Source organism: Bactrocera tryoni, chromosome 1 (genome assembly GCF_016617805.1).
Source record: "Bactrocera tryoni isolate S06 chromosome 1, CSIRO_BtryS06_freeze2, whole genome shotgun sequence".
NCBI lineage: Eukaryota > Metazoa > Arthropoda > Insecta > Diptera > Tephritidae > Bactrocera > Bactrocera tryoni.
Window position 1 is genome coordinate 31,543,912 of NC_052499.1, and position 144,179 is coordinate 31,688,090.

The window sequence follows — 144,179 nt, forward strand, 5'->3', positions numbered from 1 at the left end:
TCAAAGTTATGACTGTCAACAGTGACGTGAGAGCCAAGTCGCGAGTGCGACGACTGTTTGTTTGATGACAGGAGATATTTCGTTTTGCCCTCGTTCACTACCAGACCCATTTTCTGTGCTTCCTTGTCCAGCCTGGAGAAAGCAGAACTAACGGCGCGGGTGTTGAGGCCGATGATATCAATATCGTCGGCATACGCCAGCAGCTGTTCACTCTTATAGAAGATGGTACCTTCTCTGTTTAGTGCTGCAGCTCGTACTATTTTCTCCAGAAGCAGGTTGAAGAAGTCGCACGATAGGGAGTCGCCTTGTCTGAAACCTCGTTTGGTATCGAACGGCTCGGAGAGGTCCTTCCCGATCCTGACGGAGCTTTTGGTGTTGCTCAACGTCAGTTTACACAGCCGTATTAGTTTTGCGGGGATACCAAATTCAGACATCGCGGCATAAAGGCAGCTCCTTTTCGTGCTGTCGAAAGCAGCTTTGAAATCGACGAAGAGGTGGTGTGTGTCGATACTCCTTCCACGGGTCTTTTCCAAGATTTGGCGCATGGTGAATATCTGGTCCGTTGTTGATTTTCCAGGTCTGAAGCCACACTGATAAGGTCCAATCAGTTTGTTGACGGTGGGCTTTAATCTTTCACACAATACGTTCGATAGAACCTTATATGCGATGTTGAGGAGGCTAATCCCACGGTAGTTGGCGCAGATTGTGGGGTCTCCTTTTTATCCGTCGGCCCCTGCCGCTTTGTTGTTCTTCAGGCGGGCAATTGCTATTCGAACTTCTTCATGGTCGGGTAATGGTACGTCTGCTCCATCGTCATCGATTGGGGAATCGGGTTCTCCTTCTCCTGGTGTTGTGCGTTCACTGCCATTCAGCAGGCTGGAGAAGTGTTCCCTCCATAATTTAAGTATACTCTGGGCATCAGTGACTAGATCACCTTTGGGGGTTCTACAAGAGTATGCTCCGGTCTTGAAACCTTCTGTAAGCCGCCGCATTTTTTCGTAGAATTTTTGAGCATTACCCCTGTCGGCCAGCTTATCAAGCTCTTCATACTCACGCGTTTCGGCCTCTTTCTTTTTCTGTCTGCAGATGCGTCTCGCTTCCTTCTTCAATTCTCGGTATCTATCCCATCCCGCACGTGTTGTGGTCGATCGTAACGTTGTTTTCTCTCCGCTGCGGCGCGGCACTCCTCGTCGTACCAGGTGTTCTTTTGCACTTTCCGAAAACCAAGGGTTTCGGATGCAGCTGTACGTAAGGTACGAATGTTGAAATGCCGTCCCACAGTTCCTTATACCGAATTGTTGACGAGTGCTCTCAGAGAGCAGGAGTGCAAGCCGAGTAGAAAATCGTTCGGCTGTCTGTTGTGATTGCAGCTTTCGACGTCGAACCTTCCGTGTGTTTGCTGACGTGCGTTTTTTGCTGCACAGAGGCGGGTGCGAATCTTGGCTGCAACAAGATAGTGGTCCGAGTCGATGTTAGGACCTCGGAGCGTACGCACGTCTAGAACACTGGAGACGTGTCTTCCGTCTATCACAACATGATCGATCTGGTTGATGGCTTTTCGATCCGGAAACAGACAGGTAGCTTGATGTATCTTCTTGTGCTGGAATCTAGTACCACAGATAACCATATTTCGAGCCCCGGCGAAGTCGATCAGCCTCAACCCATTTGGGGATGTTTCGTCGTGGAGGCTGAATTTACCGACCGTAGTGCCAAAGATACCTTCTTTGCCCACCCTGGCGTTGAAGTCGCCAAGCACGATTTTGACATCGTGGCGGGGGCATCTCTCATAAGAGCGTTCCAAGCACTCATAAAAGGCATCTTTGGTCACATCGTCCTTCTCATCCGTCGGAGCGTGGGCGCAGATCAGCGATATGTTGAAGAACCTCGCTTTGATGCGGATTGTGGCTAGACGTTCATTCACCGGAGTGAATGATAGTACTCGGCGACGGAGTCTCTCTCCCACCACGAATCCCACACCAAACTTGCGCTCCTTTATATGGCCACTGTAGTAAATGTCACAAGGACCTACTCGTCTCTGTCCTTGTCCCGTCCATCGCATTTCTTGGACGGCGGTGATGTCAGCCTTTGTTTTAACGAGGACATCAACCAGCTGGGCAGCGGCACCTTCCCAATTAAGGGACCGGACATTCCAGGTGCATGCCCTTAATTCGTAGTCCTTCTTTCGTTTGCCATGGTCGTCATCAAAAGGGGGGTCTCTCATCCGAGGCTGCTGTTTTTTTCATTGGGGTGAGATTTTTTACGTGGCGGGTCCCAAACCCAGCGCACAACCCTATGCAGGGGTGTTTCGCCTTCTCACTTTAGCTCACCTTCGAACGGATGTTCTTAGGCTACCCAGAGGATACTTGGTCAAAGACCGGAAGTCGTGAGCTGCTTGAGTCATATGTAAAAGAATCGTTTCTGGCCACTCCCAAGTGAATGGCGATCAGAGAACTTTCCTCACTTGCGTGAACTTCTACACATGACCCCATCCTCCTGGGCGGCCTTACTCGACAAAAATTGTAACAAACATAAGAAACCCTCACAGAATCTTTGGGAGTCACTCAGGCAGCCATATCAAATCGTTTAAATGCTGTTTGAACGCAATAGAAATAACTTAGTTTTGCGTGTTTGTGACTGGTGATGAAGAATGGATCCACTATGGCAACCATAAACGCAAACATCATAGATGAAACTTGACCAATCAGCCAAAGCTGAATTTCTATGATTTATTTAAATTACTCAATACTAATAGTTCTAAATTAATTAAAAAAAAGATTGTTAAATTAGCTTACAAGTTATGCGTAATTACTGAAAATGGGAGACTTAAGCAGTGCTTAAGTAAAAGCTGATTTTTGTTTTTAATTGTTTTGAATTTTTAGTTGTTTGTGAAAAGAAGTATAATAAGAAATAAGAAATTATATTTTGTAAAAAAAATATGGAATCGGATTGGGATTGCGATTTTGATTCATGCACATCATCATGCACTATCGCCAGAACAAATGTTTTTGCTTACATTGCACTTTTATGCTACGGGAAGTATGTTGAGGACAGTAGGAGATTTATTTGGAGTATCAAAAAGTGCGGTATCAAGAGTTAAACAGTAGTTTCACACCACATAGCCCAATTGAAAGACCATCACATTTATATACCAAAAACGAAAAGAGACCTGAAAATGTCCCAGAGAGACTTTTTTAAATTAGCTAAATTTCCTCGAGTGTTCGCAGTAATTGATTGCACTCATGTAAAAACAATTTCTCCAGGTAAAGAAAGTCCAAAAAAATACTTCTCTCAAAACCTTTTTATATACAGGTGGGGAAGATGCAGAGCTATTTCGTAATAGAAAATGTATATGTATTTTCCATCAACGTCCAGACGTTATGTGATAATAATCTCCGGATGATAGACATCGTTGCACGGTGGCCTGGATCAACTCATGATGCTAATATTTTCCGTAACTCTGGGATTCGTTGTCGATTAGAATCCGGAGAGTTTGGTTCTGGAATAGTTGTTGCAGACAGTGGTTTTGAAATTAACCACTTCGTGAAAACGCCACTAATGCATGTCTCTGCCGACTGCCGAAAATCTTTTTACCGAGTCTCATATAAGAACTCGGAATTGTGTCGAGCGTGGGTATCCGGTATTATCACTGGGCTTGCGCTTGCACCTAGAAAAAACTCAAAGCATTATTGTTGCAGCAGCGGTATTACACAACATCTTCCGCAATAATCGCGATATAAAAATGCCGCCACTATATAAATGAAATTGAAGATGTTGTAAATAAAATGATTAATATACCCAATAATCGCACTGCTGAAAGTCATACAATAAATAATGTTACCAGAAAATAACGAAATTAAATTAATAAAGAAATTAATAGATAATTACTTCAGTTTATTGTAGTTTAATAAATACGTTTATAATTTTACATATATTTATTTTTTATTTCACCCGTCCAGCTCCTTTTTCTTTCGTTCTAAATCTACTGCTAAAATTTTAATTTCAAAATCATGTTTTTCATTCAGCTACTTCATTGATAAGTTGTTACTTTCTTCAAATAACTTCATGCTTTGTTCGTGCTCCGCATACATTATTTTTGTTTCCGCTTTATATTTTCTTCCTGTTCATTTTGCTTTCATATCTGCTAACTTTGCCCAAGCATTTTTCGCAGATCTTTGTGGTTTTTCTTAAAATTTTAGTTTTGAATTTTTTGCTGTTTTCAACTTGCTGGGATCATATTCGTTTCAAAGCTGGTTTGATTCAACGTTTAATGTAACGTTGTCGGATTCTAAAATAAATTTCTTTGTAATGTTTCTGGTAATTTTTTACTTTAACATTCTTTATTATTTTCCACTTCAGTACTGTTTTCGAAATCCACTATGCTTCTAATGTATCTTCCTCCAATATCACGGATTCTATTTTAGAGAAATGATAAAATCAAACATTGGAAATATCATGGAAATAAAATCAAGTGTATAAACTCGCTATCAATATGTACGACAATTACATCATTGTCATACACACTTGCTTCTCATGCAACACATTCAAAAGCTTTTCATCAAATTCAGTTAACAATTTCTTTGATGGTGGTCCTCGTTCAGTTAAATAAAGAGATTTTTTATCCTTTGCAGTTCGCTTTGGGTCGGCTTTAGTATACCGTCCCAGGATTTCGGAAATAAAATGGGTATGGTCGGATAGAGGAGACCCTCCAGATCACGAATATGTATGGTTACAGCCGCAGGAAGCGTATAGTTTTCGAGATATTCGCGTTTAAATTTGAAAATTTACAATATTTTAATTACATATTTTCTATATATAAAATTAATTTTGCACTTATACTTTTCACTTTTATATCCACTAACACTTCACTAATTCATTTGTACACATTTATTTTATATAATATAGTGCAAAAATAGCTTTTAATATACATTTAAATTATTGTTGAATTATGATTATTTAAGAATAACAAATGAATTACAAACAAAAATATAAGTGCAAAATTAATTTTATACATCGAAAATATGTAATTAAAATATTGCAAATTTTCAACCTTAAACGCGAAAATCTCGAAAACTATAAGCTTCTTGCGGCTATAACTATATATGTATATCCTGGATCAGGATAATCTCCTATATCCGACCATATCCTTTTTATCCTTGAAATCCTGGGACGGTATACTAAATTCTTCCCCAAATTCTCCGAGTCTCAAGAGATCAATTTACGTTGCTATTGTCCTTGATCAAAGACAGTACACAGTTTAACAACGCTCAATCCATTAGGCAATTTTCAGTAGAACTACAGAAAGCTATGACCTTATATCGTTTAGGTTCATCGGGTGAAAGTGCAGCGGTTTTCAAAAAACCGAATCTATTCCTTAAAGCCACAAGTTGTATGCGATTAACAGTTAAGGATTCGGCATGTAGTAGCGGGACACTTTGGTAGAGTACACGATGCTCGCATGTTTCGTACTAGTGCTCTATCTCCTCAGGAAGGCTCACTTTTTTCTTCTTCTCAATGGCTAGCAGGAGATTCTGCTTATCCACTGCTGACCACTCTTATCAAGCCATTTCGAACAAATTCACAACAAATGGACTATTCAAAGCGTAATGCTTTCAACATGCGTCATAGCAGATATCACGTGAGGATTGAACATTGCTTTGGGATTTTAAAAGAACGCTTTGGCAGCCTCAAAGAATTAAGAATACGTATTCAGGACGAAAAAAATCATATTCTATGTTCCAACTGGTTTATTGTTTGCTGTATATTGCATAACATCTACCGAGCTACTTCTAACAATATTGAATACGTAGACAATATAGTTGTCGATAGCGACGAAGAATCAGATGAATTTTCTCCACATGAAAATGGCCGACGAATAACTAAGGCAAAAGCCGAGCGCAAATCTTTGTACACAATAATGTTTGGTGATCAATAAAACGTAAATTAGTAATATATGTACTATGTTATACATAGTGGTATTAGGTATACCAACTCTATTTTTGATATAACTATTTATATAAGTTCATACTTACGAAACCTAAAGAAATAATAATAATAATAATAAACTGCCATAAGTAATCAGAAATAAATACAAATGTAATTTAGTATATTTAATTGTTTTTATTTTCATTTTTTTTTCAATTTCGTACATAGCCACTGTTTCTTTCATTTCTAATTCTAACATCTTGCATTTTTCATCAGTTTCAATTCTTTTCAATTCTATGTCTAATTTTTTTGACTCAATATCTAACTTTTTTTCCTGAATTTTCTTTTCCTCCTCGAATTTATACTTATCAAATTCCAGCTTCCTCGCTTCCATAGCATTTTTTTCTGCTTGGATAGCCGCCAATTGTCCAACGGATGATTTCGGAGGCCGAATTGACCGTTGGTATGTTGATACCGGTGTGGAGATTGGTGCGATCGAAGGTTCGGCATTTGATGGCGCAGCAGGTACATATTCTTCTTCCAAGAATTCTACTTCGAATTCTGGCGCAGGACTAACTGGACATAACTGAGGCGAAGGAAGGTTACTTTCAACCAGTAATGGGTGCATGGCCGGCAACCGCTTTCTAAATATTTCCCTCAGCTGGTCGTATTTTGGACACATTTTAGCAATTTTTGCTGAAATCAGTAAAAAATGTTTTATTTACAATAAATTTAAAATATCTGTATAATACTAACCTTCGATGGTTCTGCCGTCAGCTTCATCTTGTAGTGCACCTCACTCTCCTTCCACTTCTTGTTTGGCTGCTGCCTTTTCCTCTTAACTGGGAGCGCATCTTCGGTATTCTTTCTTATGGAAAACTGTAAAAATTCTTTAGAATTTAAATAGAAATTATAAAATATATTTAAAACTAACCTTCCTCAACAATTTAACGACGTAATGTCTTTATGTAAAATGACAGCTAAAACAGGGTTGCAATTATATTTTTGCGTGACATTGCACGCAAATGAACATGGGTTTTGGTCTGACATACTTTACAGCCATTGCAAATAATTTTCTGCGTGTGTTTGTTGTTGTGCCGGTGCACCAAGAGGAAATATATGCAATTCTTGCACCGTGCAAGGGTTTTGCAAGAGCAAGAGGATACCCCTAGTATGTTACGGGTAACAAATTCTTTTGTTAGCGCATAGCTTACCTATGTATGTGTTATGGATAACAAAAAGTATTTGTTACCCGAATATGTGTTAGTGTTATTATTTTCGTTATTATTCGCTTGCTCTTGCAAGATTGCAGATTGCAACAAGAAAAAACGTTAACTTCGGTTGCACCGAAGCTAAATACCCTTCACAGGTGCATTTCTGTTAGTAACTATGTGTTCAGTTTGGATGGAAGCTATATGCTATAGTAATCCCTTCTGAACAATTTTTTTGGAGATTTTATTGTTATCTTAAGCAGTAATCCATGCCAAATTTCGTGAAGATACCACGTCAAATGCGAAAGTTTTCCATACAAGCAATTGATTCCGATCGTTTGATTTGTATGGCAGATTTATGCTATAGTTAACCGATCTGAACAATTTCTTCGGATATTACATTGCTGCCTTAGAAAATAATCTGTACCAAATTTTGTGAATATATCTTGTCAAATGTGAAAGTTTTCCATACAAGAACTTGTTAAATGTTACAGTGGTCCGATATCGGCAGTTCCGACAAATGAGCAGCTTCTTGAAGAGAAAATGACGTTTGCAAAGTTTCAAAACGATATCTTAAAAACTGAGGGACTAGTTCGTATGTATACAGGCAGACGGACATGGCTAAATCGACTCAGTTCGACATACTGATCATTTATATACATTATATGGTCTCCGACCCTTCCTTCTGGGTGTTGCAAACTTCGCACAAACTTAATATACCCTGTTCAGGGTATAAAAATACTATTCCGAAATATACAAGGGCACGAGAGCAATTTATTGTGAATGACAACTATGCATGGCTATTGTGAATTGGCGCACCTTCTTCATACATTTTTAAGAAAAAAAACTCTAACAAATCTTTATAATTTAAATAGAAATTATAAAATCTATTTAAAACTTACCTTCCTCAACAATTTAACGGCGTAATATGTCTTTATGTAAAATGACACTAAAACAGGGTTGCAATAATATTTTTGCATATATTGCACGCAAATATACATGAGTTTTGGTCTGACATATTTTACAGCCATTGCAAATAATTTTCTGCGTGTGTTTGTTGTTGTGCCGATGCACCAATAGGAAATATCTGCAATTCTTGCACCGTGCAAGGGTTTTGCAAGAGCAAGAGAATACGCCTAATAAGTTACGACCCTAAAAATTGCGATTCTTATCACACACAAGAAATGAACACCGGGGTAGCGAACCGCTTCACCGCAATCGACCAAACGATAAAAGATCAGATAAAGTATTCTTTAATAAATTTAATTCAAAAATGTCTATGGCCTTAACCTTGCAAATAATTTTATTTTTATTGTCAACTAAAATACAAAAATTTTGTTCATATAAATAATTTTTTGTTTAATTTTTAATGAGATATTCCATTCATTGGTTTCTTGTTTATGTTCTTTATTATTTAAAATTATAAAACACTTAAAATTTAAAAAAAAATTTGCTCACATTTCCATAAATTTGTTTATTACGATTGGTAGTTCGCGTTCGAACGACGATTCGAACGAACGGATACGTTTATATACTCATTCATATCAGATTATGATAGAAGCGTTACGATCACATGTGATAATACGAAATACATGCTTTTACGTGACGAGTGATACGTTCACAGATGTAACGATTCGACCTCAGAATCTTGTGCATCTGAGTTTGCAAAATTGTGCAATTGCAAATATTTACCATCAACAAGGAACGTCTTTTTTGTGGTTTCTGTGCAACCCTTGCAAAGACCATTAATTCACAGCTGATCGGTGAAGAAAAACATTGTTTGTAAACAAAATTTTCGCACAAATTGGAAAATATGCCGAAAAAAAGTTTTGGGGAAAAATTAACTGACCCTTTACTTGATGAAGCTGCTGAAGAAACTATGGACATTGGAGGTAAGAAATATTTTTATGCGACACATAGCACAAATTTCACTTTTACTTCTGGAGCTTCCTTCAAGAAATCCAGTATACTCTGGATTTCTTTTCACCCCACTTTTTATTCGGCTTTTCGTGTTTTAGCCTTATTTTATGCAAACCGGTTTGCTCCATTTCTTCTCTTTGTTTACAATGTTTTTATTTTTGACAGCAGCTGATAATTTGCAAACTACTGTTGCAAATAATACAATGGCGTTTTAGTGTTGCTTATAGCCCTGGCAGACGAGCAAAATTAATACGCATTAAGCAACGTTAATGCTGTTAGGGCTATTATTTGCAAGGGTGTAGCAGGTACATGGCTATACATTTTGTTAGTGTAAAAGCAAAAATATGCTCCCTAATTTGCAATTGCAAAGATGCATGACCATTTGCATCAGATTCTGAATTGCCCTAATCAGAAGCCATTTAACAGTCAATAAAACTTTAGCTACCTTGGTGTTAAAAATGTTCAATCGACAATCTCGAACGCTTTTTTAATATATGGAGCACATCAGTTTCTACACCCAACAAAACTAATATCATTTGCATTTTAATAAATATGCACATAACGGAATTAAATTGTTTTGAATTTTCCTTTATAATTTTTCAGCTATTTAATTATATTTCAATTCTTCAGTTTCTATGCTGGCAAGCTGAAAAGACTGAAAAGAGAGTTTGTTATATCAAACAAGGAGGCATCTAAACTATAATACCCTTCACATGTTCAGGTTTTCTTATAAGAACTTGATTTTTATCAGTTCGTATGACAATATATGCTATACTAATCCATACCGTCAAAGGAATTTCGTCGAAGATTGTACTTTTGCTTTGAACAATAATCTATGTGAAATTTTTTTAACATACCTTGTTCCAACATTGGTAGTATAAAATTAAGTCGGCATGTATCAATGGCAGCATTTGTTTTATGAGCAAGTCATCAATTTATTTCAGCTTTATGGGCAAAGTCATGTATACTTTTAACTGCATTTAACCAGTTATTAAATAAAAAACTAAAGAAAGAATTAAAAATTTAATTCATTGATATGGGCGCACAAAATATACTGCACATCTGAAGAAGCCCTTGGAGTAGTTTTGTCACGTTCACCTTAAAATCTAATTTCATTTCCATTACGTGTGCGAATTATATATTACATATTAAAATATTATAAAACTATTTCTATAAAATATTCGAATGGCTAATCCATCCCGTCAACAATTTTACACATAATGCGATCCAACTGATCACTACGATTATTGGCATTACTATCTTGTGTATCTATTTCCATTTTAACCTTGTCGGTGTTATCAAATTCGTCGTCACGTATTTCGGGTAATACCGCAAAAGCTGTGTTAACTATATCTCTAACTCGTTCCAAATGCTTTTTAAACCTTGTTGTAGTCTCTACACGCTGTCGCTTCTGCATCTCCATCATTACTCGCAAGGTTTCACGTGCCTGATGTGGTCGAAATTCATTCAGCAAATGGTGCATGTGAACAAACAGGAGGCTCAAGTCATCGATCTGTTGTATAAAGTAGAAATTATAACTGTTTTCACCACTAATACAGCAATCTTGCCTTTTCGGTTCTTCGTGGACTATCGGGGTATTGAATCAAAAGATCAATAAGATCTAAAAAATTTACAAATAATGAATGATTGAGTTTTTTCAATTCCTTCCGACGGTCGAAATGAATAGGTATGAGACGTTTTATATTTTGAGATTCCAACGATCGAATCATTTCTTCATTATTGTACTGTATTCCAAACATGCTATAAGTATCCTGCATTGGAGGTGGAGGTCGAGGTGTACGATTTCTCCTTATGTTTTCCTCAGAAAAAAGATTGATGTACTGCGTCGGCGGCAGTGGTAAACTCATAACCTGTGATTCTTGGGTGGCCATTTTTAATACTTTTCTTTTGACTCAATTTCTTTTTTTGATTTTTATTTATTAACCACGAAACGACACTTAATATTAACTGTGTTTGACTAATTTACTATGTTTGAAAAATATCAGGGATAAAAAAATATCGAACTGAAGTTGTCAAAAAATTGACATCTCACAACTTTGTATGACTGGGTTTACACATGAAAGCTTGTTTCGCTGGTGTGAAGAAAATTTTTAGGTATTGCCCAATGCGTTTAAACGGGTGACAATAGAGGTATTCTCTTACTCTTGCAAAACCCTTGTACGGTGCAAGAATTGCATATATTTTCTTTTGGTGCACCAGCACAACAACAAACAACGCAGAAAATTATTTGCAATGGCTGTAAAATATGTCAGACCAAAACCCATGTATATTTGCGTGCAATGTCACGCAAAAATATAATTGCAACCCTGTTTTAGCTTTCATTTTACATAAAGACATACTACGTCGTTAAATTGTTGAGGAAGGTAAGTTTTACATAGATTTTATAATTTCTATATAAATTATAAAGATTTGTTAAAGTTTTTTTTTTTGTTAAAAATGTATGCATAAGGTGCGCCAATTCACAATAGCCATGAATAATAGTCATTAACAATAAATTGACCGAATCAGCCGTTCATATATCACTAGATTCTGCAATGGGTGCTCTCGTGCCCTTGTATATTTCGGTATAGTACTTTTGCAATCTGCAATCATGCAAGAGCAAGCGAATACCCCTAATAAATCACTAAGACGAATCCCTGCAAGACGGAGGTAACAGATTGCACAAACACATTGAAACACTTTCAGCTGTTCACTAACACTGTTACATTTTCTGGAATTTTCAATTGAATGGGAGATTACGCAAGTAAGATAGAGACAAACTATCGACATTCTAAACATATTAGGGGTATTCTCTTGCTCTTGCAAAACCCTTGCACGGTGCAGGAATTGCATATATTTCCTCTTGGTGTACCGGCACAACAACAAACACACGCAGAAAATTATTTGCAATGGCTGTAAAATATGTCAGACCAAAACCTATGTATATTTGCGTGCAAAAATATATTTGCAACCCTGTTTCAGTAATCATTTTACATAAAGACATATTACGTCGTTAAATTTGAGGAAGATAAGTTTTAAATGGATTTTATAATTTCTAATTAAATTATAAAGATTTGTTACAGTTTTTTTTGTTAAAAATGTATGCAAAAGGTGCGTCAATTCACAATAGCCATGCATAATAGTCATTAACAATAAATTGACCGAATCAGCCGTTCATTTATCACTAGATTCTGCAATGGGTGCTCTCGTGCTCTTGTATATTTCGGTATAGTATTTTTGCAATCTGCAATCTTGCAAGAGCAAGAGAATACCCCTATTGTAATGTGAACTTGCTAGAATAGGAAAGACGAATAACCAATTTTTCAAGAAGAAGAAAACGAAAAGCGCAGTTTATTTTGGATTTTAAAGAGGTAAGTTTGTTATTTGATATTTTATAATTAATTTCTTATATGTATATTATTAATTTCTTTTACATATTATAGAGAAAAGGAAAAAGCTTAAGAAGGAGAAAGGCAGTGTGACCGGCGTACTGCGTGGTATGCTTTCTGACGATGTAATGTACCACTACAATTTAGAGGGGCGCAAGGAGAAGGGATCCCTACTAAAGCTAAAGGTCGTAGGGTTAGTTTTTGGTACGTTTTTTTACGGATATATATTTTAATGCCTTAAATTATACCGTTTCATTTTAAGGTTGGTACGCAGCTCTCAAGTAATTGCTCAAGAAAAAAAATACATTATTTCTCAAGTAATTTTGACAGCTGGTTACGCATTGTGAATGATCTACATTAGAAGAGCAAGAGAGAATAAACAAAGAAAACAAACTTTGTGCGTAATATGTATGTGTGTATGTGTATGGTAACATAAATATTTTCATTGAGATTTAAGAAATGTTGTTGATGATTGGTAGGTTTTATACAACATTTCAAAATGGAATATACTTCATAATAATGATTTCAACTAATTTAGGATGAATTTGACGATCACATCGAATTTCCTTTAAGAAATAATTGTTGATTTGATGTTTCTTCTCAAAACCAGGTTTGCCATATTCACATTTTACTGAAAAAAAGTATTAAAAATTAGTACTAGATTTCTTGAGAGCTGCGTACTAGCACAAGTAAATTTATCGCAGGAAAGCTTCTTGACCGTTTCTTAAGCGTTTTTTTATATGAAGTTTTTACGTTTCTTGAGAGCTGCGTACTAAGCTATAAATAGGAATTTTTAGAAATACAATTTTTATACTGAAATAAACTTAATTTGTTTTATTTTTCTGTCGAATGTAATAATAATAGGCAAATTATTAATTTAAGTAAATATTTGATTATTTTGATTTTATTATTAAATAAAGCGAAATAATAAAAAAAACGGAATTTTATTTAAAAAAGTTGAATTTGCTAGAAGTAACAAATGGGTAACAGATAATCTTGTTACTGCTTGTTCTTGCTAACATGTTTATATGTTATAGGTAACAAACTGATAACGAAAATAATAACACCAACATATATTCGGGTAACAAATACTTTTTGTTATCCATTACACATAGGTAAGCTATGCGCTAACAAAAGAATTTGTTACCCGTAACATACTAGGGGTATTTTCTTGCTCTTGCAAAACCCTTGCACGGTGCAAGAATTGCATATATTTCCTCTTGGTGCACCGGCACAACAACAAACACACGCAGAAAATTATTTGCAATGGCTGTAAAATATGTCAGACCAAAACTTATGTATATTTGCGTGCAATGTCACGCAAAAATGTAATTGCAACCCTGTTTTAGCTGTCATTATACATAAAGACATTACGTCGTTAAATTGTTGAGGAAGGTAAGTTTTAAATATATTTTATAATTTCTATTTAAATTATAAAGATTTATTAGTTTTTTTTTGTTAAAAATGTATGCAGAAGTTGCGCCAATTCACAATAGCTATCCATAATAGTTATTCACAATAAATTGACCGAATCAGCCGTTCATATATCACTAGATTCTGCAATGGGTGCTCCCGTGCTCTTGTATATTTCGGTATAGTATTTTTGCAATCTGCAATCTTGCAAGAGCAAGAGAATACTCTGTGCAGAGATTTGCTAACAAATGCATGTATTCTGTTAGAACAAGGCAGCATGCGATATTTGCCATTGGTTAGAGCGAGATAACCATTGAACATCAAATAGCTATGTGTTATTTTTTTCCCACTCTCTGAACAAAAGTAACAAATATTTTAACGAATGCAAAAGTGAACAATAACAAGTCGCTTACACGCTCGCTAACAGCTACCCGTCTTGCAGGGATCTTGCAATTGTTTGCATTTCATATTAGGGGGATGCTCTTGCTCTTGCAAAACCCTTCCATGGTGCACGTATTGCATATTTTCCTATATTATATTTGCAATGGCTGTAAAATATATCAGGTCATGTTTATTTTTGTGCAATGGCAAGTAAAAAATAATTGCAACCCTGTACCGTATTGAATAACAGAAGCTAGGAAATCCGTCATAGTTTGGTTAAATTTGGCGTTTCAACAAATAAGTTCTTACTTGATAAATATTTTAATTACGAATTATTATTTTAAATATACCTATATAAAGAAATCAGGGCGATCTTTTTTTTAACTGAAACTTTCTTTTTGCAAATTAACAAGCCGAAAAAAAAATTATTGAAGTAAGTTTACAAAAACTACTGGACATTGCTGGCCATGATATCACAGGATATGTGTTTAAGGTTAGTGACACTTAGTAAATACATTAATATAATAATAAAGTTAGACAAAATAAGCTTAATAAAATTATGAAATTACTTTTGTACAGTTGGTGGTTATACGTTTAATCAAACCACTGCCTTTGAAACTGCAAGATGAAAGAGAAACTTTATTATATCACATATAACATCGAAATTGGAACAGTCACCAATAGCTTTCAACTAACGAGTTTTACTAATATGATATTTTTTCTTCTACAGTTAACCGATGGTTGTGGGATAAAGGTCTTGCGGCGTTATTCGAACCGCATTTAACAAACGTTTAAAGACATGGCATCGCTGGGTCAGTGTTTAACACCATACAAACAGACAATTGTACAAGCATATCGTGCGCATGAAGTAAGTTATTGCAAATGAAAAATGTAACAAAGTAAAAATTCATCTTGAAGATCCGCTATAACGAAGAGATATGGTTGTTGTTGTTTTAACGGAGTATCAATCCCCGTTAGGATGGTAAGGGTTATCCAGGTTGTCGTCGACGTCATCTAGCGATAGGCTCAGGAAACGTGCTGTTTCGACGGCATGCAAAGAGGTGGCCAGTGTAATGCGGAGACTCATTGCATGCAGGACATATATTGGATGTATCTGGGTCTATTCTGGATAAGTAGGAGCTTAACCTGAAACAGTATCCAGAACGAAGCTGCGCTAGGGTCACTCGCGGCAACTCGAGCTCTTCGTCTGCGATAGGTGGTGATTTGACTCCAAGAACGTCATTCAATGGAAGAGAGTCGGTAAAGCTGTTCATAGCTTCACTATGAATGGCGGTCAGTGCCTGTCGAAAGTCAGTTGCGTCCGAAGTTCGGTCGGCGTACTGTTCGATGTCGTCGACGTAGTTAAGGAAAGACCTCTTAATGTTCCTAGGAAGCGGTTCTGCTCCAAGCAGGTGGCTGCAAGGGTGTTTCTACGAAAACATCCTAGCAAGAACTGCTTGGAGAGGAGTTCATTATGCTCCCTAACTGGAAGCATAAGCATCTCACTATGTAGATGTTCCATGGGAGACATCAAGAAGCATCCTGTCATGGTCCGGAGTGCAGTGTTCTGACAAGTCTGAAGTTTCCTCATCTGCGTTCCACTGCATCTAGGCGACCATATTGGTGCAGCGTAAATGAGGACCGGCGGCCGATTGCCTTGTATGTTGTCAACAACGTTCCTTTTTCTTTTCCCCATGTGCCGGCTAGCGACTTGAGGAATTTGTTAGGTTCCTTGAAGTGAGGAAACGAGAAAGGTCGGAGACGTAGTTGTTTACTTTTGAACACATGCCATCGATTCCATTGCCCGACGCCAATATCGTACAATCATCTCCGTTCGAGGCTATGGAAACCCCCTCTGGTGGCTGTGGGAGTTTCGAAATGTAAAAGTTAAACAGTAGCGGGTGCGGAACCCCCTGTTTAATTCTTCTCAGTTTAGATGTTTCAACTCGAAAAAGTACGGATGATTGTCGTCCTGGAGGAAGCGTAGTTTTCTCGATGTCCTAGCGTTGTGTGGTTGACTGTGTCAAAAGCTTTTGGCGTTTCAATTAAAAACACAGCTAAGTGCTGTGGTGGTGCGGAATCCATGCTGGTGGCTGGCTAGGCCCAGGTGGTGAGTGAAGGTCGGGTGTAGCGAGGGCTCGAGTGTCTTTCCTACTGGGGAGAGGAGAGCTATCGGACGATAGGACTCCCCTTTGTTGGCGTGTTTCCCAGGTTTCATTAGTGGGACCCCTCTTCCGACTTTCCACACATCGAGTATTTGAAGAGTGGTCAGCGACAGGTTGAGGACCTTGGTAAGATAGCTTACTCCCTTGATGCTTTAGAATAAGCATGTTGATTCCATCAGGGCCAATGGATTTGGAATATAAGATTTACGACCTGAGCAGGTCTTAAGATGGTTCCATCCATTGCATGTATTACACCTGACCGAGGTGGAGTTTGGATGGAGCCTTTTAGCGCAAACGCAACAGAAAAATTCCTCCGGGTCCGGGTTGGACTCAATGCCAGCACGAGTCAGGAGGATGCGGAGCAACCCTGCTGCAAGGCATTCCTCTAATGATGACAAAAAAAGATTAACACTTACCGATCCAAACTTTGTTAGATCGCCGAAAAAACAGCCCTTGGCCGGATAAAATCCGGGTCAGTTCCGATGCGTAGAACCGGCTGTCGTGGGAATTGGTCTTTATCGGCGGGGTTAAGAATATATGATTTTACAAATAAAGCAAAATAATATAAAAAATACTGTATTTTATTTAACGGAATTTAATTTATTAAACGTAACAATTGGGTAAAACATATTGAGGTAATGCTTGTCACAGTTAACATGTTTACATGTTAAAGGTAACAAACTGCTAACGAAAATAATAACAATAACAGAAATTTGGGTAACTAATACTTTTTGTTATGCATAACACATAGGTAAGCTATGCGTATCTGGGTAACTACCCTGCAAGACGAGTATCTCTTAGGAAACGTGTAACCGACTTGTTATTGTTCACTTTTGCATACGTTACGCTCTGAACACATAGAAAGCGACACGACAGTGAACTGTAAATGGCGTCGTGAATCCTACTACATGAATATTTGTAAGAAGGCAGCGACATAATAATGGCGTAAACCTAAAACATAACAGTTGTCCACTTTGTATGTATACAATTTCATTGTTGCCATACTAATACCTTTCACTTCAATGAAATTGTTATATTTCGGTAAAAGTGATATTTTTTATGCAAAAAATAACTAAATAGGTAAATATTTTTCTTTTAGATTATCAATTGTTATAACAAATGATATATCAGAGATATTTTATGCTTTTATTGGTAAAGTAACGTCAGGTTTGTTAGAGTTTTGAATAATTTTACATTTAACAAATTAGTGGCATCACTCCTCTCTACTGTTAACTCTACTGTCCTCTGTACTGTCGTCGGCAAATTTAAAAATATTTTCAAGTTACCGAGAGCGACAACTGAGAGCTTTGCAGTCGTGTAGTCGTGCAGCTGTCTAAAAACCCGGGTGTCCATTAGAACGTGTGTATTTAAATATTTGAGAGAGGTCGCTTGAAGTCTGTCGCGCCCTATGTGTTCAGCACACTTAACTATTTGTTATTTTTGTTCAGAGAGTCCGAAACAAGTGACACATCGCCATTTGATGTTCAATGATTTTCTCGCTCTAACCAATGCAAATATGGCATGCGTATGTAGCAAATTTCTTTACAGTTTGCTAAAGGCCGAATTCACAGTGATTAGTTAACTAATACCAAGGCTTAATCAACTACTTTTTATTAACAATCCATAGTTAACTATTAGTTAAACCCCCAACATCTGTTGGTTAACTAATAGTCAAATAACAACTGATGTTGTGAAAGTATCATTGACAATTTCTTTCATTGATAATTTTTTGAAATGTCTAGCGAATATCCCTACAAGATAGGTAATAGTTAAGTAACTGGTCATCAATAGGCTATCAGTAATTAATGCTTTCCTTATCCATTAGTTATTTTTGTTCTGGTCTCGGGAAAAATGTCACCATTTCTCCTTGGTAACCATTTCACGTCAATGTGATTAGCTTACTCGCTCTTCCTCATTGACTTTGCGCATCTGTTTGATTAGCCATTAGTTTTACTGAAAATAGTTTGTTTGGTTATTGTCATGGTCACCCATATGTTACAGAAAACTGGTCGATAAGTCATTTGTTTCGTTATACATTGGTCACAGAAAACTGGTGCAACGGTCATCGCGACACTTGTTTTGGGTCATTTGTTTGGTTATTCATTGGTCACCACTGCCTATCGTATCAGCCATCCAAAATAATTGAAATTTTTATTTAATGTTTTTTAAGTTTACATGTTTTTAGGTAACAGTTATATATATCCTTTCTATTTTTACAAATTTTCAGAAATTATTTAGGATCAGCTTTTAAATATTTACATTTATATATACATATTCTACAGTGAAATTGAAAGGTGAATTTTTAATGTATACTTTGCATGTTTTTCGAATCGGTACAGTTTTTTTCTGTAAGTTGGTTGACTGTTAGTGACATCTATGCTAAATTTTTTTATTTGAGATACGCGTTGTTTTGCAAGGCTCTAAAAGAATATTCTTCGATTTTTACTGTCTGAATTTATTGAACAAAGAAGTGCGATAATGCACCATCTCATACTGCATTGGTTATTCGTAATCATTTCGCCACATTTTCAATTAATATCGTTCCGCAACCACCGCATTCGCTTGATTTACCTTCGTTTAACTTCTGGCTATTCAGCAAATTCACATGACCACTCCGAGGACAGCACACTTACTGAGGATATAAAAGCTGAAGATTCTCATGGCCATCACGACGGAGGATTTTTCCAAGTGCTCTGATGACTGGAAAATTCGTTGACATATGTAAGTGTATTGCAGCGGGAGGGGATTACTTTGAAGGAGATGAAATTGACAAAATTCACCTTTCAATTTGATCATGTATATAAATATATACATATATATAAACCCATGTTTTTTTTTTTACAATAAATTTTTTGGCAACATTTATGTATGGTATTTACTATATTAACAATATTTTTTTGGTAAAAAGCTTTTATATGGTTTATATTGTTATACTTTGTAGAATTTATAATACTAAATATATTAATTTACTAATTCTTAATATTTACCCAATTTGTACATAACAAAAATATTTTAAATTACTTAATTTAGAACTATTAATATTGACTGATTTCAACGTAATAATAATCATGATTGGGTCCGATTTGAGATTTTTTCTCCGAAATTTGTAAGAATCTAAAATGAATAGAAAGAATTAAAATATTTTTTGTTTGTATTTTTTAAGGTATCTAATTATATTTTAAAATTAAATACTATACATAATTACTAATGACACTCACCTATATGCAAATTTCTTCACCAACTTGTGTAGGTGCTACTGCTTTCAACACAACATTGTCGTTTGAATAAGGAAATGTCGAATGAGCGTTTGGTACACAACTGTGGTTAACCTTGCTTTGAAGCAGGTAAAGTCCAGCAACCTCAGTGTTGAGAAATTCGCCCGAGACTTTAATGATTACATACATATGTATACGTGTGAAATAATAATACGAAATTTAAATATAAACTAATTGTTGTTAACTTACATTCTCCCACTTTATTGTAAATATCATCAATAGGGTATCCTCTTGCTCTTGCAAAACCCTTGCACGATGCAAGAATTGCATTTATTTCCTCTTGGTGCACCGGCACAATAACAAACAACGCAGAAAATTATTTGCAATGGCTGTAAAATATGTCAGACCAAAACCCATGTATATTTGCGTGCAATGTCACGCAAAAATATAATTGCTGTTTTAGCTGTCATTTTACATAAAGACATATTACGTCGTTAAATTGTTGAGGAAGATAGATATAGATAAATAGATTTTATAATTTCTATTTAAATTATGAAGATTTGTTACAGTTTTTTTTTTGTTAAAAATGTATGCAGAAGGTGCGTCAATTCACAATACCCATGCATAATAGTCATTCAAAATAAATTGACCGAATCAGCCGTTCATATACATATCACTAGATTCTGCAATGGGTGTAGTATTTTTGCAATCTGCAAACTTGCAAGAGCAAGCGAATACCCCTAATATACTGTCAAGCTTTGCCTTATCACCTTTAGGCTTTGGAAAATCGCTCACTTTTTTCAACCATTCCGCCAAAGGACTCATCGAAATGCCCTGACTACACCAGCTAATTGCTCGTCTGCAAATGCTGTACAAAAACCAACCAACATTTGTGATTAGCATAATTGTTGCAACCCTGGCGTTGTTGAATCGTATTCTGGCAAAGGCACTACCAATGCAGTGTAATTGCCGGAGTGATGCACATTTTATACAATTGCACATATCAGAATTTCTATCTGCAATCATCAACAATTCAATAAATTTTTAAGAACAACATACATATAATCAAGTTGTTACATATACACACAATGTTACATTATTTGACACCAGCAAATTGGAAAGGATGAGTGTCATCTAAAAGCACATAAAACACACTAGGTAAATAAATATGTAGTATATGTAGTTAATTTAGCTGCGTAAGCTATACATAACTGTGTAGCAGGTTCACCCAAACACTGCGCGACCTTTTCGCCAAGGTTCCGAATGCCTGCTGTAAACGCGTATCACCAATCAACCATTTGATTGCGCTGTATTTCACACTAAGGTCATTTGTAATTGAAAATTTATTCTACTATGCATCAAATTGCAAAACGTTTCATGGAATATATTTCAATTTCGCATTTTCTTTGATTTTCATTGTTTTACATTTTTTATTAGCGATCTTCACATATATTTTTGGTATAATTTCAATCTGGCCGTTACAGTCATTCCAATTGTAAAACGTCAAAACCTATCTAGCATAGCAGACTTTCCTTTTTGGAAAGCTCATTTCACGCGCTAACAAGTGTTTGATTGATTGTCGTTTCTTTTAAGTCGTTCGTGAGTTATAGCGTCGCAAACATATAAAGAGAAAATACGGCATATTCTACAGTACTACTACGATAAAGGCAAAAATGCATCTCAAGCCGCCAATAAAATTTGTGCAGTTTATGGACCCGATACAGTTTCCATTTCCACCGCACAACGATGGTTTCAACGTTTTCGTTCTGGTGTAGAGGTGGTCGAAGATGCGCCACGCTCCGGAAGGCCTGTCGTCGAAAATTGCGATAAAATCGCTGAATTGGTCGAAAAAGACCGGCATAGTAGCAGCCGTAGCATCGGTCAAGAGCTGGGCATGAGTCATCAAAAATTCATTTCAATTTCAATAAAAAAAAAAAAATTCAATAAAAATACCGCAAGACTTTTTTGACAACCCATTATATAAAAATGAATCGCAAAATATGTTGCTAAGCGCGTAACTCAACAACGCCTGAGCCAATTTGGCCAATTTTTTTTTCTAAATGTTCGTTTAGGTTCAAAGATGGTTTTTACGGCGAGAAAAAATCTAATAATTGCCGGAAAACCCCTAAAAACAGCACTTTTCTTCTTCCCATACAAGCGAATGAATGTTTGTTTGTTAGTAACGCTAATGCTCGAGGACGGCTGAACCAATCTTGAAGAAATTATCAGAGGTTGATCGCTGTGGATCGGGGAAGGCTTAGAAAAAAAAACCGTATGCTTTTCGTGAGGAAAAGTCGAAAATTGGACAATTCCACAAAGTAACTTTCCATACAAAAGTTTTTTTTCATTTTTTTGTTTTGTTTTTCAATTATTTGATTCGTTCAAATTTGTCGTTTGCTTTCTTTATTCCGGCTATTCAAAAAAAATTATTGAAAATTATTCGGTGAAAACGTTATGTGTGGTTCACACAAAGTAATCAATTACAGATAGAAATTTGTTACGATACCAGGAAGAGGTCGCGCTAATATCCGTCGGCGTTCTTTTTGCCCTCAACGTTTGGCAGCCCAAGACACATGAACGAGTACTCCCAGGATGCGATGACATATGTACGGAATTATGGATCGCGGTCAATCAGCAAGCGATCGTCACAATGTCACAGCACGACTTTTCAAACAACAGCTACGATATTTGATGGACTTTATCTTGAAGCAACGTATGGTATATATGGTGCTGTTAGATGCTGGATGTACTCTGTTGAGTTGCAAAAAAGAGGTTTGCCGCACGCACAAATTCTTCTTTAGATGGATCGTACTATATTCGCCACTATTGTCTAATTCACATTCAAAACTCATAACAATGTTGAGTATTGCAGTTTGGTGAAATCGATAAAATACTTTTGTAAATACGTCACCAAAGGAAGCAACATGGCGGTTATTGGTCTCGACATTTTACATCGTATTCGCTAAGAATTGGAAATGGGTCAATTCCGATTGATACTTCCGGTGGTTTGATATCAATACCATCTCCCGTTTATTAACTCACGAAAGATGAACTCATCACGAATGTTCGGACATTGGCCAAATTACCGTAACTGCGATTCCTTAAGTACACGCGCAATGTTAGTTGCCAAAAATACCGATGTTGTTGACTTAAACTGGAAGATTCAAAGTCAAATTCCAGGAAACTTGCGCTCATACAAATCGATCGATCGTCTTGGCAATGAAGACGACGCACAGTGGTCGGTGTTGTATGAAATCAGCGGCCAAAAATACTTCCACTGCATATATAAAAGTGAAACTTTTGCCAAAGCTTTTTGAAATCCCCCTCTCCCGTTTCCCACTCTGCCACCCCCCGAAGGTAACAAATTTTAATTAATTATATTAAATTAAAAAATTTGATAAACGAAAAAAGGATTTTTTTTGAATATTATTCAACTAAATCAAATACTGATTTTAAAAAAATTGATTTATTTTTGCATGATAGTTTCTTTGACTGGTGATGAAAGGATCTATGCTCAAAAGCAATCGGTTTAGCAAGTCCTGATTTGTAGCGATCCGTTAGTTCTTTCATGTATAATGGAGTCGATACATCTTAAAGTCCTCATTGTTTGACTCAGCAGATTCTTATGAGAGGTCTACAATTGAAACTGGTGCATAGTGAATAACATCAGGAGCGTGAATTAAAATTTTACGAACTGACGAAGGAAGATAATACCAGAAATATTTTGAAGCTAATTCCTTTGTAGGATCTAGCGCAAATCTAGTGCATTGAGGGTTTATTAAACTAATTCCTTTTGAAATTGAATTCAAACAGGACGGCAATAGCGGGCGGACGAAGGTCTGTTTGCAGTTTTCACATATTCCTATTGATAATAGGTAATTAGAGGACTCATTCCGTTCATTAATTACATTTCTGACGCAATGTGGTCCAATAATTTTTTTTATCTCAACTTCAACATCAGATTCTAAGACCTTTATTGGCTCAGGATAACTGTTTTTCCTTTGAAACCTTTTTAAAAGTTAATACGTAGGTTGCTATATATGTTTCTGGCCTAATAATGTAAATAGGCATATTTATCAACAAAAATGTTTTTTTTTTTTAATTTTTTTTATTTATTTTTTTTTTGTCGATTGCTGTTTTGTTTCGAGCTCATACGCATAGATCCATGATTCGTCACCTGTGACGATCTTATAAACGTCTTTTGAAGCACCGCGATCGTATTTTTTCAGCATTTCTTCACACCAATCCACACGAGCCTTTTTTTGAGCGATTGTCAAATTGTGCGGGATCCAACGAGAACAAACCTTTTTTACGGCCAGGTGTTCATGCAATATCGAATGTATGCTGGTGGGAGAAATGCATAGGCATGCCTCTATCTGAAGGTATGTTACATGACGGTCTTGCATTATCAGTCCACGTACGGCATCGATGTTTTCTGACACAACGGCTGTTTTTGGACGACCTTCACGGAATTGGTCTTTGAGCGAGCGTCGGCCACGATTGAATTCGTTGTACCAGTTTTTCACAGTGCTATAGGATGGTGCTTCATAGCCATACAAAGATTTTAGTTCATCGATGCACTCTTGTCGTGATAGTCCACGTCGAAAGTTGTGAAAAATGATAGCACGAAAATGTTCACGAGTTAATTCCATTTTTTGGCCGAGATGAAATTTTTAATTCCCTGTAAATAAAACAATTCACGATTAAATGACAAAACGTTCTGAGTGATGTCATGCTAAAAAATGTCAAACTTTCCAATGGAAATGTCAGATTGCACCTGGCAACACTTAATGTTGCCCTAGGCCAGAATATATATAACAGCCCTCGTATCAAGTTTTTTGTTAACGAAGCTTCTAATAAGGAAATAATGAAGCTTTATTAAATATGCTTCGGTGATATTTCTTCCCACATTTTCTAAGCACCAAAATTCAAAAATATATAGCCATGAAAGTTTACACCGATATGATGTGCCTAAATAAAAGTACGTACAAAACAAACATTTGATAAAAGTGAGAAAATGATAAAATGCAAACCAATGCTCAAATATAATGAAAAAAAAACATAAGAAACAATAAAATATGCACGAATATACGTACACGTAAAAATCGACCAGTGTGCGACGTCGTGAATTATTCAGTGGAATTTCTAAATTCTTTGGAGACGCTTGGTATGCAACCGCATCATTTGCGTCTCAAAGTTGGATCTGTCGTTATTATGTTTCGCAATCTTCATGCGCCGAAACTGTGTAATGGAACCCGACTGATTGTGACGCACCTAACGAATACAAAGGGGCAGAATGCTTGATTCTACGAATTCCTTTGAGTCCTAACGATTTCCCATTTCAGTTCAAACGTACAGTGAAAATTGCATTTGAGATGGCAATCAACAGGACACAAGGATAGTCGCATAGTGTGTGGCATAAATTTGGAAATGCTATGTTTTTCACACGGCCAGATATACACGTCACGAGTTGGAAAACTATCTTTTCTGTACACCGGAACAGAAACCAAAAAATGTTGTTTATCAAGCTGCGTTACATTGAAAACAAAAAAATGAAATGATAAATTAAATTTTTTTTTATTTCAGAAGGCATAATTTCACGCAGGACAACGACTGCGGGGTCAGCTAGTATACAAATAAAAATAAAATTTTAAATTGAAACACAAAAGCGCAGAAGAGTCGCGTTCTTAAAGATACTTGCTTACATTCATGTAATATACATATAGTACTTATTTAAATAATGCAAATGATTATGAGGATTCGAACTCATTTCCAGGGCAGATTATAGAGGATGATGCAATAGTTACGAAAATTTCATTTGGTTTACGTAAAAAGAACATTTAGGAATTTAGTTACAAAGTAGCTTCTTTAGTAGGTTTTATATAAAAATGATAATAATGAATATACGATGTGAAATGACTTCAAAGGAACTAGCCTTATTACTGCTGATTAGATTCCCCAAGTGTATTCCAGTATACGACACAAAAGAATTCGCTGGCCCATGGCATATTTTCACAACATAATTGAAATGTGTGGAGTTACAGCTTTAGTTGTTTAGAATTCTTTGTATCCTGAGTGCGACCAGAGAACGTAAATCATAGAGAAGGTCCAACCAGAGAATTTAGATTTATGTATGTGGAAGCGGACAGTTGCAGACTAGCGTGTGAATAGTCAAAATCTAACAACGATGAGTGGATTTTAACACTGCTAGCTCTGAAGGAAAAATTTTTGTAGTGGAGCGGGAACAGAGCTTCTTCTTCTTCTTTATTGGCGTAGAAACTGCTTACGCGGTTATAGCCGAGTTAACAACAGCGCGCCAGTCGTTTCTTCTTTTCGCAAGGTGGCGCCAATTGGAGATTCCAAGCGAAGCCAGGTCTTTCTCCACCTGGTCCTTCCAACGAAGTAGAGATCTTCCTTTTTCCTTTGCTTCCCCCGGCTGCGTCGAATACTTTTAGTGCTGAAGACTTTTTGTCCATACATCCGACATGACATAGCTAGTGCAGGCCGTGAATAGAGAATCGACACACACCACCTCCTCGTCGATTTCAAAGCTGCTGTCGACAGCACGAAAAGGAGTTGCCTTTATGCCGCGTTGTCGGAATTTGGTATCCCCGCAAAACTAATACGACTGTGTAAACTGATATTGAGCAAGACCAAAAACTCCGTCAGGATCGGGAAAGATCTCTCCGAGCCGTTCGAGGTTTCAGACAAGGCGACTCTCTTTCGTTTGACTTCTTCAACCTTCTTCTGGAGAAAATAATTCAAGCTGCAGAACTAAACCGAGAAGGTACAATCTTCTATAAGAGTGTAAAGCGCTGGCGTATGCTGATGATATTGACATTATTGGCCTTAACAACCGCGCTTAGTTAGTTAGTTCTGCTTTCTCCAGAATGGATAAGGCAGCGAAGCAAATGGGTCTGGTGGTGAACGAGGGCAGGATGAAATATCTCCTGTCATCAAACAAACAGAATTTTCGAGGGAAAAGTTCTGCGAAAGATTTATAGTCCTTTCCGTGTTGGCCACGGCGAATATCGCATTCGATGGAACGATGAGCTGTATGAGATATACGACGACATTGACATAGTTCAGCGAATTAAAAGACATCGGCTACGCTGGCTAGGTCATGTCGTTCAGCTCTGAAAGTATTCGAGGAAGAGGAAGACCTTCACTCCGTTGGAAGGACCAAGGTGGAGAAGAACCTGGCTTCGCTTGGAATCTCCAATTGGCGCCACCTTGCAAAAAGAAGAAACGACTGGCGCGCTGTTGTTAACTCGGCTTTAGCCGCGTAAGCGATTTCTACGCCAGTAAAGAAGATATTTTTAACCAATTAAATACGCGTATGTTGTAAGCAATATACTTTTTTCAATAGCTTTTTCTTGACAGATCACGCGTGAGCTGTGTCATGCTGTCATGTTATTTTTGTTCAGTATGGTTTGGTATTTCATCGTGGAAAAAACAACGTTTACAAATCGTTCAACTTTGTTACGAAAATTCACATTCTGTAGAGAATGTGTTTCGTGCACATCGCTCAATTTGTTATCAATATAATTGGCCTGCTGAGCCTACTATTCGCCACACCATGCCCCATCTTAAGAACCAGCATTTTTTATTGGATAATATTCGATGGAATAGACCAGGTCCAGCACGCAGTAGCTGAGACCGTGGATTCGGAGCTGTTCGCAGCAACTCGGACTGACGTACGGAACGACTCGGCACATTTTACGTCGACATCTTAAATTGACTGTGGAGAGTTATCCCCCAAGAACTAAATTTTATAGTTTCCCCCCTCAAAACACTACTCTGGATCCGCGCCTGTACTTGACGAAACTTGGTATGCAGGTTCTTTAATAATCGAACCGCTGCCACGCCCACAAAACGCCATTAACCCAAAACTTATAAAGTGCCATAGCTAAGCCCCGCTCTGTAATAAGTTAAATGTACATATCTCTTAAACCACTAAAGCTATAACCCCATTTGCATAGTACAAATATTATAATAACTCCTACAGGCAGCGTGAAAATTAATGAAATCGGAAGATAACCCCGCTCGCTCTCCATATAACGGTAGTTCAAAACTACTAAAAACGCAATAAATCAACAACTAATTACGCCAGAGACATTAAATTTTACCTCCCGGAAGGTCTGCGATTGCTTTATTCGGCACAGAAATCAAAAAGTAACTAATATAACGGAATAATTTTTGCATTAATAATTTTAATAATATTGATTAATAATTTAAAATATGTCACTTTATGACCAAAAATTGTTCAAATTCAACCAAAACTAAGAGTATAAAATGGTCGGTTGCAGTTCTTTCTTACTTGTTTCATGTATAGCGGGATTCTGTAACCAGTCTCTAGTCTTTATTTGAGACATTTTGAGGTAAAATCTCAATTTGTGACTAGTTATTATTCACTAAACAGTCTCTAGCGTTAGTCTCAAAATATTCACTCAAACTTGGTACCTGGTAATTAGCAGGTCACAAATCCAAAAAGAACTCTTGTCTGCCATTTTGAATATACTGAATAGAAAAGGTTAAAAATAAATCAATTTTACATAAATTTCGTAAATATTATGAAACAAAGTCAACATATATTTTTACTTTTATTGATAATTATGTTTTTTGACTATGTTATAGAAAATTTAATATTTGTTATCGACATATTTATTTTCATTCAAGTTTAAAAACATCTCTGAATAATGAATTGTAATAGATTTTGTGACTGTCACTTACAGAATAGCAAAATCGTCTCAAGTCTTAAAAATTGTATCTTACTCAAAATCTAAAATTTAGAGGCTTGAGACAGTATCACAGTACAGAGTCGCACTTACCCGTGCGATAAATAAATAATTTTTTAAAATGTGTATGTCTGGTAAAACGGCTGAGATTTAATTTGTGATCAGTAGCGAGCACACTGGATAATCGATGATTTTCGATAGACATCTACACGAAAGCGCCAGATATGCATATTAGTGTATTAAAATTTGATAAAATTACTTCGTAAAATTTATTTATAAAATTTTAACGTTTCCAGTATTATGTTTCTTAAATTAACAAAACGATTTGAGAGGAATTGTTTTTTTGTACGTGATATTTGTATACTTAAGGAACGTATGCAAATGTCTCATACTACCACAATCAGAAAGTACTTTTAATTAACACGACATCCCTGTAATTGTAGTAAATTAATACATGTGGGAAAAAAAGGAATTTTGTGAAAGAGAAGACCAAAATAAGATTGGAGATAAGAACCAAAATAAGTGTATATCATGGAAGTTTGTAAAATATTAATATATTATAATAAATGAAAATCAAACTGGAAACAAAATGATTGGATTAGGTAGGAAGTGGTATTCCCTACTAAAAACATTAGTGCATTAGCTTTAATATATTAGTGATATAAGTATGTGGTTGTGTTTGGGAAGTTGTGCATCATAACAATATGTATCTATTAAGAAAACGTAAATATAACTTTCTGTGCATTTCATATGAGATAAATTGTTTTTAGGTTTAGACCACAACAAGGCTCTTGATCATATTTTGCAAGCAGCTAACAAACATCCTAACTCACGTGTTTCGAAACTTATACATAGTGTGGAGGAGGAACGTTCTCAAAAAAATATTGTTCTTCTGCTAATTGAGTTAGCTGAACACGCAGAGTATGCCACTGATTTCAGCATATCTCTCAAATATGTGAGTTAAAAATTTCTGAAGCAAAATTGCTAGCTTATACCCGTGCTCTCGTACATACTCATTAACAATATTTATTTATTTTTTTATGTCTCGACAACAGTATCTAGATTTATTTGAGAAGTTGGGTATAGAACGTGAAATTGTTTTGAACGAAGCAGGCTTATTGCTTTTGAATTCTTCAAAAGTTTATGCGCGGCGAGTGGATTTTGTACAAGAGTTGGTGGAGCGACAAATACTGACCTTATCCAATGCTGATAAGCAAATTGTTGAAAACGGGTAAGTGTCAACAAAATAACATACCGGTTAAAATGCGTTTTGATTTAACTATGATTTTAATTGATTTATAATACTGTTGTGGTTTTATTTTTTTGAAACACTAAACACTTCCAGTTTGTTTCAAATTAAGCTGAAGCTCACTCATTCGCGTATGAGTATGCAAAAGCCTACTTAGTTGAGTAAAATTAGAGCAGTTCGATAGGATGCAAATGGATAACAAACAAAGAAAAAATAGGAATTGTTGCACCCAGAATATGGTATATCAAGTTTGCCACGGAGTTTGCAACACTCAGAAAAATACTTCGGAGACCCTATAAAATCTATATACTTATATATAATAGATCAGCATGACAAGCGGAGTCAATTTAGGAATGTCCCTGGGTCTGTTTGTACATACGCGAACTAGTCCTCAGTTTTATCTTTTTTAACTTCTTTATTTGACAAGATATCTTCGTTAAATTTAGCATGGGTTATGGGCGGTTGTAACGGTTAACCAGTCTCTGCTTGTGTTTTTTTCCCCACGACAGCCGGTTCTACGCACCGGAATTTTATCCGGCCAAGGGCAGTTTTTTCGGCGATCTAAATAAAAAAAAAACGGCGTGTATTATTGGATATAATGGAATTATTGGTGTGGTAAAAACTCGTATGCTTTTCTAGTAAATTCTTGTTGTACCATATATAAAATTACACGTCGCTTCGAATCGATCTTTTCGGAAATTGACGTTTTGTTTTAAGTGCGTTTTTGTATCATATTAAACTAAATAGTGAAAATAATAACAATATAACAGTAATGAACAAAAGATACTTTTATTATGGAAAAAGTTGCCCGATATGCGAAAAATATGGGTGAAAGCACCCAAGATTTTTGTTTTTTTAATTTTAAGTATATTTATGTAGTGTGTTTTTTTATTGTTGACATTGACGACAATTGACACAAACAATATGTGCTTATGCAAGCCAACTCATGAAAGTAGTGAAATTACAACTACTATGCATATTCGAATTCAAGTCCAAATTTCTCAGCTTGTAAGCAACATGCTTAATCTCCAAGTGAAATAAGTATTTCACTTAGCCTTATTTGACAATAAAATAGTAAAAAATTCTAAGATTTATTTGAGTTTTGATTTTGAACAATATAAAGCCACTTGTTAAATGAGTTATCATACATACACATGATATCAGAAACATAATAGAAATAGCATACAGCATAGCATGTATAGCTTCCGACCACTTGTTATATTCTCGTAAACAAGTTTGACTGGAGGCTTAATCTATGGTAAAAATGTAACATTTCTATATATAAGAAATTGAGAGCTTCTTTTTTGTTTTCTTCAAGAGTGGGAAGTAAATTTAATAAAGCTTCTTCTTTTAAGGGGAGATTCCTTTTTTACTTCACCTGAAAATGTAGGTCACATATTCTCCATCATAAACAGATTTGCACATTTGGAGCACAAAACATTTGTAAGTTGCTTCCGTGATTTGTTTTTTTTTTTTTAATTAATTAATTAAAAAAGTATTATATGTCTATTTATATTTTAATTTTTGTAATGTAAATGAATGAAAATAAGCGTAAAGAAAAATTAAATGTCATATAGTTATTTCACTTTGTTGAACACACTTTGCGCACACATATACGCAAGTTATGTAGCTTCAGCATTAGTTTTCATATTAATTCCCTATCTACATCAATCAGAAAATTTCTAAACAATAAATTCGATCAAATTATTAAACAATTTTAGTGGTGGAGAACAACCCAAGATCTCGGAGGAAAAGCCTAAACGTACTCGCAAACGACTGGTCGCAACTGTTGAAGACCCCTTTGAAGTGGAATTAGTTCCGAGAAAATTTCGAAAACTAACGGAAGAAAAGCGGTTTGTTAGTGGCCGGAGCGAGGAAAAACAGAAGATGGTTGCATCAAGATTCTATAAAATAGATTCCGAACAATATATACATCCAGCTGCATGGATGCATGCTTGTATTGTAGATCTGGAAAATGAAGAAGATATTGATTCGAAACGAAATTACAAGCTCTTTACATATCACGTGGAGCACCGTTATAATACATTGGTCACAGACATTAATTTTAGAATGCACTTCAAAGTAAAAGATTATATAGATGAGGAGGAAGAACGGCTGGAAAGAAATGATGATTCTTGCAATAGTTCTGCAAACATTCTTAAAGATTGGCCCCCTCTTTCTGAAGAATATGTTAAAAAATATTTAGATTTAGAGAATAAAGCCTTAGCGGTCGGAGAAGTTAAAGATACATGTAAAAAGCTAAGAATAGATCGAGAGGACGATAATATAGTGATTATTCCTGAATCAGTACAAAATCACAAAGTATGTAATGAATCTAACATAGAATGCAATCAATCAGCACAAAACACAGCAGAGTATAACTCTAGTTCCATTCAGTGTGAATCAGGTGTTGGTAATAGGATTAACGAGTCAAACGTTGATCTCAGTACAAAATCGAATGAAACTACTGTTAATGAACAAAGTGAAGTTACCATAAACAGTGATATTGATTTAAGTGTTCAAAACATAATAGACGAAAACTCATGTTTAAATCAAGCCCACAATTTGAATTCGACCGAAAAATCAATTTTAGAATTAAGTGTCGAATGTGAAAATACATTTGAAGCTTCAGGAATTAGTCCACAAAATCAACTGGACTATTTTAATTCAGAAAAAAATACCTTAGCAGAGAGAACCGAAAATGACACTGGTTTAGGTGAAAGTCGGATTGGGAATGATTTTAAAATTCTAAATAAGAACACCAACATCTTATCTTCAGAAAATGCTGAATCTAATTCAAACAATGTTGAGTACATGACTGAAAATAAAGTTGGCAACAGTAAGATATTTTCATATTTCAATTTGTAAACAGATCACTATTTTAAACATTTCTTAGACGAAAACGAAATCAACTTGAATAAAATACGTGTTTACCTTCCACACCTAGACGATGAGGGCGTTTACTTTTCGGATTTGGATGACCAGGAGCATCGCATGTTATCGCCCAGAGTAGTTACTACTGATGTATTCCCCTGTATACCAAATAAAAAAAGAATAACTATTATAATTGATGATGAAATAAGGAGCATTTTAAATGTAGCAGACGAAGAACCACCTCCTACTTACACAATGCCTATTCAAGTACGACCTTCCACACCTCCTATAAATCTAAATATATTTAAATTTCATGAAAAACTACTTAGACGCCGAATATTATTTAAGCTTGGTCCCGAAATGGAACTTTTTCTACAATCGGTAAGTACTTGTAGTAATCTTCCAACTTTTTTTCTAATGCATTCTTTTAGAATTCCATGAAAAAATCGACTTGCATGGATGTAAATGAACAAAGACAATACCGACCAATGAAACTGTTCAATGAATCTCAAGAAGTCAATGTTGATAAACCGACTATCGAAACTGGTATACCATTACTACTTTTATATTGGTCGACTTTAATATTATGAAAACTGTTATATATTTTAGATAATGACATACTTAGTGATGGTGAAGATGTGGAGGATTTCCTGGGATTTACTGAGGAGGAACAGCTAAATAAAAATTTTCATAGATTGAGCAGAGATTCAGGTGTTGACGCAGACGTGTCATTAACAACAAACGCGTGTGAAGTAGACAACCTAAATAATATATCACAAGATGCGAAAGAGATACCTTATAGTCAGAATGGTTTAATCAAAGATATTACATGTCAAGCTGAAATATCAACTTCAGAAAGTCAAAATTCGACCAATGAATTAACTTCCGATATTCATATTTCCGCGAACAATCCTATCCAATATGAGAATGAAGCCTCCTCGCCTTTGTTGTTTGAGGACGTTATTTTATGCACAGACAACGTTCAAGAACTTGAAAATAGCAAGACAAAGGTATATTGATAAAATAAAATAAAGTATATTAAGCTCATTTAACTTTTCGTTACAAGATACAAAAATGGCATGAGTATTTGCAACCTATTTTATCAAAAGCACGAGATCGTCATCATTTCGATATTTTTCAATTAGGGACGGAAATTATGAACGAATTGCAGAAGCCTGAATTTTCCAAAGACCATATAAAGGCCTCGTCTATAACATTCCAAGATATGATGGCCAATAAGGCTGAAAGTTATGTATCGCGTTACTTTCTATCGACTTTGTTACTGGTAAGTAGATTTTTTCTTATTTCTCAATGACTCAGTAATTGGTTAGTGCCTGATCTTCAGCTATATAAAAGTTAACGGGATATAAATTATTTTAAATACTACAAATATTTCTTACATTTTATTAAAAATTATATATACGCCAACAATTACTAAAAATAATGATCAATTAACCCTGAAGTTTTCTATTATCAGAATTTATTTCTTAATATTACATATTTTAAAACGAATTTGTGTCAAAAGAACACATCTACTTGAGATCTGTACATTATATGAGGCAAGAATTTCAAACATGATCATTGAGTAGGCGGTTTGATTTATTTGGCGTTATGAGTTTGGCTGAACTTCGCGAGATTATTTTATAAATTTGTATATGTAGCTTTCAATAGTTTTATTTAAATAGTTTATTAGACAATATCGTTCAATGAAAAAATAATAAAATAATTTTATCAAACTATTTAATAATACGAAACTGAAATTTTGATCGCAAACTAACAATTAAGATTTTTTTTCAATATTTCTTTATTTATTGGATCTGCTTGGTAAAACCTAGCAATAAGTATTCAAATCTTAAATCTATTTAAAACTAAAGAAGCTCAGGAATGTTGTTGAGTTTTTTTTGTAGAACGTTGCTCCCTAGTAGGCTGATAGATCACTTCTTTTTAAACTAGTTTGATTGCAGGAATTTACCGAGGCTCATATCTCATTCTGTTGTCCTTATTTCCTTCTTTACCATAGTAATATCAAGATCTTTATGAATGTTTTCATTACGCATGTACATTTTGCTACTCTTAACTTCATGCAAGTTATTTTACTCACCATATGTTTTCGCCACGTGAGCCTTCGATCCAGGTGAATCCCAAGATAAGTTACTTCATTCGATTCTGGTCTTAGCGAGAATGTGACATGCTTGCATTTTTGCTTATTAATATTTATACGCCAATTGGCTAGCCATTCTTCGACAAAAGTTAAGTGCTGCTGTAATACTCTTGATGCTCTGATGGGGCAGTTGTTACGGCAGAGAACGTATAATATAGAGAAGGTTCAACTACGGACAAGCGAGTGAACTGTCAAGAGCCATGAATTTTCTATTAGTGGATTTCACCCCTTTTGGCTCGGCAGGAGAAATTTTAACAGAAATGATTGAACAGAGCTGAGCATTGAATGAAAATTATGCTCAGAAATATACATTGCTTTTACAGACTCATGTTGGCCTTTTGGCTTATATTTTTATACGTTTACATGCTATCATATCAATTGATATAAATATAATTTTGCGAATTTTTGTGAATTCATGCAAAATTGATAACATTATTATTAAATCATGCTATTTTCATGGTAATATTTGTAGTTAATGGGCAAATGAGCCACTTTTTAAACATTCCTTATCTTTGATAATATTATATAATTTCGTATGCATGTATATATGCTATATACATACATATATGAAATATTATCGTAATATTCTAAAAACATAATATGTATATTACCATAATAATATATGAAATCATACCTCTTATCATTTAAAACTTTCATACGCATCCATCCTGGAGATATGTATGCAAGTATAAATCAATTTCAAATCAAGATATTATTTTTCAGTAATATAAAAAGCGAGCGCTTCTCTATATTTACGTACACACATATGTATGTATGTATGTGCGCAGACATTCTCACACAAATAATATATGTATGCGTACGCATGTAAATCAAAAAATACAAACATTCTTCTGGAAAAACAGTAATAGTGTCAAAAATCATCATACATACTTACAATATGAGTACACATGTAAATATGTGCGTATGACATTCCCACACAAACAATGCATACACAACATACATACTCACATGCGTTCACATGTGGAAATGTCACCCGCAAAAATTACAAATATTGTTTTACAAAACCAACAATCGTTTGAAAAAGCATCAGAAACCAATATGGCAGCCAAATTGCCAACGTCAAAATTTATAGTAAATTACCCAACAACAAAATTTTCATTCATGAACGCGAACGTACTTTCAAAAAGCATATTCGATTCATTCATAAAAGCAGACGCCATTTCATCTCCCCTAGCATGCCTTGCCTACAAGCGTCTTTTCGCGACGATTTCTAAAGCTAAAATTCATAAATTGAATATATTTCTGAAATGTATGAGGAGGAAAATGTGACAACCCCGCAAATATAAGTATTAAAAAATATTAAAATAAAATAGACAACATAGTTTATTTGTCGAATTTCAAGTCTATAAATTTTTCAATGAAAATATTCAATATTCCACTGATTTATGTGTACAGTGATTCCCGGTTAAGTAGTACTCCGATTAATTGAAAATCATCCCTCTCAACTGCCTATATCTTGCTGCATCTCACGGTTTGTTTTTTGAAATACATAAAAGTTATTGTTTTAAGTACCACTTGCTTAAGTATCCGCACTCGCTTATGTGCCATATTACATTTTTATTTTTAACAAACCACAAAATTCTGTATCTTTGATTGTGGTACTTACTTAGGGATTGACTGTATTTGTCAAGGAATGTAAAAAATATTTTGTAATGCTGAAATATTTTTACGCAGCTGCGTCGATATGTATGCAAGCTCACACACAAACATACATATTTACGCTGGTTTGTGGGCGAAGCTGTACAGGCTGTGACAATCGTTTGATTTTTTTTGGTACAGCTCGGATTTTCTACCAACAACACATTTACTTTTTGACAAAACGTAAAGTTCGGCCATTGGTTGTCCGTGACAACGGAGTTTTTGTATGGAACAATGGGTGTATATATTTACACATAAAGTTGTGTGTAGACAAATTTACAAACATTATGCGCATGGTTTTTTCAAATCTGTTTACATGCACACATAATTATATGCATATGACTTAAGATTTTGTCAAAACCTCAAATGTCAAAAGTAAATAAATACATATGTATGTATATAAATATATAACTTAAAAAACATATCTTCTTCTTCTTAATTGGCGTAGAAACCGCTTAAGCGATTATAGCCGAGTTAACAACAGCGCGCCAGTCGTTTCTTCTTCTCGCTACGTGGCGCCAATTGGATATTCCAAGCGAAGCCAGGTCCTTCTCCACTTGGTCCTTCCAACGGAGTGGAGGTCTTCCTCTTCCTCTGCTTCCCCCGGCGGCTACTGCGTCGAATATTTTCAGAGCTGGAGTGTTTTCGTCCATCCGGACAACATGACCTAGCCAGCGTAGCCGCTGTCTTTTAATTCGCTGAACTATGTCGATGTCGTCGTATATCTCGTACAGCTCATCGTTCCATCGAATGCGGTATTCACCGTGGCTAACGCGCAAAGGACCATAAATCTTTCGCAGAACTTTTCTCTCGAAAACTCGCAACGTCGACTCATCCGTTGTTGACATCGTCCAAGACTCTGCACCATATAGCAGGACGGGAATTATGAGTGACTTATAGAGTTTGGTTTTTGTTTGTCGAGAGAGGACTTTGCTTCTCAATTGCCTACTCAGTCCGAAGTAGCACCTGTTGGCAAGAGTTATCCTGCGTTGGATTTCTAGGCTGACATTGTTGGTGGTGTTTACGCTGGTTCCAAGATAGACGAAATTATCTACGACTTCAAAGTTATTACTGTCAACAGTGACGTGAGTGCCAAGTCGCGAATGCGACGACTGTTTGTTTGATGACAGGAGATATTTCGTCTTGCCCTCGTTCACTGCCAGACCCATTTTCTGTGCTTCCTTGTCCAGCCTGGAGAAAGCAGAACTAACGGCGCGGGTGTTGAGGCCGATGATATCAATATCATCGGCATACGCCAACAGCTGTACACTCTTATAGAAGATGGTACCTTCTCTATTTAGTTCTGCGGCTCGAACTATTTTCTCCAAAAGCAGGTTGAAAAAGTCGCACGATAGGGAATCGCCTTGTCTGAAATCTCGTTTGGTATCGAACGGCTCGGAGAGGTCCTTCCCGATCCTGACGGAGCTTTTGGTGTTACTCAACGTCAGTTTACACAGCCGTATTAGTTTTGCGGGGATACCAAATTCAGACATCGCGGCATAAAGGCAGCTCCTTTTCGTGCTGTCGAAAGCAGCTTGAAATCGACGAAGAGGTGGTGTGTGTCGATTCTCCTTTCACGGGTCTTTTCCAAGATTTGGCGCATGGTGAATATCTGGTCGGTTGTTGATTTGCCAGGTCTGAAGCCACACTGATAAGGTCCAATCAGTTTGTTGACGGTGGGCTTTAATCTTTCACACAATACGCTCGATAGAACCTTATATGCGATGTTGAGGAGGCTAATCCCACGGTAGTTGGCGCAGATTGTGGGGTCTCCTTTTTTATGGATTGGGCATAGCACACTTAGAATTCCAATCGTTGGGCATGCTTTCGTCCGACCATATTTTACAAAGAAGCTGATGCATGCACCTTATCAGTTCTTCGCCGCCGTGTTTGGAATAGCTCGGCCGGCAATCCGTCGGCCCCTGCCGCTTTGTTGTTCTTCAGGCGGGCAATTGCTATTCGAACTTCTTCATGGTCGGGTAATGGAACGTCTGCTCCATCGTCATCGATTGGGGAATCGGGTTCTCCTTCTCCTGGTGTTGTGCGTTCACTGTTATTCAGCAGGCTGGAGAAGTGTTCCCTCCATAATTTAAGTATGCTCTGGGCATCAGTGACTAGATCACCTTTTGGGGTTCTACAGGAATACGCTCCGGTCTTGAAACCTTCCGTAAGCCGCCGCATTTTTTCGTAGAATTTTCGAGCATTACCCCTGTCGGCCAGCTTATCAAGCTCTTCGTACTCACGCATTTCAGCCTCTTTCTTCTTCTGTTCTACAAATGCGTCTCGCTTCCCTCTTCAACTCTCGGTATCTATCCCATCCCGCACGTGTAGTGGTCGATCACCACCGCGCGTGTAACGTTGCGAGGTAGGCAGCCTGTTTTTCTCCGCTGCGACACGGCACTCCTCGTCGTACCAGCTGTTCTTTTGCATTTTCCGAAAACCAATGGTTTCGGTTGCAGCTGTACGTAAGGAGTTTGAAATGCCGTCCCACAGTTCCCTTTATACCGAGTTGTTGACGAGTGCTCTCAGAGAGCAGGAGTGCAAGCCGAGTAGAAAATCGTTCGGCTGTCTGTTGTGATTGCAGCTCGACGTCGAACCTTCCTTGTGTTTGGTGGCGCGCGTTTTTTGCTGCACACAGGCGGGTGCGAATCTTAGCTGCAACAAGATAGTGGTCCGAGTCGATGTTAGGACCTCGGAGCGCACGCCCATCTAAAACACTGGAGACGTGTCTTCCGTCTATCACAACATGATCGATCTGGTTGGTGTTTTTCGATCCGGAGACAGCCAGGTAGCTTGATGAATCTTCTTATGCTGGAATCTAGTACTACAGATAACCATATTTCGGGCCCCGGCGAAGTCAATCAGCCTCAACCCATTTGGGGATGTTTCGTCGTGGAGGCTGAATTTACCGACCGTAAGTGCCAAATATACCTTCTTTGCCCACCTTGGCGTTAAAGTCGCCAAGCACGATTTTGACATCGTGGAGGGGGCAGCTCTCATAAGCGCGCTCCAAGCGCTCATAGAAGGCATCTTTGGTCACCTCGTCCTTCTCTTCCGTCGGGGCGTGGGAGCAAATCAGCGATATGTTGAAGAACCATGCTTTGATGCGGATTGTGGCTAGACTTTCATTCACCGCAGTGAATGATAGTACTCGGCGACGGAGTCTCTCTCCCACCACGAATCCCACACCAAACTTGCGCTCCTTTATATGGCCACTGTAGTAAATGTCACAAGGACCTACTCGTCTCTGTCCTTGTCCCGTCCATCGCATTTCTTGGACGGCGGTGATGTCAGCCTTTGTCTTTACGAGGACATCAACCAGCTGGGCAGCGGCACCTTCCCAATTAAGGGACCGGGCATTCCAGGTGCATGCCCTCAATTCGTAGTCCTTATTTCGTTTGCCATGGTCGTCATCAAAAGGGGGGTCTCTCATCCGAGGCTGGTTGTAGCTCTTCACTGGGGGTGTTTTTTACGTGGCGGGTCCCAAAACCCAGCGCACAACCCTTGTAGGGAATGTTTCGCCTTCTCACTTTAGCCTCGCCTTCGAACGGATGTTCTTAGGCTACCCAGAGGATACTTGGTCAAAGACCGGAAGTAGTGAGCTGCTTGAGCCATGTGTAAAAGAATCGTTTCTGGCCACTCCCAAGTGAATGGCGATCAGAGAACTTTCCTCACTTGCGTGAACTTCTACACATGACTCCATCCTCCTAACCTTAAAAAACATATATTAATTATAATTATATTAATTAAATATTTAAGTAATATTACAAATTTACTTAATTATACATTTCAACAGTTAAATCTGGAATTCATCATTAAATGGGTCAAATTGCACTTACATACATATGTATGTATGTACATACATATATACATTTGAGCTTTGTTATCAAATATGTATATGGAGAATATCCATAAATTATATCCATAGTCGCTTGCGCATTGTAAATATGCGAATCTGTAAGCGTACATTTCTAAACATTGAAATTGGCATTATTTTTCTCATTTAACACTGAAAATGCTCAATTCTGCTATTTTCGACCCCTTCATGTTAAATATTGGTGAAATCCGCTAATAATATTTTTGTGGTGAAATCCACTAATAGAAAACTCAACCCCTCCAAAAAGAGGAACGTGATGACAATCGGCACGCCATGAACCTTCTCTATATTATACGTTCTCTGGTTACGGTTTACTAGAGCTGTGTCATCCGCGAAAGTGGATGCCAATACGTTAATAGCTGTTGGAATGTCTGCTGTATTTATTATGTGCATCGTAAAGTTAAACTCGACCCATTTTTGAAGCGGATGGTGACTGGCGACGAAAAATGGATCATATCTGACATTATCAAGCTAAACGGCCAGGAAGGTTTTGCTGTGTGTTTGGTGGGATTGGAAGGGAATCATCCACCATGAGCTGCTCCCATATGGCCAGACGCTTAATTCTACCATCTACTGCGAACAACTGGACCGCTTGAAGCAGGCTATCGACCAGAAGCGGTCAACAGAAAGGGTGTAGTGTTCCACCACGACAACGCCAGACCACACACTTCTCGTTGATGACTCGTTTTACTAAATCCGATCACTTTAACACTTTTTATAAAGCATTGAATAAAGAGCAAAAAAGCGGAAGGGAGATATTACCCCAGGAATGCTAATTGAGTTACCAATTATTACCGTAGAGATGCTCTCTTTGCTCTTCAATTCTTAGTTTCGGATCAAATTTCATGAAAAAAGTCGCAGATTATTTTGATAGATAATACTCGTGACAGACATGTAGTAACAATACCATATATGGTACAAATACCATTTGTGTGTCACCAAATACTAGCATTGTAGTATTTTGCTGGTAACAATACTATGATGTTTCATTGTGGTATTTGTATAAACACAGCTAAAAAAAAGGTAACAAACTTTGCTAAAAGCTTTTACACAAAATCTCTTCGAAATATTCTGTCAAAATGACTTAAAAAATTAATTTATGAAATGGAAATCAAAACGTTTTTCACAATTTTTTCCCGGGAAAGCAGGAAATGCCTCATTTTACGTGAGGATTTTAGAGAGACTTTAACCAAATCGCTTTTTTGCGACGGAAATAGATTAACTTTACAGTATTTGAAATAATTGTATTTATTTTCTTCCCAACACTCAACCACATATTTATTGTTTAAAATTTTTTTGAAATATTTAATGCCTATGAAACAAAGCTAGTATTTGAGTTTACTACATTGCCATGTTTGTCATCAACGTAGTAAACAGAATCAATCAATCAATGATACCTTTACTATGATATCGTTACTAAATGTCTGTCACTGGTATAAAACATCTCTTCTTCTACCCTGTCTTTCTAATATATTTGAAAAAGTGTTACTATCAAAGATGTCTCCTTTCCTCCACGAAAATAATACAATACCAACGCATCAATTCCGAGGCTTGTTGTTCCTTTGCATTGGGGATGCTGTTTACGTGACGGGTCCCAAACCCAGCGCACAACCCTATGTTCGCCTTCGAACGGCTATCCAGAGGATACTTGGTCAAAGACCAGAAGTTGTGAGCTGCTTGAGCCATGTGTAAAAGAATCGTTTCTGGCCACTCCCAAGTGAATGGCGATCAGAGAACTTTCCTCACTTGCGTGAACTTCTACACATGACTCCATCCTCAGTCTGGAAATCCAACGCAGGATTGCTCTTACCAACAGGTGCTACTTCGGACTGAGTAGGCAATTGAAAAGTAAAGTCCTCTCTCGACGAACAAAAGCCAAACTCTATAAGTCGCTCATAATTCCCGTCCTGCTATATGGTGCAGAAGCTTGGACAATGACAGCAACCGATGAGTCGACGTTACGAGTTTTCGAGAGAAAGGTTCTGCGAAAGATGGACCATAAATCTTGGCGCGTTGGCCACAGCGAATATCGCATTCGATGGAACGATGAGCTGTACGAGATATACGACGACATTGACATAGTTCAGCGAATTAACCCTCATCGAGACCCTCGGGTCTGGCCAGGCATATTTTGTTTTTAAATGTTATTTAAATATATTTAGAGTGTAGCAAACGACTTGCGCTTCCAGGTAGCTTCCTAGAACTTTATTGTCTATAGAATTCAGAAAAAAAATTCAAGGATATCGTATCGAAAAGGACGAAAAAAGGATATTATAATATTACACCTTAGTGCACCAATGGTGCTTGGCTAGAAAATATATGAACTTTGGTATGTTTCTATCACTTCGCACGGTTGATTTATCTGTTTTCATGTTCGTTACATGTCCAAATTGGTTTGTGTGTTTATCTAGGTCAAATACTTTAGCCGCTAGAGCGTTTTGAAGGTTAAGAAAAATGTAATTTTTCTCAAATTGGGACATGGTGAAAACCCATTTTTATTGCCACGCCCCCGGTGGGGGCGAATTATACATTTCCTGAAAGCTCTTTAAATTACCTAACCGGTGCAATTTATTTGACCCACCTAGGTTAAATACTTTAGCCATAGAGCGTTTTAAAAGGTTAAGAAAAAATGTAATTTTTCTCAAAATGTTACATTTTTTGTGAACGCTATTGCCACGCCAAGCGTGAACAAGGCAGTCAATTTAATTTCCACCAAATCGAGAGGTAAGAAATTTCCAAAATGTATCTATGTATATTGTAGATATATGAGCGTAAATACAACACGTATTTCCATACAAATGTATGTAAACACCACTTGGCCTAGCCAAGCACCATTGGTCTCGACTAAGTGTATCAGACCGTTGGTCTCGACCAGGGTTAAAAGACAGCGGCTACGCTGGCTAGGTCATGTTGTCCGGATGGACGAAAACACAGAGGAAGAGGAAGATCTCCACTCCGTTGGAAGGACCAAGTGGAGAAGGACCTGGCTTCGCTTGGAATATCCAATTGGCGCCACCTTGCAAAAAGAAGAAAAGACTGGCGCGCTGTTGTTAACTCGGCTATAATCGCGTAAGCGGTGTCTACGCTAATTAAGAAGAATAAGAACGCATCAATTCGGATTTCGTGCGAAACATGGCACAATAGAGCAAGTAAATATAATTACAGTAGACGCTCGGAAATTAGAACCACTTTGTTTTTGGGGTAGTTCTAATTTCCGAAATGTTCTAATTTCTGGACGGTTTTTTTTTAACGTGAATAATAAAACTAAGAGTTAAGCCACTTCCAAAAACTATATAAAAACATTTTTTTTATTTCTTTTCTTATTTTTTTTTTAAACATAACAATTCAGTTCATTACATAACAATTATTAAAAAAAAAACAACTAAAAATTTCAGAAATTAATTAAAAACTCAGGATAAGGGCTCAGTTCAAAATTAATTTTTGTTTGACATATAATCAGTAATATTTGTTTGTTTTTTTGGTTTCTTTAAATCCGATATAACAATATCGTTACGGAGGGCCAAAAGATTGGTCATGTGCTTACTGGAAGACAATTCACTCTTGTTGCACCAATTTTTTAAATTGTTAACGCTTTCAATAGCTATAACATTTGAAATAACTGGTGTGTCATCAACAACATCGTCTTCACTGCTATCAGAAAACTCATCATCGCTACTTAGGTCATCACCAGTTCGGTCTTCAAACTCATCTTCATTCCATTTCTCGTTGCAACAATACACATGAAACTGTTTGGATCAATTTCTGCTAAAAGATTGATTTACTTGGAGAGATTCATTGCAGTCCTCATTTTTGTTAAGCAACTCTGCTAGTGGCACATCATCATCGCTGTCGTATTGGTCAGAGTCCCAATTTAGCAACTTTGACCAAGAATTCCTCATCACTTTTGGAGTTATCTCATCCCAAGCTTGTTTCAGAAATATTATTGCCTTTCGGATGGAATGGGATTTCAACAGACTATTCAGTGCACCACCTTCAGCTATTATTTCAGCAAGTAACTTACTTCTGTAAACAAGTTTTGTTAACTTTATGGGATTTTGATCCATTGGTTGCACAGCTGCTGTCACATTTGGCGGCAAGAAATATGCAACTAAGTTGCCATCTTTGCTTTGAAGATGCTAAATTGGTGCAGGCGCGGAGCAGTTATCGATAAGCAAAAAGAGCCTTCGGAGGCAAGTTATTTTTGAGAAAACTGGATGACCTGTAAACAAAAAAATATTTTAAAATTAAAGAAATTAAAAGCAAAATTATTTCCTCTTACTTCATTAATAAATATCTTGTGAAACCAATCGTGAAAGATCCGAGACGTCATCCAAGCATTTTTGGAAAAGTTGTAATGAAGTGGATTTTTAAAACCTTTGAAGCTCCTGGGATTTTTAGCTTTTCCAATAACTAAGGGCACTAATTTGTGAGACCCATCAGCATTTGAACCAAGTAAAATTGAAATTCGTTCTTTTTGAATTTTGTATCCAGGCGCACTTTTTCACAAGCAGAGACATATGTTTTATCTGGTAGGCAACGATAAAATAATCCGGTTTCGTCCACATTATATAATTGCGACTCTATTAACCCCATCTCAGTGACTTTTGCACGGAATCTGTGAATAAATGGAGTGATGGAGGCAATATCACTAGAAAGAATCTCGCCACCAATTTTTAAAAAACGAATGCCGTGTCGCTTTTTAAATTTAGTAAACCATCCATCGCTTGCTCGGAATGCTTTTATATTTTTATGGGGGTATTCTTCACCAAAAATTTGTTTAGCTTTTTCTTTTAATATTGTTGCTGTCAATGTACACTTCCTTTCGCGTTGTTTTAAAAACCACTCATAAAGACGACTTTCCATTTTCGGATATTCGGCACTATGCACAGTTTTATTTGATGCTTCCTGATAAGTGTTGGAAACAGCATTTAATATAGATGACCTATTTGACTTGATATAGCTGATGGCAGATTTGCTCACGTTGAAATCTAGCGCTAGACGATTCCTTGAACACCTTTGTCCAGCTTTTCTAATATCTTTACTTTGGTTTCCAAAGATAAAGTGTTTTTACGTTTATTTGACATTTTTGGTAAGTTATTTTTAGTTTTCGGTAGAGTCTCGCAAAATATGTCCACGCGTATCAAATTTCACATACGAATGACAAAAACACCAAAAATATGGCAAAACAAAAACTAAAATATAACTTGGGGATTCCCCTTTCTATTTTACATTTGTTCAGTAATATAAAAACCAAGAATGGGAATTCTCCTGTGTTAAAAATGAAAAAAAATTCTCAGAAATTAGGAAAATAAGGCAAAACAAAAACTAAAATATAACTTGGGGATTCCCCTTTCTATTTTACATTTGTTCAGTAAAATAAAAATCAAGAATGGGAATTCCCTTGTGTTAAAAATGAAAAAAAAGCTCTCAGAAATTAGAACTTCAAGAACCTCAAGTTCTAATTTCAGAGCGGTCAATGCAAACAAAAAATGGTTGTGTTTAAAATAAAAAAAAAAAAAAATGCTCAGAAATTAGAACTTCAAGTTCTAATTTCAGAGCGTCCAATGCATTAAAAACTCTGGTTCTAATTTCTGGATGTTCTAATTTCTGAGAGTTCTAATTTGTGAGCGTCTACTGTACTAACGAAATAAGGAAAGCATTTGAGCACAAGGAGTACTGTTCAGCAATATTTCTAGATGTAGCTCAGGCGTTTGATAAGGTGTGGTATGAGGGCTTTTATATAAGATTAAAAAAAATTCGACCTTTAGAATTATATAAAACATTGGAGTCTTATTTAAATAATAGACAATTTAGGGTGAAAGTAGGAGATTTCATATCTGATGAACGACAGATAAGGGTTGGTGTATCACAGGGCACTGTTTTAGGCCCAACTCTATACATCATAATGGGTTGTCAAAAAAGTCTTGAGGTACTTTTATTGAATTTTTTTTTTTTATTGAAATTGAAATGAATTTTTGATGACTCATGCCCAGCTCATGACCGATGCTACGGCTGCTACTATGCCGGTCTCTTTCGACCAATTCTGGGATTTTATCGCAATTTTCGACGACAGGCCTTCCGGAGCGTGGCGCATCTTGGACCACCTCTACACCAGAACGAAAACGTTGAAACCAAAGTTGTGCGGTGGAAATGGAAACTGTATCGGGTCCATAAACTGCACAAATTTTATTGGCGGCTTGAGATGCATTTTTGCCTTTATCGTAGTAGTACTGTAAAATATGCCGTATTTTCTCTTTGTTTTGCTCCATGTTTGCGACGCTATAACTCACGAACGACTTAAAAGAAACGACAATCAATCAAACACGTGTTAGCGCGTGAAATGAGCTTTCCAAAAAGGTATAGCATGACCCGATGCGACGAATAAAAATAGAACTACGCGCTTTCAGCGCCAACTAGCGAAAATACCGCAATACTTTTTTGACAACCCATTATAGCAGATCTTCCAACAGCGAACAATGTATTAACTTCAACTTTTGCGGACGACACAGCTATAGTGAGCCGTAACAATGACCACATTTTAGCATCGAGAATATTAGGGGAGCATTTAAGTTCTCTCGAAGAATGGCTGGCGAACTGACATATAAATGTGAATGAACAGAAGTGTAAGCATGTTACATTTTCGCTTACACCAAAAATGTGCCCGGCAGTAAAAATAAACAACATTTTAGTACCCCAAGCGAACGAAGTAACATATCTTGGTATTCACCTAGATAAAAGGCTCACATGGAGAAAACACTTCTCTAGCAAAATAACATGTATGAAGATTAAATAAAAACTCTAAACTTAGCCTACAACAAAGTGATTTTATATACTTGTAATGCGGTAATAAAGACGATTTGGATGTATGGCATTTAACTGTGGGGTACGACCTGTGCAACTAATATTGATATAATACAAAGGTTCCAATCGAAAATGCTTAGAACAATCACGTGTTCACCATGGTATATGCGTAATGAGAATATCCATAAAGACCTTGGTATTCCTATGGTAAAGAAAGAAGTAGATAGTAGAAGAAGATAGCAGAATTAAATAAATATCTAAACTGCGAGATTACCCAAACCCTTTGGCTAATACTACTTTGGTACATTCCTGCGATCAAACTCGCCTAAAAAGAAGAAATATGCCTGCGTACTAAAGGGCAACGTATTACCAAAACAGCTCAATCACTTGCTTGAGCTTGTCTAGTTTTTTTTTTTGAATAGATTTAAGATTTTATAACTTATTGTTAGGCTTTAAAAAAAGCAGATCCAATAAATAAAATAATATTGAAAAAAAAACATCCATAAAACTTTTTTCAGTGTATAGTATGTTTGAATTTTTGTTTCATCAATGTTACCTTTTTTCAAAAACACAATATGAAAATTGTTTGTGCATATTAAATTGCTTATTTTAGAGACAAGCGCATTTGAGCTACACTCACGCAAATAGATTGGATGGGGTTAGGCTTAGGAAATGTAAAATAGTTGAAGATATGTAGAAATATAATAAATAAGTAAGAAAGAGCGAAATAAAAAGTTCAGATGTAAAAAACACTTTTTACTTTCGCAATTTACAAATATGAAAGCCTGAATTTCAGGTGTTGCAAAATTTTGAATTAAAAAATATTGCGTAGGAACTCAGCATTCATTATTGGACGAATTCGTGAATAAATTAGTCACAAATTTAGTTTCTTATTAACTAATAATCGTTGTTGCAGCGAAAAAAAAAACATTCCCAAAGTAATTTCGAAAAAATGTGCCTAGTTGACCGTCTTTGTCCGGATAACAATCCGGGTCCTTTCCGGTTATTTAGACCCGATTGTCGTGGGAACGGACTTATATAGGTCGTAGAGTCACTTAGTTTTATTACTACATTTTCATTCTTGCCTGAAATATTTTTTTTAAAGAATCCTAATTATCAAAAATGAGATATATGTGTAGGCTCAACTAAATGCGCTAAATTTAATGTATTGGATACATGAGGAAAAGTGAACCAAATAATCGGAAGTAATTTTGTCAGGGATATGAGGTTTAGACCAAGGTTAAGACCATTGGAATCATATTTAAAACATCTTGTGCTACTTTTAGGTATATAAAGTAAAAGGTGCTCCTTGACTTTTGTCAAGGTCATTGGCAGCATCTGGGTCTTGAAAAGCTATGGTATGATTTCGACTATTGTGAAATCGCGCGCATTAAATGGAAGAAACTTTGTGTGCGTTATTTTATTTCGATAACATCATTCTTCTTCGTCTTTCCTGGCGTAGACACCGCTTACGCGGTTATAGCCGAGTTAACAACATAGCGCCAGTCGGTTCTTCTTTTTGCAAGGTGGCGCCAATTAGAGATCCCAAGCGAAGCCAGGTCCTTCTCCATCTGGCCCGGCGGGTACTTTCCGCCGAATACTTTCAGAACTGGAGTGTTTTCGTCCGTTCGGACAACGTGACCTAGCCAGCGTAGTCGTATACCTCATCGTTCCACCGAATGCGGTATTCGCCATGACCAATACAAAGGACCTTAAATCTTCCGCAGAACCTTTCTCTCCAAAACTCGGTGCGTCGACTCATCAGATGTTGTCATCGTCCGTGTCTCTGTACCATATAGCAGGACGGAAATAATGAGTGACTTATAGAATTTAGTTTTCGTTCGTCGAGAGAGGACTTTATTTCTCAATTGCCTACTCAGTCCGAGGTAGCACCTGTTGGCAAGAGTTATTCTGCGTTAGATTTCGATGCAGACATTGTTGTTGGTGTTGATGCTGGTTCCAAGATAGATGAAATTGTCTACGACTTCAAAGTTATGACGGTCTCAACTGACGTGAGAGCCAAGTCGCGAGTGCGAAACAGTCGTCGTCTGATGAAAAAAATATGTCGTTGCCCTCGTTCACTACCAGACCCATCTGCTTCGCTTTCTTATCCAGTCTGGAGAAATCAGAACTAACGGCGCGGAAGTTGAGGCCAATGATATCAATATCAGCCTACAGCAGTACATTCTTATAAAATATTGTACCTGCTCGATTGAATTCTGCTGCTCGATTTATTTATATATTATTCAGACATCGCGGCATAAAGGTAGCTCCTTTTTGTGCTGTCGACAGCAGTTTTGAAATCGACGAAAAGATGGTGTGTGTCGATTCTCTTTTCACAGATCTTTTCCAAGATTTGGCGCATGGTGAATATCTGGTCAGTTGTAGATTTTCCAGTCCTAAAGCCACACTGATAAGGTCCAATTAGTTTGTTGACGGTGTCACACAATACGTTCGATAGAACCTTGTATACGATGTTGAGGAGACTTATCCAAGGTAATTGACCCAGATTGTGGGGTCTACCTTTTTGTGGATTGGCCGAAGCACACTTCAAATTCAATCGCTGAGCATGCTTTCGATTCTCCAAAGAAGCTGATGCATGCTCCTTATCCGTTCTTCACGGCGAGTTTGAATAGCTCGGCCGGCAATCCATCGGTACCCGCCGCTTTGTTGTTCTTCAGACGGGTAATTGCTTTCTTCATGGTCGGTTATGGAACGTCTGCTCCATCGTCATCGATTTGGGAATCGGGTTCGCCGTCTATTGGTGTTATACTTTCACTGCCATTCAGTAGGCTGGAGAAGTTTTCCTTTATAATTTTAGTATGCTCTGGGCATCAGTCACTAGATCACCTCCCATTCCCAAGTGAATGGCAATCAGAGAACTTTCCTCACTTTCGTGAACTTCTACACGTCACTCCATCCGTCATAGCTCCCAATTATAAAATCTAAATTGAAAGTATCATATGGTATAAAAATAGTGATATGTACATATATGGAAAGTAAGCGTGACATATGGATACAAATATAATATATGCACAAAATTTTCTTGAATTTGTTGAGTAGTTCCAGTGGTATGGGATTTCACACAAATGTGGGCGGGGTCACGCCCTTTGTCCAATCTTTAGGCCGAATCTTATGAAATAGTGGTTTGTCAAATATGTCTTGTTCCAAATAACAGTTTTGTATCTTACAATGTGACTAAGTTATAGACCATTATAAATTTTCGATTAATGGCGGCTTACGGATGTGGCAATGTGAAATAGGACAATGCCCATCTACAATACTTTCTCAGGATATAATATAAATTAAACAAATTAAATTGGCATCACTCCCTTTTAATGATCTCCTAGTTCCCAAATGCCTAATATAGTATATTATATTTCGAACTTCGGGTGACGTTTGCCGTTTTTCGGCCGACATTTAATCACGAGATTTAGACTTGATTTATCAAGTATTCTCCATTTAAAAATGGCATTTGTTAATCTCGTTACCGAGAAGACTTAAAGCTAATCCACGCAAAATCTCCTGTGCGACTCTGATTTTGCGACATCTGTTCTCCAATGAGGGAAAAGTTTTCACATTTTCACAGCTTTATATTGCAACTAGTGAATTCCGTTCCGCCCTTCCGTAGGTACAACGTAGTTGTTGTTGTTCTCTCTTGATCACATTTGAGCAATGTTGCCAATGCTCAATTTGTATACACGATTTTGCACGGTTTTCAGTTATTGTCACTACGGAAGAGCGGAATGGAATTCAAAACACACAAAGATGTAAACAAACATACTTATATGTAACAAGTAAGAAATGGCGTGTTCTATTCTTAAAGTGTTGTCTTCTACATAGGCAAAATTTGAACATTTTCTACCCCAGGGTAATGGATATTGTCATATAATGAGGCAACATTTTGTCGAGATAAGAATGCGCTATAAGTAATTTAAATATACATACAGTGAATCAATAAAGTTTATATAACACATGTATCTGAACATTTGAACAAAATAATTTAAATTTTAAATGTGTTTAAATCGGCTGTTAATAGCAGCAATATCAATTTCCAATAGGATAACGACCCAAAATACACATCGTATCTTGTACGTGAAGGGTTTTTATGGAATTGAAAATAACTCCATATGCCCCGCAATCAAAACGCATTAATCCTTTTCAACATATCTGGAAATCTATCTTATTGGAAAACCGTATTCGAAAACATAGAATTTTATCAAAAGAGTGCTTACTTAGTGGGTCAAAATATCCGGAAACGATACCAGAAATTGAGTGGGGAACATGCGTCGACATCTGAGGGCAATAATTGCATCAAAATGAAGGCAAAAAAAAATTAGTAAATGCACTTAAAACTATTGTAATTACTTTTGATTTATATAAATAAATAACACTAGTTTACAGTATTGAACTTTTTGTCTGTTGCCGCGAATTCTGCGATTGATATTGTTCACTTATTACTTGGTTTTGTCAAATCTACCCTCAAAAATTTTTGAGCAGCTCGAGTTACTTTGTTTTTGTTTTTATCATATTAGCATATGTGACCTGGTCTACGAAAATGGAGCTAACGTGCGAAAACTAGTTTTCTGGGAAACAGCTGTTACAAATAAACAACTCGAGCCATAACCGCCGAAAAAATGTATCCCACAAACTCGAAATTTTACAGGGGAAGGTTTTTTTTTAAATTAAATCAGTTTGAATAAAGCCATTATTTTAAAATTTATAATGTAAATATTTTTTTGTGTAATATATTTAATTTTAATAATTTTAAATAGATATTTGCATCATAACGGTTGTTTTTGTGGGATACATTTTTTTGCTTTCCTTCTGGCAACCTATTGTTAAAAAAGTGTGTGGGTTACACAAAAAAATTATTTTAAGGAAGTGACTTCCCGTTTTTTTTTATTTAATTTTTTTACTTAGTCCTTAAAATTAAATTACATTTGATTTAAAAAAAAAAATGCATACATTTCTTAGTATATTCGATAAAACAAAAATATAGTAATGCAAATCATATATTTAAAGTTTTCTGTTAACAAAGTAATGTTATTCATATTAAAATCTTGTAAACTTGAATAACGATAGATAAAAATATATAAAGAACGCTAAATACTATCTTCCTGGTCGGTTTCAGGTAGCAAATCTTTAACAGATCCATCCCATTTTAAATTTAAATACTCGTGTTGGAATTTTACGGGTATAGTTTTTCTATCGCAAAGCGTTTTCAAATCCTTATAGTTAGCAGAAGAAATGTTTAATATATGATCATATAATTGAGTAGGTCTCTCACAAACTATTTGGGAGTTTCGTCTGGATCGTGGAATTGAATCTAGATCATAATTTATGGTTTCAGATTCATCAAAGTAGCCATATTTAAGAGTAATATTTGAAATTTTTTTTTCCAATGTAACAGAGCATAATTTTGTAAATTTAATTTTCACTGAATTTGGAAGTAACGCCTATGAAAATGTCTTCCAGTCTTTAAAATCACTGTTAGTTAATTCAATACAATTATATTTTCTTGGGTTAGTTCTTGCATTTGATATTATGGTGCACCACTCACTTGGAGCTCAAATAGTCCTATTCCGAATAAACGATTCAATTGTACTATGTATCGAATCAATAGGCATCATGGTGTGTCCAGGCAATAAGTATGTGATTTTTATATTAGTCACAAAATTAGAATTTTCAACAAAATAGGTTAATGTCGCAAGCATAGCTATGTTTTTGTTCTGTCCTGCGCAGCTATCACAATAAAGATGGACTATCGACTGGGGGTTTCTTTCTTCGACTAATTTAAGGTATTGGAAAACAGTTGTGCAAATTTCATTACACCTCGTGTACCATCCTTTTCTCCCCATAAAAAACCAAACCCATCTCTTGTACCACTCTCATAAAAACATTCATTGTAGAATGAATATTTTCTAGAATAGAACAAAATAACACTTTTTCCATAGGCAGTATTTAAGACCTTTTGCAAGTCGAAACTTGTACATAAATAAGCCGGATTCTCTTTGCATAGCTTTTGGTCCTCAAAAAATATTTGCTTACATTTCTCTGTCCTTTAGATGAATTTGATACTCTTCTGATGAATGCAATTGCTTTTTGGATTTTGTGTCTCAATTAATGTAATTCTCGCATAAGATACATTTATCTTTTTTAGGTAAATGAAAGCCTAAATTGAAACTGTTTTTAAAAATATTACGGAATACTCTTAACGATAACTGACTACTTACTTTATTAATAGTTTTCAAATGTTCTACATAATGCTGATATACAGTTTTTATGTTTCGAAATTCTTGAGGTAGACATAATTTTGTACTTTTATTCCTGCAATAATGTGAAGGAACCGCTGGTAATTCTTCTATAAAGGATTTTACTAGCGATATGCTTGCTTCCTCAGATTTGTTGTGTGCAGTTGGCTTTTTCATATTTTCAAGGCAAGTTTTATACGAACTTCTATTTTTTATTACGGATATTAAAATCGTTTGTGAAATGTTCAACGTTTTCAATAAAAATTTTTGACAAGCTTTAAAACTGCTATTATTGATATTGATAAAATAATTAAAGCTGAACTTTTTTCAGTCACTTTCTCCATATCGCCTTTTAATATCGACTTGTTTAACACAAGAACACATCTTTCTGTCTAATTTTGTTGCCGATTCCCCAAAAATGTTCATTTATTCTCACTCTTTCATCTTCAGAAATTTTATCATGACACGAATTTGGACATTTTTTCTTTAACCCTAGAAGGTCATCGCTATTTTTATAACGTAGAGGTCATCCCTCGTCGATTCGACGACGGCATTACTCAAAGTCCTTAATATGTTATCCTACCTATCAAAACCTACTAAAATCAATATATTCACATTACCTGGTTTATATATCTTCTAAATAAAACAATATTAAACAGTTTTTCTTAAATCTTTTATTAAATAAATAAAATTTTCACAGCTCTGATTCATTCGGCTTTTGTACAAAATACAAACTAAGAAACTTAAAAAAACTGAACAATTTAATAACATATTTTCACTGAATGGTATTTTTTCATAAAGATAATACTATTAACTGAAAACATAAAATACTTTACGGAATGAAAGTTCTCATTTTGTACAAGAGGCACAAAGTTCTATTTTATGCTCCCCACAAATACTTTTTTTACATTTTGCACAAAATGATTTCGTCATCCGTCTCTTAGCAGGCGGACAAATTGCGCAAATCTTTCTCTTTTTTGTTAATTTTTTTGGGCGGTTAGTATCTGTGGCATTTTCATCAAAAGAAACAAAACTTTCAATATTTGATCGCAACGACGTAGACAATGCTGGTACTTCAAGTCTGTTTGTCAAATTACTTTGAATAAGGGCAGAATGCAATTTTTTCATAAAAGCAGGACGACTGAGAGGTATTTTATTTGTTTGAAATACGTTGTGTGAATAAATAATGTAGCTGTTAATCAAAGCCATGTTTAATATACCAAAAAATTGACACATTGGCCATCGGTTGGTTTTGCGTGAACAGCTCATGACACTACACATTTGGTCAAAGGTATCAACGCCTCCTTTCGTTTTGTTGTAAAATTCGATCATGTAGGGTTTATTTGATTTGGGGTTTACTGCTCCTTCCTCATTACAGGATGATAATAAATATATTACCTTACTCGGCTTCGGCTTATATGATAGAAGCGTCAGCTCATTATCATAGCAAAACATTGACGTATTAGACTTACGACCTTTCACATTTTTCATTTCACTCGGAATTTCTCGCTTATTAGAACGTAGAGTTCCAACCATTGTCAGCTTATATGGTTCGCATAACAGTGATTTAGCAAGAGGAATCGAACTAAACCAGTTGTCCATTGAACAATTTCTTCCACGATCTCTGGTGTAATGAACATTTGGAAGCATTTCAGTGGGTCTGTTATATTTTTGCAGTGGCGTGTTGGTCCTCGAGCTTTATGTACAAAATTTAGACCATAACGATAAGATTTTCCCTTTTTTGTTGACCACTTATGTTTATTTTTCCCCCGTAAAATAGATGTATTAAAATTAATTATATTTGACTTGGCTCTCAATAAATGTAAAGGTATGTTATCTTCATCTGGGTCAGTTGATTCTTCTGAAGAACTTGCATCCCCTAAGCTTTCGTTTTCTGCATCAGATTCTAGTTCGCTGTTGTCTAACTCATCGTCAGTTCTTTCTTCTGAAGAACTTGCATGCCCTAACTCATCGTCTAATCCATTCTCGTCGTCACTCATTGCAAGAAATTTTTCAAGTTCTTCGTCAGTATAAATTTTGCTGCCACTCATCTTGTATTACAACTGTACAAACCAAACAGATAAATAAACAAGAAAAATAACTTCGGAACGAAAAACTCACACAAAGTTCATCGTTCGTCTTTTCGACTACGCCTGTTTACAAAATAGATACTTACACAGATCGAACGAAGCCAACCAACTGCAAACATGAACAGCTCAACAGCGACTAACGCTGTAAAAAAAGAGGCACTGTACAAACAATGGAACAGTGCCATAACGGTTGGCAAAACCCTCGAATTTTTTTTCTTAACTTTTTGCAGCCTTTTAGGTATTCTCTTTTGCTTTCTGTAGCCCCTTTTCCCAACACACGTTTCCTCCTCGACTTCTTTTAAACTTTCCTAACCATTTAAATCAACGAAAGATTCATCTGAATCGCTATACGGTACCAGGGAGAGCTGTAAAAATATACAATAATTGAAAACAAAAACATATTTTGCAAAAAAAAAAAAACAAATTTATACCTTCGACATATTGTTCTAAAGCTTTATCTTTAATTAAAGTCTCAAAAAATTGTGTTTTTTTCCCCTTGTGTTTCATTTATTTTAAAAGAGAATTTAATTGTATCCCACACAAGCGTTCAAAGAAAATGTAAACAAGTCACCATATGCATTTACATTAAAATTGTTTTTGTTATAAAATCATAACGGTTTAATCTACAGCCATGAAATTTTGAAAGATGATACAAATGATATTGAACTATCGATTTCGATAACAAACCAAAAATCGATTATGGTGTGGGATACATTATTTTGGCGGTAATGGCTCGAACTCATCTTCCATCCGAATCAACTAAAAAGTGAAAATGACACCTAAGCCCCCTTTCCGTAGGCCAGGTCACATATATATTAAACGAAAACAGGCGTATTTTACTGTGTTAAGATTAGTTTCTCAAGTTTTTGCGTCATGAGTAGTTCAAGAAGACGTTGTTTAATTAAACCAGATAATTTTTGCTACATATGCGGAGAATATGTGTTTAAAAATTTTAGAAAAGTTATATCACAGTTGGTGAAAAATACCTATTTTGAGTATTTTGGGGTGCTCTTGGATAAAAATAAGAGTTTTTGGACTTCCAATTGTGTTTGTAAATCTTGTGTAGAATATTTAAGATTATGAAAAGTGGTAAAAGAAGTGCCTTTAAATTTGGAACACCGACTATTTGGCGAGAACCACGAAATCATCTCGTAGACTGTTATTTTTGTAGTGTGAACATAAACGGTTTAAACACTAAAAATCGAGCTAAATGGCAGTACCCAAGTACTAGTTGTGTTCAACGTCCAGTGCAGCGTTCACCTAACTCTTCAGAGCCTAAAAATATATCTGAACCATTAGAGCAAGACATTGAAGGACCAAGCTCATCACAAAATGATGCTGATTTTGAAGGTATGTCTAATGAGCCAAAACGCTTTACCCAAAATGAGTTGAATGATCTTGAAAGAGATTTAAATCTTTCTAAACAAGCTTCAGAATTGTTAGCATCAAGACTAAAAGAAAAAAAAACTTGCTAACCTCGGATACTAAAATAAGTTTTTATAGTGAAAGAGATGCAGAATTACGGCGTTATTTTTCCGAAGAAAACGGCATTACCTTTTGTTCAGATATCAAAAACTTGTTGATAGAAATGGGCTTGAAGCGATACGAACCAAACGACTGGCGTTTATTCATTGACAGCTCAAAACGTAGCCTTAAATGTATTCTATTACATAATGGAAATAAATACGCTAAGGTACCTATTGCCCACAGTACAAAGTTAAATGAGGAATATTGTAAAATACAAAGACCATGATTGGCAAATTTGTGTCAATTTAAAAATGGTCAACATTCTTCTCGGTCAACAAAGTGGTTATACCAAGTGTCCCTGTTTTATATGTCTTTGGGACAGTAGAGCTAAACAAGAGCATTGAGTGAGAAAAAACTGGCCTTTGAGAGAAAAAATGGAGCCTGGAAAGCACAATATAGTCCACAATTCATTAGTAGCTCGTAACAAAATTATCCTTCCACCATTACATATAAAACTGGGCATCATGAAACAGTTTGTAAAATCACAAGATAAAGATAGGAACTGCTTTTCTTACATTTGCCAAAAATTTTTTCAGCTCACTGTGGAAAAGATTAAAGCCGGAATCTTTGATGGCCCCCAAATTAGGCAACTTACGAAAGATACTCAATTTAGAAATTCTATGACTGAGTCAGAACTAAAGGCTTGGACAGCATTCGTATCTGTGATGCACAATTTTCTCGGAAATAAAAAATCTGAAAATTATATTGAACTTGTAGAAGACCTTGTGCTACAATTAAAAAATATGGGATGAAATATGAGTATAAAACTCCACTTCCTCCTCCATAGTCACCTAGAGAGGTTTCCGGAAGATTTAGCAGATATGAGCGAAGAGCAGGGAGAGCGTATGCATCAAGACTTACGCGTCATGGAAGAGCGCTATCAGGGTTTCTAGGATACAAATACGATGTCTGACTATTGTTGGTCTCTAATACGTCCTTTTCCAAAGTCTACACATCGGAGAAGAGATTTAAAACGAAGTTTTTTAGAACTTAATGATTAATTATTTTTCTTAATAAATACATGTTTTTTTCTGTGTAATATCTACATAGCTAAAACTCTGAAACTAGAGCTGATAAAAATATTTAAATTATATTTTTGGAAATAGCATATTATATGTAGTCAGCAACAGCTAAAATTTCTTCAGTAACAAATGTACTGTAAGCTAGTGTAATCATTAGTGTATGTAAACTTTTTTGATATAAAACGTATTCACTTCACAGTCCACTTAAGTGAATCCAATTACTGTGGCACAGCCACTTTTAAATAAACAAACACAGGATTAAACTGCGCATCGCTTTCCAAGGTCCAGCAGCTCAAGCTTAATTATAAATCAAAAGTAACAATAAGCGATTTTGGGCGATCCCATTTAGGCGATCTCGCTCACTTAACATAATCAAATAACGAATAGCCAGTATAGTTAAGATTCTATTGTCAATCAAAAAGTAGCCTTAAGCCGAATCCACAAAAATAAAGACGTGCACTCGCATTTCAGTGTTTGTGTTAAATTTATTCGGGATTTGTGCATTGTCCTTAGTCAATACGACGGGACATTTATTCGACTCATTTTACTATATATGTAACTTATACACTGACCAACAAATTCGGCATAAAATTTGTTAGAAAAACGAAAATCATTATACGTAGTATATGGGAGTTGGGGTAGTGTCGACTCGATTTTATCTATTAACTTATATCATGCCACAAACTAAAAAAATGTTCCCTTGGTTTCATTAAGGTACATCTCATACAATCACCAAACATATGGAGCAAAGTTAGCCGGATGTTCGAAAATTCGAGTAATAGTTATATGAGGCTGTATCTATTTTAAGCACAAAGGTGCACTGCTCATAGCAAAACATGTTCTGTAATTTTCATTGAGATAACACACATTTTGACCGATCGAAAATCTTTATATTAGGTATATGTGGGCTCAGGAAATTATTAATCCGATTTAACCCATTTTTGATACACAGAATAACTATTGTCATGAAAGGATTCTCTTGAATTTATATTGTATATGTGACACATTGAACGATATTGGGTTGACCAATTTTTGACCATAAGGTGGCATTCTTTAAATGAATTATTAGTGCAAAATTGTATTCCGTTATATTAATTATTTCTTGGTTTATGTACTGGAAAGTGAAAGAATCAAATGGAATTTAATATGTTATATGGGAACTTGCAAAATCGGTCGGTCGGGTCCCGAGATATGTGACTTTACCAAAAACCATAAAGCCCTCTTATGCCATATCGGAGATAAAGTTTAATGTCTCTGGCGTAATTAGTTATTCATTTACTGCGCTTTTAGTAGATTTGAACAGTACCGATATATGGGGAGTAAGCTGGGTTATCTTCCGATTCCATCCATTTTTATACTGTCGCTAGAGGTTCTTATAATATTTGCGCCGAACAAATTTGGGTTGTTGTATCTTTAGTATTTTAGGTTTCAGTAAACTTATTAGAGGTTGGCGCGACTTTTCAAAATTTTTTGCCCACAGGTTCCCCTTGCTACTGCGATCCCCTGTGCCAAATTACGGTTCTATATCTGAATTTGGTGCTTAGTTATGTCACTTTATAGGTTTTCGCTTAATGGCGTTTTGTGGGCGTGGCAGTGGTCCAATTACGCCCATCTACAAACTCCAGCTTGCACGGCCGGATAGACAGACAGTCACCCAGATTTCAACATTTCTCGTCATCCTGATCATTTATATACATATGTATATATAACCCTATATCTATTTCGCTTAGTTTTAGGTGATATATACAACCCTTAGATGAACAAAACTATTATACTCTGAAGCAAGATTATAAAAAGCAATGCATCTGAATTCACCTGTCCAAATAAAATAAAAATGTATATTAAGAATTATTAAGCATGTTTTTTTGAGTTTTTAACAATAAGTATTTTACACCCACACCAGAGATATTTCAACAAACAAGACAGTTTTTTATGCTATATTTATTCAACATAATTTAAAATTGCTAAATTTGTATATCTCCTAATATCTATTTTTAATTTTTTTAATATTGTTCTTTCTCTATATTATATTACAGGCAAATCAAAATAACATAAAAATCGATGTGTTCGAAAAATGTTCTGAAAAGCCTTCAGCATGGAGCGATATAAATTTGAATTTGTTAAACACAAAGCGTCATACTGTAGCCATTGAAGATAATATTGGAATAATTTACTCAAAAAAATCGAGTAAGAGTAACATATCGAGCCATAATTTAAAACAACCATTTGTTGTTATATCTGGAGGCCAATGTAATGCAAGGATGAATGAAAATGGCACAGTTAGCAATGATATGGTGGAAGTTGACTTAAATGTTGTCCGACCCTTGAAACAAATTGAGAAACAGCCAAATATTAATGATGATTATGATTCCGGTATCTTCTCAGCAGAAGAGTGTTCTTCATGACACCTGAATAAGTCTGATTCACCTTTACTGGCTACTGTGTAGCGCTAGTGTTACTGTTCCATTGATTAATTCGAATATCCTAAAGTATTTGGTTCTTAAAAACGCAATAACAAAATATTTTCTTTTCAACAAAAATAGTTCTTACTTTAGTTATAAACAATTGTACTCTACATTCTGTAGTACAAATGTGCAATAAATTTGAGTTTAACATATAGTATATTGTATATAAGTGTAACAAATAAGTATGACATTTAAAATGTTAAAAACATATTTTTCTGTATGAAAGGTATATTTTTACTAATGCAAATTATCTGAACTTGCAGCAACCTTACTTTTTTTATATAATTTGTTTCAAAAAATAATCTTCAAACCCTTTTTTTGTTTTCATATTTCACTCAATTATTTTGTATTATATATTTTTGGCAATATATTAAATTCGATAAATGCAATTAAAAACATTGTACCTGAATCCTCAAATAAAATTGAGGGAGGTAGGGTTAGTAATAAGGCAGGATATTTTTATAAAAGCTGACCAACTAAATATTGATTATATTATATGTATTAAAAAAAATTGCACTTCAATCTAATAACTGTATAATTTTAATAACAGATGGGCTCTAGAATAAAATCTTACAAATATTGTTTAGCATACTTGTGAAATCATATATGTATATATATGGTATACACTTTGTAGATATACATATATACATATAATACGTAGAAACTACAATAAGTTTTTGATATACACAAACAGTTATAAAGTAGTGCTATTGAGTTAATTAAAACATGATGCAAGATAAAGTAGAAAATAGTCTCTGACAAAAAGAAGCGTTTTATTTTATGTTGTCTCAACATTATCCGTTAAGGATTCTTGGACGCATTCAGTCTATCCATTAATGTTCTAAAAAGGGGAAATTAAATTCGTTACGCTACCATGAGCACTGTACATTTCTTCCTTTTTATTATGGTATAAAATTTCTTCACTTATAACGTTATATACTTAGATGAGATTGTTTATTTAGAGAGAAATAAATATAAATAATTATTCCACTTATACATACATATATATGTATGTAAAGCACTGGCTGATAAGGCCTTTGGCTTAATTAATTTTTATATATTAAATTATTACTAGATTAGTTTAAAATTCAAATTTTTGTTGACAACATATATAAAATTGTCCTTCAAATAGTTTTGAGGAGTGCCGTCTATTCGCTCCGGTTACGTAACCTCAATATACACAATATAGGTCTGGAAACGCCAGCGAGGGTGTTGATATTGGTGACCGCAGGAGCATACTTTCACCCGAGTCTGTTGTGCCTAAATAAGTTACAAGAATATTACAGTTGTATGGTCCTACCTAAGCTTTGCTTGTTGTTGACTCGGGTTCGTAATAAACTCAACTGGGTTGTACCGAGTCGATCTGCCGACCTGGTCATAATGAGATCATACCATCTAAGTAATTTCTCCCCATAACAAAATTGAAATAAATATTATATTTCCGATATACATGTTTAATTTCTTTGCGGTTATTGCTGTGTTGTGCGACAAGAAACGTTCTCTGAATTCATAATTTTGAGAAACTCTGTTGAGCTGTGCTTGGTCGATTAAAAATCCGAGTCCCACCGTGTACGTAGACTCTACTCTTAGGTGAACGGCTTTTTACGATTTATCCCTCATTTAACAAAGTTTTCACTATATACGTCGAATTTCCACTTAGCTTTTCTGCATTTCAGTTAAAGGAGTAAAATGCACGCTATGGAGCTGTAAATTAACATTCACATTAATAAATTCAAATCGTTCATGGCGCACATTTCGCCGTTATTCTTATCAAATTTGATATATTGTTATCAAATTAACACAACACAATTGATAGTGATGTTTACATATATGGAAAATCTCTTTTTATTAAAAAATATCAATTAAATTTTTTGACTTTAAAATAATATATTTTTATCTACTCCGAATCACTGTCAGTTGGAGACTTTTCATCATCCTTTTTATCTTCAGTCTTATAGTGGCGGTATTCTTTCTTCAATTCCCACATATTTTTATGTGGGTTTTTCATATTGTAATCACACACCTCTTTAAGGATTTCTTTAAGGTAACCGATAGGCTGTTTTGTAATCTTTACCAAATCTTTAATATTATAGTATTGATGTTTTTCAAAAGCATTAAAAAGCATATCCATGACTGAATTTTTATCATCGCGAGCTTTTTTACCTTCCGCCTTCTTTCTCTCACGATACTCGATCTGTAATATAAGATATATATTTTTAACTTATATACTCATTATAATTTTGCTTAATATATCTATCATCAGATTGCGTACATTATGAGCATGGTCTTTAACTGGTTTGAAGTTCTGCACTATTTTATCTATTGGCTGAACCTTGCGCTGAGGTACCGATGCTTTCCGTATAGATTCAAGTTTTAATTGCATATAACAATTATCTGCAATTGGGCGGCATTCCAACTTCTGCACAATACGCCCTTCCATGTACAGTTTTTCCGATTCAGTAGCAGATTGCGCCTCTTTATCCTTTCCATTATTTACATTATTTGATTCAGGTGGCATAACATGGGAAAATACCCCTAAAGTTTGTTTGGTTACAACCGAAACATCTAATATATGTTCTGTAGGAATTTTTTCCTCTGGATCCAGATTTACAACTGCTTGTGTTAATGATAAAGACACTTGAGCCTTTTGTCCTGGGGTTTTAGTAATTCGTAATTTCCCAACATCCATATTTGATGGAGCTTTTGACCACTTCTGTGCTATGTATTTCGGTACTTTAACCAACCATACACCACGACCTGCATTTGACAAATCCAATTCCCTGTCGTCTTTGGACATTTTATTGAAATTTACTTATGTGCTATATTATTTAAAATCACTATTTTGATGCAATAAATTTCTATTAAACTAATATAGATATAATTATTTTTCTATAAGTTAATAACTTTACTTTGGTATCGCTTAATGTGATTTATAAGTGAAACAAAAATTGTGTACGAAACTAAATATATCAGCTGGTTTTTGCAGGTTTGCATACACAAACATTTAAAATGGTCCTATTTTCTTATGCCCCGGTTAGACAGCATACAAAATGTTGCAATAGATTCGAGGTTAGTTTGTTCAATCTTTTGAATAATTTATAATTCATGGAAACCTTATATAACCAAGTATTGGATACAAATATTGTTTGCAGAATATTTCATATTGTTTTTTAAATATAATTGCATTCTAACCTAACTACTTACCAAGTTTTATTTATGTAATTTTTTTATACTGACTGAACAACTTAACTGGTAACACAATTGTTTAGAATTTCTTTACTTTGAACAAAACATATTGAAGAGAGAATAACATCTATTTACTCCTTATGAATATATTATAAAATACTATTAAGAATTCAATAATGAACACTATAGCTGTACGAGTACTACCCCTTCTTCTTTCGGACAGAAAAACAGATATGTTAGTTTATTAAAAATACACCCTGTTATTTTGTCAGATGAATTTTATATCGTATTAACTAGTCATGGCCCCACCGGCTGCACGGCTGCGATATAACGCAAATAAATCCGATAATGGAGTTGTTCTTACAAAAAAGCCACCTAAAAAACTTCACAACAACCAGAGAAAAGAAACTAAAAAAAGGTATATCAGTTTTTGAAAACAGATAGCTTTATATATATGACTTACTTACAGTGCCAATGGGTTTAAAATAGGAACTCCTGTGATTGCAGATGCAAAGACTTCTATGATACCGAGCGTTGAAACAGCTTTTAAGACGTTAATTAGCGCAAGATTATGCAGTGCTATTTGGGCATATATAGCTGATTGCGATGAGACGTTTAATTATTGGGAACCACTACATTACATCATTAAGGGACATGGATTGCAAACATGGGAATATAGTCCTGAGTTTGCTTTACGTTCTTATACGTATCTACTAGTACAAGGAGTACCAGGCTGGATATATCACAAATTATTTAATCCAAGTCCCATACTTATCTTTTATATGATACGATGTATGTTAGGATTTGGGTGCGCTGTTATGGAACGTTTCATGTACAAGTAAGATTAATTTGTTTTTACGCAGAAATGTAACCGTTGAAAATTGTAAAACTTCAATGAATTTAGGTCTATTTGTCAAGAATTCGGTATACATATAGGACGATTATGGCTGATATTTCAACTTTTTAGTGTGGGTATGTTTGTATCTAGCACCGCATTGCTCCCATCTTCCTTCTCAATGTACTTTGGTTGTGCAGCTCTTGCCGCTTGGTGGCAACTGAACTATAGCCTTGCAATATTTTTCATTGCCATTTCTACACTTCTTGGTTGGCCTTTTGGAGGTTTGATAGGACTACCTATAGCTGCGGATATACTTTGGAGGAAACAATTGTGGAAAACATTTTTAACATGGACGGTCATTAGTGCAATTACCATCGGTATACCGATGGTTATTATTGACAGCACCTATTACAGGAAATTAGTTATAGCTCCTATAAATCTTGTGATTTATAACGTTTTCACCAGCCATGGACCGAACATTTTTGGCACTGAACCATTAAAATATTATTTAATTAACGGATTTTTGAACTTTAACATCGTCTGGGTAAGTGGTGTGAAAAGCTAACTCCAAGTATATTATGTAATATAAAATAACTATTTCAGCTTTTTTGCCTTGTTACTCCGATAGCACTGGTAATTGATCACTTTGTGGTGCCAGCAAAGCACAAATCAACACTTAATTTCCCACGATATTTGTCATTGGCACCACTTTATCTATGGCTCTTGGTGTTTTTTCCACAACCCCACAAAGAAGAACGTTTCCTTTTTCCAATTTATCCCATGATCACATTATGCGGCGCAATTACTGTGGATGTGTTTCAACGTCTTTTTTATCGGATAAAATATTTAATATTAAACAGTAAAATAGCGGTGGGTTCCCATTATTTGGATCACACTATGTTTATAGCTATTTCTGTAATGCTTTTAAGTACGATATTGGGTTTGTCGAGAGTTTTTTCTTTATATAGAAACTATCATGCACCGATGGACATCTTTATGGAATTAAATCAGTTTGCGACTTCACAGGAATATCGAAGTGATAAAATATATAATGTTTGCATTGGAAAAGACTGGCATCGTTATCCCGGAAGTTTCTTTCTGCCACCGAATAATTTCCGTTTACGCTTTTTAAAATCAGAGTTTCGAGGCATGCTACCATTTTACTATGCTGATGGTGAAAATGCTACACATGTATTACATCCATATTTTAATGACAAGAATAAGGAAGACGAAAGATCTTATTTTAATTACAATAATTGCGACTTTCTAGTCTATTTTGATGAAGGAAAATATACAGACCTGGAACCTAATTACTCTAAACTTTTCAAAGAGTGGACGACATACAAAACTCTACCTTTTCTTATACAAGAAAGTTCTCATAAACTCTTCAGAGCATTTTATATACCATTCCTTACAGATAGCTATACGACTTATGGCGATTTTAATTTATTAAAGCGTAAAAGACTAACGTAATTAATTGTTTACTTATTTTCACATCTATAAAAATTTACATAAGTTAATAAAGTCTATAACATATATACATACATTTATAAAAGTTGATCGAATGTCATGGACAGCTATTTAAAGCGATATTTTAAATCAAAATAATTTCGAATACTGCTTGCGATTACACCCTAGGAACTGAGCTTTGAGAGAGAGGAAGCGTAAAAATTAAAAAATTTATATTCTTCAACAAAAGGCATGCACGTTTCCTAAGGAAGGACATCAAGATACATCATGATATTGAATAGAGGATACCGTTCCCACGACGATCGGGTCTACGTAACCGGAACGAACCTGGATTTTTATGCGGCCAAGGACTATCAACATTGCAGAATTCTTGAAATACAACAACAACATCCTGTAAGATAGCGGCTTATATTAGCCTCGCATCAGATCATCTGCCATAACTATCTCCAGACCTACAGACTTTATTTCTATAGAAAACTGCACCTTTGTTAACATTAACAAAGCTGACTGTTGGCTTGACAGAATTTGCCGAGAACACCTTCTAATTCTGCTGTTACCATTTGCTTTATCTTGGCTGGAAGAATCACTAGCCTCCGTCCCAATTTTTCAGCCGAAGCAGTAGTTTTAGAAATTATCATCGCTCAAGGAATCTCAATTCGTAGAATCACCAATTGTTAATCAGCATAAGCGGAATGAGAAGAACTTGTAACCTCCTCACCGGTGTGAGTAAACTCTGGATTTCTCTCAAAGTATTGTTCAATCCGAACAGACAGTAGCCGGCAGTTTACACTGCAACCGATTAGGCTAGAAGCCGTGTTACTCGGCGGCTCGGTAAAATTCCGAAAGACTGCGCGATACTTACTTTCAACGATTAGGAGGTCCACAGTGTCATCAGTAAGGTGTAATTTAGATGGAAGTAAAATATCTAACCAAGATCCTAAACCTGTCTTTAACCATACCATCAACATAGTTCGTCGCCTACTTCAAAAAACACCCTATGAGAGGACGATCCTAGAAATGTTGGACTTGTCTAAAGTGTTTGACAACGACACAACTCTACTTGAAGACATCGAACTATCTGCGTTCCTTCCTGGTCTGAAGATCATAAACTAACTAACAACTCTAAGATTTTAAATGTTAAAACACGACTGTACTCTTTCAATCTGCAGACGACCGCGATTATTTCGAAAGTACATAGACACAATAAAATCCTATAGTCGATAGCAGGCAGCACCTGAAGAAAAGAGAAAGAAACGTTGGCGACTTAGAAGACAATCGACCAGTCGGTCATAAACTACATGGCAACGATATGGTCACCTGGATGTGTTGAAACGCATACCTACTAGAAAAATGCACTCGTATACCTCCAGATGTAATCCGTCAATCAACTGCGTAGTTAGGTCTGCATATTTTGGGTTAAGGGACATAATACGCTCCTCACCAAGCAGTTTCTGTGATATGTTTTCACAGAAATTATCCCTGCAGTCGTCTGCATTAAGAGGAGCCGTCTCATCTTACACCCTTCTCCTTACGGGCCATTTCCGTGAAAACAGCACGATTTCTGATCCTTTCGTTATATAACTTCGATGACAGCCAACATAAAGACCAAAATTTTTACATTGTGCACTTTCGGAATTTTAACTTCATCAAAAAAAGTGTTGAGGTCTATACTATATTCCTTCTTCTCGTTGGTGAATAAATTCGCTAAGAATTTAGTAGGGGTGAGTTTTAGACAACTTGCCCATGGCATCGATTCCAGTGCCCGACGTCAATGTCGTAAAATCATCAAATCATTAGCGTACGAAGTAACGGAAATCCACCCTATGATGTAGAAGGAAGTTTCGTTATATAGAAATTAAACAGTAGCGGAGAGAGGGCATCACCCTACGGAATCTCTCCTTAATTCTTCTTCCCTTAGCATTTTGAAGTCAAAATAGTACGGATGATTTACAATCGCTCAGGTATTTCATATTTCTTCTTTTCAACCCTGAAGGAATTTTTTCAGGATTTTGGCCTTTTCATTACTTCCTAGTAGCGTTATGTGATTGACAGTGTCAAAAGCTTTTGACAAGGTCAACTATGAAGTAGCCTACTAATAGTGCCCATACACGAGCACACAAGTGCGTTCGATCGGTATGAATTCGTTTGCCCATACACGACACACAAATCCATTTTGCGTTCGTTTTTCACAGAGTTAACATGTGCGACAGGCAAGCGGAACATTTCTTGGAATTTATTTCTAATGTAGCATTTTTATCTATTTCATTGTATTTCGTTAATAAGTTATTCCAACTTTTTTTTTCTTACACTATGTACATATATGTATGAGCGCTTAGGCAAAAAGCGAAAACTTTGAAGAGTGATTTCTCGGTTTTTCATTTTTACGATTATTCTTAATTGGCGGGCAGGATAGAAAAAAAACTAAACGTCGTATGGAATTAGGGCAAAGTTTACTAGAAGATAAATTCATAAAAAATATGATTCTCTTTGAATTTTTTGTTTCCAATAGAAATTGCGACCTGCATCCTGCCCGCCTGCTAAAAATGCACATGCGAGATGCATCGGGCAATTGCTTCCCAAAGGCAGAATATCAAAGATTTCGTATCCAAAAAATTTGTGAAAGATGTTCAAATATATAACTATAAAGCCTAGAAATTTCGCTTGAATCAATTATTTCTTTCCCTCCCAAAAAAATCCTCAAAAAAATCGATTTTTTGAAGCCTCGAAAGCAGGTTCTCCCCTTAACACTTGCCATTTTCCGCGATCTTCACTGTTCGGCGACATGAGAGAAATGAGATTTTGTGCGCCGACAACGCCATACACGATAAACATGTTCGCGACCCGATCGTAAAAAATCAAACAATTTCGCGAAAATGGATCGGTACGCGAACAAGCCCATACACGATAAACCGCAAGCGCACACATACCGATCGAACGCACTTGTGTGCTCGTGTATGGGCGCTTTAAGGCTACTATGTCGGTCCTCTCTCCGCACTTTAATTAAGGTCATGAGTTATCTAAGCCTTTATGATGCTTTTGATGACACGATGAACCCCCTCCTCGGTGAGAGCAAGTGGTGCACAATTGTTTGGCGTTTCGTGTAGCCGTCAGGAAAGTAACACGTATTTCTCAATTCTCGTCGAAGGGCGCAATATGAATTGTCGGCTAAAGTAGCTCGTGCGCGGAGACGCGACCATTGAATTGGATTTTTTTTTGGTTTGGGCAGGAATTTAACAGTAAGTAGTCTATCACTGTTGCTGTATGTTACACGGAATAGACAAGCGTTTTAAGGCCTGACAGATCTTAAGATGACTACATCCAATGCATGTAATGCACGTAACAGAGGTGCAATTTGGATGGAGACTTTTAATCCATATGCAGTAGAAAAACTCCTCCAAGCCCGGTATGGACTAAATGCCAGCACGGACCAGGACGATATAGAGCAGCTCGGCTGCTAGAAGTTACTCTAGCGGTAAAAAAAAAAACAATTTTTCATTTACCGATATAAACAGGGTTAGATCTTCGAAGTATCCCTTGGACGAATCCGTGTCCAAGACCTTTACAGCTATTTGCAATTAATGATTTTAATTTCTTTACACAATTTATTCGCGATTTGTACCTTTCTAATAGAAATCGATACTTTTTGCTGTCTAACTCGTGAGTGGGAATGTTTTACGAAATATTTCACAGAATTTTTATTTGAAAATGGAAATACTAATATGAATGGAAAACCAGTTTTTGCCCTTCGTACAGACAGCTACTCGATCAACGATAGGCGCGATTAATGATCAGTTGTTATACACCCAACTCTATTTTTACACGGTTTCTTCTTACACGAATTTGAAGTTACACGTTAGAAAAAAAAATTGTAAAAAATGTTTGATTTAGTACGGTTTCAAAATCACTATTTTGTAATTATGTTTGATTTTACCACACTTGGCACCATTGCTGAAATGAACATATGTAAATAGTAGTAACTGGGTAATCCCCTTATTCGATAACTCTTACCTACACATTCTGTTCGCATGGTATTTACATTGCTCAAATTAATACTTCCAGTGATGATACCGACTTTAGTCCAGTTCATCACAAACAATTGCGCTTGTTATCAATTAGCGACGAATAATTATATAGCTATGTAATAAAGGGTTGCAAGAATTAATTCACGCTATGAATGCAACAGAGAATTTATGAATTCATCTCATAACTCGGGTTGATCGCCGACGCTGAGTTGGAATTATGTGAATGCAGATACAGAGAAGACATTGTGAGTTGTTGTTTATCGCTAGCAGGTAGACTCAGCTCATTCCTCTCATAAACAAACCCAACTCACACTCATATCATCAACCAGCAGTGAATGCAAGGCGTTAGCGTTCGCTTAAAGAGCCCATACAAGAGCACACAAGTGCGTTCGATCGGTATGTGTGCGCTTGCGGTTTATCGTGTATGGCGGTGTCTGCGCACAAAATCTCATTTCTCTCGTGTCGCCGGACAGTGAAGATCGCGGACAATGGCAAGTGTTAAGGGGAGAACCTGCTTTCGAGGCTTCAAAAAATCGATTTTTTCGAGGATTATTTTGAGAGGGAAAGAAATAATTGATTCAAGCCAAACTTCTAGGTTTTATAGGTTTTATAGTTATATATTTGAACATCTTTCACAAATTTTTTGGATACGAAATCTTTGATATTCTGCCTTTGGGAAGCAATTGCCCGATGCATCTCGCATGTGCATTTTTAGGACGGCGGGCAGGATGCAGGTCGCAATTTCTATTGGAAACAAAAAATTCAAAGAGAATCATATTTTTTATGAATTTATCTTCTAGTAAACTTTGCCCTAATTCCATACGACGTTTAGTTTTTTTTTCTATCCTGCCCGCCAATTAAGAATAATCGTAAAAATGAGAAACCGAGAAATCACGCTTCAAAGTTTTCGTTTCTTGCCCAAGCGCTCATACATATATCTACTAGACGCTCGGCCACTTCCCTTCTAGCTTCGATAATATTTCGAACTCCCATCTATAACTTTGGGACATATTCTTAAATAATTTTTAAGAAAATTTAAGCAAAAAAAAAAAAAATCGATTGTTCGAAGCTTCTAAAGCAGGCTCCCCCCTTAATAAAGATTTCGTATCAGAATTTATTGATCTTATAAAAAATGAATTGGCAATTTGGCAAATGAAAAGTGATAAATATGAAAATAAAATTGAGAAAAATAAAAGTTGGAATAACTTATTAACGAAATACAAAGAAATAGATAAAAGTGCTACATTAGAAATAAATTCGAAGAAATGTTCCGCTTCCCTGTCGCACATGTTAACTCTGTGAAGAACGAACGCAAAATGGATTTGTGTGTCGTGTATGGGCAAACGAATTCATACCGATCGAACGCACTTGTGTGCTCGTGTATGGGCACTTTTAGTAGTGGAATAGTGTGTGATCGTCACGAAATCATTGTTTCTCTCATTCTTTTAACAGAACAGGGTGCACCCATAGCCGTAGACGCTTAACCGAGACAGTTTATTAAATATTTAAATTCGTCATTTGTTTTGTGCATACGAAGATAAAAGGGGGTAAAATAGTTTTGGCATGGCATAATGGATGTAAGTAATTGAAATTCAGTGCAATTGTTTGCTAATATTTGCCATGTTGTAATACAATTTACACCTGTGTCTCTGTTTTACAAAAATATTTAACATTAGATGAATCTGCATCGTCAACCCAGTCGACGCCTGTACTAAGGCAGCAGATTAATGAAATTAAGGATAATATAGTGAAAGGCAAATATATGTACAGTGGTTATTGAAGCTAGAAAAGCAAGGTTTGGGAAATTTTTGGCAAGGTTGAAAATAGTGGCAGTTTGGTAAGAGATTTTGTTGCATGCAAAAATTGTAACAGCGTTTTGAAATTTATGAATAGCACGTCTAACCTTGTGAAACATAAATGCTATAAAAATTTAAAAAACCGTTCGGATAACCCAAAGATATTAGTGGACAACGACACAAAAAAAATGTTGCTGATACGTTCACTGAATGGGTCACTAAAAATTACAGACCATTCAAGATGATCGAAGATGCAGGACTGAAAAAATATACGGATCTCTAATACCTTCAATTGGAGCTAAGTATGAGTCGATGTAGATACTGATCAACTATTACCTCATCCAACAACGATATCCCGAAACAGAGACAATCTATACAATATAACCCACGATTCCTTAAAATTAGAACTAAGTGAACTTAGTACCTTTGGACTTAACTCAGATTTATGGACCGATAATTATTTAAAACAATCGTTTTTGTCTATGACTATTCACTATATAAAAAGCGGAAAAATTGGAATGAAGCTTATTGCTTTTCGATCAATGGATTTTGAATCTTGTAGCAGTAAGTATTTGTTGAAACGGTATATACTTATTTGCAGATATGTATGTATGTGCACGTACTATATGTGGTGTCAAGTACAACAATTTGTTGTAATTTCAAGAAATGTTTACCACAATTGCACACTAATATTTCAGTGCTCGCAGCTGTACATACGTATTTTCAAATCAAACTTGATATTTCGTAGGTTGATGCATTCGAGCTTTCAGGCAACAACAAAATACATGGGATTTTCACATGAGGCTACCTGTTCAATATGCCTTGATACCATGTATATATTTTTTTTAATTTTTAGTTTTTCATTATACTTGCGAAAGTTTCATATTTAAAAACGAAGTGTGACTTTATTTAATATAGGGGAAAAAATTATACAAAAAGTAAAGGCGGCAATGAAGGAGTTTGATTATAGTCTTGATTGCAATCTTTTCAAAGCAATTGGATCGATATTATAAACATTTTACAGATAAAAAGTCAAACCCATAGAATAAGTAACATCAGCTTAAATACTTTAACAGATATAATAAATATTTTGAAAAAGTTCGAAGAAACATCAAAAGAATTAGAAGGAGATAACTACCCTACTTTAAATTTAGTTATTGTGCATGTTTACTTTTTAAAACGAATATGTGAAACAAATAGCGATGATGATTCAGAATGCTAAAAATCGTTAAAAATTAAACTCAGCACATTGATAAATGATGTCGTAATTAAAAACTTAACAATTTTTCACAAAATTGCTTTGTTTTTGTTTCCACCGACTAATAAATTGTTACAGTTTACAAATGAAGAAAAAAATTATATAAAACTACATTGCAAAAACATGCTAGAAGCATTGGTTTTTGAGCAAGATCAAAACAATAACGAAAGTAGTCAATTAAATTCTCTCTCAAATAATAAGGAACAACTTTTCTCAGGATTTCTTCAGCCTTCAAATCCAACAAATAATCTTGATCGAGTTCAAAATGAATTACTATTATACGAAAATGTTAACGAAGTTATGCACGACAATTTTGACGTTTTATAATGGTAGGAATCAAATAAACTTAAATTTCCGTTACTTTTTAAATTAGTAGTGCCTCGTCTGAGAGAATATTCTCAAATGCCAAAAATTTACTTTCTGAAAAGCGTTGTGCTTTTGGGTCTAACCCTGTTACTGTAGGAAAAATCATGTTTTTACATACGAATATGTAAATTAATTAATTATTTCTAGAGTTTAAACTAATAAGAAACACATGTGCAACATTGAAAACGAATTTGATAATTATCTTTTCTAAATTTCTGAAGTCATTAATTCTTTAAATAAATTATTTTTAAGTTCAAAAAGACTGGTGAATGTTTTACACATTTTTTTTTAAATAAATGAATTATGCATATATTGTATATTTTTGTTAGATAAATGAATTGCTTCTTTTTTGTTTAAGTTTTTAATAGCGCAATTTTTTTAAGTTATATGAGACATTTTTATATTTTATTTTTTAGTACAAGAATTATGTGTATATTTTTTGTTGCACGAGTATACATAAGTGAATTTCTTTTTTATTTTATAGTTTAGAATACATAAAAATAAAAAATACATATGTATCCATGTATGGTATTTGATGCTTTTCATTACAATTTCATTTCATGATATATATAAGTTTCTCGTTAGTCGATATAAAGAGACTCGTACGTCGCACATACGTATGTTTTTTGGTTTTCCCTAATGTTTTTTTTTACGATTTATCGACAGTTTATTAGCATAATACATACATAGGTATATTTACACATGAGTTAATTGGACTGGAAATGAACGCGAATGTAACTAATAAAAATGTGATACTTTGGAACTAAAAGTTGCATGTATTTTGGGATTTAAAAACAGTTTTTTTTTTTCAATTGTTCCAAAGGACAGGTTTTAGTTCTAAAATATTTTTATTTTTTATAATATTTTGTTAAATCTATTAATCCCTAAATAAACTTCATGAAAAATTGCAATAAAATTTAATATTGGAAACATTTTTTTTATCCACATTCGTATGTAATTATCTATACGTATTTACATACTTGTTTCTAGTCGTGCAACTAGAATAACTCGAGTTAACAGTTGTTAATTCACACGAACATCATTCACTCAGCCAACATCCTTCTTGCACAGAATTAATTCACACCAACACAATGAATTGCTTTGGTAGACCAATTCTGCAGAGAGTGGATCGTTACTTGCGAGAGTGCTATGAGTTGAGCGAACTCGTTGTTGTTCTCACTAATGAGACTCGGTCCTTATTTTACCCCAAGCCTGTCCAACATACGGCCCCCGGGCCACCATCCGGCCCGCATAGGCCCTTCATCCGGCCCGCCATCTCTTATAGTCTTTGGGCATCCCAGTTGTATAGGCCTGAAACACGTGATGGATAAACTAGTGCAGACAGTTAATTTTATACGCGCAAGAGGGCTTAACCGCAGACAGTTCCAGGCTTTTCTGGCTGATGTCGGTTCAGATCACGAAGACATTGTATACTTTACTCGCGTTCACTGGCTCAGCAGAGCAGCCACACTAAAGCGATTCTATTCCCTGCTGGACGACTTAAAGATTTTTCTTGGCAACAAAGACCAAGAAATTACTTTCCTTACTGATGAGGAGTGGTTGGCTGATCCGGCTTTCCTGGTTGATATAACTAAATATCTTTCTGATCTTAACTTAAAACTACAAGGGAAACTATGCACACAGTTATACGAACACGTTCTAGCTTTCACAAAAAAGCTTTTATTGTTGGAAAAGCAGCTGGAACAAAAGCAGTTGATTCATTGGGAGACCTTATCTACAAAAAAGCAAGATACCCTGGATTTTGACAAGTACGTGTTGATGTTATAAAGATTAAGGAACGAGTTTGACGACAGATTCGCAGACATTAAATCACAAACTCCCTGCATGAAAGTATTTCAAAATCCATTTGATGTTGAAATTGAAGGCGCTGCGCAGAGTTTACAGCTGGAGTTAATAGAATTGCAAAGCAGCTCTCATCTAAAAACAGCATATAATAATTGTCTTCTAACCTTAATTGAATTTTACAAAAAGTATATTACACCCAGACAATACCCAAACCTTACTAACCTGGCTATTCAACATATTCCTTTATTTGGTAGTACATATGTTTGCGAGCAGCTGTTTTCTCGCATGAAATTTAACAAATCAAAAACCAGATCATCTTTATTAGATAGCCATCTTAAAGGCATTTTGCGCATAGCCACTTCTAAAACTCCAGCTCACATAGATGCGCTGTGCAAACAGAAAAATTTTCAGACATCTCATTAATTAGATTTTAAGAATAAGAATATCTTTATATGCTAAGGCCATAGTTACATTAATAGTAATATATTAAGATTTATGTGATGTTGCTTATTATAAATAAATAAATATACCAAAACTGAAGGTCATTTTATTTTTTTTTTGGCCCGCTAGGGTTATGAAAATGCTAAACCTGGCCCTTCACAAAATTATGTTGGACGGGCCTGTTTTACCCAAACATTAGAATTAATTTTTACGTTGTGTGAGTGAGTGCAAGTTGAAATTTTTGGACAGTGACTCAAAGGTTGTTTTTTGCGTATTCATGCAGCCCTTTACTATGTAAATATTTTTTCTTCATTTCTATTCTAATTTTGGCTGGGATTTAGAATAGCATTCCCGGATTTCGGGAATAAAATGGGTATCACTGGAAAGGTGACGTTCTCCAGATCTCGAAAATATATACATTTAGTTGCCGCTGACTTATAGTTTTAAAGATATTTGCATTTAAAGTTGAAAAATTTATAACTTTTACATTGGTAATTTGTATATTGTGAACAACTTTTTCACTTATATTATGCACTTTTCACTTACTAACACTTCACTATAACGTTTCTGTATATTAATTTTTTTAATAATTTTGCTCGGCGCTCCAAAAAAAAAATAACCATGGCAACCCTTTTCTTATTGTGCAAATGCAGAGAATTGTAACTAAAATAAAATAATTAAAATAAAGCTTTATTCACAACAAATATTAAAAAAATTATAATACAGAAACGTTATAGTGAAGTGTTAGTAAGGGAAAAGTGCATAATATAAGTGAAAAAGTTGTTCACAATATACAAATTACCAATGTAAAAGTTATAAATTTTTCAACTTTAAATGCAAATATCTTTAAAACTATAAGTCAGCGGCAACTAAATGTATATATTTTCGTGATCTGGAGAATGCCACCTTTCCAGTGACACCCATTTTATCCCCGAAATCCGGGGATGCTATTCTAAATTTTACCCCTAATTTTTCTGGATTAACAGATTTCTTTTGGTTTTGCTTGCCCTACTAATTTTTCACTTGTATGAAATTTTAAGTTTAATGCTCAAAATGCCATATGAACATAAAATTTGTAGGCATATCTGAAATTTTATAGTTTTCAACTTTTTTTTATCTTACACGGTTTTCAGATGAAATGGAACGTATCCCCCATTTTACTATAGGAAACGCCTCGGTTTCTTTTTACACGGATTTCTGAGGAACGTTTCTACGGTGTAAGAAAAGAGTTGGGTGTACTTCCTTGTGTATTTTTTCTGATGATTAAAATTCATCATCTGATTGATTGCTATTTTATCAATGCACACAACCAAATTTACAACAAATTGGACAACAACCGGCAGAGTTAAACATAGCCAAATTTACAGTTCCAACTCAAGAATGATGAAACAAGATTGCGCAATGGCGAGTTCAAATTTTGTTCGTTCTGCGCATCTAAGTCACGGTTGACCAACGTACAATCAGTTGATTTTCAGTTTGTTTTTCTTTGCAATAAGAAGCAATTTTGTATTGCAGGCATACAAAAACATGAATATAATTAAAAGTTAACATCAATATAAGTGAATATTAATAAAAGATATCAATATAAGTGAATATTTTATAGTGAACATTTACCTACATATTCATTTAATTGTATTTTCATTGTATTATTTAATTTTGTCTCTTTGCTGTGTTTGTTTCAACCATATACATTTATGCAAATAAAAACATTGAATATTTTGTGACCAAGTATCAATTTATTGTCTTATTTAATTTTCTTTTTTTGCTATACATATGTATGTTCAATTAAGCTTTTATTTAAGGAACGAATCCTAAAATACATTCTAGCTATGAAAAACAATTATTTTACTTTCGAGCTACCATTTACAAAATTACTTAAATCTAAGTGCTTCTGGGCGTAATTTGTACATACATAGTACATATATGCAAATCAGTACCATTTACATCGTCAAATACTGCTTGCAAGGCTCTCATATGCTCCATTAACATATCTGCTGGTTTTGAGAGTCCTCCTTCAGAAAGGTGATCCACCCTAGTATAAGACGAACAATTTTCTGAATTGCCAACAATTTCGAGGTTGTCTTTACCGAGTTTGTGGCAGATATATCCTGCCAAATTCTCAAGTCCGTCGTTGTTGAGAATCTCCAAGTCATCATTTTTTTCAATTGGGTCAGTGGAATTTAGATCAACTGACACACGTTGAAAAATATTACCTGTAAAAATATAATAAACATACATACATGCGTATAAATAAATGAAATAAATTGTTAGTTAAGATTATTATTGTAATTAGGATAAGAAACAGTGCAAAAACTTAGTTTGTATGTTAGTACATATTTGCATTTGTTAACATCAATACATTTTTATATAAGAATGTTTTCTGCAGTTTTAGGTTTATAATATAATTTAAAATGCAGCTAAGTTTTTGCTCCAAATTATTTCTGTGGAATTCCGAGGTTTTAATGGAAATCCTAAGGCGTTTAATTTCTGCTGACTGCTCGTTTTTGCACTTATTCAAAGTTCTAACAACACTATTCAGCCTTTGTCTAAAAAGAATAAGAAATACACATACTTATGTAAGAAAAAGATACTTCATCAATATCAATTAGGACTAACATTTCTGTTTCCAAATGCAGTATTTTCTCGGCTTTCTCATCGATGACCTCCTCTCCTGCAGTTTGAGGTGCCTCTCCAACCTCGTTTTCTTGAATTACTTCAACAGGGGCGGTATTCTTCAACATTGTTGTTAACATCTCTTTTTTGGAATGAGACTCCATCCTTTTCTGCCGTTCATTAGCCTCTGCAGGAGCAGTGGTTAACGTGGGAAAAGCGCTAGGCAGTAACTTAGTTGGATTCCGCGAACTTAAACCTGCAAGAGTGTTTGTTATAAAAGTAAAATTATTGTAATCAAAATGCTATAATTACCCATTTCAAACTGCAAGTTGCATTAATTTTGTCCGTACGACGACAAAAATTATCCATTGTTTTACCACTGTTTTATCTTTAGGGAAATGGAAAAAACTCCATTTCGTAGCACAATTTTTACCATTATTATTATTGCACCCAACACTGTGCAACTCATTTTAAAAAATATAAAATTTAACAATTAATACAACACTTGAAAACACAATTCGAATTCACTTTAAAAAGCGCGGGCGAATAATAAGTCAACCGTGACGTCAGCTGACTGAAAGCAAACATGCGCATTGCGCAATCCTGTTTTTATCATTCTTGGTTCCAACTCGATTTCAGTTCGGTTAAGAATTAATGTAGTAAAACAAGAATTTTATTTGGTATGTGAAATCGATCTAAATTAGCGCTTTAATTGAGCGAAGACCTGTTAATTGATCAATTAACTCCTCTGCGAAAAAGCTATAACACCGAATATTGTGGGGTTTGTCGTCATTGATTTTGGTATTAAATTCCGAATTAAAACTCATTTGTCCAGTTGGTTTAGGCATTTCGGAGAGTACAGTGTTAGGTTTCTTACAGTAACGAGAGGAGATCATTAGTTTCAATGGTTGGTAAACTGTATGTATGATAAGTTTATACTATGTCAAGAGCTAAAGAAATATTTTTTCCAATGATGGATTGTGGTTAATTTCGCTATCTGAAGTAAGTATAGATGATATACATACATGATAAGAGGATATAGATGATATACATAAGAGGGTATGTAACCCTATACATAGTATATCTGCTAGATGCTCGGTCACTATTTCCCTTCTAGCTTCGATAATATTTCGAATTCCCATCTATAACTTTGGGACATATTCTTAGATAATTTTTAAAGAGATTTAAGCAAAAAAAATCGTTTGTTTAAAGCAGTGGTTCCCAAACATATTTTGTCTACCGCCCACTTAGAGAATAAATATTTTTTTAGCGCCCCCATTTTTTCACCTATTTAAAAACCACTATAACTTCAAATTAATTATTGTGGCCTATATAAGTATGTATATTAACGGAGAATTCTAAACGAAACTTTTACTATAACCAGCAACTTGAAACCTAAGCGCAGTAGGTAACATACAACGGCGCTTAGGTCTCAAGTTAACTCTTACGGGCTCCACCTGGCAATAAGAATGATTATTGAAGCACAACTTTATAGTATTAAAACAGAGAATACTTTATTAAAAATAAAACTAAAATAATCGATACATATATAAAAACTAATGTGAAGGATGAATCTGATGCTGTTTAATAATTTTGTTAATATCAGGTTCCAATTTACTCAAGAACAGTCGCAAGTCGCCATGTTCGGTAACAAGCAAACGATTTCTATTTTTAGTAAGCAGTGTTGTCACAGCACTAAATCCACGTTCACACAAATATGACGATGGGAATGCTATCAAGAATCGTTGAACGATTGACCACAGTCCAGGGTACAATTGCGAGATCGGTTTTTGTAGCCAAAATTCTTGGTAACCATTTTTGAACTTGATTTTTATTTCCTCGTTTGTTGTCAATTCTATAAGTTCTTCTTCCAGCTGAGGTGACACCCAGTCTGGTATTTCCAAGTTCAAAATGTCCTGGTATCGTTCGGTGAAGTCAATGTGGAGGTTTTCCAAATGTTGGCAGTAGGCAAACAATTCGTCGTTACTGCATGATACTGATAAATTCGGAAAATTGTGAAACTCACGTCTGCTCAGATTCTTTTTGTGTAGAAGCAGTTTGGCTGCGAAAGCAGCAACGACGTTTTTTATTTTAATTAAATTTAGTTCACCGCCTTGCAGTTGGAGATTCATGTCGTTAAACAATTTATACAGATCTGTCATGTAAGCTATATCAGTCTTGGATGTTATGAGCTTGTCTTGAAATTCTGTATCTTTAGTTTCCAAAAACTCTATAACAGAGTCAAACAGGTTGTAGAACCGAGTCAGACAATTGCCTCTTGATAGCCAACGAACTTCGGTATGAAACAACAAACGATTGAAATCCTCGTCATTAGAAACACAAAGCTGATGAAATAATCTATCGTTCAAAGAGCTGTTGCGGATTTTATTGACTGCTTTGATGACATATTGCAGTGATTGAAATAGTTTTTCACTTAAGTTTCTAGCAACTTAATGTTGTCTATGAATAACGCAATGTACACCGAGGACATCTGGAATTTTATTTTTTAAGTACGCTATGAAGCCTTTATGGCACCCTGTGATTGCCGGAGCGCCATCCGTAGCAACTGAAATAATATTTTTCAAAGGAATTTCTTTCTCATCGCAAAACTTTTCCAATATATTGAATATGATTTTGCCTTTTGTATCGGTCTCCAAATTTCTATCAAATAATAGTTCTTCACATATTTTCTCATCTTTAATAAAGCTCACGTAAGACAACAACAATGCTTCATTAGTTGGTAAAGTGGACTCATCCAGCTGAATTGAAAATTGACTTGACCTCAGGTGATCGTACAATGATTCTTCAATGTTTTCAGCCATTTCATCAATTCGTTTTTGCACAGAATTATTACCCAAAGGAATTTTTCGGAAAATATCTGCGCCCGGTTTATGAAGCACGGTAGTTATTACTTCATTTATTGCTGGCTTCTCCGATGTTATGTGGTTTGCCTTTTTGAGCAATTAACAAAGAGATATTGTACGAAGCTCGAAGTCCGTCATCATCTTGCTTAGTAGCCGCCGAAAATAGTTTTGCTACACTTGGTTGAGTATTATGCTTCTTCTCTAGGTCTTGAAAATATGCTACATTCTTGTCTCTCTCATCTGGATGCATTTTATTCAAATGATCTTGCAGTCTTGAAGGCTTCATTGCTTCATTCGAAAATGTTTTTAGACATAGAAGACACAAAGGCGAGTAAATAAGTTGCTGCTCAACGTTTCAGAAGGAATTACCGACCACTTTCACAATCGTTAAATAAAAAAAAAATGTTTTATTTAAAATGTACAATAATTTTATTTTAGGTATTAAATACAAAGTTACGTATGTTGGAAATTCAATTGTACGGAGCGGGGCGGATACAGTTTCCAAACCGAGCGATAGCAGGAGACATCGACGTGGCGCCGCGTAGGATCGATACGTTGCAGCGCGGGGCATCAGTCGAAGACGAATATCGAAAGCGAACGGGTGTATTCGAGTGTTGACGTGCGATGATCGTCTGGTGCCTTGTTCAAATCCTTTTTTGTTGTGGTGACCCCTTGCTGGGTATGGTGATGTTCTCAACTGTGGTGTGATGTAGTGTCATCAGCTGTGGGGAATTCCGCTGTCGTAGTAGGGTGCGCCAGTTTTTCCCAGGTTGAGTGAGGTCCCCCCTCAACTTAACTCATTTAAACATCCTGGGTCCCGTAGGCGAATATTTTGCCTAGTGTTACGCTTTTATATTGTTGCATGTATTTCCGCGTACATGCTATAAATGTTGAAAACGTGTTTGGTTTTAAACATAGTATTTGGAATGTATCATAATTGCTTTAACGTGTATACAATAAGAAACTTTATTTTTGCGGATTTATGGGTTTGTAATTACCAGTTAGTGGAGGGTGGAGTAATGTGTAGAAGTTCACGCAAGTGAGGAAAGTTCTCTGATCGCCATTCACTTGGGAGTGGCCAGAAACGATTCTTTTACATATGACTCAAGCAGCTCACTACTTCCGGTCTTTGACCAAGTATCCTCTGGGTAGCCTAAGAACATCCGTTCGAAGGCGAGCTAATGTGAGAAGGCGAAACATTCCCTACATAGGGTTGTGCGCTGGGCTTGGGACCCGCCACGTAAAAAACAATACCAATGAAAAAGTTTAAACAGCCTCGGATGAGAGACCCCCCTTTTGATGACGACCATGGCAAACGAAATAAGGACTACGATTTAAGGGCATGCACCCGGAATGTCCGGTCCATTAATTGGGAAGGTGCCGCTGCCCAGCTGGTTGATGACCTCGTGAAAATAAAGGCTGACATCACCGCCGTCCAAGAAATGCGATGGACGGGACAAGGACAAAGACGAGTAGGTCCTTGTGGCATTTACTACAGTGGCCATATAAAGGAGTGCAAGTTTGGTGTGGGATTCGTGGTGGGAGAGAGACTTCGTCGCCGAGTACTATCATTCACTCCGGTGAATGAACGTCTAGCTACAATCCGCATCAAAGCGAGGTTCTTCAACATATCGCTGATTTGCGCCCACGCCCCGACGGAAGAGAAGGACGATGTGACCAAAGATGCCTTTTATGAGTGCTTGGAGCAGACTTATGAGAGCTGCCCCCGCCACGATGTCAAAATCGTGCTTGGCGATTTTAACGCCAGGGTGGGCAAAGAAGGTATCTTTGGCACTACGGTCGGTAAATTCAGCCTCCACGATGAAACATCCCCAATTGGGTTGAGGCTGATCGACTTCGCCGGGGCCCGAAATATGGTTATCTGTAGTACTAGATTCCAGCATAAGAAGATTCAGCAAGCTAGCTGGCTGTCTCCGGATCGAAAAACTACCAACCAGATCGATCATGTTGTGATAGACGGAAGACACGTCTCCAGTGTTTTAGATGTGCGTGCGCTCCGAGGTCCTAACATCGACTCGGACCACTATCTTGTTGCAGTTAAGATTCGGACCCTCCTCTGTGCAGCAAAAAACGCACGCCAACAAACACAAGGAAGGTTCGACGTCGAGAAGCTGCAATCACAACAGACAGCCGAACGATTCTTTACTCGGCTTGCACTCCTGCTCTCTGAGAGCACTCGTCAACAACTCGGTATAAGGGAACTGTGGGACGGCATTTCAAACTCCTTACGTACAGCTGCAACCGAAACCATTGGTTTTCGGAAAGTGCAAAAGAACAGCTGGTATGACGAGGAGTGTCGTCTCGCAGCGGAGAGAAAACAGGCTGCCTACCTCGCAATGTTACGATCGACCACAACACGTGCGGGATAGGATAGATACCGAGAGTTGAAGAGGGAAGCGAGACGCATTTGTAGACAGAAAAAGAAGGAGGCCGAAATGCGTGAGTACGAAGAGCTTGATAAGCTGGCCGACAGGGGTAATGCTCGAAAATTCTACGAAAAAATGCGGCGGCTTACAGAAGGTTTCAAGACCGAAGCACACTCTTGTAGAACCCCCAAAGGTGATCTAGTCACCGATGCCCAGAGCATACTTAGATTATGGAGGGAACACTTCTCCAGCCTGCTGAATGGCAATGAATGCACAACACCAGGAGAAGGCGAACCCGATTCCCCAATCGATGACGATGGAGCAGACGTTCCATTACCCGACCATGAAGAAGTTCGAATAGCAATTGCCCGCCTGAAAAACAACAAAGCGGCAGGGGCCGACGGATTGCCGGCCGAGCTATTAAAACACATCATGCATCAGCTTCTTTGTAAAATATGATCGAACGAAAGCGTGCCCAACGATTGGAATTTAAGTGTGCTATGCCCAATCCATAAAAAAGGAGACCTCACAATCTGCGCCAACTACCGTGGGATTAGCCTCCTCAACATCGCATATAAAGTTCTATCGAGCGTATTGTGTGAAAGATTAAAGCCCACCGTCAACAAGCTGATTGGACCTTATCAGTGTGGCTTCAGACCTGGCAAATCAACAACCGACCAGATATTCACCATGCGCCAAATCTTGGAAAAGACCCGTGAAAGAAGAATCGACACACACCACCTCTTCGTCGATTTCAAAGCTGCTTTCGACAGCACGAAAAGGAGCTGCCTTTATGCCGCGATGTCTGAATTTGGTATCCCCGCAAAACTAATACGGCTGTGTAAACTGACGTTGAGTAAAACCAAAAGCTCCGTCAGGATCGGGAAGGACCTCTCCGAGCCGTTCGATACCAAACGAGGTTTCAGACAAGGCGATTCCCTATCGTGCGACTTTTTCAACCTGCTTTTGGAGAAAATAGTTCGAGCCGCAGAACTAAATAGAGAAGGTACCATCTTCTATAAGAGTGTACAGCTGTTGGCGTATGCCGATGATATTGATATCATCGGCCTCAACACCCGCGCCGTTAGTTCTGCTTTCTCCAGGCTGGACAAGGAAGCAAAAGAAATGGGTCTGGCAGTGAACGAGGGAAGACGAAATATCTCCTGTCATCAAACAAACAGTCGTCGCACTCGCGACTTGGCACTCACGTCACTGTTGACAGTCATAACTTTGAAGTTGTAGATAATTTCGTCTATCTTGGAAGCAGCGTAAACACCACCAACAATGTCAGCCTAAAAATCCAGCGCAGGATAACTCTTGCCAACAGCTGCTACTTTGGACTGAGTAGGCAATTGAGAAGCAAAGTCCTCTCTCGACAAACAAAAACCAAACTCTATAAGTCACTCATAATTCCCGTCCTGCTATATGGTGCAGAGGCTTGGACGATGTCAACAACTGATGAGTCGACGTTGCGAGTTTTCGAGAGAAAAGTTCTGCGAAAGATTTATGGTCCTTTGCGCGTTGGCCACGGCGAATATCGCATTCGATGGAACAATGAGCTGTACGAGATATACAATGACATTGACATAGTTCAGCGAATTAAAAGACAGCGGCTACGCTGGCTAGGTCATGTTGTCCGAATGGATGAAAACACTCCAGCTCTTAAAGTATTCGACGCTGTACCCGCCGGGGGAAGCAGAGGAAGAGGAAGACCTCCACTCCGTTGGAAGGACCAGGTGGAGAAGGACCTGGCTACGCTTGGAATATCCAATTGGCGCCACGTAGCGAAAAGAAGAAACGACTGGCGCGCTGTTGTTAACTCGTCCATAATCGCGTAAGCGGTGTCTACGCCAATTAAGAAGAAGAAGAATTACCAGTTAGTTGATATTTGCGGTTGTTTCTTTGATCGGTTTATTATTTGTGGTTTCATTTAAAATTTCTTTACCATCAGTGTGTTCATTATTTGCCTTTTCTGTGTTATCGGCTTTTAAAGATTATTAACTCCACGCCTTGCTCAGATATGGCCAGAATGGGTACTCCTTAGCCCTTACAATTAGAGGGATCTTGCGTGAGAGTGGCCGTGAATGGAGAACGGCTTCGATTAGTAGAGAATTCTCCACAATTAATTAATGCTTTGTATAGCTGATTCCCATAACCCACCCATATGAGAAGCAGTTGGATATGTGCGATAAGAGCGACCTTTGTCTTTTGTAAGTGTAGGTGCCAATAATGATAATGGCGTACCGGTCATTATATGATCGAGTAGTTGTGGCTTTAGAGAAGTCTTCACAATACCGATCTTCTAGAGTTTTGTTTGATATGGGGGAAGTTTCTTTAACTTTTGAAATTGCCTTAATTGTGAATTAAGGTATTTGTTTGTATATACTGGTAACTAGTTTTGTAACTAGTCCATTTTGTGTTTCGCTGTGCAGCGTTTGAAATTTTTGTGCCTTTGAGCAGCATGGTGTCTCTTGGCAAATTTTCGAATTTTGGGTTTCGTGATTTGCTTTTGCAGTTAAACCCTTGGTTCTTTTTGTAAAAGTGCTTCTTTGGAGTGAGATCGGATATCTGCTGTAATGAAGCATTGAATTGTGTCTTTTGTGACAATAGAAGCAATTATATTTGCTTTTGCAGTTTTTAAGATTGTGTGTATGGGACAAGCAGTTTGTACAGAGTCTTTTTGATCTGACAAAGTTGTTCCTTTCGTTAATATTTAATTTTTTAAACTTATCGCAAGTTTTAAGCTTATGCCCTCTTGTGCGTAGTTCGCATGACGTGTGTTTTTTCTGTTCGGACATGAACGAGTGCGTTTTGTGAAAGCTTTTGTTTAAATTTTTGTTGCTTCTAGCTTGGGTTCTATTGAAGCTTCTATTTTGGTCGTGTTTAATGATCTTAGTTTTGATTATTTTTTCTTCTAACCTTTCCGCAATTTCATATTGGGTGGTGAGAAAATCTTTCATTTGTTGCCACGTTGGGCACTTTTTTCGTGATGAGAGCGATTGCTCCCATAGAAGTAACGACTTTTCTGGTAATGCGGCGGTGCAAATGCTTACCGGAATTGGGTCCCAGCTGTCTGTGGGAATATTTAGTGTCGATAGAATCGACAAACAATTTGAAACAGTGGTTTGATGAATTCTACACTTGTGCCTTTCTTAATTTTTGGCAAGTTCATTAGTGTCGTTACTTGCTTATCGACCAGTATTCTGTCGTTTTCATATCTAGCTTTTAGAGCTTCCCAAGCCAAATTGAAATTGTCGTCATTTAATGCGAACCGTTTGCCTATTTCGCCTGCTTGACCTTTAGTTTTGTATCTGAGGTGATACAATTTTTGCGCATGTGATAATTGAGGATGGTTTATGTACACGGCCGTAAACATGTCCCGGAAGGACGGCCATTCTTCATAACCTCCGTAAAAGGTTTCTGTGTCACATGCGGCCAGCTCGAGGTAGATGCCTGAACTTGCCTCTTGACTGTCTATTTGTGGCAGCTCTACTCTACTGTGGGGAGTAGGCGCAATTGCTTTTATTAGCTTTAATTGATCGGAGATCATAGCTTTCGTTTCTTCATACTGGTCTAAGCAGTTTTCGTATATTGCGTAAGCCGAGGATTTGAAATTGTGTGTATCTGAATCGTCAGAATCTAGAATGGCGTCATGAGCCGCTTGGAGGCGAGTCCAAAAATTTTTAAGTTTTTTTCTAATAACGATTCAGAGTTCTCATGAATCGGAGAAGAGGCAAATCTAGTGCAGTATCGTAATATACTGTCACTTTGTGAAATAAATTTAATAGCCTGTTTTGAGCGTGTAGCTCCTGCAGGTTTATTTTGATTTTTGTCGTTGTTAACCATTTTTGTTATATTATAAAAATATTTATATTTCTTATTTTATATATTTATATATAAAGTATTTGTCAACTGATTTGTAGTATCTAATCGAATCGATATAGTGTAACAAATTGTATACTCTTTTAAATAAATAAGAGTTTTTTCAGATTATATCAGTACAAACGTATCGTTTTGTATATACTTGCATTGGTATTATTTTATTTATATTTTACTTTGAATCGTTAATTACTATTAAACCGCGTTTTTTGTACATTAAAATATTTGATGTCCGAAATTTTGTATTTAGGTACACCCTAAAACTCGGACTTGTATGTACTTATGCTTTGTGCGATTGAGAGCTCGTTGAAGAGATCAATGCGCTTTGCTTGTGCTAATGTACAGGCAGGATTAAAGGGATGTTAAACTTATTCCAGTGTGAGAGCGCCTCAAAATTAGCGTTTTTTATAACATTTTCCATTATGGCCAGACTGAACAAAATAACAATTTTTGGGCATTTACCAACCCAATACCCAACATTTAGTACGAATAAAAATTACTAAATAGTGGTTATTTATTATATGGAGAAATCATTTAAATCTTTTTAAAGAATATTATAACAACTGACTTTTGTACTTTCAATACCCAATAACAGGATTTAAGCTTGTTAGCTCTCAATCATTAAATGTTTTTAATAATTTTCCATTGAAAATAAAACTATGATGCTTCAAATTACAAAACGTTTCATCAAATATCTTTAAATTTCTCAAATTTATTTAATTTTCATTGTTCTACATTTTTTATAAGTGGTCTTGAACGATGCAACAAATCCCTCCGTTTACACATTTTTTTGGTAAGATTTCAATCTGGCCATCGCTGGTTTCCAATTGATAAACGTCAAAACCTACTGAACTCGATTAGCTGTCAAAGTTCAGTAGGTTTTGACGTTTAGCAATTGCTCTCTCACTTCCAGTGGTATTTTCACTAGGTATATATGCGAATATGTATGTATGTCTGTTTTGTTGTTTTAAATTTTTATGTGCTGCTTTTTATGTTATGATCTTTTCCTTCGCTTACCAGTCTTAGGCAATCCTGCTTATTACTTGATCAAGTATAAGAGGTATTGGCGGATTCTAGTGCAAGTAAATTCTTGTTGGAAGGTTTATTGTGTTTGGAATACACGAACGTAAGCATTCATATGTATATAAGCATTCAATTTAACACTTATTATATGTTACTAAGTGTATACACATATGTATGTATGTATGTATGTATATATGGCATATATGTATTTATATTGCACTAAGCGGTATTGCGACTTTTACCGTGTTTGGATTTTTTTTTATATCAAGCCGTTAGAGCGTATTTTTTATTACAAGTTTTATATCAAATAACTCGGTAATATTATTCATACATATTTGCATATATGTACATATTACATAAATTAAGATGAACATAATACGCTCACTTGGTGCTCGGTTTGGTATGTTCTGTTGGGTGTAGGCATATACTTATGCTGCCTTAACGCCTTCTTCTTGGTTTGTTCCCCGTCCTGTGCTCCAGCTGGCTTCCTCCTTGTGCTGTTGTTTTGTTGTGTGTATGTATATTTGTTTTTATGTTCGCGCCCGTTTATTTTGTTTTTACTTTTATTTTATGTTTTGGCTTTCGCGCCCGGTTTGTGGTTTAGTTAGTTAAAACGTTTGTATTTTTGTATTTCTTGTCTTTGGGAAAAACTTTAAATATCTTCTTTTAGTTATTTTTGTAATATTAGTGTATTTTTATTTTGTAACACCACTGTTTGCTTAACAAAAGTTGAAAAGTGTTTGTCACTACTTTATTTCTCACTTTATACAATATTAATAAAAAAAAAATATATTATTTGTTTCCTGTTTAGATAAAAAATATACGTATTTTCATAACATCGTCAAAGTCTGCTATTTCTTTGTCCATGACTGTATATATATATATTTTTTTTTTGTTTCTATCACTTCGCCGTTTCTCTCTACTTTCTTAAAATTTTTTCCACCTCACTGACATATGTATGTATGTACATATATACTATGTGTGGGCACACAGACAAGTCGTACCACATCTGGCAGCACTGTTTGTCAGTTATTCTATTATTTCATTATCTTTATATTCTTCTTGGAAATTTACAGTTTCAACTGAATTCTAAGCTTTTAGTTTTTAAGAAGCGTCACTTCTTGTATAGACGCCAACAAGTGAAGAAGTCTTTTGAGTTATCTTAATAAATAATCTGTAATATAATAAATGTGGTGTATAAGTCGCCACATAATTGGTGACCCCTACAATTGAACAGCACACCATAATTGGTACAACTACAGTGTAACAACACTACATCACCTTGCCGCCCAGTTGAGCCTACGAGGAGGCGCAACTGCAACTGGCGCAAACGGCCAACGCAATACGCCACCTGTACGCCTACGGCCTCGGCAGCGGACAAGATATCCAATGGGCATCCAGCACCGATCTTACGGGCCTCTCGCCAGCCATCATAGAGGCGCCAGCCGCCGGCGATGGTGCCACGACCTACTACACTAACGCCAGCGATTTGTATCAGCCGAATTTGGCTGGTTCAGCGCAACAACATGGCCACAACCATCAACAACAGCAAAATCCGCACGTACAAATGCAACTGCAATCGCGGGTGCAACAGCAACAGCGCAGTAACAGCAACAACGGACGCTACAACTGCAGTTGCCAACCAAACCTATATAAAATGCACAATTAGATAGTAATACAAATCTTATTGAATTATATATTTGCAAAGATTTTATGGAATTCATCATAAAATAGCTCAATTTTAAAATATATATGTACATACTTATGTGCTTTCATAATAAATATACATACATACTTACATACATACTTATGTATACCGATCTATAAATTACATACATATGTACATATGTATATGCAGCATCGTTTGCGCATAGTAAATATGCGAATCTGTAAGCGTACATTCCTTAACATTGGAATTATTATTTTTCTCATTTAACACTGAAAATGCTCAATTCTGCTATTTTCGTGTCCCCTGATGTTAAGTGGTGAAACACGCTAATAATTTTCTGTGGTGAAACACGCTCATCCAAAACAGTAAATATCCCAAAATTGCAATATCCCTAAATTTTCATCATCGTGAACCTTCTCTATAAATATACGTTCCCTGCTTGTAGGTTTATACAATGGAACGAACGCAAAATGGATTTGTGTGTCGTGTATGGGCAAACGAATTCATACAGATCGAACGCACATGTGTGTCGTGTATGGGCTCTATAAGGCCATGTACAGACGGCTATGTTCGTAAATGCATCATGACTTGCAGCATAAGCAACAGTAGCAACACTGCAAGTTTGACGTTTGATACTTCTTATACAATTTTTGACAATTTGCAGATACATTTGTTTGCATTTTTGAACGCATATAATACTAAAATGGAAATTTTGCTGAAACTAACACTAGACGAAATTTGTGAGCAAAGAAATGATAGATTTTCTTTAAATTTAAGAAAAAGAAGGGTATTGAAGTCAAAAAGAAAAATTTGTAAGTACAAATGTTTGTTTTTTAAAAGACAAAGTATTTATAGAACAAACTTTCGGGATTTTTAAGAAACAGTTTAGAATTTTAAATTATATTGAAGCTTCGAGCATTAAATGTACATCTAATGTAATACTCGCTTGCGCTATCTTACACAATTTTATCATAAATAAGGGAGGTTATTTTGAACATATTAACGATACAATAACACATGCCGATATGGAAACCAACAATGAAATCGAAGGAATTCAAGATGCCCCCATTCGCCGTGTTGATTCAGATGATATCAATGGAATCGATAGAAGAAACTATTTTACCACTCTGTTTTCATTATAAAAAATTTACTTTACCTCACCTTCCTTTATTTGAATAATTTTTTATTACTTTTTCTGATGAACTTCATTTTAATTTTTATTGTTTTCATTTACATTTTTAACTTCGGTCACAACTTTCTTCCACAATACATTTTTTTTCCTTCTACCCGATTTAAACTCGTCCTCCATATTCAACCGTACTCTTAGCAATAACTGTGTCCCCGCATTACTGAGATTTTCACTAAAAATTTAAAAATAATAATTTATACAATTACTATTAACATAATTTAACTAAATTTCAATACAAAAATCAAAATAAAACAGTTTTGCACTTACTTTTCGTCAGACATCGTAGTTAAATGCAGTAAACAATTTTTTGATAGAAATTATGAGTGACAGCTGATAGAAGTGTTGTCTTTTCGAACGCTTGATTATTGCAGTGCTGCAATATTGGCATTTCTGAACGTTCTGTTTGTTATGCATCGCATATGCAAGGTACACATTAAATAATATATACGAACATTATACCACGCAAGATTGTGTGTTAATCAAGGATAATGGGATACCCAAGAGTGTGAAAGCGCCTCAAAATAAGCTTTTTTTATAACATTTTTCATTGTGGCCAGATCGAACAAAATAATATAATACATTTTTGGGCATTTAAATTAAAACACGAAACATTTATTACGATTGCAAATCATTATATATTGGACTTTTAATTTATGGCTAAACTACTTAAATCCTATTTTATGATTTTATGGTATATTAAAACAACTTACTTTTGATATTTCAATACTTAATAAGGTGAATTAAGCCTGTTAGTTCTCAATTAATAAATGTTTTTAACCATTTGTAATTGAAAATTAATTCCTCTATGCATCAAATTGCAAAACTTTTCATGAAATACATATATCAAAATTTCGCATTTTCTTTGATTTTCATAGTTTTAAATTTTTTATTAGCGATCTTGAACATTTCATATAGCAAATGAAAATTTTTATTAGCTCTGCTCTACTACCGCTCCCAATTTTTTGCTACCGCTACTCCAGAGCAGAGCACAGCACTTCATTTTAGTCAAGAATGATAGAATACAAGATTACGACGACCGCCATTACGAAACGTCATAGTTCCGTGTTGAGAAGAACAAGAGTGAAAAACTGTCAAATGGCTTGCAAATTGTAAACAGAAAAGTAAACACTTTTGTAAATTCGCAAAATATTATTAATTCTTTCGATTTTAATGAAAAGTTTTAGTGAAGCGATTGAATATTGTTGAGTGAAAAGATTTGAATCATTTCTAAAGAAATATATCGGCCTATTGATAATAAAATTGTCTATTAAGTTGTGATTCAAATGGAGAAGACGTTTCTTGTGTTGTATATAAATATATTATAAGTTCAGACGTATCAGATGTATGAAATTATGATAAAAGAATTGTGAAATTATTAATTTAGTATTAAATACATAATTTCTTTTGCAAAATAACACCCATTTTTTGGCAACTTTTAAATCGGCCGGAAAACTGAAAAAACTCGTTTTCGATCCTTTAATTGCATAATAATTATTACAACAAGCCACTGCACATTTCATTTTAAAAAATTAATATATTTATGCTTAGAAATTTAAATAAATACAACAGTACACTTACACTGGTTTTCTTCATTTGAACAATTTCCACACATGCTACTCTATTTATTGTGGATGTGAAATTGTTGAACAATGTATTTGTTTTTGTAAGAATTGTCAAGAGCTAAACCGAAAAAAACTAACTGTAAACTAGTGTCGTAATCTTGTATTCTATCATTCTTGATTTTAGTTTAGTTTTTTAGCTAACAAAATTCGAAGCAGAGCACATACTTGTTATGCTATGGCTCCCGACAAAGTGAGAGCGGCAGCAATAGCAAAATGAAATGCTACGTGAGTAGCGAAGTTTTTCAAACGCTGGTGAGCGGTTCTCACATTTCCTGTGAAAGGAGAGTTGGGCATCTCTTTATATCTGGTGTTAATGCTTGACTAACGTAAGAATTAACTAACCAACTAAATTTTCGTTCACAAGAATTTGTATTTTAATAACTACTAAATAGATACATTATTGAGCAAATATTTACATGTAAATAAGTATTGACATATTTTAAAGAATTATAAGTCGACTTAAACTGAAATACTTTGGAATTTTTACTGTACAGTGTTCTGTCGGTTTTATTTTATTGCTCCAGCCGTCCCATTTATCCTATATCCACTTACGCTTTTTCAAAATATACACAGGCACAGATTTTTATTAAAAGTAATTCTAATAAATATAATTCTACCGTCGAACTCACGTACTTCGCCAGTGAATTTTAGTTTTCATATTACAAAATTTGAATGTGGAAGTATAAAGTGGGAAATTTCGTTGAAGACATAGAATGATTATTATTCAAATGACTATATTATTATATATAAACTATGACTAAATAAACGAATCTAAAAATTATCAATTACTACGAAAAATTTCCAGTTTCGACAACAAGGAGGATTAAGAGAAAGTTTTTGATTGATTTTCAAAATGTCTAAAAATATACAGTTAAATTATTTTCCGAAGAACCCATTATTTCTGTTGCCGCCAGAAGATTTGAAGCTCTAACGATACTACAGTCTAAATTTGGTATAGAAGTTGCTCCTCTTTGCAAACTAGTTGACTCTTCCCACGCTGTTTCTTTATTGTTGTTACCTGATTCCCTGTTCTTGTTTGAAAGGGAGTCATTCTCTATTTCATCTTCTTCGTACAACTGCCCATTGGCAGAGGCTCGTGACACTATACCTGGAAGAATGACTAATGATGCTCTTGGCAATAATTACATAACAGTACTAAACTTGAACTTACTTCTTACTGTCGCCGCATAACTTTCTCGCTGTCTTTCCCGATCACGCTCCTGATCACCCTTAGCTTCATGTTCCAAATTCGTTGCCAGACTCTTGCCAATTGCGGAATGATTTAGACCACTGCTAATTGGGTTTGACATTGATATATTACCGTCATGCTTCATATGCAGCACAGAAACTCCACTATTGCCGCTCGTGACGACAGTTCCAGTACCATTATTGGAAATTTTTTCGTGAGTGACTAAGTTTGCGGAAGACATTGTGCTGTGTGCATGGCTGTGGACCCGATTTCGTCCTAAAGGTGGTGTGCCCTTTCGCCGTTTGTTCTTTGAGTGGATTATGTAACATGTGAGAATTATAATAATAATAATAAATACACTTATGAATATGCCTAACATTCCTATGAAACTGGTACTCCAAGATGTTTGAGCAATTGCGAGTCTTTCCATGGTCACAGTGACTGGCACAGAGGTACTACGTGGTGGAATCCCTGAATCAGTTGCTGTGGCTATTAAATGAACTGTGGATTCATTAAGCCCTCGTAACTCCTCAGGACGCATGTAAATGCATCCCTTCGTATCTATTTCAAAAAGACCAGCGTGTTGTCCTTTCAACGATAGCTCGAGTTTGTCGTTACGATCCCCATCGGCTGCTTCTACTTTTCCAACAATTACACCTTCCAATGATTCAGATGACGAGTGAAGAGCCTGCTAAATTGTATTTAGAAACAATAGAATTTGGTAATATAAGATATTTCGGATTAAAATGTAATGACTAATCCGAGTTCAAGAACTATAATCATGTTGAATGATATTACGTTATAAATATATAGGATTAGGAGAAGGGTGTACAGAATTCAGAGGAAACAGGGAAATTTCGCAAAATCACCGATTTTCAAAATGAGCAGTTTATTAGGAGGGAACCATTATGTATTACTTAAACAAATGGACCGTGAAAAAATATCTATAATATAGCATGAACATTTTTCTTTGACTTCACACAATTCTATCGATTTATCTCCAGTAGTTTATGAGAAATTAATTTTACAATTTTATTGTGCTCTAAATTCCAAACCTTCGATAATTTTAACAAAAAATAAATTTTAATGAAATATTTATATCATATTTTTTTTTTGTTTTTGAATTGTTTTTACTCTTATCATAATTGAGATATAAAATATCCTGTATTTCAAGTTGGATCGAAATGATAACAATGTGTTAAATTTTACTCAAATTGGTTCAGTAGTTTAGGAGTTTACCGTAGAAAACCGTACCGTAGATGCCCAACTGTAATGTGAGTATATTTAGTTAGGGAATTTCAGGAAGGACTACATATATAAATCTGGTTGGTTAGGAATTTCTCTTGGAACTTACGTTCTTTGGAATCACAAACTCGTAATGTGTCTCTCGAAATCTAGGCTCCCAGTCATTTACATCGATAACTTGCATCGTTATATCTGCAGTAATATTTGTCAAACCATCCGTTGCCATTACTTGAAAATTATGTTTTGTCATCTTCTCATAGTCGAGAGGCTTAACTAATATTACTTCACCCAATGAACCCACACTAAAAAATTGAGAATTTACAGGATCCAATATTGTATATTTTAAGTGTTTTCCCGGTTTGTTAGAGGGCAATGCTAAAATGCGATTTCCCACAGCCGTATCTTCGCGTATTCGCATGAAAAACTTTTGCTGCACAAATGACAGCGCACTTAAATCAGAACGCACTCCTTGCCGTGTTAACATAACGGTTGTTAAGGCATAGCGATCGGCATTGTCTATTTGTGTTGCCTTCACCACCAGTGTCGCACCGTTAACTAGATCCGCATAGCCGATGGGTGTCAGTAATGTTATAATGCCGCTATGAGGGTTTATTCGAAAGTATGTCGTATCCTGTGATTGAACAATTGTATATTGAATAGGAGCACATATGCCTTCATCCTGGTCCACAGCGTTTATGGGTTCTGGACGTAACCTTAAATCACCGGGACGTCCATCGCTTGGGAGCTCTCCAGTGTAGGAGTTATATTGAAATTTAGGGTTTTGGTCATCTGCATCTGTAATCACTACTCTTAGTGTTGTGTCCGTATATTTTGGCGGACTACCCTGATCTTGAGCCCTAAGTTTCACTGTAAAATTTTGCATAGTTTCGTAGTCCAACGACTTTTTTAGTACTAATGTACCTTCGAGAGGGTTCAAAAACTGGACAAAATCCGAATACGGTCCGGGTAATATTTGGTATTCGACTGTAGAAAATGGACCTGGTTGATCTGCGTCTTCTGCATGTGCACCTTGTAGTATTCTTGTACCGGATACAGTAACTTCAGAAAGCGTTACGGTATATGGTGCACTTATCCAAATCGGGGAGTTGTCGTTGACATCGATTACGCGTACATTAACCGGAATCACAAAACTCTGAAAAGAAAATACGAAAATCATTACTTTGATCGTCCATGTTATTGAAGAGTTCGTAAATGAAATTTATTTATTTATTATATGTAATATAACTATATAATTATTATTTCACCATTAATGCAAATGGAGCATTAGCTTACAGTGATATATGTAAGTAATTGTACACCCCTGAATGAAATGAATGTTTTGGTTGAATTTGGTTTGGTACCGGATTTCTATTATTTTGGAAAAAAACATCGTCTAGGAGTTGCAAATGCAAATGCAAAAAAATGGCCGTGTGCGCTGGGGCGTTGTCGTGGTGCAACTCCCAAACGGCTGCGATGTCTTGTCGAACCCGATTGAACCTTCATTTCAGTCTCTTGAGGACTTTCACGTAAAACTTGGCGTTGACGGTTTAGCCAGGAGGAACAAATTCATGGTGGACGATGCCTTTGATGTCAAAAAAGGCAATGAGCACATTTTCACTTTGGATTTGCTCATTCTTCCCCTTTTGGGCGAGGAAACGCCAGCATGTGCCACTCGGAAGATTGCCTCCGAAACACACCACTTCTTGCTAAAGCAACATCTGGGTAAGCCAGCTTGATCATATCAAATGTCTCTGTCGCAGATTTACCGAGTTTCTGCTCTAACGAACGCTGCATTCTCGGTTCGCGCACGTTTCGAAGTCGCGGTGAAAAAAAATCAGTCCTATAAGTTTCCGAACAAACCCTGTATGCCAAATTTCGTGAATACACATGGCTATTTTATATGTTGTATTATGTGCGGGGAAACAGCCCGATTCGGAATATCTGTAATATCGACATCCTCAGAGCTGTAAGGAACACATGTACAAAGTTAGGAAACGAAAAAAAAATTTACCATGAGTAGCATATAGTGAAAAAAGTTGTTTGCAACGCCTTATTCTAATATTCATAGGCGATAATCTATACCCGACTAACTCGTATGAAAGAAAATTTTAATTGGTGAAAAACGCAATTATATTTTTGAAAGAGAACTTGATACAATGTGTTATTACAAATTATAATTTCTTGTTACTTTAAGGGATCGTCTCAGTGTGAAATTTTCGAAAAATCGATTTTTTTGTTGCATATCGGATAGTATACGCTGTAATAAACATTCTTTCAAATTTAAATTACTACGGTCGCTACGTCGTTTATTGTAGAAAAGGAACAGAGTAGGGAACGGAGCGAGACAATTTTTAAACGCATTTTTCTCAGAATGCGTAGTCGCTGTCTTTTAATTCGCTGAACTATGTCAATATCGTCGTATATCTCATACAGCTCATCGTTCCATCGAATGCGATATTCGCCGTGGCCAATGCGCAAAGGACCATAAATCTTTCGCAGAACCTTTCTCTCTAAAACTCGTAACGTCGACTCATCAGATGTTGTCATCGTCCATGCCTCTGCACCACATCGGAGGACGAGAATAATGAGTGAGTTGCAGAATTTAGTTTTCGTTCGTGGAGAGAAGACTTTACTTCTCAATTGCCTACTCAGTCCGAAGTAGCATCTGTTGGCAAGAGTTATTCTGCGTTGGATTTCCAGGCTGACATTGTTGGTGGTGTTGATACTGGTTCTAAGATAGACGAATACTTTTGCGGAGATACCAAATTCAGACGTCGCGGCATAAAGGTAGGTAAACATGAACAAAAAAAGTTTCAATGTTTGTAAGTATTCTGCCATCGACCTTAAATAATTCTGGATTTGGGAATACTCCTAATAGTAAACTACGTTTCTTTTTTTGTGGTTTCTTGTAACGCGCTACAATTTTCAGTCCAGATTTATAAGAAGCGTTTCATATTAAATGCAGTGCGTAAAAATGAGTTCATGACGGTAAACCAGCTGAATTCTCGGTCATTTACAAAAAGGGTCGGTGTGACGTTCTAAGCGTAAAAGACAAGTGATTTTAAGATGTATAAATAAAGCTTGGTTTATTCGCATGCAAAATAAGAACAGGTCAGTAAGTGCTTTAATGCTAAAATAAACAAAAACCTGTATTCAAAATTAAAGGAAAACGAAGCTGAATTTTACGATAGCGATGGAATATCAGGCGAAAAGAAAATGACCGATTTGACTTGGTCAGCTGCTCTACAGAAGCTAGCTTCAATAGTAGCGACGAAATCTAATTTTCTGCATTCAATGAAGAAGCTAACAACAAGAACTGCAATAAATCTTTTGGAAAGTGCTTGGAGCCATGTGAGTAAATAAACCCTAGCTAGAATATTTTTAATTTTGCCGAAAACGATGATGTCCTGAAGATAGTATACCGATGGTCATTTTAAAAGAGAAATGGGAAGCCGAACTTCGCTCCTTGATGAGCAACACAATCGATCTCCTGCGCAGTTTCAATCCTGAGGTTTTTTTTGTCCGCAGAAATGCTCAAAGATATATAAGTTACCAACCACTCGTGAAAAGAAGGAAAATATTGAGGTAGATAATGCGGACGACGATTGAACCACAAGACGAATCAGACGAAGACAGCATAAGACAGCATCTCAGAGACACTGGGGAAAATTAAACCAAATGAAGCAGTTGAAATTTTTAATAAAGCTAATATGAAGACGTCGATCAAAACGATGTAAATGTACTGATACTCCTAAAGACCAAAGCTGTATTTCAATTATTAAAAAAAACAGAAAGTACAAAAAAGATTACTTATTTTTTTAAATAACTAACATATCCATTAAGTAGAAATTAATATGTACTACTTATACGAAACAATAATAAAATGTGAATTTAAATGTGTAAATATGCATATATTAACTTAATATTTTTGGGTATTCGAAAACGTGAACATTTCGCAAATGTGAACTATTTTGGTTTTATATAATTCACGTTTTCGATCGTGCGCTGTATACTTATTTCCATGCATATGTTATATTACACATATAGTACATACATTTATAGTATATAGAGTGTGTGTCTATAAAAGTGTTCTGCTAAATTAACTTTCTTAAAAATCTATGCTTTCACCGCATTGTTTAGCTTTGGAAACAACTTTCAAAGTATAAGGCTTGTTGTCAGTGTGAATGTAAACTACCGACACGAGATACGACACGAGTTTGTGTACCATATGCTGTCGACATATATGTATGTATGTATATGTAAATTACCACGGGTAATAAATGAATGAAATAATGAAATGAAACACAAGACCCACTTAGAATTTAATACATCAATATACATACATATTTGTATAAAATATACACTGGGTGTTTCATTTATATTTTTTTTATTCCTTCACGGACACATGAAAATTTTGTTTGTTATGCTGAAAAAAAAATCTCTGATAATTTGAGCTCCTAGTTTTGAGTACTTACTTTTTTTAAGCACTTCTTTTTCGATTTTTCACGCTTTTAACATATTAAAATATTGAGTAAGCGGCTGTTTTTATCGAAAAACTTGTGTGAAAAAATTGTAGGAAATTAAATTTTCTCAAAATAGTACTTCCTCATACAGTATGAAATAATATTTAAGTTAAGCACGACGTAACGGCTAATGTGGGTAAAAATTGCAATTGAAGGCAGTTAGAACAAGTAAGGAAGGGCTAAGTTCGGGTGTCACCGAACATTTTATACTCTCGCATGATAAAGTGATAATCATTTACATATTTTTTTATTTTGCTGTAAAATTAATTAGATTAGATCAATTTGTGTACTTTGAGTATTGAATTGTATTTTCATTTCCTAATGTATATATATATTATGCAGAGAAGGCTTCAGATGGAATTTAAAATAGAGTTATATTGGAAGAAGGCGTGGTTGTGAACCGATTTCACCATAAAATTTAGTGTTTCTGACGTTTTTTGTTAGTCGGTTAACGCACTTTTAGTGATTTTCAACATAACCTTTGTATGGGAGGTGGGCGTGGTTATTATCCGATCCAGACAGACGGACAGACGGACGGACAGACGGACGGAAAGACGGACGGACGGACAGACAGACATCCGGATTTCAACTTTACTCGTCTCCCTGATCACTTTGGTATATATAACCCTATATCTGACTCTTTTAGTTTTAGGACTTACAACCAACCGTTATGTGAACAAAACTATAATACTCTCTTTAGCAACTTTGTTGCGAGAGTATAAAAATACTCGTGCGTTTTACGCTTTATACGTATGTACGTACACGACTTATTTTTCAAATGCATCCATATAAGAAGTATTAAAAAAATTTGGTTGATACGAGTAGGACAAGCACTTACCGGATCAACAGATCGACGACGAGTACAAATAACATTTACATAAACTGATGAGGGCCCCACAACTCCTTCCTTGTCCAATTGCACAGATAGAGACAAATCTTTGGTGCTTGATATTATTTTGATTGGAGCGTCTTTTTCGCGTAGAGATAAATCAATATCACCACCTTCTATTTCGGGATTTCCATTTATTCGTAGCTTTCCAATAATCGCTCCCACTTCCAGATCTTCATTGGCGAGAAAGCTCTCTGCTGAACCGCCACCTTCAAGATAACAACGTGAATCCAAGATTGCACCAGTAGTGGCTAAAAGAATAATAAAAATTTACATATTTTATATACATATTTCGTATTTTAATTTCTTATCTCTAAGAGTGGTGCTAAAATACCTCCACCTTCACCATATGGTACTCGTTCTCTCTCGTTGACATATTCGGTATCTAGGGGCATGAACAGTTTTCCATACAAGCCCTTGATTCCGATCGTTCGGTTTGTATGGCAAATATATGCTACAGTAAGCCGATGTGAACAATTTCTTCCGATATTACATTATTTCTATGAACAGTAACTCATACCAAATTTCGTGAAGATATATTGTCAATTGAGGAAGTTTCCCATGCAAGCAATTGATTCCGATCATTCAGTTTGTATGGCAGCTATATGCTATAGTTAACCGATCTGAACAATTTTTTCGTATATTACATTGTTGCCTTAGAAAATAATCTATACCAAATTTCGTGAATATATCTTGTCAAATACAATCGTTTTCCATACCAGCACTAGATTCCGATCGTTCAGCTATGTATATGCTATAGGAGGATGAAGTCATGTGTAGAAGTTTACCCAAGTGAGGAAAGTTCTCTGATCGTCATTCACTTGGAGTGGCAAGAAACGATTCTTTTACATATGGCTCAAGCAGCTCACGACTTCTGGTCTTTGACCAAGTATCCCTTGGGTAGCCTAAGAACATCCGTTTGAAGGCGAGCTAAAGTGAGAAGTCGAAACACCCCCTTCACAGGGTTGTGCGCTGGGTTTGGGACCCGCCACATAAAAAGCGCCCCAAATGAAAGATTACCAACTGCCTCGGATAAGAGACCGCTCTTTTGATGACGACCATGAACGAAATAAGGACAACGATTTGAGGGCATGCACCTGGAACGCCCGGTCCCTTAATTGGGAAGGTTCAGCTGCCCAGCTGGTTGATGTCCTCGTTAGAGTGAAGGCTGACATCACGGCCGTCCTTGTGGATGAACGTCTATCCACAATCCGCATCAAAGCGAGGTTCTTCAACATATCGCTAATTTTCGCCCACGCCATGACGGAAGAGAAGGACGATGTGTCCAAAGATGCCTTCTATGAGCGCACCTATGAAATGTCAAAATTGTGCTTGGCGACTTTAACGCCAGGGTGGGCAAGGAAGGTATCTTTAGCACAACAGTCGGTAAATTCAACCTCCACGAGGAAACATCCTCAAAAGTGTTGATTGTTGTGATAGAGGGAAGATATATCTCCAGTGTTTTGGACGTGCGTACGCTCCGATATCCTAACATCCACTCGGACCACAAAGCAAATGGGTCTGGCAGTGAACGAAGGAAGACGAAATATCTCCTGTTATCAAATAAAGTCGTCGCAATCGCGACTAGGCACCCACGTCACTGTTGACAGTCATAACTTGTCGTAGATAACTTCGTCTATCTTGGAACCAGCATTAACATCAACAACAATGTCAGTCTCGAAATACAACGTAGAATAGCTCTTGCCAACAGGTGCTACTTTGAACGGAGTAGGAAATTGAAAAGTAAAGTCGTCTCTCGACGAACGAAAACGAAACTCTATAACTCACTCATTATTCCCGTTCTGCTATATGCTGCAGACGCATGGACGATGACAACAACTGATGAGTCGACGTTACGAGTTTTCGAGAGAAAGGTTCTGCGAAAGACTTATGGTCCTTGCGTGTTGGCCACTTCGAATATCGCATTCGATGGAACGATGAGCTGTATGAGATATACGACGACATTGACATAGTTTAGCGAATTAAGAGACAGCGGCTGCGCTGGCTAGGTCATATGTATGGACGAAAACACTCCAGCTCTGAAAGTATTCGACGCAGTACCTTCCGGGGGAAGCAGAGGAAGAGGAACACCTCCACTCCGTTGGAAAGACCAGGTGGTGCCACGTTGCGAAAAGAAGAAACGACTGGCGCGCTGTTGTTAACTCGGCTATAATCGCGGTTGCGGTGTCTACGCCAGTAAAGAAGCAGAAGAACTAGTCTTACAATTCAATTCTTATATATTGTGAGAGTATCTTGCAGATCTCAAACTTTGTACCTTTAAATTATATTGTTATTAACTGAAAGCAAATCTTCACATTCCTATTTCAGAAATGAGAAAAGAGGTTGAAGTGCTCTACCAAGGCTTGTTTCTGACCACTTGCAAATGCACTGATTCGAAACTCGCTTACGATATGCTCTACTAAGCATGTGCACTTATTTAAAACTTCATGCAACTTTCACGATTTGAACAAAAAGACGATTGCACGACATCGAAATTTTCTTGTCTGCAAATGTCGTCTTGAAGCCGGCTTCATTGTTGCCGTACAAAAACTATTCACATGAATGAAATTTAAATATTTTGTTGAAAGTGAAATTTTATGTGCAAAAAATAAGTAAATAGGTCGATTGATTTGTTTTAATTCATCGATTGTTATTACAAATGATACATAAGTATGTATATCAGAGCTATAGTATGCTTCTGTTGGTATAATAACGTCTGACTTGTAGGCAACACCACATTGCTTTCGTCAAAATTAGAAATGGTTTTAATTTAGCGACGGCGGCAATTGGAAGCTTGCTGCCGTGAAGTCGTGCTGTCGTCTAAATAACTGTATCCATGAGAACGTGTGTATTTTAATTTTTGACAGCTTTGGTGTTACCAGTATAACGACCAAAAATAATGTGTGTGTATGGGACTGTCCGGTATAGTACGTTTCAGCTTTGTATGCGAATTGACAGATTTTGTCTGTTATTTTCAGCCCCAATGAAAAGCATATTGTAGTGTTACCAAAAAGTAGTAATGGTATAAAAAAATTTGACATTTGCAATCCTGCTGCCGTGAAGTCATGCTATCTGCATGCTCTTGCAAGATTCCACGATGACACAAAATGCAAAAATCCTATACCGAAATATGCAAGGCCAAGAGATATATGAACGGCTGATTCGGTCAATTTATTGAGAATGACTATTGTGACTATTGTGAATTCTGCATTCATCCTTAACAAAAAAAACTGAAACAAATCTTTATAAGTAGAAATTATAAAATCTATTTAAAACTTACCTTCTTCAACAACTTATCGGAGTAATATGTCTTTATGTAAAATGACAGCTAAATCAGGGTTGCAATTATATTTTTACGTTCATTGCACGAAAATAAACATGGGTTTTGTCTGACATATTTTACAGCCATTGCAAATAATTTTCTGTGTGTGGTTGTTGTTGTGCTGTTGCACCAAGTAGAAAATTCTGTAATTCGTGCACCGTGCAAGGGTTTTGCAAGAGCAGAGAATACCCCTAATATTTTTTTTGTGTTTTGTCGTCAGCTATGCGTTCCATGCATCAGTCCGGTCACAACGACTAGCTGGTGCCGAAAATAATAGAATTCTATAATTTATATAATGCAAAAATAGGTGCAGAAATAGTTGTAGGTAAAGTACATGTACTCGTAGTGTGTATAAGTATAATATTAATGTTCGTATGGAATAATAGTTTATGAAACATTTGAAAGTTTTAAGGGACCGTCTCAGTGTGAAATTTTGTAAAAATCGTTTTTTTTTGCATTATCGGATAGTATATGTATATGTAATAAACATTCTCTCAAATTTTGAAATTAAAATGATTACGGTCGCTACAGCGTTTCTTAGAGAAAGGGAACAGAGTGGGGAACGGAGCGCGATGATCTTTAAACGCGTTTTACTCAGAATGTTGTTTTCCAAAACGGTTTCCACTCTCAAAGGAAGAGTTTTGAAGATGTCTAGTTCCAATTTGGAGAGAATATTTTAACTTAATTCTACCTGTCAAAGAAGAGGGCCAAATTCAATACTTTTTGTTCAAACCGCCGTCAATTTGTCAAATTTCAAACAATCTCTCCATAGCGCGATAGCGAATTGTGTCATTTCAACAATTTATTTAGCTATTATAACCCCAATAAATAAACATAAAAAAATAGTTTTGTATTCGTCATGAAAGTATTTATTTATATAAAAAACAGGGCAGATTAGTTAATTTCAACACATTCAAAAAAGTCGCGAAAATCAGTGATTTTTCGGAGGGTCACACTGAGATGACCCCTTAGCATATTGATAAACCGTCCAATAAATTAGTTTCAGCTGAAAGGTAAATTATAAAAATTTCTGTGGGAATTGTATTTTATATCAAATAAATAAATTTTACTGTGGCTTTTATTTTCTCCCTGCTTTTAGCACCGTTAATTTCTTTTAATTAAAAAACATTTATGGAGGAATCTTTTACAAATTGTTTTGAATATTACGAACGAAACAAACAAATATCCGACTTTCTTAAAAAATGTATGATTAGTTTACTTAAACAGAGTCATTTTAAAAAAATCTAAAACTTTTAGTTAATGATGCAGAATTAACAACAAATATACAATTAAATGAAAAAATGTGTTATATTTTTTTAAAATCCATATGAAGAATAAACGTACTTTCTTTATGAAATTGTATTAAATTTTACATACATTTGTGATAGTTCATAATCTAATCTGTTTTATGAATGTTGAAACTAAGTGGAGTTCATATGCTCTACATGAAGAGTGCTCCAGTTTTTTTTATTATTTCTGGTGACACAAATTTTTTAACTGTTATACCAGCATTTTAGAGTCTAAGGCGTATAAATGTATGTTTATAAGAAAGAATTTACACATATTTAATGTATTTACATATGTATATGAATATATGGCGCACAGTAGCTAATCGATTACCACACATCTCTGCAAGTGTGGTTTATAGATTGAAATCATGTACCTGAATCGGTAAGAATAACGCTTACTTTCTAGTGCTAGTAGAGATGTTATTAATTTAAGTGATCCTCAGAGCAACTACGATGAGTTTTTACAAGATACATGAAAACTCTTCCCATTATTTATATAACACCTTTTACGTACATACGTTAGTCTAGTATAAAGTAAAATTTATGTATAAATTATCTAAAAGAATGAAATGAGTTATTTAAATATGGACGTATCTTAACTAAGCAAAGACTGATTAACATTTTTCGTATTTTAAATTTACAATACCGTTAAGTAACCGTAGAAACATTAGTTGCATAAACAAAAAGTTATACTCCTTTAACATTTTGGAAGAACATAAAAAATAAATTGTTTTCACAGTAAAAAATTTTAGTCGTCTTCCAGAATTTGATGAGTTGCAATAATTCAGTGGTTACTGTATTGGTAGGAAAGAGTGTACATATGTATGTATGTATTTGCATGTACGCACATACATATAGTATGAAGTATTTATACGAAAGTAGTTTTTCCCAACACATAAAAGATACCTAAATGGAAGAAATGCAAACAGAGGTATTCACGACAATTTATGTAAGTAATAAATGTACTTACATACATATGTACCTAACACTTAATGTACCTAAGTGAACCTACATATGTATATACTCGTAAGTGACCGCAAAACTATTATGCCAATAAACTTGTATCTAGATATTTTGTAACCAAATGTACCTGCAACTTAGATTTGTTGTATATACACACATACATATGTAACATATCTGGCATACATATGTACTTCTCGTACGTTACCCAGTTGGAAAATGTCTTGGCAATGCGTTGCATTATGCATTGAAAGATCTATGGTGTTACGAGTACTAGTACAGCGATCAAAAACAATGTGTCTGTATGAGACTGTGCGGTATATACATACATATAGTAAAATTCAGCTTGGTAGTATCTGTTTTTTTTTCAACACCACAGAGGAGCATTTTTTTGTGTTACCAAAAAGTAGTAATGGTATACATTTAAATAACAAAATAATAAAATTGAATCCAAATATTAAAAATTTTGACAATTCCAATTACTTTTTTGTAACGAACGGATCGAATAGAAAGTATACGTGATCCTCTGTGTGGAAAAGATACAGTACATAGTACAGATATGCATGCCGGGAGTTCAGTCATGGTATGGAGATGTATGTATGTTTGTCCTAGGTGTGGGAAATGCAGTGTTTATCGATGGTTGTATGTATTATTGGAAGTATCTAAATATGCTTAAGGACAATCTCAAGAAGAGTGATAAAAAAAATAGGTATTGCAAATATATTTAAGCTATACGCTAAAAACAACCCAAAGCATAAAGCAAATTTTACATGAATATGGACCCTCTGAAATTGGACAAAAGTGCTGAAACTCCAGCATCGTCCCCAGATTTCAACATATTTTTACCTTATAAAACGCGCTCCAAAGTGATTGAAAAAAAAAAAATTGGTTGATTTGGTTGTCAATGCCCAAATGTCTACAAGCTGCTGAGACTAACAGAGGTTTTCCAACTAAATATTAAATATTAGTTTTCAGCGTTCAAATTTATTTTGTGTATCGTTTCTGTATATTTAAAGTGAATAAGCACAAATCTCGGGACCCGGCCGACCGATTTCGGATAAATTTAGTACGTAGCATTCCTCTCATATTCCTATGCCAAAGTGTGAAAATGGTCGAAATCGGAGTTCATCCACCTCTACTTTCCATATAACACAATTTTAAATTCCATTTAATTCTTGTTCCTTCTAGTACTCAAATAAAAAAGTAATTGATATAACGGGATAAAATTTTACGCTAATAATTCCTTTAAAGTATTCCACCTTATGACCCAAAATTGTCCAAATCCAACTAAAACTGTTCAAGCCACTAGGTGTTGAATATGTGGACTCCTGTATCTATAGTTGGCTTTTGATCGAAAATTTTGGACAATGCGTGAGATATACAATATAAATTCAAGAGAATCCTTTTCTGACAATAGTAATTCTGTGTATCAAAAATGAGTTGAATCAGGTCAATACTTGAGCCCCCATATACCTTATATAAAGATTTTCGAGCTTCCAGGTGACTATGCTGGATATATCGCCAAATATTTGAGTTAACCAAATCAAAATTACAGAACATGTTTAGCTCATAACAGTATATCTTTGTGCCCAAAGCAGATATAATTGGGCGAGAACTTGACCCTGCCATATAACTAATTTCAGTATATTCGAACATCCGTCTGACTTCACTCCATAAGATTACTTTATGAGAAACAAGGAACAATTTTTAAGAATGTGCCAGGTATGGATAAATATTGGCAAAAATGGATAAAATCGGGACGATACTTAACATAAAGCTTTGTCAGCACCTGAAATTATGTCTCGGTGTTTGATCTTTGCAGGTTGCAAGAATATAAAAAGTTCGACTAAGCTCTTCCTTACTTGTTGTAACTGTTTTAAATGGAAAACAATAAAAACAAGAAAAAACGTTAACTTCGGTCGCACCGAAGCTATAACACCATTCACAAACACAAAACATACCAGGAGTTGATGTTGTTCGGCTAGTTTATATGGCAGCTACATGCTAAGTGGTTCTATATCGGCGGTTCCGAGGAAAAAATTCAGATTGATATCTTAAAAACTGAGACACTTGTTGGCATATATACACAAAGATAAATCGACTCAATGCTCCACGTTCGTCATTTATATGGTAAATGTCTATATTTTAGGGTTTCCGACTTTCTATTCTGGGTGTTAGATAAATAGACATAAATTGAGATTTGCTCGGCAACCTCTATTGTTTGCTGCCCTTGTCAGAATGACTCAAAACACTGATACATTAAAGTGTACTAAAGTGTATTCCTATCCTGCGTCTGCAGAATGCTGTATAGTTTAGCAACATGTACTCGGGAGTTTCCGGCTTCTTGTCGCAGAACCGTCAATTTCAGGGTGTTACAAACTTCATGACAAATTTAATATAAATTGTTTAGGGTATAAAAATACATAACTTATTTACATTCTACTGATATGTATTTTCACGTTTGAAGCTTGTTCATACATACTACATATATATAAATGAACTAATTCTTTCCTCACAAAAATTGTTAAATACTTTTAGAAAAATCTTTTGAAGCATAAACGAAGTGTCCTATGTACGTACTACGTATAGGGATGCAAACATCGTGAAATGAAACATCGATGGTTTGATGTATCGATGTTTGTTCAAACAACATCGAAATCAAAAACATCGGCCATTGAAACGTCGATGGATTTTTGAACTTTTTTAACGTATTTTATTAGTGAAGATAAAAAGCTTATTTCAGAACCATAAATAAGTGAAATACAGTAGTACGCCATTAATTGATATATATTTTAGCTACCTATTAAAACCTTTTCTCAATAAATAAAAGATATATATAGTTTTTGAACAAACAACAAATTATTTATTTAAAACAGAGTTTAAAAATAACAATTTGGAAAGTTTTTTCCCTGTCAAGCGATTCCTTTGCTGTGTGATCGTTGCTCCAGCTTTAGAAAACAGTCGTTCACTAAGGACTGAAGTAGCCACAATGGATAAATATTTGGAAGCTTGTTTATACAATTCAGGAAATACATTTTTCATATCATCCCACATTTTTGTTGGATTCTGATTGATAGAAGCAACAGCTAATCCAAGATACATTTGCACTTCAACTTCCGTTGTTGTTATAGCAGATAAATTGGAAAACTTACATTTCATATTTTGGTGGGCCAACTATTTATGATGGCTCCAAATATCAAACGGGTTTTCTGTTGCACACTCATCCGAAGATTCCGACGTACTAACGCCATTATTTGCATTCTTTATGAAATTTGGAAGGGTATTATTTTTTTCGCCAAACAAGCTTCTATTTAATTTCATCGTGGTTGAATCATTATCTGTTACACAAGCAGAAACTTTATTTATGCAAACGTTCCACTCGTTGAAAAGTTTAAACATAAGTAAAGTTTATAACATAAGTCTTCTAAATAAGCTGCTGTATGACTTTCGTGCAGTTCGATTACTCTTAACGTCCCACTCAACAAACGTAAATTGTCCAAAAAATGAATTGTTACCCCAAGGAACGACTGATTTTTCATTGTCTCCGTCCATATGTCATACGTTAGGCAATAACTGTCGCACTTTCGAATATACTCTTTGAAAATTGAAGACAGCGCTTCATATTTTTCATCCACTCGTAATTTTATTGTTTCTCTACTTGGAACTTTAAAAAGTGGAACCAGTTCTTTCATCATCTGCAGAAAACCTGTTCGTTCTACAGTGGAAAATGGCTAGTTGTCCATTATAATATGTATATTTTACAATTGCTTCAGTAATTTTCCTTGATTTAGGGTCATTTTGGTAGGAAATACTTATGACCTGCTCAAAAACGTCTTTCACATTAGGTTGAATCAGCGCAGGCAACTGATCCGATTTATTTTGCAATACTGATGGAGTACATGTACTAGGAGACGATTCATTACATGCAATCTTATTATTACTATTGTCGGATAACTCACTTGACGCTGTCGTCCCAGCGGTTGGTGATATGTTAATTATTTCAGAAATTTTTCGCTGTTTTGGTTCCGAGTCCGGCGTAGTTTTGGAGGAGCATTCTGCATTATCAACTTGATCGAGTAATACCTTTTTATGTACATTCTCAACGTGGCAGCGAAGATTCGACGTGTTACCTGATGTTTTTAATTTCTTGTTGCAGAGTTTGCATGTGGCGGATGCATCTGAATTTCTTATAAAGAAGCTCCAGACCTTGCGTTTTAATTTTGAAAGCAGCACTTTGAAAATCTGAAATATTATGTACATATTTAAACGTCTAACGCAATTATTTACATACATTTTATATTCACTACACCTGTAATAAAGTTGTGATTGACAACCGATGAATTCGAAACAAAACTTATATTAAACGCTCAAAAACAACTTCTAACACACATAGCACGAAATAGATACATACATATGTATTTTCGATTTTTTGTAAAACTTATTTCGCATTAATTCATAAGCGAGCTCTCAGTACTATTCAAGTGCACATTTAACCAACGAATTTTACAACAAAACACATGGCAGTTTGCTAAAGCGTTTCAAGGCAGATGTTTTCGCATTAATACCGAGAAAAAGTGCTGCAAAGATGTGGAGTAAAATTTGAAAAAACATCGCCATAAAACATCGATCCAGGCAACATCGATGTATCGATGTTTTTAGAATAACAACATCGATGGCAGACATCGATGCTTTTTGACAAAAACATCGATGTTTCAGAAACACCGATGCATCGTTTGCATCCCTAACTACGTATATGTAAAATTGTAAAGCTGACGTTGGGCATATACGAGTATAGCTGCTATGCAAGTATAATAATACGTGAACGTACTAATAGATTTTTTTTTTGTTTTATAAAAAAAATCCTAATAGTTTTTAAAAAGTTTATTATTTTTCAAGCTCAATGGCAGAATTTCTGAAGACAATAATGTCGCAAATTGCCGTGATAAGATTCTGCCATTGGAAGACATTCTTCAGATAATTACCCTTCACAACTTTCAATTCTGAGTCTGTGATGACTGCAGGGCTGAGCTTCATGAATTTATAATACATTGATGACATAAAAGATAGCTGACAACAAGGCCTGTAATGTGGCTATCCTCATCTTAGGCATTGTATTCTTTATCTTGAAGACCCCAAAACGATCGGAACCAAACACAATTTTTCCATAAATATTGTTATTGACCGTCTTAATTAGGAATGAGTTAACACATGCGACTTAGCATAAATTGATGGCGCTTTGATCATCATGCACAATAAAATGATCATGCATAGTGGTAAGATCTTTCATGTATTTAATTTTTAGTTGGATTAAAAGAATAAAGGCGTCATCCATAAAACTAACAAGTAAGGAGCAAAGTTCGGGTGCAACCGAACATTTTCTACTCTTGCAACTTGCAAAAATTAAAGCCAGGGAAATACCTTAAGATGTAAAAAGTAAACCAGAAGATAGGAATCTAAGAAGTTTTATATAAGTATACATATACTCTATATAACTCATACACTGGCCGACAAATTCGGCACAAGATTTGTTGGAAAAACGATATTCATATGTATTTTTGGGAGTTGGGTTAGTATCTACCAGATATTATCCATTAACTATTATTATTAAGGTACCCCACATACAATCAAAGTTCAAAAATCCTGGTAATCGTTATAAGGAGGCTAGGTCAAGTTTTCGCTTAAATTTATCCACTTTTGGCACAAAGGTAAACTCACAAGATCACGATTAAAACACACTCTCCCAATTTCATTGAGATAACTCAAATATTGGCTGATATATTCAGCATAAAGTCACCTGGAAATTTGAAAATCTTTATATTTGCTATATTGGGGCTCAGTGAAATATTGGCCCGATTCGAAAAATTTTTGGCATACAGACATACCATTGTCAGTGAAGGATTATCCTTGAATTTCAATTATATATCTCACACATTGACCGATATTTTCGGTCAAAGGTTAACTATAAATAATGGGGTGAACATATTCGGTATCTAGGGTCTTGAACAATTTTATTTGGATTTAGACAATTTTGGGTAAAAAGCCGCCACACTTTAATTTTTACTGCAAAATTTTATTCCGTTCTATTAATTAATTCTTAATTTGTGTACTGTAAACTGAAAGAATCAAATGGAATTTTAAATTGTGTTATATGGGAGGTAGACGTGGTTGTTGTCCGATTTTGCCTATTTTCACACTGTAACATAAGAATTTTAGAAAAATTATACGTACTAAGTCGAAATCGGTTGGTCGGATCCCGAGATATGGGACTTCACCAAAAAGTAGGCTGTACAACGTCCATTGTCTAATATTCACACCAGCTCTCATTTAGCCTATTCATACCATCTCGGAGGTAAAATTTAATGTCTCTGGCGTAATTAGTTTTGGATTTATTGTTATGCTTTTAGTAGTTTTTAACAGTACCGTTATATGGGGAGTGAGCGGGGTTATCTTCCAATTTCACACTGTTGGTAGAAGTTCTTCTAATATTCGAGATGAGCAAATTTGGTTGTTGTAGTTTTTGCGGTTTAGGAGATATGTACATTAAACCTATTAGACGGCGTGGCCACGCCCACTTTTTCAAAATTTTTTACACACAGGTTTCCCTTACTGCGTGATCTCCTGTGCCAAATTACAATTTTATATCGTAATTAAGTGCTTACTTGCGGCACTTTATATGTTTTCGGTTAATAGCGATTTGTGGTCGTGGCAGTGGTCCGATTACGCCCATCTGCCAGGGAACCTGCACACCAAGTTTCATCAAGATATCTTAATTTTTACTCAAGTTACAGCTTGCACGAACGGACGGATGGAGAGACAGACAGACAGTCACCCGGATTTCAACTTTTCTCGTCATCCTGATCATTTATAAATATACACTATATCCACATATCTCGATTAGTTTTAGGTGATACGTACAACCGTTAGGTGAAAAAAACTACAAAAATCTGTAGCAATTGGTTGCAAGAGTATAAAAAGTCTCTGGTTACTTACGCTAAAGATTACTTGCGGGTGGATGCATTATGGTGTGAATGTGTTTTTATGCTACCTTTTGACAATGATGTTAAAACAGTGGCTGGTGGTTCTGGGGGGCTCCGGACAAAGGAGGTGAAGTAATCGATTGACATGAACAATATCCAGCCTTAAATCCTGCAGAAAATTGATGAAAGTAAAGTCTGTAAGGTACTCGACCATGCAAGGTGCTAGGATTTAGTCCTATTCTCTAACGCTGCAAACATAATCTATATTTACAATTTACGATTTCAATGAAGATAGTATACATAAGTATGTAAAGTATAAGTATGTAATATGTAAAGTATTATATTATTTAAAGTATTGCCTTTTAATAGTTTTTTCGCCTTTGCGCCTATGGCGTGTTATATTCTTGGCTCAGAACAATCTCGGGGATTAATTTTATTAAAAAACCTTAAAATATAAGTAAAATAAAAGCTAAAAATAAGGTCGAAAAAATAATTAAAGTGAAAATTCATGTTCATATTTAGTTTTTTGAGAGTTTGCTGAATTGAACTATTTGTTGACTATACAAACATAAGTGTGAATACTAAAAAACTCACCATTTAATTTGAGAAACATTAAAATTGCGCCGTATAAGAGAATTGTGCCTTGATAAGTAATCCTCATTTTCAATTCAAAGTAAATTCAAGATTGTTGTTCGGAGTGATTACAGTCACGGATTCCTTGATAACAGAAACTGTTTAGGCTGTCGTTGCTTTTTATTGCGTCGATTAAAACTACTGATTTTAATGGCAGTTAAATTGTATTGTGCATTAGCATAGCAGTCCTTTTGGTGGAGCATATTTGTTTCTGATTATAATTTCGTTGCGAGCAAAAAACTATGACTAGTTTTTGTGGTATTTGCCTTTACACATCATTATAATACAATTTTTGCTTCTCAATATTCAAGACTGTAACTTCACTGCACAAAATATGATTTCGAACTTTCTTAATTTTTTGAGTTTTTTACATATAATTTATATGGACACAAATAAATTTGAAACAACACTATCTATAGACAGTTACAATGAGCAATTGCAGCTAAAAAAAGGAGTTTTGAGCAACATAATTACTTTTAATGCAAATACGAATGCACTCACACATACATACATAAGTACACATTTAAAATTTAAGATTTGTTATATCCTCTAACTTGTACCTCAATATTAGGCGTTTTGCACCATAATTCATCAGAAATAAAAATAATTTTGCTTCACTTGAATGGTCAGAAACTTAAGAAACACCACCTTAGTTCAGGGTTCTTTCATTTGCGATAACTACATATGTTTGTAAGCAGTCATACATATGTATGTACATAAAAATGTGTGTTTACACGTACACATTACAACGTTGTCGTGACGAAAGTCAAAGGGTGGCTTGACCGGAAGCCGATAGCATTCAAAAGAGTCATTCACCTGGAACACTTTCAACATTTAGTGTAGTCGTGAAAACACTGACCGAGCGGCAAGCAAAAGTGGCTATAAGTTATTGCATATTTGTAATTTCGAATTACGTGTCACAAAAAGTGCACCCTCATATTGCCCGCTCTTATTTCGGCAAAGACGGTGAAGGAGTTCTGCGAACTTCGTTCTCAACTCATTTTTATATTAATATACATATATGAAAAAAATGCGCACAAATAAAATTAATCGGGATGTGGGTTGTTTTAAAAATTAAATAAACAATATTCGAGAAAATAGTTCGATTTGTCAGCACACTTTCTAAACCGTTGCTGCACCGTTGCTCGGAATACTTAGACTAAATATCAGTATTGTAACTAAACAAGAAATACCCTCTTGCTTCAAAACTTGACGGTTACGGCTCAATGCGGCAGTTTATTTACCAGTAGAGAATGCGCGGCTTAAGTGTGTGCACATACATACACATATCTATACAACTAGTTGAAATTTTTACCAACTTAGGCTGTGTACCAAACGGTGGAAAACTAAAATTCTTATGGATAAAATTGATATTTTTACGTTTTTCGTGGTGAATCCGACTGTCAGATATGTTATAAAATATGTTATTCATTTGTAATTATTCTTTTTTATGTTGTTATTTGTTTCGCTCAATTCAGAAATGATACTCTAAATAAGGAAAGTTCTTGAGTTCTTTTGATTTTATTTATTTATTGTTAGACGAAAGAATTAAGCAAAAATATTATTTAAAAAAATATGTTTGTAGTTGATTAAAAGGTCTTACAGTAAAGGTATTTATGTACTATGTATTTGAATATATACATAATTATGTTTGTACATATGAGTACCGATTGCAAGTAGCGTCGTAGTAGCCTTGCACGATGCCTAAAATTCTCAATTAACAAAAAACCTTCAATATAATAAATTTTTTACATAACATACTACATATGTATGTACATACATTTACAAACGACACAACAGTGTTTATTTGAACTTCAACTATCAAAATTTTAATTTCCATTTGGCACATAAAAATGTAAAATTTATTTACACCTTAGCAAAATTTTTCCGTCCAATTCAACACAGATAAAAATGTTACCGTTTGGCATGCAGCCTTATTAACACACAAATTATTTAAATTTACCATGAATGAATAGTACACCGAACTAAAACGATAAACTTAATAATAATTTGTCTGTTTTTAATGTGAAAATTCCGTGAAACGTATAATTGTGCTCTGATGGGAAAATTTTCCTACAGGGTTGATGTGAGCTATGCTTAATGCAATAAACTTGGCCGACCAAAATCTCTCTAAGCGAGAAAATTTTTCCTTTCAGCTGCATTCGTTGTTGCTTTTAGGCTTTCGTATGTAATTTTGTGATGGAAATGTTTCCACATCACTCCTCAAGCGTTTCAATATTTTATTTACTTGTGTTTTTGAGTCGCTTGCTAAATATGTAACAATACAATTGTGTGTGTACAGTTTTGCAACGTCACACGCGTGAATGCTTAGGTTACATACATAAATACATAATCTGTACATGCTTGCATTCCTATGTAATAGAGGTCTATGCCGATAGCCATTGCGACGGCGCAACTTCTCATAGCCTACATTAATCAATCTTATTAAGGAAGCATAACGTTATAAAATGAAATAAATGAAAATATGATTTCTAAAAAAGGAAAAATTATATACTCCATTGTTGAATTATATAAACGCATAAGGACCTAAAGAAACTCATAGAAACTTTAACAAAAATTACTGGTAGTTCTGTTAGGGGGTGGCTTGTAGGGAGGGATCCCTATACATAAACAAAAATCAGCTGTTTTTGTGTTATTTGCCTTAAGCTAGTTTTTTTATCTTTATTCTTTATATACAAAAATCAATGACAAATTTCAAATTTCAACATATCGTCACCTGAAATGCAAAATAACTTAACGTCACTTTTCGTAGGTTTACAGGAGAAGCAAAAAACCGTTAAAAAAGAAAACCACTTGAGATATTGAAACACAATTTTCAAATCTGAATCAACATGAACCTATACCTACCTAAGTATATTTTAGAAAAAAAATAATGAAAAAATTAAGCAAATTTTATAGTAGGTGTCTTACGTTATTTTGAATTTTCATTTCAGAAACAAAATAACGTATGATCAATCTAAATTTGTATAAAAATTAAAAATTTTAATATTAATACCTTTTTTTAATTTTAAATAAAAACAGTTGCAAGTTTTCCATATTTCATGTTATTTTTATTATTAATATGTATGTACAAAAGTACTAGAAAAAATTTAAATATTTCAAGCTAAAAAATGAGGATAATGTTTAATTATTATTTATTGAATAACTAATTATTCAAAATGTATATTATCATAAAAGTAATAACAGTCTGGTGGAATTAAAGCTTCTAGGTCCTGCAGATGCTGCCATTTCTTCTTAGTTATTCTTAAACTTTGCAAAAGAATAGGCTGCTGAATTCCTAAAAAAGCACGGGTCTGATCACTTGGAGCATGGAGTCGCTGAACCGAACTCTGGCGGCTCCTTCTCTACTCATATACCGAAGGAGTTGTGGGTGGGAAGAAGCCGTTAAAGAAAAGGGACAGGGAGCTTCTTCACGGATGGGTAAGTATTGCAGTGTCTTCCAGGCCGAGATTGGAGCCATTAAGGTAGCAGTAGATTTACTACTCCGGAGTGCAGCCTCCTTCAGAGGAGTGACCATCGACTCAGATAGCAGAGCGACGATTCCAGCCTTTAACTCATTAAGAATGAGAGAATTCAGAGCTGATCGAAGACCTAACCTCGCTATCAATAGCATCGAGTGCCTTTGTGATAAGAATGATATGAGTGCCAGACCACAGCGGAATCGCAGGAAATATGAGCTAGCAAGAAGAGGTCCCCAAAAATCGCTATCGGTAGAATGGGAGCGGATCTGTGCTCCCGTATCCTATTCTATTACTGCTGGACCACAATTTTTACACACGCTGTTGAAAAAGTCTTTTGTCCCACGATCGTTCGCATGAGATCTAGTGATCTCTTTGCTCTCAGTAAGGCAGCCTTTCCCTAGTTTTGGGGCTTGAAACACGCCATTGCCCTATTGGCTTCCACGCAGTAAGGCTGGGAATCCTACCAGACGCCATCTGCAGAAGCTGTATGGAAGAAGATTAGGTGGAAACAATTCAACACTTCCTTCTTGGCTGTGTTGCGTTAGGGAGGTCAGGACTTAATCACTTGGGGGCGCATACCTTCAGACATCCCACCTGACTGGAAGCGTTTTGTTAATTTATAAGTTCGAACACAGGAGTTCTTCTTTTCTATGGCCTCACAAAGGACTACATATGTGTATATAGTAGTCCACGTTCGATCAACGATGTAGCCTAAACTAACCAAAGCACATTGAACTTAATCACTAAAAATAAACATAAACAATAAATGAAGGCTAACTTCGATATAAAAAAAATACTCTGTTATGTTTACATACTTGAGTGATGATACGTTATTTTTTTTTAACGAAATCAAGCACTTGATGATACGTTTTTTTGAATATTTATTATAGCTTGGGTATTTTTGATCGCAGAAGCTTAAAATTTGCGACACATATGTAATATGATGTGGTGAATCGTAATCAGTAAAAAACTCAATTTTGAATTTTTTTGATGATACGTTATTTTGCATTTCAGGTGACGATATGTACATATGTATTTCAAATTAGACTGTGTTCAGTCGAAAGCTTTTCTGTCGCCCATTAACGGCCCTAATTTTTTTCGCATACAATGATGTCGATTTTGTTGACAGCTGTTCTTTGTTATTGTAACTGTCATATCATACCATGATAATTTCCTAAGTGCATTGCTCTGACCAACGTTCATGATACTGATTGATCCGGGTATTTAATTAATTGCTTGCACTGAAAAGTGATTGTAACATAGCAAATACCACCTACTAAGTATGTATGTGTATACTTAAATAAAAGTAAGTCCTTATTATACCTTGTACAAGTTACCTATATTTAGTTGCCACGATTATTCTAACACCCAGAAGAAAACGCCGGCGACGCTACAATACATACATATGTATGTACATAAACATTTGCAACCATTATGACTATTTTATTTAAAACCATTTGTTTTTACATTTGTTTATACAAATAATCATAAAAACTGAAACATTAGTTCATTTGCTAATGGTGGTACAAATACATTAAATTAACCAAAGTTAATATAAAGGTGTTCAAAACATTTTGCATCATTTAAGTATTCTAAAATATTATAAGATTTTTCCAATTTTTAGTTGTATAGCCATTATTTTTAACAACTTCAGCACATTTTCTAGGCATTGGAGCTACTAGACTTTCACTGTAAGGGATCACTTTCCATTCCGTTTCCGATCTGACGAAAAGTTCATCACCATTTCGGAATATTTCACTGCCTATCTTGCGTTTAATCAAACGGCAAACGGCAGCATAACAATCGTCAAAATGTTCCCATAATTTACAGCAGTCATCGTATAAGTTATACGATGAATTGGACCTATAACATTACCTCACACCAAAATATTACCCTCTCCGTATTATACTGTGGCAGTGGTGTACCTTGGGTTATATATTTCACCTCGCGAATGCCGGACATAAACTTTGCTATCTGAGCCTCGGAGGTTGAATTTCGAGATTCATCTGACCATAAAATTGGCTAACTAAGTGTGATTGAACAAATTTCAACCTCGCTTTTCTATTTTTTGCAGACACTAATAGAAAAATATGTTAATTCTAGAAGCGCGAAAAACTAAATACAAACTCTTCGTAAAATAAAAACGCATGAAGTTCCATTAATCACGTGGAATATGATTACCGTTAACTAGCAATATAAAAAAAAACAAATATCGGTTGCAAATGTTTTGAATACTTGCTTTTCTTATTCTCCACTGGAATATTGCTTTGCTTTTGTCATAGGTTAAAATAACTATATTAACAGTACATTCTTATGTATGTGACAAATACAATAACTAAAGCTCGGAAAAACAAGAAAAAAAAACAAAGAACACAAAAATTACTTTAGCAACAAAAAAATAGTAGAAACAAATATTTGATTTTGTTTGCAAACGTTTTGACCACCACTGTATATATAAATGGTCATCATGATGAGTTCAGTTGATGTATAGTAGCCATAGCCGTCTGTATACTTATATACGAACTAGTCCGTTAGATTTTGCACACATCATTTCTATCCAAGAAGCTGTTCATATGTGGGAACCGCTGATAGATAGCTGCCATACACAAACAGAACAATTAAAATTATGTTATTGCATGGAAACTACTTTATTTGTAAAGGTGGCTTCGGTAATCACAGTAAAAGAGGTATGTTTATTTGTACATATGTAAGTATATCGAATGTATGTATATACATATATTGAGAATACTTCCTGATAGTTGATCTTGGAAATAGTAACTAACGTAATCGGCTCCCAAACCTTTAAATGCGGTTGCCCCAAAACAAAACAATGTTTTCAGAGTCGGTGAGCGAAATTTTTCAGATAATTAATAATTTTTTGTATAAAATTTATTTGCAGACAGAAATATTCACAAAAAGTTAAATAAGTTAAGTCAAATATTAAAAATAAAACTAAAACAAGTAAGGAAGGGCTAAGTTCGGGTGTCACCGAACATTTTATACTCTCGCATGATAAAGTGATAATCGAGATTTCATTATCGGTCATTTACATATTTTTCAAATACCGTATTTGTGTAAAGTTTTATTCCGCTATTATCATTGGTTCCTAATGTATACAGAGAATACAGAGAAAACAAAACTATAATACTCTCCTTAGCAACTTTGTTGCGAGAGTATAACAAATGAGGAAGGCATAAGTTGGGGTTGCATAGATCAAAAGCGTTGCAATAATTATAGGTGTTGCAAGACTTTATAGTATATTATACAAAAAAGAACGCTAACATCGGTTGCATCGAAGCAATAATATTTTTATACTCTCGCAACAATGTTGCTAAGGAGAGTATTATAGTTTTGTTCACATAACGGTTGTTTGTAAGTCCTAAAACTAAAAGAGTCAGATATAGGGTTATGTATACCAAAGTGATCAGGGCGACGAGTAGAGTCGAAATCCGGATGTCTGTCTATCCGTCCGTGCAAGCTGTAACTTGAGTAAAAATTGAGATATCATGATGAAACTTGGTACACGTATTCCTTGGCTCCATAAGAAGGTTAAGTTCGAAGATGGGCAAAATCGGCCAACTGCCACGCCCACAAAATGGCGGAAACCGAAAAGCTATAAAGTGTCATAACTAAGCCATAAATAAAGATATTAAAGAGAAATTTGGCACAAAGAATCGCATTAGGGAGGGGCATATTTGGACGCAATTTTTTTGGAAAAGTGGGCGTGGCCCCGCCCCCTACTAAGTTTTTTTTACATATCTCGGAAACTACTATAGCTATGTCAACCAAACTCTACAGAGTCGTTTTCTTCAGGCATTCCCATATACAGTTCAAAAATGGAAGAAATCGGATAATAACCACGCCCACCTCCCATACAAAGGTTATGTTGAAAATCACTAAAAGTGCGTTAACCGACTAACAAAAAACGTCAGAAACACTAAATTTTACGGAAGAAGTGGCAGAAGGAAGCTGCACCCAGCCTTTTTTTTTAATTGAAAATGGGCGTGGCCTCGCCCACTTATGGACCAAAAACCATATCTCGGGAACTACTAGACCGATTTCAATGAAATTCGGTATATAATATTTCCTTAACACCCTGATGACATGTACGAAATATGGGTGAAATCGGTTCATAACCACGCCTTCTTCCAATATAACGCTATTTTGAATTCCATCTGATGCCTTTTCTGTATAATACGAGTATAAACATTAGGAACCAATGATGATAGCGGAATAAAACTTTAAAAAATACGGTATTTGAAAAATATGTAAATGACGTATAATGAAATCTCGATTATCACTTTATGATGCGAGAGTATAAAATGTTCGGTGACACCCGAACTTAGCCCTTCCTTACTTGTTCACAAATACAAACGATTTCTTAGAAAGTTGGAATATACGTATGTATGTAGAAAAGGACGGGTGCAGATCGTTATCTCAAAATCTTAGGAACTATTTGTCATATCTACCGACCGGTGATGTTTTCTTTTGATTGTAACAAACATCGTATTAAACTCTGTTCACTATAGGCCATAAATTCAGTTCGAAAATCATTATATTAGAGGTATTAGCAGCGAACGTATATTATAGAGAAGGTTCACGATGTCGAGAATTTATGGATATTTGGATTTTGGGATACAGTAGGCGCCCGCTAATCCAGACATGTCCTGATCCGGATTCCACTGTAATCCGGACAGGGTTAAAAAACTCAAAATTTCTATTATGTCCCTTGTAATCCGGACCGACATTCTCTATCCGTATTCTCTAATTCGGATCACATGTTTATTATTCACTATATTCGCTCTTATGCTTTATTGGTTTAAGTTTTTTTTTTTGTTTTTTTTGGAACATGTGTATTATTTGTTATAATAAACAAACAGAAATTTATAAATATTTTTTCATAATACATAGTTCTGATATGTCTTTGGTAATCCGGATTTCCTTATATTCCGGATAGGGGCCGGTTTTAATTGATCCGGATTAGCGGGCCTCTACTGTATTTACTGTTTTGGATGGGTGCATTTCACCACAGAAAATTATTAGCGCATTTCACCATTTAACATAAGGGGCACGACAATAATAGAACTGAGTAGTTGTTAGAGAAAATGGGAAAAAATATGTTAATTTGTACGCTTACAGATTCCCTTTTTTACTATGCGCAAACGATGCTTCATATAATTTATAGACCGGTATACATACATATGTATGTACATATATTTGTTATGAAAGCACATAAGTTTGTACATATGTACATATGTATATATTTTAAGATTGAGCTATTTTATGATGAATTCCATAAAATCTTTGTAAATGTATAATTCAATAAGATTTGTATTACTACCTAAATATGCATTTTATATAGGTTTGGTACGACATACATATGTATATTTATGTACATTGGCGGACAAAAGTCTACATACACCCCCTATTTTCATTGATATGAGAGTACAAAAAGTTTTTAGAAAAATGTATTTATACAGTTTTATTCTAATATCTATTCTAATAACAATTAACTAAAAAAAATCCATTATTTAACATAACACAACAAATTTATGGAAGAAAAACTAAAAAATTGCTTTGACAAAAGTCTACATACAGTTCAAAGCTCTTACTTTGAACATTGTTATGATAACAGTAAGGTACCGTTAGCCTTTTTCTTTTATTTCAATATGCTTATGGTTTGACATTTATTGAATTTAGTTGTGGTTTAAACACTTCATTAGCTATAATGGCTACGCGAAATGAAATATCAATTGATGTAAGAAATTTGGTAATAAAACAAAAAAAAGAAAAGTCATATGGTGAAATTTCTAAAATTTGAAACTTGAGTAAGGTAACAGTACAGACAATTGTAAAAAACTTTAAAAATAATGGTTCCAACGAAAATAATCAGCGCAGTGGACGCCCAAAAAAACTTTCTCGTAGAGACGTCAGTCTGATTCTCAAAGAAGTAGACAAAAATCCAAAAGTAAATACTCCAAATTTAGCCGAACACATAGCAAGTACGTCACAAGAGAGTATCTAACCAAGAACAATAACAAAAAAACTCTAACCGATATCGGATCCCACAGTAGAACACCACGGATGAAACCTTTTATTTCTGAAAAACCCGGAAACTTCGTTTAAAGTTCGCCAAAAAACACAAAGAAAAGGAGATGGATTTTTGGAAAGTGGTTTTATTTACAGATGATCCTAAATTCATCCTTTTCGGTAGCGATGAAAGGGCTAGAGCGGCAGCGTAATGGTTCGGGGAGCTGTTGTGGCCTCTGCAGTTGGAAAGTTGGACTTTATCGAAGGTGAAATGAATGGTTATAATTATAAGTCTCTGTTGGAACATAATTTGATGACTTTGGTGGATAATTTAGGGTTCGGTTCCGGTTTGATATTTCAACAAGATAACGATCCGATGCATCCGGCGCAAATTGTTGAGGAGTGGTTGCTTTATTATACTCCAAGGCAATTAAATACACCACCTCAAAGTCCAGATTTGAATATTATTGAAAATGTCTGGGAAATATTCGAGTGTAGAATTAGAAAGCACCAAATTTTTAGCTCTGCTATACTCAAAGAGCGCATATTAGAACCTTGGAATAGCATTACATCTGTAGCGTTGACAAATTTAGCAGAATTAATGTTATAGTTATAGATGTCAATGGGGGCCCAACTAAATACTATAGCGTCGTAATAACTAGCATTTTGTAAAGTTTCCGCATTGAACTAAAATATTTTTGTTCTGTATGTAGACTTTTGTCAACACAATTTTTGAGTTTTTATTCCATAAATTTGTAGTTTTATATTAATTAATGGATTTTTTAAGTTTATTGTTATTAGAAAGAAGATTATAATAAAACTGTATCAACACATTTTTCTAAAAATTTTTTGTACTCTCACATTAAAGAAAACAGGTGGTGTATGTAGACTTTTGTCCGTCACTGTATATACTTAAATAAATATTTGCTTTGGTCATTAAACTTTTCGATATCATGTTAAAAGACCAAGCGGTCGCACATTTGTCCATATATAATTATGTGTGCATGTAAACAAATATGACAGACCATACGCATAATGTTTGTAAATTTGTCTACATGCAACATATACAGTAGAGGCCCGCTAATCCGGATCAATTAAAACCGGCCCCTATCCGGAATATAAGGAAATCCGGATTACCAAAGACATATCAGAACTATGTACTCGTATTAAGAAAAAATATTTATAAATTTCTGTTTGTTTATTATAACAAATAATACACATGGTCCAAAAAAAAAACTTAAAACAATAAAGCATAAAAGTGAATGTAGTGAATAATAAATATGTGATCCGGATTAGAGAATACGGATAGAGAATGTCGGTCCGGATTACAAGGGACATAATAAAAATTTTGAATTTTTTAACCCTGTCCGGATTACAGTGAAATCCGGATTAGGCCGTGTCCGGATTAGCGGGCCTCTACTGTATATGTAAATATGTACACTCAATGCTTCATGCGAAATCTACATTGACGCGGAAAACCAATGGCGAAGTTCATATTTTTTGCTTTCATGTCAAAGAGTCAATGTGCCGAAAGAATGACGCGACGACAAAGCTTCACAACATTGTGTTGTTGGTAGAAAATCCGAGCTGTGCCGAAAACACAAACGAACGATCGCCAATTGCCACTGTTTCCCTTGCCGCTGTACCAGCTTCGCTTACAAACCAACGTAGATATGTATGTTTGTGTGTGAGCTTGCATACATGTCGACTCAGATTTTTGCAAGCCGCGTAACAATATTTTGTACATTCCTTGACAAATACAGTCAATCCCGGCTATGTGCCACAATCAAATATAAAGATTTTTGTGGTTTGTTAAAAAAAAAAATTAATATGGCACATAAGCGAGTGCGGATACTTAATCGAGTGGTACTTAAAACAAGAATTTCCATGTATACCAAAAACCAACCGTGAGATGCAGCAAGATATGGGCAGTTAAGAGGACTGATTTTCATTTAAGCGGAATACTACTTAACCGGGATTCACCGTACACATAAATCAGAGGAATATTGAATATTTTCTTTGGCACATTTCTTGACTTGAAAATCGACAAATAAACTATGTTGTCAATTTTATTCTATACTTATATTTGCGGGGTTGTCGCTTTTTCCTTCTCATACGAATATCAGAAATTGTTCAATTTATGATTTTTAGCTTTTGCCATCGTCGCGAAAAGACGCTTGTTAGCAAAGGAATGCTCGGGGAGATGTAATGGTATTTGTTTTTATGAATGAAGCAAGTTTGCCTGTTGAAAGTGTGCTTGCGTTCATGAATGAAAATATTGTTGTTGTGTGTTCTTCTACAAATTTGGGCATCGACTTGGCTGCCATATTGATTTGTGACGCTGCTGATGCTATTTGAAACCATTGTTATTTTTGTAGAAGAATATTCGTAGTTTTTGCGGGTGACATATCTACATGTGAACGTATGTATAAGTATGTATGTTGTGTATGCATTATTTGTGTGGGAATGTCATGCGCACATATTTACATGTGTACTCATATTTGTATGTTGGTTGGTATACATTATTTGTTCGGCAATGTCGTACACATATGCATGTACATTAGAGTGATTCAAAAAAAAAAAAAATTTGTTTTTCATTTGGTACTCGGAAAAATAGGTTCCTAGACACCTCTAAAAAAGTCTCTCCAAACATGAGTTTTTAATTGTAACGGGAAGGTCCTCCCACATACAGTTTTCTATTTTTTCTTATTATCAGATAGAAAAACTTATATCTCGCTTCCTACTACTTAAAAAAATATATTGTTCCTTAGATTTTGTAGGAAATTGAATGCTCTACAAAAAAAGTCTATTATGATTTTTTCGTAAACCCAAACGTTTAAAAGATATTAACAGTTAAAGTTTGATTATTTTTGGGAAAATTTTTTTATTTCTTATGAATTTTATAACTCAATGAAAAAAAATTATTTATTTCTCTTCATATTCTTTGTTGAATATGTGGAGAACTGTTAAAAATGTTAACATTTCACAGCGTGAATTCTGTATTTGTGTGGTGAGATTCCGTGTCGCAAATTTATCAAATGTTCGCTGTCGAACCTGCACCTTCTCTATGTTTTAAGTTCTCTGATTGCACATGCTCAATTCTGCTAAATAGCAGCGAGAATGGTGAAATTCCGTGTCGCAATTTTATAAGCTCTGTTAACCGTCCATTCGAACATCATACAGAATTCAATTTGCACCTTCTCTATGTTTTAAGTTCTCTGGCTCACCACAGCAAAGTGAAGCAAAATGTTTTACAACACTCATCTTTTTACGCTTTGTCAAGCATCACTCGGCATTTTTATTGTAGCTTTTTGCTTTACCAATTCGTATTTAAAATATGAATTGTCAAGCTAAGGGAGGAAATTTGTATATGAATGTGAAAATTAAAAATTCTAACGGAATTCTAAAGTATCGTAAATTCTGGTTTTTTCGTTTTTAACTAACAGCTGCTATTTTGTTTTCTGGTTTTCTCATCTTTGTATAAACAATCACTGGTAAAAAAAACATCCGAAAATAATGTTCCTTTATATGTTTTTTTTTTGCTTTTTTAGGAAGTTACGTTATAACCGAACATTTCATATTTTTGCAACTTGCAAGGATTAAAATCTGGGAAGTACCTACAGGTACATAAAGCCCTTGAGTTATGTGGGGTCTAGGACGAGTTTTCACCCGACTTTATTCATTCTAAGCTCAATATACTATGTGTGCACAGTAATTAGAAAAACACACTAAGATAACTCACATATTGGTCGATACAGTATAAAGTCACCCGGAAGTTTGAATATCTTTATAATAGGTTTATGGGAGCTAAGAGAAGTATTGACCCGATTTAGCCCATTATTTCTTGATTTGTACACTCGAATGGAAAGAATCAGAGGCATTCAAAATTGGGTTATATGGAAGGTAAGCTTGGCTGTTTCCCATTTCGTCCATTCTCACACTTTAATATAGGTACCTCAGATGAATGTCAAGTACCAAATTTGGCTTTGAGGTTCCCGAGATATATGATTTTACCTAAAAATGGGCGGTGCCACGCCCATCGTTAACAACAGCGCGCCAGTCGTTTCTTCTTTTCGCTACGTGACGCCAATTGGATATTCCAAGCGAAGCCAGGTCCTTCTCCACTTGGTCCTTCCAACGGAGTGGAGGTCTTCCTCTTCCTCTGCTTCCCCCGGCGGGTACTGCGTCGAATACTTTTAGAGCCGGAGTGTTTTCGTCCATCCGGACAACATGACCTAGCCAGCGTAGCCGCTGTCTTTCTTATTTGCTGAACTATGTCAATGTCGTCGTATATCTCGTACATCGTTACATCGAATGCGATATTCGCCGTGGCCAATGCGCAAAGGACCATAAATCTTTCGCAGAACCTTTCTCTCGAAAACTCGTAACGGCGACTCATCGGATGTTGTCATCGTCCAAGCCTCTGCACCATATAGCAGAACGGGAATTATGAGTGACTTATAGAGTTTGGTTTTTGTTCGTCTAGAGAGGACTTTACTTTTCAATTGCCTACTCAGTCCGAAGTAGCACCTGTTGGCAAGAGCAATCTTGCGTTGGATTTCCAGGCTGATATTGTTGGTGGTGTTAATACTGGTTCCTAAATAAACGAAATTATCTACTACTTCAAAGTCATGACTGTCAACAGTGACGTAAGAACCAAGTCGCGAGTGCGACGACTGTTTGTTTGATGACAGGAGATATTTCGTCTTGCCCTCGTTCACTGCCAGACCCATTTTCTGTGCTTCCTTGTCCAGCCTGGACAAGCAGCTGTACTCTCTTATAGAAGAGGGTACCTTCTCTATTTAGTTCTGCAGCTCGAACTATTTTCTCCAGAAGCAGGTTGAAGAAGTCGCACGATAGGGAGTCGCCTTGTCTGAAAAATCGTTTGGTATCGAACGGCTCGGAGAGGTCCTTCCCGATCCTGACGGAGCTTTTCGTGTTGCTCTACGTCAGTTTACACATCCGTATTAGTTTTGCGGGAATACCAAATTCAGACATCGCGGCATAAAGGCAGCTCCTTTTCGTGCTGTCGAAAGCAGCTTTGAAATCGACGAAGAGGTGGTGTGTGTCGATTCTCCTTTCACGGGTCTTTTCCAAGATTTGGCGCATGGTGAATATCTGGTCGGGTGTTGATTTTCCAGGTCTGAAGCCACACTGATAAGGTCCAATCAGTTTGGTGCCGGTGGACTTTAATCTTTCACACAATACGCTCGATAGAACCTTATATGCGATGTTGAGGAGACTTATCCCACGGTAGTTGGCGCAGATTGTGGGGTCTCCTTTTTATGGATTGGGCATAGCACACTTAAATTCCAATCGTTGGGCATGCTCTCGTCCGACCATATTTTACAAAGAAGCTGATGCATGCTCCCTATTAGTTCTTCGCCGCCGTGTTTGAATAGCTCGGCCGGCAGTCCGTCGGCCCCTGCCGCTTTGTTGTTCTTGAGGCGGGCAATTGCTATTCGAACTTCTTCATGGTCGGGTAATGGAACGTCTGCTCCATCGTCATCGATTGGGGAATCGGGTTCTCCTTCTCCTGGTGTTGTGCGTTCACTGCCATTCAGCAGGCTGGAGAAGTGTTCTCTCTATATTCTAAGTATGCTCTGGGCATCGGTGACTAGATCACCTTTGGGGGTTCTACTACTTCGGTATAAAAGTTGCCGGTAGGAGTTTTTATACTGTTTGCGCTAGATGATTTATGTATATTAAACTTACAGTGACAAGTTACAGCTTGCATGGACGGACGGACGTACATACAGAAAGTCACTCGGATTTTAACTCGTCTAGTCATCGTGATCATTTATATATTATATATGTATGTATGTGTCGGAGCGCTAGTACAATTATTTTGTAGGTCAGTGTATATGCGTATGCCAGAGTGGCAATATTTTGTAAGTAAGTGTATGTGCCAGAGCGTCAGGCTCGGCGCAGGCGACGTATAGGCGGCATATATTGCGGTACTTTGTCTTGCAAATGCGCAAATAAGCATAGTAACAGGATAGAGATACTGTTACTGAGTGAGGTCCGATCTTATTCCGCGAACTAAGAAGGAACACAACTGTTATGGAACCGTTATGTGTTCTAAGTATGAAAGGAATGCGTGGTCATTGAGCGCGGGGCTCGCTCAAGTAGAGTTGAGTTGAGAAAGCGGCATTGAGACGATCGGAACTCACTGTGCTTCTTTAAAATAAAAATAAGCTTCTAGAAGAAAAGTGAAGTAAAGTGAAATAAAGTGAAGTGAAGTGAATTAAAATAAAGGAGATGAATTCAAATGAGTCTCCTACATCAGAAGTGGGATCGGCTGAGCCTACATTTCAAGATCCGGGCCAGATCCTCGCAGCTCTTGAAGCACAGAATCGAAATCTAATGGACATGATTAAGTCCATGCAGACTCCAATGCCGGTAGCAGACGCAAGGCCTGTCCACGTTGCTTTGCCGAAGTTTAATCCCGATTGTGCTGGAGCGGATGCCTCTACATGGTGTACAACGGTGGACCTTATTTTTGAGGAAAATACTCTCGAAGGCGGCGCTCTTGTGACGGCGTTGAGTAAGGCGCTAGACGGCTGCGCATCTCAATGGTTGTCACAAATATGCTTCGCAGGCATAACCTGGACTCAATTTAAAGAGTTATTTATTCAACGCTTCGTGGGAATCGAGACAACAACAGCAATGGTGTGAAAGATCGATCCAGTATACGATGCTTCAAGTGCAGCGAAATGGGACATTTCGCTACTTCATGTCCTAAAATCCGGACCAGCAGGAATGAGCAGAATTATGAAAAGCGTGTGGACATTTGTACTGTAGCTCCGCCAAAGGGTATAATTAATTTATCAGGTGAGTCCGTTCCATTTTGCTTTGACTCCGGAGCTGAGTGTTCCTTGGTGAAGGAAAGTCTTGCGGACAAATTTAAAGAAAAACGATTTAACAATATTGTAAAACTAAATGGAATAGGTAATGACTCCATAAGTAGTTCTTTACAAATTCTTTCCAATATAATCATTGAACAGTATTGTCTTGAGATTTTATTGCACGTTGTAATGGATAAATATCTAGCATATGATGTTTTGATTGGTCGTGAAATATTAAGTCAGGGCTCTAGTATAACAATAGACGCTGAAAAATTCAGTATTTACAAAAGTAAAAGAGTTGATGTGGTAACTTTTACAGATTATGAAAAGCTTATAGATTCCGATGGCGACCTGAGTGACTCTGATAAGAGGGCCTTAAAAAACATTCTAAAACGCTATTCTGATTGGTTTATTGAGGGGATACCACACACTCGTGTAACAACAGGGCATTTGGAAATAAGGTTAATAGATCCACAAAAGACAGTGTAGCGCTGACCATATAGACTTTGTGAAGAGGAGAAAGAACATGTACGTTATAAAATTGATGAGCTCCTGAAATGTAATGTTATTCGTCCCAGCTGTTCACCTTTCGCTAGTCCGATGATGCTTGTTAAAAAGAAAAGTGGTAGTGATCGACTTTGTGTGGATTGTCGTGCTTTGAATGAGAACACAGTCGCAGACAAGTTCCCATTGCCTCTAATTTCTGACCAGATTGCTAGATTACGTGGGGCTTGCTATTTCTCATGTCTTGATATGGCTAGCGGGTTCTATCAAATGCCGGTACATCCAGATTCAATTGAGCGTACCGCTTTTGTCACTCCTGAAGGTCAATATGAATTTTTGACTATGCCATTTGGTTTAAAAAATGCTCCGTCTGTATTTCAGCGCGCTATAATTAAGGCATTAGGTAATCTTGCATACACTTACGCTATCGTGTATATCGATGATGTTTTAATTGTGGCCGAAACTAAGGATGAAACTTTAGACCGTTTGCAGATTGTGTTAGAAACCTTGAGCAGGGCTGGGTTTTCGTTCAATGTAACAAAAGGTTCCTTCCTTAAAACTAGTTTAAAATATTTAGGATTTGAAGTAAGCAATGGACAAATTCGTCCTAATCCACGCAAAATTCAAGCGTTGACAGATTTGCCGCCTCCAAAATCTGTAACGCAACTGAGACAATTTATAGGGTTAGCTTCTTATTTTCGGCAGTTTGTGCCAAAATTTTCAGAGACTTTAAAGCCATTGTATTCGCTTACCTCAAAGAAAAACTCTGATTTTATTTGGCTGTTGGAACATGAAAGAATTCGCTCGAAAATAATATCTGTATTAACTCAGAAGCCGGTGCTAACCATATTCGACCCTCAACATTCGATGGAACTTCATACAGATGCCAGCTCAATTGGCTATGGGGCAATATTGTTACATAGAATAGACAAAAAGCCCCATGTTGTCGAATATTTTAGTAAATGCACGTCACCTGCTGAATCGAAATATCACTCGTACGAACTTGAGACTTTGGCAGTCGTCAATGCCATTAAGCATTTTCGTCATTATTTACAGGGTCGTAAATTTGTAGTATTTACTGATTGCAATTCACTAAGAGCTAGCCGTATAAAATCCGACTATCGCCGAGGGTGCATCGGTGGTGGGCTTTTCTTCAGTCATTTGCTTTTGATATCCAATATACAAAAGGAGAACGTATGGCACACGTAGATTTTTTATCAAGGAATCCTTTGATTAAAGAATTTAAAAGTGTGGAAAAAGTAGTTGAAAAGGGAGTCGAATTGACTGAGGTAACTGATAATTGGCTAATTTCTGAACAACATCGTGATTCCGAGCTAGCCAAGTTGTTAGCTAAGCTAAAGAATAATGAGTTGCCAGAAAATTTAGATAAAACCTATGAATTGAGAAAAGGAGTTTTATATAGAAAAATTCAAAGAAATGGTAAAACCAAATGTTTGCCTGTAATCCCTAGGGCATTTAGATGGGCAGTGATTAATCACGTCCATGAAGCTATTGTGCATTTAGGTTGGGAGAAAACGTTGGACAAAGTCTATGGGTTTTATTGGTTTGAAAATATGTCAAAGTATGTTCGTAGGTTTGTCGAAAATTGTATAACTTGTAAATTAGCTAAACCACCAGTGGGGAAAATGCAGGCAGAATTACATCCGATACCAAAGGTGGACATTCCGTGGCACACAGTGCATATAGATATAACGGGAAAGATGAGTGGAAAAAAATGACTTAAAGGAGTACGTAATTGTTTTGGTGGACGCATTTACAAAATTTGTTTATTTTCATCACACATCAAACATTGATACCGAAAGTTCTATTAAAGCTGTTAAATCCGTCATTTGTTTGTTTGGTGTACATACCTACTAGAATTATAGCGGATCAAGGCCGTGATTTTGCTAGTGCAGGATTCCGTGAATTTTGTTCTTCTCAAAAAAAAAATTGAGCTACACTTAATTGCTACAGGGGCGAGTAGAGCAAACGGGCAGGTAGAACGTATCATGAGCACGCTTAAGAGTATGCTGACTGCCGATGAAATCAGTCAGATATCGTGGCAAAATATCTTTACCGAAGTACAGTTGGTGTTCTGAAATCTCAAGAGGAGATGTAATGACCGCACTATAACAGATGGACTTGTTATAGCGGGGGTCGGAAGATGTGAATGGCACGGTAGGTGCTTTGGAATCCCAAGAAGGGATAGAATGATCGCACCATAACAGAAGGACTTGTTATGGCGGGGGTCAATAAGTAGGTGTAAAAGGAAATACACCAGTTGGTAAAGAAAATTAATTTTGCATGAATTGTAAAGTATGGTGAAGAAGAGAATGTAAAGAAAAGAATTTATGAAATGTTATCAAGAAATCAATTTGCTTATTTGTCTATTGCTTGGTTTTGTTTAGAAGCCTAAAACTTTATATGAAGTAAGATTAATGAAATGTTTGTAAGTGGCAAAGGCAGTAGCAACTGATGTGTTAGAATATTGTGGTTTGAACTAAACACACGAGGACGTGTGATTTGTCAGGAAGGCCGTGTCGGAGCGCTAGTACAATTATTTTGTAGGTCAGTGTATATGCGTATGCCAGAGTGGCAATATTTTGTAAGTAAGTGTATGTGCCAGAGCGTCAGGCTCGGCACAGGCGACGTATAGGCGGCATATATTGCGGTACTTTGTCTTGCAAATGCGCAAATAAGCATAGTAACAGGATAGAGATACTGTTACTGAGTGAGGTCCGATCTTATTCCGCGAACTAAGAAGGAACACAACTGTTATGGAACCGTTATGTTTTCTAAGTATGAAAGGAATGCGTGGTCATTGAGCGCGGGGCTCGCTCAAGTAGAGTTCAGTTGAGAAAGCGGCATTGAGACGATCGGAACTCACTGTGCTTCTTTAAAATAAAAATAAGCTTCTAGAAGAAAAGTGAAGAAAAGTGAAATAAAGTGAAGTGAAGTGAAGTGAATTAAAATAAAGGAGATGAATTCAAATGAGTCTCCTACATATGTATACAGCCCTATATCTATCTCGATTAGTTTCTTCACCCTACGTACAAGCGTTAGGTGAACAAAACTATTATACTCTGTAGCAACATGTTGCAAGTGTATAAATACATAGCAAAAAGATCCAACTTCATTGTTTGACGAAATTGTGGATGAATTACAATCAAATTTTGTATAATATTAATTTATTTTGAAATTCATAGTTTTATTACTATATTTTACTTCCCGTCAGTGGAGACAGATAAATGAAAGAGCGGATTGCATTAGTTTTTGATATTTCTAAGACATTTCTACATGAGAACTTATTTTGAAGTAATTTTAAAAATATCAACATACACATGGAGTATAGTCTGCCGGATATTTTAAAATAATGAATACCAGTTATATGGTGGTTAAAGCAAGAGCATAGAGATACCCTGTTAATAGAAAAATACAACCTTTAAATTTCAATAAAATAACCCCTACATTGAGGAGAAGATGAAGCCATGTGTAGAAGTTCATGCAAGTGAACTCTTGCCATTCAATTGAAAGTGGCTAGAAACGATTATTTTACATATAATTCAAGCAGTTCGTGACTTGCGGTCTTGGACTAAGTATCCTCTGAGTAGCCAAAAAAAAATCAGTTTAAAGGCCAGCTAAAGTGAGAAGGCGAGTCAACCTTCCTCAGGGATCCTCCAGGGTTGTTCATTGCGTTTGGGATTCGCCACGTAAAAAAAATACCCCCAATGAAAAGGACACCACAGCCTCGGATGAGTGGCCCCTTTTTGATCATGACCACTGCAAAAGTATTATGAATTACGATATGACCTGAATGTTCGGTCGCTTAATTGCGAAGATGCCGCTGCCCAGCTGGTTGATGTCCTCGTGAAAATAAAGGCTGACATCACCGCCGTCCAAGAAGTCCGATGGACCGGACCAGGGCTGAGATGAGTAGGTCCCTGTGGCCTTTACTACAGTGGCCTTATAAATGGCAGTTAAATCATAACACCTGGAGATAGTGAACTCGATTTCCCAATCGATGACGTTGAAGCTGACGTTCTATTGCCCGTTCATGAAGTCGAATAGCAACTAACAGTCTGAACAACAAGAAAGCGGCGGGGGCCGATTGATTGCCGCCCGAGCTATTTAAACAATTTGGAATTTAAGTATGCTCTAGCCAGTCTACGAAAAAGGAGAACCCACAATCTGCGCCAACTACCGTGTGATAAGCCTTCTCAACATCGGCTTTAAGGTTCTATCGAGAGTACTGTGGGAAAGGTTAAAGCCCACTGTCAACAAACTGATTGGAACTTATCAGTATGGCTTTAGGCCTGGAAAATCAACAACTGACCAGATATTCACCATGCGCGTGAAAAGAGGATATACACACAAAACCGTCGGTTTCAAAGCTGCTTTCGTAAGTACAAAAAGGAGCTGCTTTTATACCGCACCATTTGTTTTTCTTTCTCCAGGTTGGACAAAGAAGCTAATCAATGGGTCTGGTAGTGAACGAGAGCAAGACGAAATATGTATATCTTGACATCAGAGAAACAGTCGTCTCATTCGCGAATTGGCTCCCACATCACTGTTGACAGTCATGACTTCGAAGTCGTAAATAATTTCGTCTATCTTGGAACTAGTAATAACACCAACAACAATGTCAGCTTCGAAATCCAACGCTTGCAAACAGGTGCTACTTTGGCCTAAGTAGGCAATTGAGAAGTAAAGTCCTCTCTCGACGAACAAAACACAAGTTCTATAAGTCACTTATTATTCTCGTCCTACTAAGTATATGATGCAGAGGCATGGACGATAAAAACATCTAATGAGTCGACGTTACGATTTTCATTTGAAACATTTCCATTGGTGAAGGTTTGGAGATGTTAGGTAGGCAGAGAGGTAGAGTGGCTGCCTCACCACGCACCTAGGAGTTTAGAAAGCCCATTGTGATGCCACCGCGACTAAAGTCCTCTCCTTCTATTCCTTCCTCTTTGAACTATCCCATTCTTCTGAGCAACCTCCGAAACGTCGTTAAGAAACCCACTACTTGTAGTTGCGAAATTTTCCTATATAGAGCTTTACAATCACATAGAAGATGCTTTTATATTAATACCCTTAATACTTTTTAGTATCATAGAATGCCCCCTGTTGCTGGTGGCTAAAAGGGATGATTCCCTTATACCAAGAACTAACTTCGCTGTCATATGCTTACAGATTAAGGCTGTTGGTAGGAAGTATTAAAAAATGTCTTTAGACAGGATATTGTTGAAAGCGCCTTCTATATTTAGAAAAGCTACGAGGGTGTATTCTTTTAGCTCCAGAGATTTTTCAATCACTGAGCTTAGCTTTCTATGGAGTTTTTTATAGAATACGCATGCTGCGAAACTGCCATTTTTCCTGTGTTTGGGTAACTTCTCATGTGTAACTCTATTAGCCTTTCCAACGTTTTTAAGAGAAATGAGTAAGGACTAAGTGGTCTGAAATCCTATGGATTAGGCGTGAGCTTTTGCCCTCCTTTGGTGTACATATTCCCCTACTTTCCTCCATAATGAAGGAATATAGTTGATTTGCAATGTTCCAGGTTATTGTGAAGCTCTCAGACTGCTGTAACTGAGGGGAATATACCGTCGGGATTTGAAGGGTTTGAAACTGCCTATCGCCCAATGTACATTACTATTTGACATCATGCCTAAAGGAATGGACTCCGCCTCTGCTTCACTTCTTCTTCTTCTTAATTGGCGTAGACACCGCTTACGCGATTATAGCCGAGTTAACAACAGCGCCCCAGTCGTTTCTTCTTTTCGCTACGTGGCGCCAATTGGATATTCCAAGCGTAGCCAGGTCCTTCTCCACCTGGTCCTTCCAACGGAGTGGAGGTCTTCCTCTTCTTCCGCTTCCCCCGGCGGGTACTGCGTCGAATACTTTCAGAGCTGGAGTGTTTTCGTCCATTCGAACAACATGACCTAGCCAGCGTAGCCGCTGTCTTTTAATTCGCTGAACTATGTCAATGTCATCGGATATCTTTTACAGCTCATAATTCCATCGAATCTGATATTCGCCGTGGTCAATGAGCAAAGGACCATAAATCTTCCACAGTACCTTTCTCTCGAAAACTCGTAACGTCGACTCATCAGATATTTATTTATTTTATTTATTTATAATAATTCATATAACAAAAAGAGTTTTATTATATAAATACATAAACGCAGCACTGGCTACGAGGCCTTCAGCCGTCTTGTAATTATAACTAGGTGAAAAATTCTAATTGCTAAGGGTTAGTAAAGATGTAAGTTGCTTAAATATATTTTAACAAATCGTTGGTTTTTAAGAATCTATATACAATCATCACGTTTTTTTCTGAAGGTTCACTTAGTAGTTTTATGAGATTAATGTTGCCAGAGTTGTGGGCTGTTGGGTGAAGCATCGGACAGAGTGTGAGTAAGTGTTTGATAGTAGCAGTGTCATCGCAAAGGTGGCAAATGGATGGGCTTTTACCCGATAGTAAGTGGGCGTGTGTTATGATAGTGTGTCCAATCTTTAATCGAGTATATGTCTTCATTGCGCTAGTTGGAACTGTTGACGAGTAGATTATACGATTTCTGGCTGAGTTTATGACCGCGTAGTGATGTTTAAATGTTTTCCATTCGCTTGCGTTTTTTTGATGCCTTTTGTGCTTAATAAGGTTAAGAATGTCTTGCTTGGATGAGACGTAGTATGTTAAGGCAGGAGTCCTGGCTACTTTTTTCGCAGCGAGGTCTGCAAAGTGGTTGCCTGTAATACCAGCATGGCCAGGGATCCACATTACTTGGATTTTCTGAGGGGCACCAATGACCGCGTCTCTGATAACTTCTATTATGGGATTGCGATTGGAAGGAGACGTTATTGCAGACATACACGATTTGCTGTCTGTACAGATGAGGAACTTTCCTTTAGTCTTTTTTGCGTAATTAACTGCATGAAAGATAGCAGATCCTTCAGCGGTAAATACAGAGGTCGTTGAGGGAAGAAGCCAATTGCAAATAATTTCTCCTGTGGCAGTGACAACTGCTAACGAAGTGGAATCGGTGGACTTGGAGCCATCCGTAAACAATAACTTCCAGCCATTATTTGTGTAATTAGATTCCAGTTCAGCAAAGGTTTGTTGAAAGACTTCGTTTGGTGTGTTTTGCTTGGACAAAAAATAAGCTTATTCTGTAGTATTTTATCATTGATCAGACAGGGAGGATGTCGAGTGGTGAATTTGCGTGTTGCGTTACGTAAAATATTATTTTCTGCAGCGAAACTTAAGCATCTCGAAATAGCCGATTGTATTCTTGGAATTTTTCTTTTTTTCGTGGCATGCGTGATAGTTGTATTTAGTAATGGGTTGGTGTTCTCAGCCGTTTTCGCAAGAATTTGAAGCGAAGAATCTATAATTTTATTTTGAATAGTTGGTAAACCAGATTCAGCCATTATCGTTTTTATTGGCGAGGTTGGAAAGGCCCGGAGACTTCGCCGTATTGCGCAATGGTAAGGTGCATTTAAAAGGTTGATACTGCGTTTTTGGAGCAATTGCCATAGATGGGGAGCCCATAATCTATTTTTGAAGTTAGCAAAGCTCTGACAACATTGACTAGTGTGTTCGGATGAATAAATGAATGCTTAGACGAGAGATATTTAACAATATTTAATCGTGAAATTAACGAGTTTCTGACATATTTACAGTGAGCATTAAAATTATATTTAGAGTCAAAAATTAATCCTAGTATTTTCAGTTGTGTTTTACATTCGATGTTAGTTTGGTTGTGGGTTAGTGAAATACCGTTGCAATTTTGCTTCCTACATACATGAAGGATATGTGTTTTGTCTAAGGAAAGTGAAGCACCAGACTCCAGTGACCAAGTCTCAATTCTGGCGAGTATATTAGTAAATAAGGATTGAGCTAAATTAACGTCAGAGACTTTTGTGTAGATTAGGACATCGTCAGCATAGATCTGGTGCTCAACTCCTTTGTAATTTTTTATCATCCTACTAATATCATCGAAAGCAATGATAAAAAGGAGGGCTGAAAGAGGTGAGCCTTGCGGCGTACCATTAGAAAGCGGGAGTGTTGAAGAAAGAAAACCATTTACGTTGACTTTGAGTTTTCTGTTTGTGAGAAAGTTAGTAATAAAACGTATCATATTCTGGCCTATTTTCCAATTTCTTAGTTGTCGAATAATAATATGGGCTCCAATTTTGTCGAAAGCTCTGTGAAAGTCCAGAGATAGTACGGACACGTGGTTTTTGCTGGACAAAGCGTTAGTAATGAAGCATCTAACGTGCCTTGACCTTTTTTGTAGGCGACTTGATTCGGTGATATGAACTTGTTTCGCTGAGCATACCACATCAAGCGGTTAGCCACGATCTTTTCCAAAATTTTGCCCATACATGGAAGGAGGGAAATCGGCCTATAGTTAGCAAGTTCATCGGAGGATTTGTGTGGTTTAAGTATTGGTATGACACAGGACGTTTTCCAAAATTGGGGGTAGACACCAGTATTGAAAATTTTGTTATAAAGCTTTACCAATCGGAATGCTGGTTTCTATTTGTTTAGCAGAAAAAGAAAGAGGGGAGACAGAGTAGGAAGTGTCGGACAGTGTGGTGGTTTTAGAGGTTTGAAACTGTGTGCTGAATGAAATATCTGAGCTTGTTTCAGAATAGTGGTTTGCAAATAACTCGGAAATATCGGATGGATTGGTTACCAAACCTGTTGGCCCCTTTACGCATTGAATGGTTAGATTTCTAGGCACTCCAGAAAGTTTTTAAAGCGTTCCATATTAACTTAGGACTAGACGAAGGATTTATTTTGCTTGTGAAATCCTGAAAACATTTACGCTTGGCCTGTTTCGCGGAACGACGGAAAAGAGCATTGGCTTTCCTGAAAGATATTAAGTTGACTAGTGATCGAGCGCGTTTGTATTCATTCCAAGCTGTCTGTTTGTTTTTGGTTACGGTTGTCAGATATTGGGGTATTATTGCCATTTATCTCGCAATGTGTCTGAAACTTCTCCCAATCAGCGTAATCAGTTTTGAATACCTTATTTATTTTGTGGTTTTTAGTTGTTGAACCTAGGTGCAATTTTAGTACAATGGGGAAGTGATCGCTTCCATGCAGGTGATCGAGTATACTCCATTCGCACTCTGTGGCAAGTGTGTCGGTGCACATTGTAAGATCTACATGGAAAAAAGTGGAGTGAGTGGAAAAGTGTGTCGCGGATCCGTTATTCAAGCATAATAAGTTAGAGGAAAGTAAAGCGTCTTCAATGCATTTGCCCCTCTTGTTGGCTATTGGAGAGCCCCATAGTGGACTCCATGCATTAAAATCACCAGCGAAAATTAAAGGAGTAGAAGCTTGGTTGATTAATTGCAGGATGTCTGTACTGGTAAAATGTTCATCTGGTGCAATATAAGTGCAGATAATGGTGATTTTTTTAACTAAGATAATTTCGATCGACATAGCCAGCAAGTTGGATTGAATGGCATTAATTTTGTGTGGAATATTTCTTCTTATGAGAATCGCAATACCTCTTTTACCTGTGCTAATATGTGGAAGATTGTGAAACATGCCAATGTACTGCTTAGGAGTAAAAGCCGACAAGTTGAAAGAGATGTGAGTTTCATTTAAGAGTATAATAGCTGAGGAATGATCTTGTATTAATAATTGAAGCTCATTGTAATTATTAGTGTAGCCGTTTAAATTCCATTGCAATAATGGAATCATAAGATCTGTGTAGGAAAAAAAGAAAAAGGGAAACAGAAGAGAGCTAGAATATCAACTCGTATGAGCAGTCAGTTGAAGCTGAGTGTCACCAATTGAGTACTAGTTCAAAAGAGAGTAAAGGCTAAGCGTATTTATTCAGAGTCAATTTCTATTTGTTCAGTATGTTGAGTAGAGTATTGATTATCGTTGGAATTGCTTGTTGTTGGAAAGAGATTTTCGTGATTAGGTGGATTAGACTGCACGGTAGTGTTGGTAGTAGTGTTGTTGAAGTCAGTATATTTATTAAGCGAGTTTAAGGAGTTGTTTAAGTTAGAAATGAGAGGCTGTTGTTGGACTGAAAAGTTTGGGATTTAAGAAAGAGGCTTGTTGGGTACAGTTGTCGCTGATATTTTTAGCTGAATGTGAGACGTTGTTGTAGTCTGAACTGATCGATGCAGGCTTGTTGATGGAAATATGTTTGTTGTTGGCGTTTGATGAGTGATTTTTTCTAGTTAAAGAGTTTATTGATGAGTTGGGAGCAGAGGTGACCTCTGCGTTTTGTTTTGATGTACTAGGCAAGTCATTGTCGGCAATTCTATGAGTATTTTTAGATTTTGTGAAATTGTTGATGGCTGAAATTTTTGTTGGTGTGTTGGATACAGAGGATACCTCTTTTGTAGGTTGAAGCACATGAGTGAGTGAAGGGTATACTTTTTAAGGGCTTCGTGCATACTGCACTTTTCTAATGTCTTTATTTTTAAAATTTCTTTGGTTTGCATATACTTTGGACACTTATAGTCCGAAGAACGATGCTCGCCAGAACAATTCGCACACATAACTCGGATGCAGTCATTATCGGGTATGACCCAATTTTTGGCATGACCTGCAGCGCATTGGATTAGGCACGTATGGTCGCACAGAGGTCATCCTCCATGCGATGTTTATTTTGTTTGGAAGGGAATAACTGTTGAATGATATTAGCATAACACCAGTAGACTTTATAACACCTTCAACTTTGCGAGTGAACTTATAAACTGCGGAAACTTCGTAAGAACTCAGTCCTTCTATTATTTCGCTTTCAGGCACATCGTTTAAAAACGGTGCATAAATGGTGCCTTTGTTACAATTAAGATGTTGATGATAGCTAGCGCTAACAGCGCCAATGTTGAAAAGACATTTCGTTTTTATAAACTTTTCTGCTACTTGCTTATTTTTCACTAGCAGTAATAGGCTGCCGTCGCGTAATTCACTAATTTTGTTTATATCTTTGCTCACGGTAAGTAAGGCATTGTAAACACGAAAACAAGAAACCTTCGAAAGGGGTGTAGAATTCTCGTCGGACTTAATCACAATATACTTTGGATCATCACTTTTTATTGGCGGTAAGTCAGGAAAAGCATCTTGCAGTTTTTGATACGATTTTTTACGTTTTGGTTGGGGACCTTGGGCCAGCGCAGCAAACCTGTTGTCCCCGAACTGGAAGCCCGCCGGGGGCATAGTGGAAAAGTTATAATACACTGATATAAGTATTGGATTATATTTCTCACTTAAAATAAGTATTAATCGCGTTACTTAAGTAAGCAGACCGTAGTGCAAAAAAAAGGAACACCAAAAGAGAGCTATATGAATAGCTATAAACTCAGAGGAAGACGCTAACTCAACTGCTCAGTACGAGGTTTAGTTGGTGACTGTCATCAGATATTGTCATCATCCATGCCTCTACACAATATAGCAGGACGGGAATAATGAGTGACTAATAGAGCTTGTTCGTCGGGAGAAGTCTTTACTTCTCAATTGCCTACTTAGTCCGTAGTAGCACCTGTTTGCAAGATATATTCTGCGCTGTCGTTGTTGTTGGTGTTAATGCTGGTTCCAAGATAAAAGAAACTATTTATGACTTGGAAGTTATGACTCTCAACAATGACGTGGGTGCCTAGTCGCGAGTGCGATGACTGTTTGTTTGATTACAGGAGATATTTCGTCTTGCCTTCGTTCACCATCAGACCCATTTGTTTCGCTGCCTTATCGATTCTGGAGAAAGCAGAACTAACATCGCGGTTGTTAAGGCCAATAATTTCAATATCATCAGCAAACGTCAGCACCTGTACACTCTTATAGAAGATGGTACCTTCTCTGTTCTCCAGAAGTAGGTTGAAGTAGTCACATGAAACGGAGTCACCTTGTCTGAAACCTCGTTTGGTATCGAACGGCTCGGAGAGGTCATGCTCGATCCTGACGGAGCCTTTAGTGTTGCTCAACGTCAGTTTACACAGCCGTGTTAGTTTTGCGGAGATACCAAATTCAGACATTGTTGCATAAAGGCAGCTCCTTTTCGTAATGTCAAATACAGCTTTGAAATCGACGAAGAGGTGGTGTGTGTCGATTCTCTTTTCATGGGTATTTTCCAAGATTTGCGCATGGTGAATATCTGGTCAGTTGTTAATTTGCCAGGGCTAAAGCCACACAACAATACGCTCGAAGAGAACCTTATACGCGATGTTGTGGAGGCTTATCCAATAGTAGTTGGCGCAGATTGTGGGGTGTGGCTGGTCCCAAACCCAGCGCACAACCCTGTAGAGTAGATATTTCGCCTTCTCACTTTAGCTCGCCTTCAAAGGGATGTTCTTTGGCTACCCAGAGGGCACTTGGTCAAAGACCGGAAGTCGTGAGCTGCTTGAGCCATATGTAAAAGATTCGTTTCTGGCCACTCCCAAGTGAATGGCGTCCAGGGAACTTTCCTCACTTGTGTGATCTTCTACACATGACTCCATCCTACACGTTCTTAAAGACATCTATACGAAAATCTCTTCATGTATGAGCTCCTAGTTGTAACAGGAAGATCCTCCAGCTTGCAGTTTTCTAGTTTGTCCTTATTATCATATAGACAATTCATATCTCGCTTCCAACTGGAAAAAAATGTAAAATTATGTCTTACGACGTTTTTGTAAATCTACCCGTTCGAAGGATCTTATTATTAGTTTTTTTTTATAAGCTGACTCCGCTAGAAAATAGGCCGCTGCAATGTTGTGGTCGGAACTCTGAAATGCAAAATAAATCAATATTGTTTCTAACCACTACACAACAACGAGGTCTCTCACAGGAGAGATGCTAGACGACTCTGTCCTTACGGTGAGGCCCCTGATCTCTCCTCTATAAGTCTCCAGGATCAATTCGATATCCAGGTTACTAGAGAGAAACCTACTCGCGTTAACAACCGAGGTTCATCCTGGAAACTTCTATAAGAGTAATGGCGGTCACAGGATAGATTCAATGAAGAACAGGTTCTAGTCACTGTACTCATTCTTGTCGCGGTTCTGCTACTTCAGTCATTCCAAAAGCTCCTATGTGGAGAATGGTTGCTTTTTCCGCTCGATAGGAGACTTCTCATGTGCTCGTCCTGCGACCATATAATTTTCAAAATAACTTTAACTTAATACTCAAATTTGCTCTTAAAGTCTTTGGTACTTACTGTTTAACATTGAAATTTCCTTACAAACCTTTTCCAAACTTCAACTTTTATAATCTGTATCTTTCATTTATTGCTGCATTTGAGGACCATCAAATATTCCATCTTTAAATTTTTCCTTACTAAATTTTCTACAAATGCCACTAAAACGTCCACATCTGACGCCTTAACAACTTGCTTTATCATTCCTAACTTGATCACGTATTACTTCCCTTAGTTAATTTTACCCTCTTATTCACATCCATTTGATGATTTATGAGTAATACATGCGAATTACTTTTAAAACGAAAGCGAAGTAAACCAGAGCATTTTTAGGCTATAATCCTAGATAGTTTCACATTTGATTTTAGTAAAATT

The 144,179-nt window shown here is 36.1% G+C and overlaps 6 protein-coding genes and 2 long non-coding RNA genes across 16 annotated transcripts; 4 read left to right on the forward strand and 4 right to left on the reverse strand.

Annotated features, from left to right (window-relative positions):
- Positions 1 to 9,949: 9,949 nt before the first annotated feature.
- Positions 9,950 to 11,100, reverse strand: LOC120782698 (mediator of RNA polymerase II transcription subunit 7). Its single transcript, XM_040115098.1, has 2 exons — positions 10,622 to 11,100; positions 9,950 to 10,566 (listed from the first exon to the last, which is right to left on the reverse strand). The coding sequence occupies exons 1-2, from the start codon at positions 10,943 to 10,945 to the stop codon at positions 10,243 to 10,245; spliced, it is 648 nt and encodes a 215-aa protein (XP_039971032.1). The 5' UTR covers positions 10,946 to 11,100; the 3' UTR covers positions 9,950 to 10,242.
- Positions 11,101 to 19,080: 7,980 nt separating this feature from the next.
- Positions 19,081 to 19,866, forward strand: LOC120766913. The gene is made up of 2 exons (XR_005704629.1): positions 19,081 to 19,122; positions 19,652 to 19,866. It is a non-coding gene; the product is annotated as an uncharacterized LOC120766913 (long non-coding RNA).
- Positions 19,867 to 28,819: 8,953 nt separating this feature from the next.
- Positions 28,820 to 61,115, forward strand: LOC120766800. Of its 2 annotated transcripts, none has more exons than XM_040092504.1 (9): positions 28,820 to 28,956; positions 29,125 to 29,309; positions 29,410 to 29,585; positions 31,325 to 32,442; positions 32,551 to 32,858; positions 32,909 to 33,023; positions 33,087 to 33,487; positions 33,544 to 33,762; positions 59,905 to 61,115. In XM_040092504.1, the coding sequence occupies exons 1-9, from the start codon at positions 28,944 to 28,946 to the stop codon at positions 60,271 to 60,273; spliced, it is 2,904 nt and encodes a 967-aa protein (XP_039948438.1). In that variant the 5' UTR covers positions 28,820 to 28,943; the 3' UTR covers positions 60,274 to 61,115. The 2 variants fall into 2 exon arrangements, with proteins under 2 accessions (XP_039948438.1, XP_039948437.1); XM_040092503.1 differs by having other exon boundaries at positions 28,821 to 28,956; positions 32,500 to 32,858; positions 59,905 to 61,114.
- Positions 61,116 to 62,142: 1,027 nt separating this feature from the next.
- On the reverse strand, positions 62,143 to 63,292 carry LOC120766803 (general transcription factor IIF subunit 2). Its single transcript, XM_040092508.1, has 2 exons — positions 62,606 to 63,292; positions 62,143 to 62,527 (listed from the first exon to the last, which is right to left on the reverse strand). The coding sequence occupies exons 1-2, from the start codon at positions 63,128 to 63,130 to the stop codon at positions 62,231 to 62,233; spliced, it is 822 nt and encodes a 273-aa protein (XP_039948442.1). The 5' UTR covers positions 63,131 to 63,292; the 3' UTR covers positions 62,143 to 62,230.
- Positions 63,293 to 63,788: 496 nt separating this feature from the next.
- On the forward strand, positions 63,789 to 65,897 carry LOC120766801 (alpha-1,2-mannosyltransferase ALG9). Of its 3 annotated transcripts, XM_040092506.1 has the most exons (5): positions 63,789 to 63,937; positions 63,989 to 64,357; positions 64,424 to 64,491; positions 64,555 to 64,901; positions 64,961 to 65,897. In XM_040092506.1, the coding sequence occupies exons 1-5, from the start codon at positions 63,819 to 63,821 to the stop codon at positions 65,828 to 65,830; spliced, it is 1,773 nt and encodes a 590-aa protein (XP_039948440.1). In that variant the 5' UTR covers positions 63,789 to 63,818; the 3' UTR covers positions 65,831 to 65,897. The 3 variants fall into 3 exon arrangements, with proteins under 3 accessions (XP_039948440.1, XP_039948439.1, XP_039948441.1); XM_040092505.1 differs by having other exon boundaries at positions 64,424 to 64,901; XM_040092507.1 differs by having other exon boundaries at positions 63,792 to 63,937; positions 64,009 to 64,357; positions 64,424 to 64,901.
- Positions 65,898 to 71,313: 5,416 nt separating this feature from the next.
- On the forward strand, positions 71,314 to 72,394 carry LOC120766921. The gene is made up of 2 exons (XR_005704630.1): positions 71,314 to 71,426; positions 71,526 to 72,394. It is a non-coding gene; the product is annotated as an uncharacterized LOC120766921 (long non-coding RNA).
- Positions 72,395 to 72,855: 461 nt separating this feature from the next.
- LOC120766618 lies at positions 72,856 to 78,504 on the reverse strand. Its single transcript, XM_040092229.1, has 4 exons — positions 78,442 to 78,504; positions 78,133 to 78,385; positions 77,932 to 78,062; positions 72,856 to 72,863 (listed from the first exon to the last, which is right to left on the reverse strand). Exons 1-4 carry the CDS (start codon positions 78,443 to 78,445, stop codon positions 72,856 to 72,858), a joined length of 396 nt encoding a protein of 131 aa, XP_039948163.1. The 5' UTR covers positions 78,446 to 78,504.
- A 14,319-nt stretch (positions 78,505 to 92,823) lies between these two features.
- LOC120782823 (protocadherin beta-9) lies at positions 92,824 to 114,927 on the reverse strand. 6 transcript variants are annotated; one of them, XM_040115338.1, is made up of 6 exons: positions 114,350 to 114,927; positions 113,751 to 114,231; positions 100,558 to 100,859; positions 95,306 to 96,349; positions 93,934 to 94,642; positions 92,824 to 93,882 (listed from the first exon to the last, which is right to left on the reverse strand). In XM_040115338.1, exons 2-6 carry the CDS (start codon positions 113,815 to 113,817, stop codon positions 93,620 to 93,622), a joined length of 2,385 nt encoding a protein of 794 aa, XP_039971272.1. In that variant the 5' UTR covers positions 113,818 to 114,231; positions 114,350 to 114,927; the 3' UTR covers positions 92,824 to 93,619. The 6 variants fall into 6 exon arrangements, with proteins under 6 accessions (XP_039971272.1, XP_039971275.1, XP_039971273.1 ...); XM_040115341.1 differs by having other exon boundaries at positions 92,824 to 93,870; positions 93,934 to 94,639; positions 113,751 to 114,927; XM_040115339.1 differs by having other exon boundaries at positions 93,934 to 94,639; positions 113,751 to 114,927.
- Between the last annotated feature and the right edge of the window lie 29,252 nt (positions 114,928 to 144,179).

Coding starts and splice junctions, on each gene's coding strand:
- LOC120782698 (XM_040115098.1), bottom strand. CDS start 10,945: ATGGCCACCCAAGAATCACAGGTTATGAGTTTACCACTGCCGCCGACG. Junction 10,567..10,621: donor GTCCACGAAGAACCGAAAAG/GCAAGATTGCTG, acceptor TTTATACAACAG/ATCGATGACTTGAGCCTCCT.
- LOC120766800 (XM_040092503.1), top strand. Junction 32,443..32,499: donor TGAAAATAAAGTTGGCAACA/GTAAGATATTTT, acceptor AACATTTCTTAG/ACGAAAACGAAATCAACTTG. Junction 33,024..33,086: donor TAAACCGACTATCGAAACTG/GTATACCATTAC, acceptor TATATATTTTAG/ATAATGACATACTTAGTGAT.
- LOC120766803 (XM_040092508.1), bottom strand. CDS start 63,130: ATGTCCAAAGACGACAGGGAATTGGATTTGTCAAATGCAGGTCGTGGT. Junction 62,528..62,605: donor TTAAAGACCATGCTCATAAT/GTACGCAATCTG, acceptor CTTATATTACAG/ATCGAGTATCGTGAGAGAAA.
- LOC120766801 (XM_040092505.1), top strand. CDS start 63,819: ATGGCCCCACCGGCTGCACGGCTGCGATATAACGCAAATAAATCCGAT. Junction 63,938..63,988: donor AGAAAAGAAACTAAAAAAAG/GTATATCAGTTT, acceptor ACTTACTTACAG/TGCCAATGGGTTTAAAATAG. Junction 64,358..64,423: donor ATGGAACGTTTCATGTACAA/GTAAGATTAATT, acceptor CAATGAATTTAG/GTCTATTTGTCAAGAATTCG.
- LOC120782823 (XM_040115338.1), bottom strand. CDS start 113,817: ATGAGGATTACTTATCAAGGCACAATTCTCTTATACGGCGCAATTTTA. Junction 100,860..113,750: donor AATGTTTCTCAAATTAAATG/GTGAGTTTTTTA, acceptor TTATTCTTTTAG/CCACTACTGGTGCAATCTTG. Junction 96,350..100,557: donor GTCGTCGATCTGTTGATCCG/GTAAGTGCTTGT, acceptor TTTTCTTTTCAG/AGTTTTGTGATTCCGGTTAA.
- LOC120766618 (XM_040092229.1), bottom strand. Junction 78,063..78,132: donor CTGCATTTGGAAACAGAAAT/GTTAGTCCTAAT, acceptor TATTCTTTTTAG/ACAAAGGCTGAATAGTGTTG.